General features: G+C 44.4%; 2 protein-coding genes across 4 annotated transcripts; both read left to right on the top strand.

The window, feature by feature from the left end:
• The first annotated feature begins 19,580 nt into the window (after positions 1-19,580).
• On the top strand, positions 19,581-41,223 carry LG04H1orf115 (linkage group 04 C1orf115 homolog). Its single transcript, XM_073628354.1, has 2 exons — positions 19,581-20,026; positions 37,073-41,223. Exons 1-2 carry the CDS (start codon positions 19,703-19,705, stop codon positions 37,193-37,195), a joined length of 447 nt encoding a protein of 148 aa, XP_073484455.1. The 5' UTR covers positions 19,581-19,702; the 3' UTR covers positions 37,196-41,223.
• A 17,283-nt stretch (positions 41,224-58,506) lies between these two features.
• LOC141140841 (mitochondrial amidoxime reducing component 2-like) lies at positions 58,507-82,844 on the top strand. Of its 3 annotated transcripts, XR_012244006.1 has the most exons (8): positions 58,507-58,844; positions 60,181-60,354; positions 63,995-64,160; positions 65,100-65,240; positions 67,323-67,387; positions 75,151-75,222; positions 76,384-76,596; positions 82,738-82,844. XR_012244006.1 is itself a non-coding variant. In XM_073628352.1 (7 exons), the coding sequence occupies exons 1-7, from the start codon at positions 58,618-58,620 to the stop codon at positions 76,508-76,510; spliced, it is 972 nt and encodes a 323-aa protein (XP_073484453.1). In that variant the 5' UTR covers positions 58,507-58,617; the 3' UTR covers positions 76,511-77,403. The 3 variants fall into 3 exon arrangements, 2 of the variants coding, with proteins under 2 accessions (XP_073484453.1, XP_073484454.1); XM_073628352.1 differs by lacking the exon at positions 82,738-82,844 and having other exon boundaries at positions 76,384-77,403; XM_073628353.1 differs by lacking the exons at positions 76,384-76,596; positions 82,738-82,844 and adding an exon at positions 67,576-67,764 and having other exon boundaries at positions 75,151-75,200.
• The last annotated feature ends 57,004 nt before the right edge of the window (positions 82,845-139,848 follow it).

Below are 139,848 nucleotides of genomic sequence, written 5' to 3'. Positions count from 1 at the left end.
AAAGTTCTGAGGAGTCTCCTGACTACCCTGTGTCATATTTATCAGTTGATGAAACAGTTCAGCAGCATCTTCCTCTTTATAATAACTCTTCAGAATTCTCCTGAGTTGAGTTAAAGTCAATCCATTCTTCATCTCTAGCATGCCCTTAATGCTTAGGCCTGGACTAATGGTGTTAATCACAGCCTCTACAATCTCAGACTCCACGTATCCCCTCTGTAAGCCCAGTTCAATTTGGTGCAAGAGTTTTTGGTAAGAAAGCTTATCCTTCTGTCCCCTCTCTCCTATCTGACCATCAATCTTGAAGTCTTTCCTGATAGTCACCTCTGGCAGGCAGTTATAAGGACACCTTTTCATTACTAACACCGGTCTAGGTATCACTTGACTGTCACCCAGGACTCTGCATGCGACAGTTAGTCCCTTAATGTATTCTGCAATCATGTTGGAAGTCTCCTGAAACCTCTCCTGTGTTTCGTTGTATTGCTGTTTCAACTCGGGTAACTGTTGCTCTGACTCTGAATTCCTCTCAGGAACTCCAACTGCTTTAATAGCTGCCCTTTTCTTCATGGGAGGGGACCCTCTGCCACTTTCCCTTGGGGTAGACTGAATTCTTGCTGAGTGAGCTCTGTCTCCCCCTTCTTGGCAGGATGTGTCAAGCAGAGTTCAGTTCTATCAGACAGTCTCACACTGTTGCCTTGAAAATGATCAGGGACCCCCTTCCTCCATTCCAGTAAGGTATAAGTGCTGGAGGTCCCATGGTCTGGCCTCACAGCTATCACCCAGGCCTTCCTCTCTGGGGATAGTACCTGCACCACTTCTTTCACCTGTTTCTCCTCCCATCCTTCCCCAGGGAGTTCAATTGCCACGCTCGTTTCTGAACGTGCGCCTTTAGCTTCACACTGGACCACAGTAACTGGGTCCATTCTGACGTCAAAAGGGTGGGTTTGTCTGCAAAGTAACAGGATCCCAGACAAGCCCCCACGTGTAGCACTGACCCCCCTGCTGTATTTTAATTAGGCTTGTACTCTGCTTCACTACCCCTTTTTTGTTTCTCTCAGTCCCCCCCCGACACAGCTGTGATGTAATATAGTGTGCAGTAAAAACCCTGAAGACAATTTCACAATATACAATGTAATATACCTCTTTGTCTTTACCTTTGGTCTCCAGTCTCCACTTGGCCAATAATAAAAGGAAAACAACACTAACACAAAATTACTTAAACAAGAACTTTGTTTACTGTATTTGCTTTAAAGTAGAACACTATAATAGTTGTGCTGTCAGACCAACATAGTGTGACAGCACAACAGATTTCAACGTACAAAGTTATTGTACAGATGTAAAGTGTTTGAATTAACTTGCTAGTAATGTACTAAGGAAAATGGGATAAATGGCAGAGTGAACTGATGTCACTATGAGCACTGTCCCATCCTTTGCACGATTTGTAACTATAAGGTTATCAAATGCTAATTTAATAAAGTATAGTACAATCTTTAGGGAGCTCCCACTACTTGATATCACAGTAACTTTGATATGGCAATGAAACACAAAGCCTTGTGTTTTATTAGACAGTCCTTCTTTTCTTCTTTCTTCTGCTAGCTATGAATAAAGTGAATTTGTAATCCAATGGTTAATGACTCCCGATCAAAACAAGCTGGATATTGAATCAAAATTATGGTACAGCGGTACTGCAACTATCTCTGATGCCAATGACACAGTACCAGATCCTCAATGAGATACAGGCCCGGGGCCTATTTTTAGCTCAGTCTAATCCTTAGACTTTGCTTGTGGGACTATGCCAGCAACACTGTATTGTACAGATGAATGTGTAAAAGTGCATCAAGGAAACTTTTGGGCAACAGCCCCCTCACCCAACCAGGTCAGTGTTGTCAGAAAGTTCCGCTCCGGTGTACAGGGTCCTGTTTCCGGCTGGCCGGCACCTCTGCACTGCTCCGCTCCACACAATGAGATGCTCCTGAACTCTCAGATGGCTCCGACAGGCTTCTCTGGCTCCTTCCCAGTCTTGCCCCGCCATCAACCCAGCTCACTGGTGTGTCACCGTATTGCTGCTCGGATCGCTGTTCCGTGGAGGTAGGCCGCGCTGCGCTGGAAACCTCACACAGATCCTCCCAGGCTAGCCATGCGTGTCCAAGAGATCTAAGATGGCCGCGCCGAGCCCTTTTATAGTCTTCCCACAATGCAGTTCTGTTCTCCTGATGTTCATGGGAGTTAATGGGCATTATGGGTAGGTCAAGTTAATGTTCAATGTAAACAAACAAAACACTTCCATGTCAACTTCTTGAACAATGAAAAATAAAAATGCAGTCCTTTCATATTTTGGCCGCTAGATGGCGCCGGATGCTAAGCTATAACATAACATTAATTATATATCAAAAATGTGACCGCTACACAAGCAAAAATTTTTCTTATAAATTTTCACTCGGGGGTGGAGGGAGCGATGTCTTGATATACGAGTAGCGTCACGTCACAACTGGGTATAAAGGAGGAGAGAGGTGCCTCTAAGTGTAGTAATATGGTTACATTTAATGAAGGTACAACATTTAGCAACTCAAACGGTTGGCGATTAACCACTTCAGCCCCGGAAGGATTTACCTCCTTCCTGATCAGATTTTGCGATTCGGCACTGCGTCGCTTTAACTGACAATTACGCGGTCATGAGACGTTGCACCCAAACAAAATTGACGTCCTTTTTTTCCCACAAATAGAGCTTTCTTTTGGTAGTATTTGATCACCTCTGAGATTTTTATTTTTTGCACTATAAACAACAAAAGAGCGACAATTTTGAAAAAAAAAGCATTATTTTTTACTTTTTGCTATAATAAATATCCCCCAAAAATATATTAAAAAAACACATTTTTTCCTCTGTTTAGGCCAATATGTATTCTTCTACATATTTTTGATAAAAACAATCGCAATAAGCGTATATTGATTGGTTTTGCACAAAAGTTATAGAGTCTACAAAATAGGGGATAGTTTTATGGCATTTTTATTATTAAATTTTTTTTTAATTCGTAATGGCGGCGATCTGCGATTTTTATCGTGACTGCGATATTATGGCAGACACATTGGACACTTTTGACACTAGTTTGGACCATTGTCATTTATACAGCGATCACTGCTATAAAAATGCACTGATTACTGTGTAAATGACACTGGCAGGGAAGGAGTTAAACACTAGGGGGCGATCAAGGGATTAAGTGTGTCCTGGGGAGTGATTCTAACTGTGGGGGGGGATGGGCTTCCATTCATATGACAGCGATCACTGCTCCCGATGGCAGGAAGCAGTGATCTCTGTGTCATGTCACAGGGCAGAAGGGGGAAATGCCTTGTTTACATAGGCATCTCCCCGTTCTGCGGCTCCGTGACACGTTCGCCGGGATACCGGCGGACATCAAGTCCGCAGGTCCCGCGGGCATGGTCACGCTGTACGCGGCAGGCGCGCGCCTGCTAGCCCCGCCAATTAAAGGGAACGTACAGGTACGCCCATTTGCCCACCGCTGCCATTGTGCCAACGTATATCGGTGTGCAGCAGTCTGCAAGTGGTTGATGAAGGTACAACATTTAGCAACTCACATGGTTGGTGATTAAAAGAGGCACATCTAAGTTTGCAGGCATCCGGTGTAAAGCTGTCCACATAGACCGTCCTCTGCACTATCAACGTCATCCCTTCAGATCACTCTACTGCAGGGTAGTCTTCCGGTCACGATTGCAGACTGAGAGCGGTGAGAGCCAGCGGTGTGGAGGATGGTCTATGTGGACAGCTTTACCCCGGATGCCTGCATACTTGGAAGTGTCTCTTTTAACCACTTGCTTACTGGGCACTTAAACCCCCCTCCTATCCAGACCAATTTTCAGCTTTCAGCACTGACGCACTTTGAATGACAATTGCGCGGTCATACAACACTGTACTCATATGAAATTTTTATCATTTTTTCACCACAAATAGAGCTTTTTATTTTTTGTTAAAAAAAATGTAAAACACTGAATTTTTGAAAAAAAATTTTTTAAATGTTTTTATATTTTGCTATAAAAAATTTAAAATAGGTAATTTTTCTCCTTCATTGATGTACGGTGATGAGGCGGCAGTGATGGGCACTGACAGGTGGCAGTGATGGGCACTGATGGGTGGCAGTGATGGGCACTGATCAGTTACACTGATAGGCAGCACTGCTAGGTGGCACTGATTGGCACTACTGGTGGGCATTAATAGGTGGCACTTGTGGGCGTTGATAGGTGGCACTTGTGGGCATTGATAGGTGGCACTTGTGGACACTGTTAGGTGGCACTGTGGGCACTGTTAGGTGGCACTGTGGGCACTGTTAGGTGGCACTGTGGGCACTGTTAGGTGGCACTATTAGGTGGCACTGATGAGGCAGATGTGCCTCTTCCACTTCAGGACCGATGTCCCTTACATCTGAGCCGGTGATCGGCTTCTTTTTTCTACTCACGCTGTCAGCGTGAGTAGAAAAAAAAAAACGATTACCGATCTTTTGTTTACATCATGTGATCAGCTGTCATTGGCTGACAGCTGATCACATGGTAAGGGGCCGGGACCGAAAGTATTTGATCCCCTGCTGATTTTGTACGTTTCCCCACTGACAAAGAAATGATCAGTCTGTAATGTTAATGGTAGGTTTATTTTAACAGTGAGAAATGGAATAACATGAAAAAAAATCCAGAAAAATGCATTTCAAAAAAGTTATAAATTGATTTGCATTTTAATGAGTGAAATAAGTATTTGACCCCTTCACAAAACATGACTTAGTACTTGGTGGAAAAACCCTTGTTGGCAATCAGAAGTCAGACGTTTCCTGTAGTTGGCCACCAGGTTTGTACACATCTCAGGAGGGATTTTGTCCCACTCCTCTTTGCAGATCCTCTCCAAGTCATTAAGGTTTTGAGGCTGACGTTTGGTAACTCGAACCTTCAGCTTCCTCCAGATATTTTGTATGGGATTAAGGTCTGGAGACTGGCTTGGCCACTCCAGGACCTTAATGTGCTTCTTCATGAGCCACTCCTTTGTGGCCTTGGCCATGTGTTTTGGGTCATTGTCATGCTGGAATACCCATCCATTACCCATTTTCAATGCCCTGGCTGAGGGAAGGAGGTTCTCACCCAAAATTTGACGGTACATAGCCCTGTCTATCGTCCCTTTGATGCTGCAAAGTTGTCCTGTCCCCTTGGCAGCAAAAACACCCCCAAAGCATAATGTTTCCACCTCGAATTTGGTCTCATCTGACCACAACACTTTCACCCAGTTCTCCTATGAATTCAGATATTCATTAGCAGACTTCAGACTGGCCTGTACATGTGCTTTCTTGAGCAGGGGGGCCTTGCGGACACTGCAGGACTTCAGTCCTTCATGGCATAGTGTGTTACCAATGACCAGATTCTCCCGTGTAGTTCTGGGCTGATTCCTCACCGTTCTCATGTGGATTGAAACTCCACGAGTTGAGATCTTGCATGGCGCCCCAGACCGAGGGAGATTGACAGTTATTTTGTATTTCTTCCATTTGCAAAAAATCGCACCAACTGTTGTCACCCTCTCACCAAGCTGCTTGGTGATGGTCTTGTAGCCCATTCCAGCCTTTGTGTAGGTCTACAATCTTGTCCCTGACATCCTTGGACAGCTCTTTGGTCTTGGCCATGGTGGAGAGATTGGAATCTGATTGATTGCTTCTGTGGACAGGTATCTTTTATACAGGTAACAAGCTGAGATTAGGAGCACTCCCTTTAACAGAGTGTTTCTATTCTCAGCTTGTTACCTGTATAGAAGACACCTGAGAGTCAGAAGTCTTGTGGATGGACATTCTATGGTTACACGACCTATCACATTGCTAGAATCTTTTTATATGGACTATAGACTGAAGGATTTATGAATAAATGGTTGTGGAATGAATCATCTAAGTTTCCATTATTTCTTATGGGTAAATTTGCTTTGATATACGAGTGCTTTGGATTACAAGCACAGAATGAATTACGCTCGCAATCCAAGGTTTTACTGTATTTGCAAAATGTTATAACAGGGGTTTGTTTTCTAAATTTTCGGTCTTTTTTCATTTATTTAGCAAAAACCCAGTGTTATTAAATACCACCAAAAGAAAGCTCTATTTGTGTAAAAAAATTATGTCATTTTTTATAATTCCATGTGGTTACAGTGTTGCATGCCTGAGTAATTGTAACTCAAAGTGTGACTGCCCTGAAATCTGAAAATTGTCCTGGGCAGGAAGGGGGCGATTGTGTCTGCTGCTGAAGTGGTTAAAGGGGTATTAAATCAAAAATCAAAAATGTAATATATTGCAACTTACCAATCATTAGATGTGGTGGCTGCATTAGTTTTCTTTCCGAGGCTTTTCCTCACTGTTTTCACCTGATGATCTGGCCTGTAATCCACTTGCTCGGCAGAAGATCTGTCCACTGATCCCCATTCAGCAGGCTGATGACAGGTCCATGTCTGCTTTGCTTATGCAGAGTGGACACAGACACAGCCCGCTCTCCTCTATGGACAACCTGTCCATTTATACCTGACCACCATCCAACTGTGCAGAAAGGGTCCTCATCTGTCTGTTTTTAGCAGATGGGATCAGATTGGATATAGGTGGGTGGAAACTGTCACATGTCCATTTACACCCATCGCGCCATAGAGCAGAATGGAAATTCTGATTGGGACAGACCCGATCGGAACGCTCAGGTGAAAGAGGCCCTAGAGTGCCTCCACTCTGGATGATAAAGCACAGGGGGCACCTTTTGGACAGCAACATTGACAGTCTGGGGAAGGGGGGAGTGTTAGGTGCACTAGTAGATTTAAAGTGATAATAAAGCTTTGTTGATATGTTTGTTATTTTATAATAATAATAAAAAAAAGTCATACTTACCTGCTCTTTGTAATGGTTTTGCACAGAGCAGCCCCTCTTCTCAGGTCCTCAGACGGGTGCTCCTTCTCCTTGGCGAGTGCCCACATAGAAAGCAGCTTTACCTTACATCAGGTGTCCCTAGGCAGTGGAGTCTCTTCTTACATCAGGTGTCCCCAGGCAGTGGAGTCCCCCCTTTCATCAGATGTCCCCAGGGGAGTGCCTTGGCTCTGCCTCTCGTCGGCAGCAGGTCATGGGGCGGGGGGTTGGCGGAAGCTCCATTTGCATGTCTCTTTCCCTGTGTGTTTAGTGGAAAGGGGAGGTGCCTCCAATCCGTGCAGCTAACCGGCTTCAGTGCACAAGCGAATTGTCTACTTGTACACTGAAGAGAGAAGCTGATGAAAGGGATCGGAGGCCCCTTCCCTCTCCACTGAACACACAGGGAAAGAGATCTCGCGGCAGCCATATTTTCGGAGCCAGAAGCTGCTTTCGGTACCAAAAAACAGTCCCAATTCCTGGGACAAAAGCAAAATCCTGGGATTTTGATCGGGACAGCCTCAGATTGGGACGAGGGTCCAAAAATCGGGATTGTCCCGGGAAAATCGGGACTGTTGACAAGTATGAGACGGCATTAACCCTTCCTCCTCCAGTAGTTTATTTTGAGTGCCTCTTGTGGGAACCTGTCAGGATGCACATTCCAGCAGAGAAATCCGCCCTCCTACAAGAGCTTTGAGGCACAGAAATGCACGCATTCCTGTTGCCCATAGGAATTGGGCCGTGGCGCATAGAAGTGCGCATGCGCGAACTGGCGCGCAAACAGAAGCCGTCGCGCACCCACGTGTGCGTCAGCGCTCGCGCGCACACATGAGTGACGCTGGCGCCAGTGAGTCTATTTAACACAGCCAGTATCTAGCCCCAGTGCTGCTTCGTCTTCAGTTCTGTGCATCCTGTTTCCTGAAACCTGTATCCTGATCCCAGTTATCTACCCGGCTTGTCTTGACCATTCCTTGATCTCCGCCTGCACCGACCCCGGCTTGTTCTGTGACCGTCCTCCTGTCTTTCCCTTGGCTCCTGTTTGCTGATCCGGCTTTTGACCTTGGCTTGCCTCCAGACCACGATCCTGCCTGCACCCTTCATCCGTTTGTCCTAGCCGTGTATGACCCAGCCTGCCTGACCTTGCTTCTTCATTGCTGCCATCCGCACCAGTTGCCTGCCTGTCGGTCCTTCCTGCTCAAGCCTGCCGCTGTCTTCTCAGCCTTTCCAGGATTGCCGTCCAGCTTCCAGTTAAAGACTCTTGGCACTCGTGCGACTCTGTACCTTGGCGCCTTCTGTTCCTCAAGTCAGAGCTCTAAGGGAGGCCTTGCTCGTCCATTCAGGCTCTTCTACCAGGTACGTGATAGAACCCCTCACTTGTAATAGTATAGCAGATCATAACTGCATGGGGAAGAAGCCCTGGCCTGGGGGTCCTGACACCGACAGCTCAGACTGCTGTCCCCTGTCTGAGTTGCTACCCTCCGCAGAGGCCTCTTTATCCCTTCGGGGTGGCTCCCTCCTCTTACTTATGCAGCAAGGAGTTTCTGCTACTATGAGTTTATGGGAAAGACTTCAACCATTTTGCCTGACTCAGAGTGCAGGGGCCACAAATGGGTGCAACCACTCCCTCTCCTAGAGATTCCATCTCTTCGCTTATGCAGCTCCTTTATCTTTTATCCCTTGCCCACCTTCCAGTTGTAGTTAGTGCAATGACCACTGCCCCCAGGTGTTCTTTTTCAGAGTGGCTCCATTCTCTTGCAGCGTTTTAAAAGTTACCCTTGCATGCAGGCACTAGAATGATGTCTCCATGCACTGTGTGCATCAGTAGAAACACACAGCCCTTTAGCCTAGGATGACAAGACATTCCTGTGATCCTTCCACCTTCTCAAAGCTAACAGACTGGCTGGGGCCTGCACTGTCTATTGTTAAGTCTTTCCTGTAGCGACTGGAAGTTCAGGGAAGCAGCACTGAGAGTTGGAACCAGCAGTATTGAAAGTTGAAAACGGCGAGTGCTGGGGTATGAATTTTACCAAAATGTTTCATGGGGGGGTGTTTATGTTATTGTGAGCAATGTGTTAAACTAAAAATACTGAGAGTGTAATACTGCTAGGATCACCAGGTATTATTTGATTGATTGTAGATTTTTAAATATTGAAATGACTTTGGAAATAATAACTTGTTTTTTAAAAAATTGGGTTTTCACATTTTAGCCGGGAAAGAGCTCTGAACTGCTTTTAAGTTTTTTATGGCCCTCTAATGAACTTCGCTCCCAGCAGTGGTTCGGGAACTAATGAGTATTTGTCTTGCATCAGGAGCCTGTCATAAGGCTTCAGGTTCCTGAACAAGGAATTCCTTTAGGCCTTTGATGGTATTATGGGATCACATGGCACACTGTGTATATAGTTATTAGCTCTCCAGGCATTGGGCACATTTACTTAGCAATAATTTTATATACACAAATGGATTTAACCTGTTTTCTTGATGCTGTAAAATGCATGAGGGGGGATTTACTAAAACTAAAGTTTTCAAAATCTGGAGTAGCTGTGCATAGTAACCAATCAGCTTCTATCTTCAGCTTGTTCAGTTAAAAAATAAAAGATGGATTCTGATTGGAGCAGCTGTGCATAGCAACCAATCTTACTTAATTCCCCACCATGTATTTTCTGTAAATGTAAATTTTCGGTTAAAGTGGATGTAAACCACTAACAGAATGAATTTAGTATGCTTAACCAACTTGCTACTGCTCTATTGTAAAAAAACAAAAAAAACCCATCAGATAGGTGGACTTTAACCCTGGGTTACACCAGTGCGGTTTTGAAGTCACACTTTTTCAGCGCAACTTCAAAGGCCTGTAATTTCATGTGCAGCTTTCTGATACCTAAGACTTCATTTAACAGATGTCAGTGCAGTGAAATCGCACTGAAATAGCGCAGGAACCTTTTTCAAAGTCGCTGCAACTTGAGTCGCACATTGAACAGTTCCATTGCCGCAAATGGGGTGTGACTTGCCATGCGACTTTGAGCTGTCAAGTTGCAAGAGTGCGAATCAGGGCTAATTCCACCAATAATTGTGGTATCATTTTTAAAGATGAGGTGGAGAAAGCATTGAAGTGCCACTGACCACCATTGATGGGGGGGGGGGGGGGGGGGGTTAAAATGTCCTTGACCACCAATGATTGGAGAGGGAGGGATTTTAATAGCTACTGCTCAGCTTCAGTGAGCCACTTTTAGGCACCCAGGGTGCGTTCGGGACCATGCACATGGATGTCACATTTGGAACATTTGTGTCTGTGCAGCCAATGCATTCCATTGGACAGCAATGGGACTGCCTGCATGGGGATGTACAGAACACCTGTGCATCCCCATGCGGGTAAACATGGCCCTCACATGGGCCACAGATTCATATGCCTCATTTGAACAAGGCCTTACCCACCACAATAGCAGAATGTTTCTTCAGTTCTAAAGATTTAGGACAAAAAATGAAATCACCTAGGGTAGGGTGACCAGACGTCCCTGGATTGCAGGGCACCCGCTGTCACACAAGTCCCACCTCCTGGTTTGGCTCCTTGGCTTTGATAGACAAGACACTTGTCCAATGTGCTGTCTATCATAGGTAGGAGCTGATCCAGGAGGCGGGACTTGTGTGATGGCATGCGCTCGGTGATTCAAATTAAAGATGTTACAGCGCGCTACGCCGGACTCTCTGATGATCCGGCCAGCTCTCCTCGCTGATCTCCTGCACTGGTAATTCTGCATTGCTAGGCACTGATCGGGCTGCATTGCTGGGCACTGGTCAGGCTGCATTGCTGGGCATGCGTCGGGCTGCATTACTGGGCACTGGCCTGGCTACATTACTGTGCACTCGTCGGACTGCATTGCTGAGCACTGGTGAGGCTGCATTGGAGGAGCAGTGGCCAGACTGCATAGATGGGCACTAGTGAGGCTGCATAGATGGGCACTGGTGAACCTGCATAGATGGGTACTGGTGAGGCTGCATAGATGGGCACTGGTGAGGCTACATAGATGGGTACTGGTGAGGCTGCATAGATGGGTACTGGTGAGGCTGCATAGATGGGCACTGGTGAAGCTGCATAGATGGGTACTGGTGAGGCTGCATAGATGGGCACTGGTGAGGTTACATAGATGGGTACTGGTGAGGCTGCATAGATGGGCACTGCATTCTTTATGTAGCGCACTGCTGAGCCCTGCATTCTTTATGTAGCATGCTCCTGAGCGCTCTTTAGCCATGCATTCTTTATGTAAAGCACTCCTGAACCCTGCATTCTGTTTTTTCTCTATCTTATCTTCATAACATTTGGTAGTCATATCATTTTTTTTTTTTTTTTTGTAATCTCATGGACGAAATGTGAGAAATAACGTGTATATCACACAATCATTCCATAAACACATACCACATACACTGCATATATCATTTGAGGGAAATATGCTTATAAAATAGTTTACCATTTGCCAATAAAAAAAATATGTCCCCGGATTTAATTTTAAAAATCTGGTCACTTTAACCTAGGGGTTTCTACTTTTCAAAAAAGGGGGATATTTTAGGGTTGTTTGTACCAGCATTTTAAAGTGTTACTAAACCCAGGACTCTGCATCCACTATATCTGGTCTCCCACAGTACACAGAACATGGAAATGAAATTATTTTAATAAATATAAACTGCCAAATACCTTTTTTACAACAGCAGTCTTGTGACTTCTATCAGTGTCTGGTTAAAGCTTGTAGGAGGAGTTTTCATTCTACTCTGACTCTCCTATGAGGCTGCAGGGCCCCTGATCCTCCTCTATCTGGACAGTGCTGATTGGTTCTGTGCTGATCACATGCACCCTCTGAAGAAAAAATAAATATCTCTAGCAATACACACCAAACTGAGCATGGACAGAGTGACTCCAAAGACTCTGTACTATTAGGAGATAGACTGGGGCTGTGGAAGAAGGGGAGGATCAGAGAAGACAGGATCAAACAGCCTTTTTACACAGAGCAGAGGATTAACCCTTTAGGTTCCACAGTGAGTATAACAAACACGCTTTACGGCACATACAGACTGATTTTATTGTTCTGGGTTTAGTAACACTAAGGTTTCAAGAAATGTGATAGAACATTAGTTTTCTTTTCTGTCTTTTCTTCCTTTCTTTCTTTATGTATTAAAGTGGTTGTAAACCTAGTTACACTACTTTTACCTACAGGTAAGCCTATAATAAGGCTTATCTGTAGGTACTGGAAATTCACGGTTTAGGAGATAATTACCATATACGCTTGTGCTGATGTCATGGTCGTTTTTAAAGGGCACGTGCCATGACCGGTGGCTCCTGCGCGCATGCAACTCCAGCCAGTCACAGAGCCAGAGTCCAAGGCCCCGGAAAGAAGAGGGGTGAAGATGGACGGGGACATCGCAGGGACAATGTAGGGACATTGTGGGCATCGTTTGCAGGTAAGTGGCACATAATAGGCTAGTATGGGATGCATACTAGCCCATTATGCTTTTACTTTGCAGGGGAAAAAATAGGTAGTAGAACCCATCAGGATTTACTTCCTCTTTAAAATAAAAACACTTCTATTTAATAACTATCAGCTCTGCTGTGGGCGATAGCCATTTTGCTCGCTGGTTGTTCTTTTAAAGTATAATATTTTGTGTCAACTGTATTTTCTTTTGTCCCTTTATACCAATAAAAACATTTTCAACTCTAAAATAAAAACACTAAAAGAAAGCTCTGTCTGTCTTAAGAAAAAAAAAATATAAAATCCATTTGGGTATATTGATACTTTAACTAAGTACAGTTTAACTAACTTAATTGTTAGGTAAACTTTAAAATGGCCTGGTACAGAACAATGGACCAAGGGGTGACGACCTTTCACACCTACATACAGGGATTTTGAAGGAACACAATGTATGTGTGAAACGTTGTCACCCCTTGGTCCATTGTTTAAGGCCTGATTCACACCTATGCAGGTTGCAGTTTGCATATTAAAGGTGCTTTTTACTTTTTTCAATACACGTTTTTGATCCATTGAAGTCTATGGAACCAAAAACCAGAAAAATAATCCCTGGCTCTTTTCGATAAAATGCACAGATGTGAACTACATCCATAGCAAACCATGTTAAATGGACTGTAGTGTGTTTCCGCAAAACTGAAAACGCACAAAAAAAATGCATAGGTGTGAACCAGGCCTTAGTCCTGGTGGCAGTCTTTCAATAAACCTGTTGGACGGATGTTGATGTGCAGCTAATTTTTCTCACTTGGTCTACATGTTCCCGGTTGTGAGCCGGAGCTAGCACCAAGCACTTAATTTTTGGTGGATTATTATACTCACCTGGAGCAGCGATCTGTCTCAAAGAAAGGATATATACTGGCTAGTACTCAAATGATTTATCTAGTCCTAAACCCTTGCCTTTTATATTGGCAATAAAGAGTTATACATTATTGCAGCAAAGAACAACACTCAATTCAGCAAAAGTTCATAAATACTTATATTTTTTTTCTTTCCGCTGCTGCATTCTCCTTCTGTGTACTGCTTCCCTGAACTTCAAGAAGGGGAGTGTGCACTCACAACCTCATTTTCAGTCCCTAGAACCTATCTGTCAGGATTACAATGCCCCAGCTCCCATTATGGTCTGTCTGGGTCCAAGGGCCACACAACAGGAACCTTTTGGACTGCTGGTTGGGCCCCAGGACTCTTTGGATGATGATAAGTAGGCTTGTGCAATTAGTTTAGTAACAAATCGAAATTCGGCCGAATTTTGCATCTTTCGGACATTCAGATGCACTTGAATGTCCGAATAAAAAAATAACGAATTTCGACTAATACAAAAAAATATAGCGGATATAACTAATGAATTCGACATGATTCGGTAATTCATTAAAGATCTAATGAAACAAAAGGTCAACTCAAAGTAAATCTTACAGTCCAATCAGCTGATTAATTTTGTGCTGGAGGTTGGATTACTGGCAAAGTACATTCCTGAGAAGTGAGTGAGAAGGGTGTTGTATTGTATTTGAGCAGAGGAGAAGAGATATTGTCATTGTGTGTGTTAATGGATTCAATAAACAAACGACTTTCCAAACTATGAATCATTATCACGACTATATATACATACATAAGTATATCGAATTTCAACTAATACGAATGAAATTATAGCGCATATAACGAATGAATTCGACATGATTCAAGGTTCAGTATAACGATTACCGACACTCTACAGAAATAACGAATTATCCGAAAACGTATGGACGTAACATGACAAATATAACAGAACGAAATGATGTATTTTACGAATGACAACAAACCGAAACTAAACAAAATTTTCCGTTGTGCACAAGTCTAATGATAAGAAAGCAAAGCTTTTTTTTTCTTTGTAAATGTAATTTTTACTGCATAACATTCTACAGCAAGAATTATGCACACCGCCCCCCCCCCCCCCCCCCCCCCGCAAAAAAAATAAATAAATACCAGGCACTTTGTGTCTGGTATGGATTTCAAAGTGATTGTAAACCCTCACCACCAGGGGTTTCACACAAACAAAGGAGTACAAAGAGAACAGGATTCTTTTTCATACAAGTATATGGTACAGCAGCCACATATCAGGAATATGAAATGTTGGCTTTACTTATTCTTTAAATACCTCAGTCTAGACAAATAACGGTGGGTGGGATGCGCCGTTGTTCTGGGGCGGTGTCATATGATGGCGCCCCAGTCCAATGTGTCACCGGGACGCGGCGTGAGCCCGATCTTGGCTAAGAGCCGATGACCCGGTGTTCTGTCGAAAAGTGCCTGCGAATGCGCAGTGAGGAAGGGTACTCTAGCTGATTTCCCGATCAGCTGGCGTGACGTCACCATAGCGCATGCGCACATCATAGGAGGCATTTTTTCGACAGGAGATACCATTTGACGGGCACAATTGAAAGCTATGCAAACAGCAGAGGGAGACCTGTCAGTGCAGCCTATCAGTGCAGGCTCATCAGCGAACATCAGTGAATGAAAAAAATTACTTATCTACAAAATTTTCTGACAGAAACTGCCCCAAAAAAAAGTTTTTCAACATTTTCGGTCTTTTTTCGTTTTTTTTTTTTTTTTTTAGCAAAAAATAAAAAACCCAGCGATGATTGAATACCACCAAAAGAAAGCTCTATTTGTGTGAAAAAAAATGATAGAAATGTCATTTGGGTAAAGCGTTGCGTGACCGCGCAATTGTCAGTTAAGTACCTCACAAAAAAAAAAAAAAAAGGTGTGAGGTCCCTCCATATAAATCCATGCCAGCCCCACTGTGACCCCCCCTGTGTATTGATGTCTGACTAACTGAAAACAATGCACTCTTTAAGAAGCTGAGGTTTGATCTGGACAGCTGTTTATCCAGTGGGCCATGTGACTGTAATGAAAGAGACCGCCACTAGAGGGAGGATTTACAAATATGTACTGTATATGCTGTGCAATAATGGAAATATGGTACAGCAGCCTGTAAGAATAAAGTTATATGAATAAAAACATTATTTTAAGGTACATATAGTTTACATTTAATGAGGTTCTGGGAAAGACATGTAGATTTTCATTTTCTCATGCCTCGTAATAAGAGAAGTTTCATACTTTGGAATCCCATCCTGTAGCGTGATCATCTGCTGACAGCAGAACTAGTGTTCAGGCATCTGACTGTAAATTAATCTGGGAGAAAGAACAAAAGATAAACCATCAAGTGTACAAAAAAAAAGAATTAAGACCAATTTAACCCGGCCATAGTTTTGGTGTTCCGGCTAGTTCTTGAAAATGGGTCATTGGCAACCGCAGCCTGGGGAATTACATGTAAATTATAGGCTGCTCTATGTAAAAGGTTTTCGCAACATCGTGACTTAGTGTGTAAGTGTTTCAGAAGATTATTAACAAAGGAGCTATTTCATATAGGTCTGTATAATGTGCTTGTAGGGGTGGAGGGGATTTTCGACAAATACAATTTATGTTCTGTCCAGAAATACCATAGGAGAAATCGACTAATCTTAAAGCCCACTTATGCCTAAAATAGCAGCAAACGTACAGAAAAAGACTGCATGGCTGATATACGCTATATTGTCAAAAGTATTGGGACGCCCGCCTTTACACACACATGAATTTTAATGGCATCCCAGTCTTAGTCTGTAGGGTTCAATATTGAGTTGGCCGACCCTTTGCAGCTATAACAGGTTCAACTCTTCTGGGAAGGCTGTCCACAAGGTTTAGGAGTGTGTCTATGGGAATGTTTGACCATTCTTCCAGAAGTGCATTTGTGAGGTCAGGCTCTGATGTTGGACGAGAAGGCCTGGCCCGCAGTCTCCGCTCTAATCAGTGGCTGCTGGTGCTAAAAAAAAATGTGGGGGGTGCAAACAAACCTCTTCAGGTCCACACTCACCAGAGGACGCCTTGTGTTCCACGGGACTAGAAGCTGGAACCCGGAAGTGACGCAATGGTGAATATTGATTTGCTAAAATCAAAAGTGGGAGGGCTTGGGGAGCAGTACTCTGTGCCTGAGGACAACCTGAAACAATCCAATTAGAGCCTCAGCCTCAAATCACATGCTTTTCAAAAATTTATGGACCTAATAGACACCCATTAGTCCGGCGCCCTGCACAGTGCACACATATATGAATGATTTATTTTTTAATAAATGATAATATGAATAACAGTTTTTAACATGTTAACAATAGCTTTTTCTTTGGCAAACTAACTTTGGGATCTTTGGGGGGGGGGGGGGGGGGGCGGCACCCCTGCACCCCTTATGGACCGGCCTCCACTGGCTCTATTTCATCCCAAAGGTGTTCTATCGGGTTGAGGTCAGAACTCTGTGCAGGTCAGTCAAGTTCCTCCACCCCAAACTCGCTCATCCATGTCTTTAACCACTTCAATACCGGGCACTTTCGCCATCTTCCTTCCCAGGCAAATTTTCAGTTTTCAGCGCTCTTGCACTTTCAATAAGAATTGCGCGGTCATGCAACACTGTACCCAAATGAAATTTTTATCATTTTGTTCACACAAATAGAGCTTTATTTTGGTGGTATTTATTCACAAATGAGTTTTTTATTTTTTGAGATATAAGTGAAAAAAGAGCGGAAACTAGAAAAAAAAAAAATTCTACTTTCTGTTTCAAAAGAAATCCAATAAAATCAAATTTTGTCATAAATTTAAGCCAAATTGTATTCTGCTACATGTCTTTGGTAAAAAAAAATCCTGTTAAGTGTATAATAATTTGTTTGTGTGATCACGGACATATGTGTGCAGATGATCATTGGGACATATGATTTTACTGTTACATATGTGGGGGACAGGTGTTTTTACTGTGTGGGGACATGTGTGGGGACATTGTGATTCTACACTGTGTGGGGACACTGGGCCGGTGATCAGTGTGTAAAAAGCTGTAAAAACAGCGATCCTCTCTCCTTTCCTCACTGACAACTTCCGTGTGAGGAGAGCCGATCGCCTAGCAACCAGCTCTCTGTTTACATCACATGACGGCTGTGATTGGACACAGTCGTCATGTGATCAGGAGGGCCAATCACAGAGCCCTCCTGCCCATTGGAGATGCGCCTGTGTCTGGGTGACACGAGCGCATCGGGATCGCGCAGCTGCTAGGGCACACGCGTGATCCCCCTCCTTCTGAGGGACATTCCTGAACGTCCACTCAGAAGGAGGAAGCTCCCACCCGGCCCTATATGTGCAGTGGCCGGGTGGGAGGTTGTTATGGACCTTGCTTTGTGCACTGGTCCAAATCATTTGGTGGAGGGGGGATTATGGTGTGGGGTTGTTTTTCAGGGGTTGGGCTTCGCCCCTTAGTTCCAGGGAAGGGAACTCTTAAGGCGTCAGCATACCAAGACATTTTGAACAATTTCATGCTCCCAACTTTGTGGAAACAGTTTGGGGATGGCCTCTTCTTGTTCCAACATGACTGAGCTCAGGGAGGGCTGGCAGCCTTAGGCCTGGGGGGCAAGTCCAGTCAAGTGGACCATTGAACCTCCAACCCACTTGCCAGCAGCCAGCAGGACCCACAGGCTATGGCCAGCTCCCAGCAGGGCCTATAGGCCAGCAGGACCCACAGGCTGGCCTGCACAGAGTCCTGACCTCAACCCTATAGAACACCTTTGGGATGAACTAGAGTGGAGATTGCTAGCCAGGCCTTCTTGTTCAACATCTGTGCCTGACCTCACAAATGCGCTTCTGGAAGAATGGTCAAACATTCCCATAGACACACTCCTAAACCTTGTGGACAGCCTTCCCAGAAGAGTTGAAGCTGAGAAAGGTGGGCCAACTCAATATTGAACCCTACAGACTAAGACTGGGATGCCATTAAATTCATGCGTGTAAAGGCAGGCATCCCAATACTTTTGACAATATAGTGTACACCAAGGACCCTAAAGCAGCCCATAGATGATTCAGTTTTGTTTGTTCAACCAGTGGGCTGAAAAAAACGGAAAAAAAAAAAACGACCCAATTCCCCATCCACACATTGAAGGTAGATGGGGAATCACTCCCGCAGAGCTATTGTGTTCTGACAATGGGGGTACTTAGGCTGGCCATACATTATACATCTTTCTTATTCAATTTCCTTTAGATTTACCTTCAACTATGCAGTGCAAGCTCCTGATTGCATACAAATTGAAAGTGTTTAGGCTTGACTTCATATTATATGGTTTTGGTAAATCTAAAGGAAAATTGTTCAAATTGTATAATTCATTGTCCCCATACATAAATTGGAATTCGTCTGGTCCCTGCTGAACCGGCTGAATTTTGATCCACGTATGGCAGCCTTTTGATTCAAGGAAAAATACACATGACTCTTATATTGAGACAATATTTGCTCATCCCAGAGCTCAGCCTTAAAGCGGAGTTCCACACAAAAATGGAACTTCCGCTTTTCGGAACCCTCCCCCCCTCCGGTGTCACATTTGGCACCTTTCAGGGGGGAGGGGGGTGCAGATACCTGTCTAAGACAGGTATTTGCACCCACTTCCGGCATAGACTCCCATGGGAGTCTACGCCACTTCCCGTCCCCACCGCGCTGTCTGCTGGGAACACACAGCTCCCTGGAGATAGCGGGGACCACTTGGGACGCGCAGCACGACTCGCGCATGCGCAGTAGGGAACCGGGAAGTGAAGCCGCAACGCTTCACTTCGTGATTCCCTCACCCAGGATGGCGGCGGCAGCTGCCGAGAACCGAGTAGGTTCTCGGCGTCCCCTGTCGACATCGCTGGACCCTGGAACAGGTAAGTGGCCATGTATTAAAAGTCAGCAGCTGCAGTATTTGTAGCTGCTGGCTTTTAATATTTTTTTTTTTTGGCGGTGTGGGTGAACCCCCGCTTTAAGTGAATTGATGTGTTGGCATGTTGTAATGTGTCACATGAAAACAAAGTTGCTCTATAAAACAGTTAATCTTATTTTTAGATGGCATTGTGTCCCCTGTGATGGAATTACCCAAAAAAGAATGGTATAGCTGCAAACATACAGGATCTTTAGGAACAATCCTCTGGCAGGGAGGGAACATCCTGCAGCAAGTCAAACAAATAAACCTTTCTTAATGGAACAATGAACAAGAAGACCCCCAGCTAGGGGACACAACAAAACTTCTTCCCTGGGAGGGCAGCCAAGTCAGCCACTAGGGAACAGCCATAGGAAATAACAGGGGTTGTAATGATATAAAACGCCCACTAGATGGCGTAGGAGAGCACAGACATTCCTGTGCAGTAGGAAGCAAAGTCCAAGCTGCGATCTAATTGTCGGGTATTTAGTTCACCAGCTCAGTGCAGTCAGCTGGCAGTATACAGGCTGTAGACATGGCCGGGCGGCCCAAGCTCAGAGGCAAGAAAAAAAAGAAGTATAGAAAACTGCAGCAGGACAAGGAGCAGATCCTACTGCAGGAGGAGCAGGAGGTGACCCAGAAAGAGGTTGACAGCAGCCAGCAGGAGCCCCCAGGGCAGGCAGAGCAGAGCAAAGACAAGAAAAGCAAGAAAAAGAAGAAGAAGGAAAAGAGCAGCAAGAAAGTGCACCTGTCCCCCATCCCAGACAGGTATGACCCCCTGGAGGAGACAGCAGAGGAGACAGAGAGCAAGGAGGACAAGAAGTACAAGAGGAAGCAGAAAGTCAAAAAGTATGCCAAGGTGAGCAAAAAGTATGCCATGGTGAGCAAAAAGTATGCCAAGGTGAGCAGGGAGTGGGGAGGGCAGGGGTGGCAGGGTATTCCAGGAACAGTTACCCAGGGTCTCAAGGTTTGTACACAGAAATGTGCTTTCTTGTTTTCCAAAAATAGGTCCATAAATCACACAATAAGGTATTATTATTAGTATTATTATTATACAGGATTTATATAGCTGCAACAGTTTGCGCAGCACTTTACAACATCGGGGAAGACAGTACAATTAAAATACAGTTCAATACAGGAGGGATCAGAGGGCCCTGCTCGTTAGAGCTTACAATTACACATATAACTTTAAGTGAGCCATAACTGGTAACCTTTCTCAACCCTTCTTCTCCAGAGGAAACATTGAAATAATTTTCAGATGTTGGAGAACACCTACTAAAACCAATTAATTGGAGGTCAGTGGGAAAATGCCCCCATTTACAGTGATATTCAGACACCCCCCCCCAATCCCTCAGAGATAGCCAAAAAGATCATTGGTGCCATACCACTGGCTCTGCCAAGTGGCCTTGGCCCAGGAACAATGCAGGTACAATTAAATGAGAGGTCAATTAGCCACAGCTCAAAGAACTTCAAGCAATACCTAGGTTTCCATGGAACCCTGGTTGAGAATGGCTGGGTGATTAGTGATTTCTGATGTTCCAGATGGATTTTATGTTGCAAGCTTCAATCTTCTGGCACAGTAGCAGCAGAGTAAATCTTTTTTTTTCTACATACACTGTATTGTCAAAAGTATTGGGATGCCTGCCTTTACACGCACATGAACTTTAATGGCATCTCAGTCCGTAGGGTTCAATATTGCGTTGGTCCACCCTTTGCAGCTATAACAGCTTCAACTCTTCTGGGAAGGCTGTCCACAAGGTTTAGGAGTGTGGCTATGGGAATGTTTGACCATTCTTCCAGAAGCGCATTTGTGAGGTCAGGCACTGATGTTGGACGAGAAGTCCTGGCTCGCAGTCTCCGCTCTAATTTATCCCAAAGGTGTTCTATCGGGTTGAGGTTTGGACTCTGCAGGCCAAGTTCCTCCACCCCAAACTCGCTCATCCATGTTTCTAAAAGAAAAGGGGGTCTATGGGACTTTATCTGAGGAGATGACGTTGTCATCAACCTCCATCACTATTATTGTGTACACAAGAGAACAGGGAGGTGGGACTTTAAATGAAGTATGCGGAGGGTCAAGTGTTGTGTGGCATTATACTTGACATATTTATAATATATGTAAAAGAGTAGGACATTAGTCTCATAATTCATATTCGATAGAAAATTGATATACTACACATATAATTGACATATCTATATAGTATAGATATGTCAATTATATGTGTAGTATATCAATTTTCTATCGAATATGAATTATGAGACTAATGTCCTACTCCTTGACATATATTATAGATATGTCAAATATAATGCCACACAACACTTGACCCTCCTCATACTTCATTTAAAGTCCCGCCTCCCTGTTCTCTTTTCCCTCGCTCATCCATGTCTTTATGGACCTTGCTTTATGCACTGGTGCACAGTCATGTTGGAGCAGGAAGGAGCCATCCCCAAACTGTTCCCACAAAGATGGGAGCATAAAATTGTCCAAAATGTCTTGGTATGCTGACAACTTAAAGTGGTTGTAAACCCTTACAGACCACTTTGTGCTACAGGTAAGCCTATAATAAGGCTTACCTATACCTACCCAGGATATCTCCTAAACCTGCACGGTTTAGGAGATATCCCCTGTATTTGCATGTGCCGACGCCATAGGCACGTGCGCACTGACACAAACTGAAGCAATGGCACGTATGTGCCATTGCTTCAGTGAGTGTGCCGTTACCGTGCGCATGTGCAGGAGTGATGCTCGTACACAGCATCGGCCAGCGACATCACTCCTGGGGGTTACTTCTGGGTATTGTGACTCCGGTGTTGTGATTGGCCGGAGCCGCGATACCCGGAAGTAACCCCTGGGAGTGTTGTCGCCGGCCGGTGCTGTGTACGGGCGAGGGCTTCGATCTCCCAATCCCAACCCCTGAAAAACAACCCCACACCATAATCCCCCTTCCACCAAATGATTTGGACCAGTGCACAAAGCAAGGTCCATAAAGACATAGATGAGCGAGTTTGGGGTAGAGGAACTTGACTGGCCTGCACAGACTCCTGACCTCAACCTAATAGAACACCTTTGGGATGAATTAGAGCGGAGACTGCGAGGCAGGCCTTCTCGTCCAACATCAGTGCCTATCCTCACAAATGTGCTTCTGGAAAAATGGTCAAACATTCCCATAGACACACTCCTAAGCCTTGTGAAAAGCCTTCCCAGAAAAGTGGAAGCTGTTATAGCTGGAAAGGGTGGGCCAATGCAATTTTTAACCCTACAGACTAAGACTGGAATGCCATTAAATTTCATGTACATGTAAAGGCAGGTGTCACAATACTTTTGACAACATAGTCTATATGATATTTCACTTTTTACTCACTGCTGTTTTGGAATCAGATTGATTGATTTCAGTGTGCTGCAAATAAGATGACTGCTAAGAATTCCACCCCAGCAACCCTAGAAATGTGAAACTAACCTAATGCCCTGTACACACGATAGGATTTTCCGATGGAAAATGTGTGATAGGACCTTGTTGTCGGAAATTCGGACCGTGTGTGGGCTCCATCACACATTTTCCATCGGAATTTCTGACACACAAAGTTTGAGAGCAGGATATAAAATTTTCCGACAACAAAATCCGTTGTCGGAAATTCCGATCGTGTGTACACAAATCCGACAGACAAAGTGCCACGCATGCTCAGAATAAATTAAGAGACGAAAGCTATTGGCTACTGCCCCGTTTATAGCCCCGACGTACGTGTTTTACGTCACCGCGTTCAGAACGATCGGATTTTCTGACAACTTTGTGTGACCGTGTGTATGCAAGACAAGTTTGAGCCAACATCCGTCGGAAAAAATCCATGGATTTTTTTGTCGGAATGTCCGATCAATGTCCGACCGTGTGTACGGGGCATTAGGAAGCATCTCCAAAGAACAAAGTGACCATGCTCTGATCATGTCACTTCTAAGTAAAACATTTATTAATCCAATACAGCTGGCATTGACATCCCTGCCTACAGACCATCCCCTCTGATATGTTTCACCCACATTGCAACCTTGAAATGCGTTAGTAGGATAGCCTTTAGATGGGGCTGTCAATGTTTGCTGGATTGGCTCAATGGAAATCTTGGAAGTGATGTTATCAGAGCACGGTCACTTTATTCTTTGGAAGTACTTTCTATGGTTTGTATTGAATTTCTAAAGTTTGGAGAAACTTGGAGACAGTTACATGGAGCATGGATGGGCTCCCAGGGCAGCACCAGAACTCCAGAACTGGAAGGAGTCTGAGGGCTCAGAGCAGCGGTAGCTGTATTCTTTTCAACTAACCTTAGAAAGTATTATTTCTTGAGGTAAGGATTAATGTTGGAAAACGCTCGGAGCCGAGACAAGCTGACTTTATAAATCCACCATCTCCTCTCAAGCTGTTGTTAGATGGGCCGGGGCAGGAGGGGAAGGAGGGAGGGGGTCAGATCGAATCTCATAACTGTTGGATTATACCCCCAAATCTGCTATGTGAAGTCCTCAGCTAGTTTTAGATCTGCTATTAATAATGGGATAAGTTGGCACCTCCGAGCACCACATCACGTCATACCAGTTTATTACACTCATTAAGCCACATTAGTTCATAGTCTAAAGTCAACTAGTTGTGTCATTAGGATTACACAATATTTGCTGTGCTGAGATCACTGAGATCTGTTGTTATGCTATATTTATGTTATGCACTTTCTACATTGCACCAATCACAGATCTGTTATAGGCTAATTAGTTCATTTGATTTTTTTTCTCTATATGAGGTCTAATTAAAGTGTACAGTATCTAAACTCCCCAACAAGGATGTAATATATTGCAGCTTACCAGTCCTTGGATGTGGTGGCTGCATTTGTTTTCCTTTTTTTCAGGCTTTTTTCTTCTTTTATTGTCAGCTGGTGTTTCCGCTAGAAACACACTTCCTGTCCTAGGGGACAAGGCTCCCTCGCTGCACTCTGTGGGGAAGCAATGTTGTCACCCTAGGCTGCTCTCCTGATTTGGACTACAAACATCTTCTCCTCTCCTCACATTCTTTACTTAAAGAGAAGCTCTAGGCCCCTTCTGAAAAAAATAAATTTAGCAGCTACAAATACTGTAGCTGGTGACTTTAAATATTAGGACACTTACCTGTCCATGGATTCAGCGGTATCCTTACCCAAGCCGATTTTTCAGTAGGCTGCCGCCGCCATTTCCACTAAGGCAAACCAGCAGTGAAGCCTTGCGGCTTCACAGTCGGTCCCCTACTGTGCATGCGTGAAGCATGCTGCGTTTTGTGAATGGCCTGGCAACGGCGGAAGGAGGAAAGGGGGCAAAACTTCCGGCTGACTTTGCCACAGCAAAATCAGCCGGAACAGGGAGCGGGTACCTGTCAAAACCAATTACACGCCCCCCCACTGAATGGTGCCAAATGTGGCAGGGGGGAGGAGGCAAACAAGCGGAGCTGCCCCTTTAAACTGGCCATAGGTTGATCAAATCTTGACCGGTTCAGGGGGGACCAGCCAAGATTTTATTCATCTATGGGCGTGCTCACTGTACCTATCGATCCACCTGGGTACAACCAGCATGTTAGTTTTTTAGCATTGCATTTATTGTCAGTGGCTGTATCTGCTAGCAATAATCACTGTGTTCTCCCTACAGTATGTAAAAATGCTCTGGCCAATTCTGTGGGCATTATGACGCCAACTAATAAAAGCTAAGCTCCGTCCAATGTGCTTCGTCAGATGCCATTGTCAGGGGTAGTATATTACATTTTTCTTCTTGTGTTTAGATACACCAGACACCAGATTAGCATTTTTTTAAAATATGACTTGCCCTGCAGTTTCTCACTTCAATAAAGAAGTAGTTCTCACTACAATCAGGGCCGGATTAACATAGGGGCTGATGGAGCTGCAGCTCCAGGCCCCTGCCTTAAAATCGGCCCTCCCAGTCAGCAGTAAAAGGCCGATTTTCTCGTGTCCATAAACTTCTATGGGACAGGAGAAGCTGTGTGTAAATGGAGGGGTGTCTGGCTGCATCTGTGTTTGCTCACTGTGTTTATTACATTGTCACAGTGCACAGTTCTCCCCTACACAAATGGGAGAGGCTGAGTCGGCTCTGCCCCTCCCCTCCCCTCTCTCACTCTGTGAAGTCTGTGGCTGTGTAGTGAAGGAGCCGTGTGGGTGGGAAATTATGAACAGAACAGCGGCAGATATCTGAGTGATGAGCCTCCAGGGACCATCCAAATGTGAGCTCAGTGACTCTTATCTCCCTTCCCCTCCTTTTTATCTTATTCCTCCAGCAGTAGCTCTTATAACTGCAGCCAAAGTGTTAAGAATTGTGTCCTCAGCTTGTGGTAGTACTCGGTCCCTTGTGCTTTTAGGAAGGGTTCACACTGGTTTGCTATGTTTTGGCCCATTGCTGGTGTATCCACAGTTTTCCTGCGTTTTACTCACAGTCCTATTGATTTCTATTAGGTTGCGTGTTTTTTTCTGAAAGTGCACCAAAATTCCTGCATGCTGCATCTTATCTTTGGCGCACTGTCAGAAAATGCAGCAAAACCTGCAACCTGATATATATCAATAGGACTGCAGCTAAAACTGCAGATACACAAGCAGTGCGGCCGACTGCAGCACACCAGTGTGAGCCCAAAGGCTGTACACACAACCCCCTGTAGAACTTGGTCTGATCAATACTCCTGGCATACACACACACGGCCATACCATCCCAGCTCAGGAGGGGTGGGGGCTCCAGGGATTTGATTGACTATACAGGCCCTGTCCCTCCTATCTGTCTGGGCAGAGTTCTGGAGGCAGTGGCAGGCTGCTGGTGGCAAGTGGCACACTCTATCTGGTTGCATGCTGCTGGTGGCAAGTGGCACACTGTGTCTGGTGGCAGGCTGCTGACTGTATCTGGTGGCAGGTGGCACACTGTATCTGGTGGCAGGCTTCTGTTGGCAAGTGGCACACCATATCTGATGGCAGGCTGCTGGTGGCAAGTGGCACACTGTATCTGGTGGCAAGTGGCACACTGTATCTGGTGGCATGCTGCTGGTGGCAAGTGGCACACTGTATCTGGTGGCAGGCTGCTGGTGGCAAGTGGCACACTATCTGGTGGCAAGTGGCACACCATATCTGGTGGAATGCTGCTGGTGGCAAGTGGCACACTGTATCTGGTGGCATGCTGCTGGTGGCAAGTGGCACACTGTATCTGGTGACAGGCTGCTTGTGGCAAGTGGCACACTGTATCTGGTGGCACACTGTATCTGGTGGCAGGCTGCTGGTGGCAAGTGGCACACTGTGTCTGGTAGCAGGCTGTGGGTGGCAAGTAGCACACCATATCTGGGGCAGGCTGCTGGTGGCAAGTGGCACACTGTATCCGGTGGCATGCTGCTTGTGGCAAGTGGCACACTGTATTTGGTCGCAGGCTGCTGTTGGCAAGTGGAACACCATATCTGGTGGCAGATTGCTGGTGGCAAGTGGCACAGTGTATCTGGTGACAGAATGTTGGTGGCAAGTGGCACACTGTATCTGGTGACAGGCTGCTTGTGGCAAGTGGCACACTGTATCTGGTGGCAAGTGGCACACTGTATCTGGTGGCAGGCTGCTGGTGGCAAGTGGCACACTATCTGGTGGCAAGTGGCACACCATATCTGATGGCATGCTGCTGGTGGCAAGTGGCACACTGTATCTGGTGGCAGGCTGCTGGTGGCAAGTGGCACACTGTGTCTGGTAGCAGGCTGTGGGTGGCAAGTAGCACACCATATCTGGTGGCAGACTGCTTGTGGCAAGTGGCACACTGTATCTGGTCGCAGGCTGCTGTTGGCAAGTGGAACACCATATCAAGTGGCAGGCTGCTGGTGGCAAGTGGCACAGTGTATCTGGTGGCAAGTGGCACACTGTATCTGGTGGCATGCTGCTGGTGGCAAGTGGCACACTGTATCTGGTGGCAGGCTGCTGGTGGCAAGTGGCACACTGTATCTGGTGGTAAGTGGCACACTGTATCTGGTGGCATGCTGCTTGTGGCAAGTGGCACACTGTGTCTGGTAGCAGGCTGTGGGTGGCAAGTAGCACACCATATCTGGGGCAGGCTGCTGGTGGCAAGTGGCACACTGTATCCGGTGGCATGCTGCTTGTGGCAAGTGGCACACTGTATTTGGTCGCAGGCTGCTGTTGGCAAGTGGAACACCATATCTGGTGGCAGATTGCTGGTGGCAAGTGGCACAGTGTATCTGGTGACAGAATGTTGGTGGCAAGTGGCACACTGTATCTGGTGACAGGCTGCTTGTGGCAAGTGGCACACTGTATCTGGTGGCAAGTGGCACACTGTATCTGGTGGCAGGCTGCTGGTGGCAAGTGGCACACTATCTGGTGGCAAATGGCACACCATATCTGATGGCATGCTGCTGGTGGCAAGTGGCACACTGTATCTGGTGGCAGGCTGCTGGTGGCAAGTGGCACACTGTGTCTGGTAGCAGGCTGTGGGTGGCAAGTAGCACACCATATCTGGTGGCAGACTGCTTGTGGCAAGTGGCACACTGTATCTGGTCGCAGGCTGCTGTTGGCAAGTGGAACACCATATCAAGTGGCAGGCTGCTGGTGGCAAGTGGCACAGTGTATCTGGTGGCAAGTGGCACACCGTATCTGGTGGCATGCTGCTGGTGGAAAGTGACACACTGTATCTGGTGGCAGGCTGCTGGTGGCAAGTGGCACACTGTATCTGGTGGTAAGTGGCACACTGTATCTGGTGGCATGCTGCTTGTGGCAAGTGGCACACTGTATCTGGTGGCAGGCTGCTGTTGGCAAGTGGCACACCATATCTGGTGGCAGGCTGCTGGTGGCAAGTGGCACACCGTATCTGGTGGCATGCTGCTGGTGGAAAGTGACACACTGTATCTGGTGGCAGGCTGCTGGTGGCAAGTGGCACACTGTATCTGGTGGCAGGCTGCTGGTGGCAAGTGGCACACTGTATCTGGTGGTAAGTGGCACACTGTATCTGGTGGCAGGCTGCTGGTGGCAAGTGGCACACCGTCACTGGTGGCAGGCTGCTGGTGGCAAGTGGCACACTGTATCTGGTGGCAGGTTGCCGGTGGCAAGTGGCACACTGTATCTGGTGGCAGGTTGCCGGTGGCAAGTGGCACACTGCATCTGATAGCAGGCTATGGGTGGCATCTGGCGGCAGGCGATGGTGGCAAGTGACAAGCTCAGGTTCCCACTGATTCTGCATCATGATGAGTTGAACTATTTCACTATATATTACAATGTAGTAATAGAAATAATGGAATTTGATCATCCTGACGCCATATCAAGCATAGTGTCAGGATGATTTTAAGTGCTAACACCAGCCATTTGCCCGAAAAATCACCCCCGCCACCTATTTCCCCATCAAACCCAAGACTACATCCCCCCTCATCTTTTTTTTGGGAAGGGGGGGATGTCCCTGAATGGCAGTTTGGAAATGTGGTCGCCCTATGTTGCTGTTAGTGAGAGACTGCATAGCAGGTGGTATTGGTGGTGTTGCTGCTGCTCAGAGGCTGCACGGCTGATATTACTGGTGAGAGTAGATTTAATTTGTTTTAGCAAAAAATGTTTGCACTTTCATATTGTTTCCATAAAAAGGCCACCAAAATCCTCAGCACCAGGCCCATGATGCTCTTAATCTGGCCCTGACTACAATACTCACCTCCTCTCCAGCGCTCACAGATTCACTGCTCTAAAATCTAGTGGTGGTCCCCAGGTTGAATGATCATATTTTACAGACTTCCTGTGAAGCCCAGGGTGTCAAGGATCTGCCCCCCAAGGTTGTATCTTAAAACCTGCCTGGACTACAGAGAACATCACTACTTAAGCCCATGCTCTGCAGTATTCTGGACTCACCACTCGAGGAAAAAGAATAGGACCCATAATGTCACACCAAAGATTACTGGAGTTTAATTTTAGCAATAAATTTACAATCCACAAACTTTACACTAAAAACAAAACAAAAAAAATATATATATACACACACACACACACAAACACACACTACTTGTTTACTTGTTCCAGGTCAGTTAAAAAAAACTATTAAAGCCAGAGGATGATCATTACAGCCAAGCTAGTAGTAGTACACTCAGACATTTAGATTGAGAGATTAGCAACGGCAGCCCCATATATCTCTGCAGTTTTTTTTTTCACACTGTGCAATGCAGAATGTCACAGAACAAGCCTAACCACACTTTGTGCTGGGTTGACCTGAGTAGGTAATCATGATCTACAGCCATGCTGAGGGTTAAATCAACACTAACAAGCCTGTATAGGAGAGTAGGAGCTCCTAATTCACATGAGAAATGCAGCATAGGCATGCCATCGTCCTGAAATGACAGTGTATGCTTCAGCAGTCCTGAAGTATAGGTACATGTACAGGCAGGGTGGATTTGATTTAAATCAAGTCAATTTAAATCACTAGTAAAAAGGATTGATTTAAATCAACTCAATTTAAATCATAATTTTTAAAGAGCAACTGTCACCTCTGTCCCGCAGCAGCTCCTCCTCTGACCCGCTGTTGACTCTCAGACAGTCCCATTCACTTTAATGGGACGGTGGGTGATGCGGCATTGACACAACAAGGTGAGGGACGTGGTGGCAGCAGGTGAGTGGATGCCCGCCAACAGGCGCTGCCATGATGGATCTGAAATGACAGGTGCTCTTTAAATGTAAAGACTTATTCTTGCTGGTGTTAGAATCTTTAATATTTGCAAACAAAATTAAGGTTTCCTATTTAGAGTAATAAGCTCTCAGCTTAGTAAAACAGCGATATCAGAACCGATTCAATCATACAGTTTGTAGTGTACATAGATTTGCAAAACAATGGGATAAAGGAATATTCTTGAACTTTGTTTTATCTCATAGTTACTGTGAAATTGTGTGAATGCATCAATGCAGTGCATGTTATATCAGCTTGTGGATTCATTTAATGAGTTTACCATAAATGTAAATATTGCAGAATATACGGTCTCATGCTACAGAACTAAGCTCTATTTCATGCTGAATAAATTAAATTATTATTGTATCTTAAATATAAAACTATCTTTATATTTTTAGCATTTTATTAAAATAATTTTGATTAAAAAAAATGATTTAAATAAAAAGAATCAGATTTTTTTAAAAAAAATCATCGATTTATATCCACCCTGTGTACAGGTAACACTGCTGACAGTCATGTGATACACACTTCCTGTGTCTGAGACATCAGCATATTCAGATGACAATCATTCTGCCTATGGGACTGCACAGAAATTAGCTAATTTTCAAAAACTGGTTTAGGTGAAGGTTTTTAAAATGTACTTTTCAGGAGAGTACAAGCAGAAGATATTTAAATTATATATATATATATATATATATATATATATATATATATATATATATATATATATATATATATATATATTTATTTTTTCTTTTACTGTTTTATATTTTTTGTCATAGATACAATTTCTGTTATACAGATAAATAAGTCAAGTATATGTTAAGCCCATTTTTTTTTTTAGTGTAGCACCCTCTACCTCAGGTAGGATGTGTTAGAGGTAGTGTTTTCTTTTTTACAGTCAGTGCAGGTAAATTTAGGCAGGCCTAGCTGTGAGCTAGGCGGCCTGTTTGTTTTTGATCTGGGGGCTGGGAGTGGTTTTGAGAGTAGCAGTAGGTGACTGACATGCACTTTATCTCTCTGGCGCCTCCTCTGTTTCTAGAGGGTTCTGGAAAAAAGGCAGGGCAGAGGATTGGAGTGGCATGGATTGTATCTGGGAGCCCTTACCAATCCCCAACTAGGATTGGCAGGGGGCAGGCCTCCTATATATACTCACGGTCAGCCTGTTAGGGAGGAGTTGTCGGGTGGAAGAACTGAGCGATGGAGTGTTAGGCTGTCATGGCCTTTGAGGGAGCCCCCTTTCTGGGGGGGGGGGGGGGGGGGGGTGACCTTGGACCTGGAGCTTGGGAGCTGGGAGGGAACCCCTTCATACCATCCTATCTCAGGGTGTCTTGAACAGGAGCAGGAGGAGGACAGCAGGGAGCACTGCCAGGAAAGTCATTCAGGAGGGATCCATTCCGGGGTCGGTGAGTGACAGGCACAGTGTGAAGATCTAGGAGAGACATGTCAGGAGTGGATGTGAAGCCAAACACATCAAAAAAGCATGTTGAAGCGGTAGGCGCTTAAATGTGTGTTAAATTCAAATCAAGTGTAATTGAGCCCTAACAGTTTAGGTTTTATTTTTAAATACTGTATAAATATTTAAAGTGTAAGTTCACCTTTAGTCCCTGTTCACACTAAGGTGACCTGTCAGGCGAATTAGGCGCCTGACAAGTTGTGCTCCATGAAGTGCAATTGAACCGTTCTAATCAGAGTGACTCAAGTCGCTCCAACTTAGAAAAAGATTCCTGTACTATGTGGATGTGACTTCAGAGCGGCTTGCATTGACTTCTGACCAGAAGAAGTTTGCAAGTCGTGCTGTATGGGGCGGCTTTAGAGTTGCGCGACTTTGAAGCCGCCCCAATGGGAACCGGCACTTACAGCGATCCCCTGCTGTCAGAAACCAAAAAGCCGATTCACCGGTCCAGGGATTTGAAAACCCTGCAGCTTAATCTCATGTCTATATTACTTGGCCAGTACGGACTACATGGATCTTAATTGGTCAGCAGCATCACATGCACGGTGCTGGCCAATCAGATGCTGTCTAGCCTGTACTGTCAGTACTGCGAGGAAAGGAGAGTCTGGTAGAGCCGGGACCAGCGGGGAATGAGGAGGGGGTCCAGTGTAAGGCTTGATTCACACCTATGCAATTTGATTTTGGTCGTTTCTGCAGTGCTTTTTGCTGTGCGTTTTGCGTTTTTGCACACGTGATTTTACCATGATTTTGCCACGATTTGCTTTTTTATGCTTATTTTTTTAGCCAGTTTGTTGTTGACAGATTTTAAAAATGCGAATCGCTGTAAAATCACGGCAAAAACGCGCTACATGCTTTCCTGTAGCTTCTTCATTAAAGTCTATTGAACCACAAAAAGCAAAAAAAAAAAGCGAAGTTTTGCGTTTAAAAAAAGTCCCTGATGCTTTCCAAAAACGCAGTGACTGAAAAAAGCATAGATGTGAATATGTCCCATAGGAAATCATGTTAAATGCACTGTAAAGCATTTGTGCCAAAAATGCATAGGTATGAACCGAGCCTAAGGTCACAGTACAGATTTTCTCTAAAGATGAACTTACGCTTTAAAGTGTATGTCAAGCCAAAAACTCAAAACATTTTTTTATTTTGTTTTGGCCTTGTTCACACGAGCATACAACAGTGTACGCCCGTGCAAAGGCCATAGTAATAGCTTTATCTGACAACTCATTTACGTCTCTGGAAATCTACATGCGTTGTATAATGTCAGCTGGCAATTATTTAAAGTGGTTGTAAAGTCAGAAGTTTTTTTTTATCTAAATGCTTTCTATGCATTAAGATAAAAAGCCTTCTGTGTGCAGCAGCCCTCCTTAGCCCCCAATACTTACCTGAGTCCGTCTAGATCCAGCGATGTTCCACAAGAGACTCAGTTGCCTGGGACTCTTCCCCCTCATTGGCTGAGACAGCAGCAAAGTGCCATTAGCTCCCGCTGCTGTCAATCAGACTCAATGAGCCAATGAGGAGAGAGAGGAAGCGGGGCCAGGCCACAGCTCTATGTCTGAATGGACACAGGGAGCTGTGACTCAGCTCGGGTGCCCCCATAGCAAGTTGCTTGCTGTGGGGGTACTCAACAGAGGGAGGGGCCAGGAGCACCGAAGAGGGACCCGAGAAGAGGCGGATCAGGGCTGCTCTGTGCAAATCCACTGAAACAGAGCAGGTAAGTATAACGTGTTTGTTATTTTTAACAGAAACGGTATCACTTAAAATGATCAAATTTCATATTTCTAGTTGAAAATTTTCGGTTATGTAGATATGTACTGTGTAAATAAGTTGAGATAGCTAAGAATCATCTCCTTATTTCACTTCCGGATCTAGAGGGGTGCTGGGGTAGGCTGTGCCCCCCCAGATTTTGGTCTTGCCCCCCCCCCCCCCCCAGCACCAGTGGCATAAGGCACTGAAGCCCAGCCCCACTACCATGGTGCCCATAGCCACAGGGATAAATTGAAAGTGTGTTGATACTTTGCATCCCCATATCAGACCGGCTGTTAAATTAAATCATTGTCACAATATAAAAAAATCACTGCGGGTGCCCATTATGTTAAAAAAAAAATGAAAAAGTTTTAGGCTTTAAGTAGGGAAGCATTGGAATATTGGTCTGGTTTTTATTGCTGTCTGTGTCCCCACAGAAGAGATTTCCCCTAACTTCCCGTTTATCTGATCCCTGTCAACAGAACAGGAAGTGAGGGGAAATCACAGGCAGCAGTGAAAAATACCTTACAGAGACCGTAACTCTTTCCTACTGTATCCAAACAAAAAACTACATTTTAACCAAAATTGGCTTTTAGATTAACTTTTTTTTTCATGGTAGGTGAGGAAATGTACGTCAGTGTCACAGGGTGGTAAGTGGGAACAATGCCTCCCAGATGCCCCTCAGTGCACCAGTACCAGTAGTGTTGTGTTTTTGGAATTGCAAAATAAATTATGCTTTACAGAACAGCTTTAATGTCTGATTGAGAACAGAGGTGTGTATTAACACTGAGCAGTCCCTGATAGTATTGTTACTTGTATTGTTGTATTGTATAGTATTGTTTATTGTATTGTTACTGGTAATAACCAGTAACAATACTGTAACAGGTTCTGGCAGTATTTTGTAATATACTGTATCAGCTGTCTCTGACACTCCCTCGTAACACAACCAATAAGGCTTCATTCACACTTATGTGACTCCAAAGTCGCACGATTTCCAGTGCAACTTTGGAGCGCAACTTTTATGCGCTTTTTGAGTGTAACTTTGAACCGATTTTACACTCTATGTACCCAGATAGCAAGCAATTGTGCTGCAAGTTTGAAAATAACTTGCTAAGCTATTGCTAGACTTGCCAACCTTCACAAGTTTGTTGCACAATTGCAGTCCGCAAGTCCACATTGCAAGACTCCAGATCAACTTTCTTTGCCAACATTCTGTAAGTCTGCTGCAAGTTCTGGTTCAGTTATGTTGTGCAATAGTCATCCCACCACAGGGGGCACTGTGACTGAATTTTCATGCTGTAGACTTACAGAGCTCTTGCTGTAGACTCACCACTGCAACTGTGCTCTTGCTAAAGACTTGCCACACACATTTGTTATAATTTGGAAAAGTGTCAACTAGAACTTCTGCTTCAAGTGCTCTGCAAGTGTACAACTTACCAGTAAAAATGTGCAGCATGTTAACAGACTTATAGTTCAACACTGCCACAAATTTGTGGCAAGTTATCCTTGCTATCTGGGTACTTAAACATATTATACTTACCTACTCTGTGCAGTGGTTTTTCACAGAGCAGCCTGGATCCTCTTCTCTTGTTCCTCTTCGGCCCTTCTGGCCCCTCCCTCCTGCCGAGTGCCCCCAAAGCAAGCAGCTTGCTATGGGGGCACCTGAGCCGAGCTGCAGCTCCCTGTGTCCATTCAGACACGGAGCCGTGGCCTGGACACACCCCCTCTCTCTCCTCATTGGCTCAGTGACTTTGATTGACAGCAGCCAAAGCCAATGGCTCTCTGCTGCTGTCTCAGCCAATAAGGAGGGAGAGTCCTGACCAGCCGAGTCTCTAGTGCAGGGATATGCAATTAGCGGACCGTCAGCTGTTGCAAAACTACAAGTCCCATCATGCCTCTGGGTGTCATGCTTGTGGCTGTCAGAGTCTTGCTATGCCTCATGGGACTTGTAGTTCTGCAACAGCTGGAGGTCTGCTAATTGCATATCCCTGCTCTAGTGTAACATCGCTGGATTGAGATGGGGCTCAGGTAAATATTAGGGCGGTTGCTGCATACAGAAGGTTTTTTATCTTTATACATAGAATGCATTAAGATAAGAAAACTTCTGCCTTTAGAACCACTTTAAGTTGCACCAAAAGATGCATTAAAGTAGTGCAGACACCTTTTCAAAGTACCTGTGACTTTAAGTCACATCGATCTGAATAGGTGCCATTGAAAACAATGGGTTGTGAGTTTGTGTACAAAGTAGCATGACAAGTCGCACTAGTGTGAATGGAGCCTAACAGAGGAAATGTAAAATGTTTGTAATCAGAAAAAAAAAATTCCTAAAATTGTTTGTTTTTTCATTTTTGTGCTAAGAATTACTTGTTGCAAACAAACCACATATATTTAACCATGCCCACTAAACACATTAACATATCATATACACATAGCAGTTAAAATATGAGCTCTGGTAAGGAGATGTGATACCATTCCAAAATACAAGAAATGCAAACACAAAATTATACACAGCATCACATATCAGAATGTCTGTTGTATAAAGTTACCGACGCGTTTTGACCCATACGGTCAAGGTTTTCTTCAAGAGGTTGGTTTGCTGTTGGAGAATTATATTTAGCATTTCAAATGTCAATCAATAATTAATGGACAGTTTAAAAAAAAAAAAACATAAGGTATAGTTACCAATGGAAGCTATAAATAGGGGGATCTCCTGACCAGAATTCCTTTAAAATCAATTAGATGATCCCATGTATCCTTTGGCCGCTCAACACTCCAAGGAGGGATATCATTCCACTCTGTATGGCTTACAAGGAGTCACACTGTAAGACACCCTCTGGGGGCATGTGAGGATGGGTGGTCCGCACCTGCAGCAAATCCCCAAAGATATCATTATATCATGTGTTAAGAGATACTAGTTTAATACTGAGGTGTCTGTTGATGGTCAAAGTAATTTCCAATGCTCACTGTATATATATTTCTGTCTTATAGTAGTGTTATCATAGTGTTAATTGTTAATACCAAAATAAATAAATTCTAATGCCACGTACACACGATCGGGAATTTCCATCAGAAAAAACTTGGATGGTTTTTCCGACGGAATTCCGCTCAAGCTTGGCTTGCATACACACGGTTACACAAAAGTTCTCTGAAGTTCAATGCTTCCGAGCATGCGTCAAATTGTTTCTGAGCATGCGTGATTTTTTGTGCGTCCGAATTGCATACAGACGAACGTATTTTCGGATAGGAACTTTTCCCGACCAAAAAATAGAGAACATGCCCTCAATCTTTTGCTGGCTGGAATTCCGCCAGCAAAAGACTGATGGAACATACACACGGTTGCATTTTCCGACAAAAAGCTCTCATCGGAGTTTTGCTTTTCCGATCGCGTGTATGCGGCATTAGTGTGTATGTCTTGTTTAAAGTGTGGTTGTGTTGAGAGGGTTGTGAATGATGGTGTTAGATGAAACACTAAGGAGTGAAAGATGGTTGTGTGGTGACATGGATGTGCGATATGTGTGAACCAAAGTGAAAGGATGGGGGAATTCTCCCATATTGTACTTTACTTGGGGTGTGCACCAATATCATCTCTCTTACCATGTTTTTTCCCCATGCTATATAAAAGTTTCTATTTTTTATATATAATACTCATTAAAGTTGCAACATTCCATCCCTTTGGTCATTGATTGTAGTCATCTCAGCTTATGTCTACACCTCACTAGCCAGTGAAAAGTCAACAGTGACAGAGTTCCTAAAACTCCACTCACTTCTTGTATGACAGTGGTCCCCGACTGCCTCAACAAATAAAGTGTCACTCCTTAGCTGCTCCCCTGCAATGATGGGCCTCAAAGGAAGGAAAACAGAAGGTTCCTTTGATGATTGTGCCCCTACCAAGATCCAAAAATGAAGTTCTCTCAGTGTTGGTAAAAATGATTTTTCTCTGGATGGCGTTCATAATTCTGTTGCAGTTTTTCACGTCCAGATTATTGCCTTGAATTTAAATGTATTTTCACTTGTATGTGTTTCTTTTTCTCATTGTTTTCCTCTAGAATGTTGGCAAGGCTGTACGGACTGGCTGCCGTTACATGTTGATTGGTCTTCAGGGACTGGCAAATGCCTACATGGCCCCATTTGCTTTTTCTTCAGTGGTGATCTCCTCCACGAACCGCTAACTTGATCCAAATATCCGAGTCCAAACATTTCAAACACCAAACCTGCCTCCAAATAAAGACATTTCCCTCGAAAGATGAAGACCGCAGAATGGGAACCTCAGTGAAGAGGTTTGATTGTTCAGATTTACGACCATCCAACCAATCCAATAAGCGCATGTAATGTTATGTGTGAGAAGATCCATCATCTCCTGGTTTACCTTGTGGAGCTTCAACTGGAATTTGAAACTCTAGTTTTCTTGCGCCAGAATTAGAACTTGTGCTTCTAGTTGTGTTTCAAAGAATAGTGCTAACATACTTGACTGCATTCCAACCAAAGCTGTCTGACATTCATCTTTACTCAACTGGCAGGCTGCAACAGCTGGAAGATGTAGTGATGTAAGCCATGCCAGGCAACTAACATTTCCAGAATGAGGTCATCTATTTCGAGAATGATTCACCAAGCTACGATTGCACTTAAGGCGTGCTAAAATGACAAACAGCAATATTAAATAGGAGGTCACTTTAGCATGCCTTAAGCACACTTTCAAGTGCCTTACCTGCCCCCATGCCGTGATGAATCAGGGCTTGTGTGAAAAAAAATAAAATAAAAGTCAGCACCTGCAGTATTTGTAATATTAGGACACTTACCTGTCCTGGGAGCCCACTATGTCCTCACCCAAAGCCGACCCGTCCCTCGGCTCCCGGGTGGAGCTGAGGGATGGGTCGGCTTGCAGCTTCACAGCCTGGTTCTCTACTGCGCATGCACACCCTCACTGGTCCCCGCTGTCTTCTGGGGGACCTGTGTGTCTCCCAGAAGACAGCGAGGAGGACGGATGAGGGACCGGACATGGCGTAGATCGGCGCGGATCCTGCGGCGAACTATCGCCGGAAGTGGGAGCAAAAACCTGTATTAGACAGGTATCTGCTCCCCCTCCCCCCTTTTGGGTGGAACTCCGCTTTAACAAGTTTGTGTGTTTTTTAATTCCCGAAGTGTCAATAGACTTAATAAAGAAAGGTGGGTGATCCCCTCACAATCCGGATAGTAATAGGATGGCTTTTGCATGTTGAAGAAGGTTAGATGTACGTGTGTATGAAAGAGGCCAGCAGTGGCTTTTTACTGTCCTTCTGCCAAGTTGCTTTCAGTTCCATTAATGACAATATAAGTTGGGACGTCCTGGTGCTATAAATTCATTTAAAGGGACGTGCTGAGCTTGTGTCCTCCTGTGTTCACAATGCATCAGGGCAGCCACTCACCACGGACCACGGAAGCAAGTGGAGATCACTGGAGTAGCAATATCTGTTTCAGTGGTTTCCAGTTTGAGGATATGAGCCAGGTATGGTATATACATAATTACACCGGTCAAAGCTTGTAACCATGTAACCCCTCAGAATTCATTTTTTGGGCCATCTGAATAACATTTAATACTGGTTGTTCTGGCCTATAGAATTTTGTACTTCAGCTTTGCTCATTGCACTGTCTCTCTGAGCAAGTCTGGTGACATTCTGCGCATGATAATGACACATGATGATTTCCAAATGTTTTTATTCATGGAAGAGTATTCCAACAGCCATATTTTGGAGCACCAGGTCACCCTGATCAATTGTGGGGGGAATTTATCAAACCAATCAGCTTCTATCTACAGCTTATTCAGTTAAAGTGGTTCTAAAGGCTCAAGGTTTTTTAACCTTCATACATTCTATGCATGAAGGTAAAAAACCTGTGTGCAGTAGCCCCCCCAGACCCCAATACTTACCAGAGCCCCATCGCAATCCAGCAATGTGCAAGAGAGACTCGGGTTTCTGGGGACTCTCCCTCCTCATTGGCTGAGACAGCAGCAGGAGCCATTGGTTCCCAGTGCTGTCAAGCACAGCCAGGGAGCCAATGAGGAGAGAGGGGTCGGGGCCGACATGTTTGCTATTGGAAAAAAAATTGCCTTTAGTATCACTTTAAGCTTTGAAAATGATAGCTGATTGTTGCACAGATTCTCCGGTTTGATAAATTCCCCTCTATGTGTTATATGGAGCTGATAGCAAAGTGACATGAGCACAATAAATATTGGCCATACCTAGCCTTAGAAGAGAAGTTTGGCTGGTAGAGGTGAATGGGTTTCTCGGTTGCTTGTTAAAGGAAATGTTTACTAAGAGGATTATGAAGGCTTCCATTGCTGCTATGTCCCTGTCTGTCTCTGGCTTTGTTGCTTTCATTGACCCAGAACAAACATGTCTATTGAAGCCATTGGACTAACATCACAGCCTGGGAAGTAGTATTTTAAGACAAAGAGGTCAGCAATGGCAGCATTAGGTTAGGGACAGGGAGTTAGTTTTAGTTTCTGAAAGCTGTGACAGTGGAGCTGGTACTAATAGGTGCAAGCCAGGCTCTTCCAATCTTGTTTATAAGTCAAAGACACTCCCAAGTCATCTGGGCTACAGTTGGGTGATATGAGTACTTTATTTTTCCTACCATTAGTGTGTGTGAGTGAATCCAAGGACGTCAGTACGGTACACCGCCCCTTGGCTCATACAAATTTCCACTGTCCCCCCACCATCTAGATGCAATGCCCCTTGGGACATGTAGTCACAAAGAGGTGGCACACATTACTGCCGTGTGACGCTTGGGCATAATTTCATCCCTCCCACCGGATGATGCTATGTAGGTGGAAGCTGAAGATACCTGAGTCATGTCATTACCACAATAGATCAATTTTAAAAGTATTTATATCCAAAGCAAATTGAAACTATGGGAGGTGTAGAACAATTGGTGAGTTGTCCTGGAAATCTGCTTTAACAAATCTATATTTGTATCATAAAAAGGACTCATGAAGCTGGATATCTAAGAAACCTGAAAAGTAGAACTAAAGGCAAACCTTTTCTTTTTATTTTGGATAGAGTAGAGGAGGGTTATAACCCCTGTCAGTTTTTTCTTATATTTGCGTCCCATTGGGAAGATTTCTCTTAATTTCCTGTCCCATAGTCAATATAGGAAGTGAGAGGAAATCCCCCAAAGGAAGGGAATCCTTGGATGTCACTAGGATCATTAGATCTAGTGTCCCCATTGGAAGATTTCCCCTCTATTCCTGTTCTAGTGACAACCCAAAATTTGGGATTTTCTCTTACTTTCACTCTCTGCGATAACGGTAAACAGGACACATAAAATCTCCCTTACAGGAGGCTCCTTACAGGGTCATAGACAGCAAAAAAAAACTGACAGATGTTCTAATCCCTCTCTGTTCTATCCAACACTAAAACAAGTTTTGCTTTTTGTTATACTTTAAATAGAACCTGCTTCTGTCTGACTTTTCATCTATATATTAGTTCCAGGGAGGGAAATACTTGTTTCTGATGACTGCGAGGTCTCCGCCCTGGAACCAGTATTCAGTCAATGAGCTAGACGAATGGCAGCTTTCATCAATGGCTTCCCAGATAGATAAAAGTGGACTGTTAGAAATGCACTGAGATTTCATACATCCATGGCTTCAGTGCAAAAAAAAAAAAATGATGTAAAAAATGTTTACAATGATTTATTAAATTTTTGGAAAGTTCTAAAATAGAATGCGCAGGAAATGCACAATGTAATTTACTGTCTGTGACTGAGAATAATGAAGAAAATACAGATTCAGTGTTAACATTCCAATTTTTAAGTCAATTTTTCTTAATTTGTGTCAGTGATAAAATTGGTAAAGAGTTCATTGCAAGGCAAATCCCAATACTTTACAGCAGGCTGGACCAAAGTAAATTTTTTATTGTCTGTACCCCCCTGGTGGGATTCACACCCTTATTAGTGATGACTGTCACCGAAACAGAAAGTGATGGCATTTCCAAAATTTTACAATTGTCACCAGAACAAAAGGTGAAGAGAAATATTGAATGGGGACAACTGTTCTGGTAACAAAAGTCCAAGAAGTAATACTGTAAAAATCTGTGTTTTCATATTTGTGTTGTACTGCAACTTTTGTCAAGAGGACTGAAAAATGGCAACAGCTTTTATTGTACATTGTGTGATATAGAGGTGTACAGTATATTGCTTGTAAATAAAGTTCTATTCTTTCTCAGATTTGGCTAAAAAATATTTGTGTCATGGAGCTGCCAATGATGAAGTAAAGGTAAGGTGACCACGTGTCCGGGATTACCTGGGACAGTCCCGCATTTTTCAGGTCTGTCCCGGGTCCCGGGCACCTTCATTCTAGGACAATACAGTGTCCCGGAATGAAACTGATACAGCCACCCCCCCGGGCCGATCTGATGCCCCCCAAAAAAAGGCCGCCACATAACCGCTTAACTCACTGACAATACTTGTCCTGAAAATGTCTGCAGAGGCACAATCCCCGATGCGGCGGCCTTTTTGGGGGGCATGATCAGTGCTTCTGTGTAGAGCGTGCACCCGCTGCCCAGGCTGTGTTGTGATTCATATCAGCACAAGCTGATTTTTGGGAAGGAAGGGGGGTGTCCCTGAATGGCAGTTTGGAAATGTGGTCACCCTACCTAAAGATCTATTGTCACCTTGCACATTCTGGGCACAATGACTGTCTGTGAACAGGCCACCCTCTGACCCACTGATACCTATCCAATGCTCCCCCACCGCTCCTTCCTCTGCTGCAGCTGCCAAAAAAATACCCAGTGCCTGAGTGGAAATTATGTGCTGACGTCTCCCCATCTGTCCGGCAATATTAGGTCTGAGCACTGCATTATGGAAAAAGGTTACATGCTCCCCCATGGGTGGGAAGCACATGGTATTTTGCAGTGGAAGCAGGGCTGGTGCAAGGATTTTTGAAACCCTAGGCAAAACCTCATTTTGCCGCCCCAGCCGCGCCCCCTCCCCCATTGACTCCACCCTTACTGAGATTTTTGCGGCACCTCTTCACCTATTTCTTCAGCCGTGGTCCACAGGCCCGCACCTACACCTCTGGACCCGGCCTGATGACAAATAGTGGCGGCACCGGCTCGCTTCCTCGCGCCAGCCGTGGTCCACAGGTAAGAGCGGTATACAGACAGGCTAGGGCAGTATACAGACAGGCGATGTTCTATCGGTTTGAGGTCAGGACTCTGGGCCAGTCAAGTTCCTCCACCCCAAACTCGCTCATTCGTGTCTTTATGGACCTTGCTTTGTGCACTGGTGCGCAGTCATGTTGAAATAGGAAGGGGCCATCCCCAAAGTGTACCCACAAAGTTGGGAGCATGAAATTGTCCAAAATGTCTTGGTATGCTGACACCTTAAGATTTCCCTTCACTGGAACTAAGGGGCCAAGCCCAACCCCTGAAAAGCCACCCCACGCCATAATCCCCCCTCGGTAGCGGCGGAGGCGATCGGGTCCTCTCCCTGGCTTGGCATGGAGACGAGTGAGGGAAAGATGGCCCCCACCTGTCTTTATACCATTGCAGGGCAGAAGCAACATCAAAACGTCACTTCCTCCCATAGCTCTTAAAGCAACATTTTTTTTTTTTTTTTTAATAACATTTAATTTATTTTTATTTTTATTGCATTTTAGTGTATATATGAGATCTGAGGTCTTTTTGACCCCAGATCTCATATTTAAGAGATCCGGTCATGCTTTTTTTCTATTACAAGGGATGTTTACATTTCTTGTAATAGGAATAAAAGTGACACTGGGTGGGGTGGGGGGGAGGGGGGGACCAGGGTGGACTGGGGGGCATCTGTGACATGAGCCCAAGAGGGAATATGGGCGCAGGGGGGCATCAGATAGATGGAGACCACCCGACCCATATAATGAACAGTGGGGTCTGCCCAGCCATCACAGGCGATTTGTTCCAGACCTGGGGGGTTGGTGGGATGGGGGGCAGGGAGGGGGGGGTTCGAGGGTTGAGATTGGGGGGGGGGGTGTTCTTTTTTTTTCCTTTCTTCCTTTTTTTTTTTTTCTTTCCTTCCTCTCTCTCTCCTGGTATGCCTTACGGGATCGGCCAGACGCTCCTACTTTAGGTGAAATATAGGAGTAGTAAACTTTGTTACGTATAATGTAAGGGGATTAAATACGGAAAAAAATAGGAATAAAATCAACCAGGAGCTGCAGTTCCTGGGAGCAAATGTGGTGTTCTTGCAGGAAACTTATATTACACACTCAGGAAGGGGACTGGCATCACATTTGTTCCCAAAGTGGTTCTATGGGGACGCAGGATCAATACATTCAAGGGGAGTGGCTATTGGGTTTGACAGAACAACGATGTTTGCAGAAGAGGAGCAACTGGCCGACCCAGGGGGCAGGTTTCTCTTCGTGAAGGGGAAACTGTTCGATACTTGGGTCACAGTTGCCAATATATACTCTCCTAATAGGAACCCGGGGAATTTTTTAAGGAAAGTTTTGATGAAGCTTGAGACCTTTAAAAAAGGCAAACTAATAGTAGCAGGGGACTTAAACTGGAGCATGGACCCCGAGATGGATACATTAAGGGGCGGGATAAAACCTGGTACACAGGGCGAGATACTAAAAAAAATGCTAAAGCGCCTTCAGTTAATGGATGTGTTGAGGATAAGACATCCAAAGGAACGCGACTAAACTTTTTATTCCTATGCGCATAGATCATTCTCGAGGATAGATTATATTTTAATAGAACATCAGTTGGTTCCTTATTTGAAGGCAGCAGAAATCAAAGCAATCACCCTGTCCGATCACGCACCGGTGAAAATCCAGGTAGAGATTGCTGGCGTGGTCTGGCCTAGGATGAATTGGAAACTCAATGACTCTCTTATTCAAGACCCAGACTCATCCGAGACAATAGAGCAGGAATTGAAGAGCTATTTTGAGACAAATGATACAGAGGACATATCCAGGGCCACCCTTTGGGAAGCACACAAAACATATATAAGAGGGATTTTGATTGCCATTGGAGCAGGGAAAAAAAAAGAAAGGGGGGAAAAGTTGACATGCTTATATAGGGAGATCCAGGAATTAGAACAGAGCTTAAGACCCAGGGGGATCCCAGAAAAGCAAGAGCTAATAGGGAAAAGAAGAGAGCTGGATGAACTATTGGATAAGGAAAGGAAGTGTGCTTTCTATACGATTAATAAAGATATGTACCAAGAGGGTAATAAATCAGGAAAGTGGATGGCAAGAAGGATCAAAGAAAAAAAGAATAGGACCTTTATACCCAAAATGAGAGATAAAGAGGGGAATTTAGAATTCTCTTCCCCTAAGATTGCCAAAATATTTCACTCCTACTATAGTGCCCTATATAAGGTAGGTCGGAAAGAGGAGACGAGTGAAAGGATAAGGGAGTACCTGCGGGGACTAGACCTTCCCAGGGCAGAAAGGGAAGAGGTTGAACGCCTCGAGACCCCTATATCTCAGGAGGAAGTAGAAAAAGCGATAAGGAACACTGCCCTGGGAAAGAGCCCAGGCCCCGACGTATACTCCATAGCATACAATAAAAAAATTTCTAAAATCTTAGTACCCAAACTGTGCAATTATTTGAATGCCCTGGGCGAGACTGAAGAGTCCCGAGAAGAGTCCCTGCTAGCTTATATTACCCTTATTTTGAAAGAAGGAAATGACCCAGCATCCCCCGAAAGCTACAGACCAATCTCGTTACTAAACGTAGACACAAAATTTTTTGCTAAAATACTTGCAGATAGGTTGAAAGTTGGTTTGAAACAGTGGATACATAATGACCAGGTGGGATTCGTCCCTGGAAGGGAGGGATAATTCTCTGAAAACAATTTTCTTAATGCAGGAAGCGGTTAGGAGCGATATCTCAGCGGCCTTATTGTCAATCGATGCAGAAAAGGCTTTCGATAGAGTGGATTGTGGATTTATGGTTGAAACTTTAAAGTATCTAGGAATCGGAGAGAGGATGATGAAATGGATCCTGTCGCTGTACAGGCATCCCAAGGCCAGAATCAGAGTAAATGGAACCCTGTCTTCTCCCCTTGAGTTATTTAATGGGACAAGACAGGGTTGCCCCCTCTCCCCGATCTTGTTCGTTATAACTTTAGAGCCACTTTTAGCGGCGTCCCGTAAGAATGTAGACATTAAGGGAATAAGGGTGGGAGCAAGGGAGTATAAAGTAACAGCATTCGCCGATGACTTACTGTGTTACATTACTTGCCCTAGAACAACAATCCCCATGGCGCTCAAGGAATTTAAGCGCTATGGAAGATTGACAAACTTTAAAATAAATATGAGTAAGTCAGAGTTCCTAAATATATCAATCCCTAAGTGGGAGCAGAGAGCAATTCAATCTGGACTCCTGTTCGCATGGTGTTAGAGGGAATTGGAGTATTTGGGTATAAAATTAGTACCAACACCAGGGGAATTGTTTGCTGCTAACTATATTCCCTTGCTCAACAAAATCAAAGATCTACTAGGTAGGATGAGATATAGAGCTCTGTCGTGGATTGGCAGGATAAACGCGATAAAAATGTTTGTGCTGCCCATGTTAATATACACCTTCCAAATGATTCCAATAGTTCTCCCTGCTACTTTTTTTGATAAATTACAGTCTATAATTTTAAGGTTTATTTGGGCACGTAGGCGCCCTAGGATAGCATATGACACTTTGGTGAAAGACAAAAAACAAGGGGGGCTGGGAGCACCAGACTTAAAAAAATATTATCAAGCCATTATTATCTCGAGGATCACTGATTGGTTATATAGTAAACAAGAGAAAAGCTGGGTGAATATAGAAATAGCACTGAGTGGGGTGGACATAGAAAAATTGATATGGATTCCTTCACAATTTAGGGGGTTGGGAAACAGAACTAATTTCTTGACTAGGAACACATTTAAAATTTGGGATGGGGTAAGTAAGAGATTTCACTGAGAATATAACTCGCCAATGATATCACTATTGAACACTGATTATTTTCTCCCGGGGAAGGAGGAGCACTTATATTTCACAAGATGGGCAAAAAAACATGTAATACAATTACAGAATGTGATGAGGGGAAACAGATTATACACTTACACTGAAATTACACGGGAATCATTGGATAAATGGAGGTACGCTCAGATACAGCACTTTGCACGGTCGCTACCACAACCACTGAGAGGAAGAGACCAACTAAGAGCCATAGAAAAGTTATTAAGTACCCCCACTAGTGTGAAGGGTAGCATATCTAAATTGTACAGAGTACTAAGGGGGGAAGCGAGCAAAGGGCACCCTGTTTTTCTGGAGAAGTGGGAAAGAGAAATAGGATACCTAAAAGATGAGGCACATAGATGTAAGATATTAAAGATGGTATATCTAACGGCAAGAGATTCTCGGACATATCAAATGGCTTACAAGGCGATAGCGAGGTGGCATAGGACGCCCCAGAGGGTGCACGAGTACGACGCTGAGACCCCCCAACTTGCCGGAGGGGGTGTGGAATAGTTGGTACTCTTGCGCATCTTTGGTGGGAGTGCCCCAAAATACAGGTATATTGGGAAGAAATTCTGGGTGAAATACAGCAAATAACAGGTGAGCAGGTTAACAAGGACCCATGGACGTGTCTGTTTCATGATACGGAGAAAGAGATACCCCAATATAGCAAGTCAGCAGTCCCATACCTCTTAAACGCAGCTAAAGCACTGATCCCGCGTTGCTGGAAGGAGTCGGAAGCTCCAAGGCTAAGGGAGTGGTTAATGAGGGTGGAATGGGCAAGAGGAATGGAAGAATCAATTCACTTGATGGAGGTCTTACGAGAAAAATACCAGAGGACTTGGGCGAAATGGCTACAGTATAGGAACACGGAGAGATACATGATAATTATAGAGTCTTGAGGATTGGGGGGAGAGAGAGGGAGAGGGTGGGAGGGGATTTAATATATATTTTTTTTTGGGGGGGGGGGAAGGGGGAGAAAAATAAATTTATATTTGTATCTTTGGCAGATAAATTCTTGAAAGTTTCATTAATAAGAAAAATGGAAAATTTGAAAAAGAAATTTCTTATGCCACAACGATGCGAAAATGAGAGGGGGCACATATCAATGACTCAGCTGAGTTAAAATCTCTCTTAAGTCCTGCTGATGTGGTAAAAAAAAAAAAAAGAAGAAAGAAAGGAAGGAAAAAAGAAGGGAAAGAAAAGAAAAAAAAAGGGGGAAAAAAAAAGGGGAAAAAAAAAAAAAAAAAGGAATAAACGTGGCACATTTTTTTTAAAAAAAAAGAACAGTGTAAAAATGAAAGGTAAATAAATAAGAAAAAAAAATTTTTTAAACGCGCCCCGTCCCGCCGAGCTCGCGTGCAGAAGCGAACGCATACGTGAGCAGCGCCCACATATGAAAACGGTGTTCAAACCACACATGTGAGGTATCGCCGCGATCAGTAGAGCGATAGCAATAATTCTAGCCCTAGACCTCCTCTGTAACTCAAAACATGTGACCTGTAGAATTTTTTTTTTTGCGAATATAATTTTTATTGATGTTTTATAAAAGAAAGAAGGGGCAAAGCCCCGAACATACCAGAGCGGTATATAACAGTTCAAGGGGGTCGCAGCCTCCCGACAGTATAGCATTACATAAGATAACATATATATAGAAAGACTTAGGAGATCCAATTCGTTAACATGCGATTGCTACTAAAAGGTATATTTTCCTGTGAAGACATGTAGGAGTCTTCTAAGTAGGTTTTCTAGCTGAATTCCAAGTCTTTCTTAGATATTCATTTATTTTAATCAGAAGGTAGCTACCCAAAAGGAAGGCAGAAAAGTAGAGAAGTTAGTAGTAGATAAGAAAGAGGAAAAAAATAGATAGGAGTGAGAGGGTAGGGAAGGGGAGGTGTGGAAGGAAATAGGGGAAAGTATTGAGGGATATTGAGGGATGGGATGGAGGGGGGGGGAGTATCGGCGGAAACCTATATTTAAATAGATCTTTTATGTCGGAGATGTTATGTGATTCTTTAATGGTCTGGATTACCGAAAAGTGCTTTCCCTTCCTCAGAATATTTAAACATATTCCACAATGTCCAAGTTTTTGTATAACTTGCTTGTCTGTTTTGAGCTGTCAATATGAGGTCTTCCATCTTGTTAATTTCTTCTACTTTCTGTAGCCACATTGAGGTGGTCGGTGGGGTTTGCTGTTTCCAGAGCATGGGGATGCAGGCTTTGGCTGCATTTATTAAGTGACGTAGAATGGACTCTTTATATGTTTTAAGTGGTATGGAGGATATATGGAGTAGGAAAAATGCTGGGTCATTTGGAATCTGAAAGTCCGTGAACTTTTGGGAGATAGAGCGGACCTTGGACCAGAAATCTGTCAATTTAGAACAGGACCAGAACATGTGAAGTATCGTTCCCACCTCTTTGCGACACCTCCAGCAAATATTTGACGTATTGGGAAACATCAAGTGCAGGCGACTGGGTGTTAAATACCACCTAGTCAGGATCTTATAGTTTGATTCCTGCAGTTTAGTACATATTGAGGATTTAAGGGAGAGAGCAATCATGTTCTGCTTCTGTACTGTCGTAAAAGAGCGTTGAAGGTCAGTTTCCCATTTAGTAATGCATGGCAAGTTAGGCATTTGTGGGGGTGTGTTTAACAAGGTATACATCTTAGATAGGACCTGTGGTAATGGTTCTGTGTCTACGCAAATTTCTTCAAACGTAGTCAAAGGTCTAGAATAAGATCTAGGGTTTGGAATGGTCTGAAGAAAATGGTGTATTTGTACCGCACTCCAAAAAGGCAGATTAAACGGACCCGTCGAGTCTACTAATTCTGAAATGGAGGGCCATTTGTCTTGGATCACAAAATGTGAAGCACTAGTACAGTTAGAGCTCTTTAATGATTGGAATTGTCCAGGTGTGAGTCCTGAGGGAAATTTGGGGTTCCCCAGAATCGGGGTCAGGGGAGACTCTTTAGTCGTTAAAGAAGCCTGTAACGTGGCATGTAGTCCTTGCTTAATAGTGTTGCCTATGAGGGGGTGAGATCTCAACTCCAACGGAAGGAGGTCCCAACACCATATTGCTGTCCGTAAAGGTATTTTGGTTTGATGTTGCTCTATTTGTGCCCATAATTTAGTTTCCTTATGTCTATTCCAATCGACTACTCTGCCCAAGTGAGCTGCCAGATAATATTTCTTTATATCCGGAAGTGCAACACCTCCATAATGTTTTGGTAGGAATAACTGTGGTCTCAGGATGCGCGGTTTTTTATGTGCCCAGATAAATTGCATAAAGAGATTTTGCACTCGTTTAAAGTATGTGGTGGGTATCTTAATGGGTAAGGTTTGGAATAAATATAAAAATTTGGGTAATATACTCATCTTGATTAAGTTACACCTCCCAAACCACGAATGTAACCCAGTATCCCAGCCATCCATTAATTTTTTGATCTTATCTAGTAAGGGGGGGAAATTATTGGTATATAGTAGGGACAGATCTGACGGTATTTTCGTACCTAGGTAGGTCAAGGCTGAGTTAGTCCATCTAAAGCTCGACTGCAAGTTTGAGAGGGCATTGGTCGGTATTGAGATTCCCATCGCTTCGGATTTGGTAAAGTTAATTTTTAAGTTTGACATTTTCCCATAAGTTTCAAATTCCTTTAAGAGGTTGGGTAGGGACACCCCCGGGTTGGTCAGGGAGAAGAGTAAGTCATCTGCATAGGCAGAAATCTTATATTGCATGGGTTCCGCCAAAACTCCTTGTATGTCGGGATTTAATCTTATCCTGGAGAGGAAGGGTTCCAGGGAGAGGACAAAAAGAAGAGGAGAGAGGGGGAACCCCTGTCTTGTCCCATTCGTTATTGGAAAGGGATCCGACAGGACTCCATTCGCCTTCACCTGCGCTGTGGGATTGGAATATATACCGGCTATTCGGCTGAGCATCACCCCCCCCCCAAACCTATATGTCTGAGCACTGCCAACATGTATTGCCAACTCACCCTATCAAACGCTTTTTCCGCGTCGGTATTAAGGAAGACACAAGGTATTCCTCTGGATCTGGTGATATGGATTAGATTTAGCACCTTTATAGTGCCCTGTAGAATTTTTTAAACATCGCCTATGGAGATTTTAAAGGGTAAAAGTTTGTCACCATTCCACGAGCGGACGCAATTTTGAAGCGTGACATGTTGGGTATCAGTTTACTTGGCGTAACATTATCTTTCACAATATAAAAAAATTGGGCTAACTTTACTGTTGTCTTATTTTTTAATTTAAAAAAGTGTATATTTTCCAAAAAAAGTGTGCTTGTAAGACCACTGCGCAAATACGGCGTGACAGAAAGTATGACTCCCGTGATTTTATTCTCTAGGGTGTTAGAAAAAAAAAGTTATAATGTTTGGGGGTTAAGTAATTTTCTAGCAAAAAAAACAGTTTTTAACTTGTAAACACCAAATCTCAGAAAGAGGCTCGGTCCTTAAGTGGTTAAGGGATTATTCTAAATAGATTTCACTGTGCCTGTGAGGAGTTCATGGTTTTTGGAGCAGGAGAACAGGTCACTATAAACGTCGGGTTTTGCAAACCTGTAATTAAATTACAAATCTGTGGAGTTTTTATTACTGGTGCATGTATTAAAAAAAGTTTCACTGTTGATATTTAATCTTAAGAAGGCTGTAGAAGTAGAGATGATACATTGTCAACAGGAATGATAAAAAAAAAGGGAGAGACGGTTTCAATTCCCCCTTTTCCTCATGGGAGAGCGGCAGGATGGGCTGTTTCAAGCCCCCCCTTGGGGAGCCTGCAAAGGCTCTCAGGTGGACACCTGGTATTTATGTGGCCTGGGGAGAGGAATACAGGTGACTTTCTTGGGCTTTGGGGGTACTGGTCATAGAGACCGGTTAAATCTGGTCAGATCCAGCACAGGATAGGGTCCAGTCAGGCTCAGTCGCCTCAGAAGACGGATCTGTGGTGTTGTAGGAGGTATCTCCATTGAACAAAGAGTGTCTTCTGAGGCCAGAAGATGAGTCTGATGCGTGGCTGATAGAGCGGGCGGGCGAAGATGGCGGAGAAGCGTGGATCCGGCAATGCCTAGACCTACCTCGGGCTCTATGTCAAGAGGCTCCGGTGGGAGCCACAACAGCCGCAGTCGGATTCTGGATTTCGGCGGCTGAAGGCGGATTGTCGGTGGGGGAATTACCCATCTGTGAGCCTGTGTCGCGTCTGGAAGAGGAAGATGCCGAGCCACGAGAAGAGGTTCTCCGAGTCATAGGAAAAGTAGCACCGTCACCTCTGCAGCGGAGTGTGTCAGCGAAGAGGCGGCGCGTCCCACGCCGAAGACACTCCTCTTCCCCACCACGATCAGCGGCAGTCAGGAGAGCTGGGCGATCCTCTCGGGGATGCAGCAACACGTCAGGAGACGTGGCTAGACACGCGGCTAGAGCTTCGGCCAGTAACAGGGTAAGAGGCATCTGGGCCGAGTGATCGGCCGGAGTGTCCGGAGGTGTGTCTAGAGGCAGGGCTAAAGGCGGAGCCTCAGCGCGGAATCCATCCATTCACCAGCAGGATAAGTCATCACCATGGCAACACATTATGCAGCCTGAGGTCAGTACGAGGTCTGCTTTTGAATTGACAAGCAGCCCAGCTCCCATGGTTCAAACAAGCAGAGGAATTGAGGAGGCTGGTTTGGTGGTATCTCAAGCTGGTCAGAATACACAGCTCCAAGGGAATGGTGAGTCAGCTACTATTCCTAATTTAGCTAATATAGCTGAGCTACTGGCTACAGGGCCATCTTTAATATTAATTGGACCCTGGGCAAACATTTTCTTGGCCCCCCCCCTCCATGCAATTTCACTCTTCACCTCCTCTGAGACAATCAAAAAATAGCAGCTAGACTCAAAATCAGTTTACTGTATCAGATCAGGCAGCGATTGTGATTGGTTGCCAGAGGTTACAGTGTATCATTACCGCTTCCTGACTGGTTGCTAGAGGTTACAGCACACATTACGGCTCACTGGTTAGTTGCTAGAGGTTACAGCACATGATTTCTGCTTGTTGATTGGTTGCTAGAAATTACTATACATCAATACTGCTCACTGGTTGCTAGAGGTTACTGCACATCATTACTAGTCACTGATTGGTTGCTTGAGGTTACAGCACATCATCTCTTCACTGCCTGCACACCATAGACTGGGGTAGTGAGGGGACCCATCAATAGACAGAAAACTCCTAGGGATCCTAGAACTCTTGGGATCAGTGGCAGTGTTGGGGGGAGGGGAGTGTGTGATGAATGGCAATGCTGATTTTTTTTTTCCGACTAACAATATAAAGAGGAGTTTCAACACTGGCCACCAATGTATTAGGGGTTTACACTGACCACTAATGTAATAGAAGCATTCACAGAAACCACCAATATAAGGAGGGATTTACACTGACCACCAATGTAAGGGGCACCTTCACACTGGCCACTAGTGTGAATGAAAGGATTGTACACCAAGCCCCAATGTAATAAGAAGATTTACACTGACCACCAATGTGACTGAGACATTTAACCTGCATTCTCACTTGTGTGTGTCGGTAACGCATTCAAAATCGCTTTCCTGACACCACAGAAACATGCTGCCCTTTAGCAGATACACCGCTTTGCCATTAATTGTTAATGACACCCTCATTCATCTGCTGACATGTGCTGTGGAACCGTGTGATTTTGAAAAAGTGTTAGGGACTTTCTTACGTATTTCTAGTGCATAGAGTAGCCCATTGAAATGAATGGGCTTCCCTACATGTGACCTACGTCTTTATCCACCCTGTCAGTACACTTTTGCATCCTAAAATGTCTGCTAACCTCTGCACCCCAAACCTCCCCCATCCTCTCGACTCCAACCCTCCACCCCTTTAACTCTAGCTGCCTCCTCTGCTCATCTTTGCACCCACGTTCCTTACCTCTTCCCATCCCCTCCTTGCTCACCTGTGCACCCCAAACTTAAAGTGGAGTTTCGCTAAAAATTTTTTTTTAGATGTCAGCAGCTGCAAATACTGCAGCTGCTGACTTTTAAAATAAGGACACTCACCTGTCCCAGGGTCCAGCGATGTCGGCACCCGAGGCGAACCGTCCCTCGATCCTCAGGTGCTGCCGCCGCCATTCTCACTGAGGGAATCAGGAAGTGAAGCGTTGCGGCTTCACTGCCCGGTTCCCTACTGCGCATGCGCGAGTCGCGCTGCACGTCTACACTGGTCCCCGTTGTGTTGTGGGAACTGTGTATTTCCCACAACACAACGGGGGTGGGCGGGGACTCTGCGGCTAGCTATACCTGGAAGTGGGTGCAGATACCTGTATTATACAGGTATCTGCACCCCCCTCCCTCCTGAAAGGTGCCAATTGTGACACCGGAGGGGGGGAGGAATCCGATGAGCGGAAGTTCCACTTTAGGGTGGAACTCCGCTTTAATTCTGTCTTTGCCTACCTCTGCACACCCCGCACTACCTTCCTCCCTCCCCCTCCCACCAATTTGCTTACCTTTGCAGAACATATCTGTTGTTAGGCTGAATGACCACAGTTGCAGGCAGGACTCTCAAGCAAGCCCCTTTACCTCCCCAGTGGGCAGCATTCAGTATAGGTGATGGTGGATATGTCCTGTCCTCAGGGGGGCATGTTATACATGGATGGTCTGCGTATATTTACATATGACTGCCGCCGCTATTTACATATCAGTGCCGGTTATTTACATGTAAACACAGGGTCTGCAGGTGAGTCATCTGTACACAACAATAGGATAGAGCTAGGCAGCATTAGTAGCAGCACTTCACTCAGAAATATCGGGACACAGCACAGGACTAAAACTTAAACTGGGATAGTTGGCAAGTATGTGGCAGCTGTTTTGGGCCCCACAACAATGACAAGGCCCAGGGCAGCTGCCCCTTTTGACCTGCCTTAAAGATGGCCCTGACTGGCTTAATTAGCCTAGGTCCTAGGATATTCAGTCAGCTACTAGCCAAGCTCAGGCTTTGCCAGCTCAGGATACAGTTATGGGGATCTGGGCGCCATCTAGTGGAATGTTAGCTAATGACGGGCAGTCTTTTTAACATAATTCTGACTCCAATATTTCTTCTGCATATCAATCAGCTAGATCGCAGAATTTACCTGAGACCTGTTTAAGAGAATCCATTGCTTGTGAAATCTCTCCATTGGGTTATCATTTATCTCTGTTCATGAAAGAAAAAATCTGGAGAGGAGAGTTTTTAGATATTTTATCTTTACTTCCGTCTGCTAAAGAATTTATTGGTAAGGAAAAGAAAGAAGATGAAGATAGATGGAGACCGGTAACTAGGTCATTTAACAACTGGTTACAAGCTTTCTGCATTTTTTCGTGAATTTTGTGTGAGAAATTTCTGGAAAAAAACGCTGGCCTCTTTCAGCATTTGGATAATGTTCTTTTAAGAATTTTGGTGGCACTGCATGGTTTAATTATGATGAGGCTTTTCATCAAAAATTGTCTGTACACCCTTCATTGAATTGGGGAGTGAAGGACGTGGGCCTTTGGCTCAATCTTTTTCTCCCTCAAAGAACAAGTTATGCTAAGCAGAGCCAAAATTCTCAGCCTGCAGCCAATTCCATATATAAAAAAGGAATCTGTTTCAACTTTAATGATGGCCAGTGCAAATGGCCAAACTCATGCAAATATCGCTATGAGTGTGCCTTTCCACATTAACACACCCGGTGTCAAAGTGCTTTAAGAAGATGTCAGCATCTAATCAGCAGTCAGGGAATGTTGCAAAAGGCAATTACACCGGTGAAATGGCAAGATATGCTCCCATGGCTAAGAATATTTCCAGACAAGCTGAGGGCCCAGCTACTAACTGAGGGCTTTCGAGACGGGTTTTTATTACCCTCTTCTTCTGGTAAAGGATGTAATTTGGTAAAAAATTTAAAATCTGTAGAACAATTTTAAGATGTAGTTTGTGAAAAAATTTCCAAGGAAATTAAGAAAGGTTGGATAGCAGGTCCTTTCAGTTCTCCTCCTTTTAGTAATTTCAGAATTTCCCCTTTGGGAATTGTCCCAAAAAAAGAAAAGAATTCTTTTAGATTAATTCATCATTTGTCATTTCCCAAAGGTCAATCACTTAACGATCAAATTGATGATAGCCTTTCGTCAGTTACTTATGCCTCTTTTGAAGACGCATTAAAAAAGCTTAGATATTTGGGAAAAGGGGGCCTCATGGCGAAGGCCGATATTAAATCTGCTTTCTGCCTACTTCCTCTTAATTCGGTATGTTTCAATTCCTTAGGTTTTTTCTTTGATGGTAATTTTTATTTCGATAAATGTTTAGCAATGGGTTGTTCATTATCCTGTTTTTATTTTGACTCTTTTTCCTCTTTTTTAGAATGGGTGGTTAGTATAGAATCTGGTTCCCAATTTTTAATTCATTATTTAGACGATTTTTTATTTTTAGGTTCAGCCAATTCTTTTGAATGCTCATTATTATTACATACATTTTTTTAAAATTTGTAACCATTTTGGTATTACTCTGGCTTTTGAGAAGACGGCCTGGTCCTCATCTTGTCTGGAGTTCTTGGCTATTACTATTGATTCAGAATTATGGAATTTAGGTTACCTGAAGATAAGGTAAACAAGCTTAGATCCCTATTATTGGTTTTAATTCTGAAAAAGAAGGTATGTTCAAAAGATATGCAGTCTCTGCTAGGTCTTTTGTCTTTTGCTTCTAGGATTATGCCAGTTGGGAAAGTTTTTTCTAGAAGATTATATCTTGCCATTTCAGGCTTAAAATCTCCATTTGCTCATATTAGAATCCCTCATGACACAAGGGAAGATCTTTTAGTGTGGCTGCAATTTCTTACATATTTTAATGGGAGAACTGTGTGGAATTTATTTTGGACAAATACTTTTTTTCTGTTTACTGACGCTGCTGGGTCTTGTGGTTTTGCTGCAATTTGGCAATCACAGTGGTGTGCAGACAGTTGGAATCCCAGATGGCAACAGAAAGGTCTTTTGAAGAACATAGTTCTTTTAGAGTTATTTCCAATAATTGTGGCTCTAGAAATTTGGGGTCCTTAGTTTAAAAATAGTCAGATATTAGTCAGGACTGATAATAAGGGAGTTATGTATGTGATTAACTGCTTAACATCTAAATCTCTGCCGGTCATTGTCCTGTTGCGCTATATGATTTTCAGATGTTTAAGTTTGAACATTTGGTTAAAAGCAATTCATGTGGCGGGTAAGGACAATGACTTGGCGGACTCCTTGTCTTGCCTACAGATGGATCTCTTCTTTCAGCTGTTTCCGGATGCGGACCAAGTATGAACACAGTCTCCACCCAATTTATGGGATCTGGTTTGAGGCCCATCTGTGAATATATTAGGAATTCAGTTGCACCTTCGACCTGGGCTGGATATCAATCGGCCTGGTTGCTATGGCTTTCTTTTTTGAATTCTATCCGAGAACCTGCAGGTTCTTTTTCTGAAAGTTTGGTGTTGCTCTTTTAAAAATTTTTATTTACTAAAGGATATTCGTGGTCATATGTGCAAAAAAACCTTATCCGGAGTTTCATTGTTTCTTAAACTTAATAACTTACCTTCTTGCTTACATTTTTCCGCTCGACAAGCTTTAAAGGATTATAAGAAAAATCATTTTAAATCAGACCAACGTAAACCTATTACTCCAGATATTTTGGAAAAACTTTGTTCAGTCACTGAACAGGTTTGTTTTTCTTCATTTGAGTCAATACTTTTTCGTAAGTTTTTTTACTTATTACATTTTTTGCTGCACTTAGAATGTCGGAGCTGATTTTTATTCAGGCATCTGATATTATTATTTCTGACACAATGATAACAATTTGTATTAGTCGGTCAAAGGCAGATCAACTAGGTAAAGGTATTTGGGTTCATTTGTATGCTTGTAGTAGCTCTCCTATTTGCCCTGTAAAATTGTTAAGAAATTATTCTTATATTAGACCTTTAACATATAATACATGAGTCTGGTTCTCCTTTAACCAAATATCAATTCAATTGTGTATTTAAAAGATGCTTAGAAATTTTGAACTTAAAGAATTCTCATCTTACATCACATTCTAGGTTAGGGCTAGACAATAATATAATAAAGAAAGTTGGTAGGTAGAAGTATGATAGTTATTTATTATATATTCATAATAATCAATCTTTTTGATTCATTTCAGGTAAATGCCGAATAATATGGATTGTTGGACATTCCTACGTTTTTTGAGCACATCTGAGAGCTAAGAAAAGAGTGTATACTAACAATTTAGGTTTGGATCCTCTGAGGTTTAGAATTTTTTGGTATGGTAAAAGGGGTATGGTATGGGCAAATTTAATGTTAGAAATAGGTAGGCTTCTTCAGCGTTTTCCGCCGGGCAGTTGCCAAATTTCTGCAAGTCTTAGGTATACTCTCATTTAGACATGTGGAATTAGAAGGAGATATAAAGGGTTTATATAGAGAAGATGGGATTCATTTATCTGACATCGGATTGGACATTTTTAACGCAGATTTGAGTACTTGTGTTGAAATGGCCGCGGTGCAGGGTGTTGGTGACAGGTGGATTTGAGACCACCTCAAAAAGACCACCTGTCTTTTGGATAGTTTTGGAGTCTGAAAATATTATATGCAGCCTGAGTCGTAGTGGCTAGGTTGTTTAAAGTTTATTGATTTGGTTTTATTACGATGAATAAAAATATTGTCTTCAAACCAATAATAAAGCAGCTGCGGCCTTATTTATTCCAACACTGATTTTCTTATTTATAGTTAAATTAGTTAATAAGGGTTCCTGCCTGCTATCCCATGATAGGAAAAGGGGGAGATGGTTTCAAATCCCCCCTTTTCCTAATGGAAGAGCGGCAGGATGGGCAGTTTCAAGCCCCCCTTGGGAAGCCTGCAAAGGCTCTCAGGTGGACGCCTGGTACTCACGTGGCCTGGGGAGAGGAATACGGGTGACTTTCCCGGGCTTTGGGGGTACTGGTCATAGAGACCGGTTAAATCTGGTCAGATCCAGCACAGGATAGGGCTATATAAGAAGGGTTCCGTCCAGTCAGGCTAAGTCGCCCCAGAAGACAGATCTGTGGTATTCCCCTCCCTCCTCCCCCTTTTTTTCTTTTTTGTCGCGGCTGTAATTATGTGGTGGTGTCACCTTTGTAAAAAAAAAAGAAAAAAAAGAAAATATATAGAATTTATACAATGGGGGACTAATCTGTTTTTGAAGTTTGATATTATTTTGTTTAAATATTGTGTGGATAGTTTTGGAGTCTGAACCTATTATATGCAGCCTGAGTCGTAGTGGCTAGGTTGTTTAAAGTTTATTGATTTGGTTTTATTATGATGAATAAAAATATTGTCTTAAAACCAATAATAAAGCAACCGCAGCCTTATTTATTCCAACACTTGTCTGAGTTTCTTATTTATAGTTAAATTAGTTATTAAGGGTTCCTGTCTGCTGTCCCATAACTTCTTTCTTTGTAAAATAAGAGTATGGGAAATAGTTAACATAATAGTAGGTGGATCCAATGGCTGGGAAAGGATCCAACTCAGTTGTTTTTGTCATGTAGCTTTACAGGGAGTGGTGTTATGCAAGATCGGGCTGTGATAATCTGGAAGGAAGTCCCCTCTTGCACACACAGCTATGGAGACCCTCTCGAAGCACCGCACCCTCCTGATTGGCCTGGCTGGGCTGGGGGCCGCAGTGGCCGTCACCTGGCTCTTTATGTCCAAGAGGAAGAAGATGCATGTGCGGAAGGTTGGGAAGATCTCACAGCTGTTCCTCTACCCTGTAAAGTCATGCAAAGGGATTCCCCTTCAAGAAGCAGAGTGCAGGGATTATGGACTGAAGTATGGAGAGCTCAGTGACAGGTATAAAGACTTATTTTGCTACAAGAGTGTTGTATGACTCACCGAGTTCAATAAGACATTACAAAGTTCAGCGATAGTGTGCAAACTGCAGTAACCCATAGAAAACAATTACTTTCACATATATGCCCATTTATATTTGTTATTGAAAAGGTTACAAGTTAGGCCTTATTTACCTGTCAGGGGATGCACAGAACATCTTTGCATGAGCACTTCATTCCCTACCCATGCATGCACAACCTGCTCTCTCTTGCAGCTCAGCATTCTGCAAAAGTGACAGAGAGTGAGCTGTGCATGCATGGGTAAGGAACGAATGCAGAGAGCTCATTCGTGAGTTTCTGGGGCCACGCATCCAACGCTCCATACGTCCTGTGCATACCCATGCAGGCAGTCCTATTCATGTCAATTGAAATGTAGTGACTACATAGGCATGCCCATGCATGCAGCCACTGCTCCCACTTTGACATCCATACGGGTGCACGCTGTCTGCGTTCCAATCTGTGCACCACCTGCACAGATGTAAAATTAGGAGCAGTGGCTGTGTCCATGCAGCTGCTGCATCCTCCCCTCTCCTCTCCTCTCCTCTCCCCGCTCTCTCTCCTCTCCCTGCTCTCTCCCCTCTCCCCTGTCTCACTCCTCTCCGTGCTCTCTCCTCTCCCCCTCTCTCTCCTCTCCCCGCTCTCTCTCTCCTTTCCCTGCTCTCTCTCTCCTCTCCCGCTCTCTCTCCTCTCCCCGCTCTCTCCCCACTCTCTCTCTCTATCTCCTCTCCCCTCCTTTCTCTCTCCTCTCCCCGCTTTTTCTCTCATCTCCCCCCTCTCTCTTCCTTCCCCACGCCCTCTCTCTCTATTCTCTCCGCTCTCTTTCTCTCTCTCCTCTCCCCGCTCTCTCTCTCTCCTCTCTTCGCTCTCTCTCTCCTCCCCCTCTCTCTCCTCTCCCCCCTCTCTCTCTCCTCTCCCCACACTCTCTCCTCTCCCCACTCTAACTCTGTCTCCTCTCCCTACTCTCTGTAATCTTCTTCCCACTCTCTTTTTTTCTTTCTTTCTTCCCCCCTCACTCTCTCCATCTCTCTCTGTCCCACCTCTCTTCTCTCACTTGCTATTTCCCGCCTCTCCCTTTCCTCTCTCCCACTTATCCCATGCCCTTTCTCATCCACTTTCCCCTCTCCCTTCCCCCTCACTCCGCTCACCCCCATCCCCTTATTCCATTCTACCCCCTCTTGCTCTCCCCTTTTCTATATCCTCTTCTAACCCCTCTTGCTCTTCTCACACCCCCTCCCCCTCCTTGTGCCCCCCTTCAATTTGTATTTTTACCCTCTTCTGTCCCTCTCATATCATTGCAGACATTGGCTTGTTGTAAAGGAGGACAAAGTTCATGTTACAGCCAGACAGGAGCCTAGCATGGTGCTGATAACGGTGACCTGTGATAAAGGATATTTAACTCTCAGTGCACCAGGAATGGATAAACTGGACATTCCCTTGAAGCTGCCAACTAGAAATTCTATTTTTACCTGCAAGTATGTATTCCAGAAAATAGCAATAACATAGCACCCATCTATTCCATAGCACTACACAGAGGGAGAATATATGTTCTGTTTCAAATGAAGATTTATGAATTGACATACCTTCTTATACCTAGTCTTTCTGCACAGTATGGTCACCTGCTTACTTAACATCAGCCACAGGCTGCTTAAAGTGGTTGTAAACCCTCTGGGACAACTTTCACCTACAGGTAAGCCTAGATTAAGGCTTATCTGCAGGTGCTTGCAACATCTCCTTAACCTACACGGTTTAGGAGATATTTGCGAAAAAGACTGTACCGATGTCTACAGCGCATGCACGTTAGTGAAGGCGAGCATGCCGTCACCAATGGCTCCCACGCGCATGCGCCGGAGTGACGTCATCGCTGCTCCGGCCACTCACAGCGCCAGAGCAGCAATACCCGGAAGTCACTCCGGGTATCATGGCGCCGACAAAGGACGTGAACGAGGGTTGCTTCGGGGGCTTCGATCTCAGGTAAGTAATTCATAATGAGCTAGTATGCTATGCATACTAGCTCATTATGCCTTTGTCTTGCAAGGTGCATGTTTTTTTTTTTTTCTTCAAAGGCTTTACCTCCTCTTTAACTCTTTAATAAGATACAGTAGTTGAATCCATAGCATGTTTACTTCAGATAATTGCAGTACAGAGGATATGTTTCAAGTCTTTTGAAGTGTAGGAAGAAAATAGCTTTCTTAAGCCCTGTCTCTGTGAAGCACTATTACTGAATGAGAGAATATGGAAGATAAAGAGAGAGTCTAGCTACGGCTGAACTAATTAGTACTAAACTGGAGGGGAGGAGAGGGGAAGATATCAAAATCACATAGTAAGCAAATTATAGTGGCCCAAAACCACCACTAGATGTCACAAAACGACAAAAAAGAAAACCTTATGCAGTTCAATACAAGACAGAAAAATTACAAAAAAGGATGTCAGGACAATATACATATGCCGTAGTACTATGCACATACAATAAAACATTAGAGAACAGAAATAGAGATGAACAATCTAATAGAGATGAACAAATAGATTTGTGCCTCACTTTGGATGGGCAACCCATTATACTCAGTTTAAGCTACTGAATCCTGTAAACACCATACAGTTTTAAGCAAAACATACATTTCTAAACTTGCTGGCATTGAATTTTTGGATAAAAAGTTTTTAGCCATGCGCACTTGTGCAGTAATCGTGATGCATCGCAGAATCTAATCAAATCGTGGACAGGATAATCGTAATCGACTCGTAAGACCAGTGAGGATGCGCACTCCTAATAGTTATATAATGGATATGGGCTAAAAGTGCACACTCTCAGATTTAATTTGAGGATATGTTTATCCAGAGGAAGGGTTTAGGAATTACAGCTCTTAAGAATAGCCAACCTCCTTTTTCCTGGGACCAAAAGTAATTGGACAATTGAATCAAAAGTTTCCTGGCCAGGTGTGGGGCTACTCCTTCATTATTTCTTCATTAATTAAGCTGGTAAAAGGTCTGGAGTTGACCCTAATGCTATGTACACACGATAGGATTTTCCGACAACAAAACCGTGGATTTATTTCTGACCGATGTTGGCTGAAACTTGTCTTGCATATACACAGTCGCACAAATGTTGTCGGAAATTCCGAACGCCAAGAATGCGGTAACTTACAACACGTACGACGAGCCAAGAAAGATGAAGTTCAATAGCCAGTGCGGCTTTTCTGCTTGATTCCGAGCATGCGTGTAATTTTGTGCGTCGGAATTGTGTACACACGATCGGAATTTCCGACAACAGATTTTTTTGACGGAAAATTTGAGAACCAGCTCTCAAATTTTTGTTGTCGGAAATTCCGACAACAAATGTCCAATGGAGCCTACACACGGTCGGAATTTCCGACAACAAGCTCACATTGAACATTTGTTGTCGGAAAATCCTATCGTGTGTACGGGGCATAAGAGTGGTATTTGCAATTGGAATCTTTTGCTGTGAACATGCATCATTTGTTTAAAGTAGCTGCCCATGCTGCAAGTGAAACAGGCCATTTTAAGGCTTCAAAAAGGAAATAAATCCATCAGAGTGATAGTAGCAACATTAAGAAGGGCAAATTAACAGTTTGGTACATTCTGAGGAAAGAAGAATGCACTGGTAAGATCAGCAACATAAAAAGGCCTGGACGTCCACAGAAGACAACAGTGGTGGATTCACAACATCCAGACAAGTGAAGGACACTCTCCAGGAGGTGGGCGTATCATTATCAAAGTCTACACTCAAAAGAAGACTTCACGGGAGCAAATACAGAGGGTTCACCACAAGGTGCAAACCATTCATAAGCCTGAAGAATAGAAAACCCAGATTAGACTGTGCCAAAAACATCTAAAAAAGCCAGACCAGTTCTGGAAAAGCATTCTTTGGATGGATGAAACTAAGATGAATCTGTACCAGAATGACGGGAAAAATAAAGTGTGGAGAAGGCTTTGAACAGCTCATGATCCGAAGCACACAACGTCATCTGTAAAACATGGTGGAGGCAATGTGATGGCATGGGCATGCATGGCTTCCAGTGGCACTGGGTCATTGGTGCTTATTGATGATGTGACAGAAGACAGAAGCAGCCGGATGAATTCTGCAGTGTTTAGAGATATACTGACAGCCCACATTTAGCCAAATGCAGCAACGTTGATTGGATGGCACTTCACAGTACAGATGGACAATGATCGAAAACACATTGCAAAAGTAGCCCAGGAGCTTTTGAAGGAAAAGAAGTGGAATATTCTGCAATGGCCATTTCAGCATGCATTTCACTTGTTGAAGGCAAAACTAAAGGCAGAAAGACCCACAAACAAAGAAATGAAGGATTCTCAACAAAATATTAATTAACATTTTATTTATGATTATTATAATTTGTCCAAATACATTCGAGCCCCTGAAAATGGGGGGGGGGGGGGGGCTGTGTATAAAAATGGTTGCAGTTCCCAAAATTTGTACTTGATATTTATGTTCAACCCCTTGAATTAAAGCTGAAAGTCTGCACTTCAAATTAATTTGGATTGTTTCATTTTAATATATATATATATATATATATATATATATATATATATATATATATATATATATATATATATATATATATATAAATATATTGTATATTAACATTGGCCCCTGCCCTCAAGGAGCTTGCAATCTAAGGTCCCTACTCCCATTTATACATACTTGGGTCAATTTAGAGTAGACAGGATCCAATTAACCTACCAGCATGCCACTGACATGTTGGAGGAAACTCGGATATTCACCTGACTGAACAAATAATTTTTTTTTTTTTAAGTCCTAAACATTAAAAAAAAAGGAAAATTTGTGCAAAACCACTTTACATTGCCTATAAAGTAACCTGTAAACTGGCCAAAATTCCCAGAGACCTGCTTTAACATATTCGACTAACAGATTTTATGCTGAAGACACGTGATTTTAGAAAAATGCATTTTTCTGCATCACCTAACCCCCCCCCCCCCCCCTTTTCAAATACGATGTTTATGCACTCAGAGACATTGAGGATATGTAAATGAGCTGCAATCCCAGTAGAATAATGCTGATAAAAAGTGAAAAGAACAGAAATCTGTTTATTGTGTTTTACTTTTACTGTTGAGGGTCCATGGGAATGAGGTCATGGGCAGAGACTGCGGAGACGAAGCATCTCGCTGGATCACAAAATTCTTGAAGAATGTTCAAATGTACCGCTTAGTACAGTTCGAGGACAGGATGAAGCGCCGGAATCCAAAGAAGGAATATCCCACATACACTGAGAATGACCAGGTGAGCCGGTATAGTCTGCAGGGTTCAATATTGAGTTGGCCCACCCTTTGCAGCTATAACAGCTTCAGCTCTACTGGGAAGGCTGTACACAAGGTTTAGGAGTGTATCTATGGAAATGTTTGACCATTCTTCCAGAAGCGCATTTGTGAGGTCAGGCACTGATGTTGGACGAGAAGGCCTGGCTCATAGTCTCCACTCTAATTCATCCCAAAGGTGTGCTGTCAGGTTGAGGTTAGGATTCTTTGCAGGCCAGTCAAGTTCCTCCACCCCAAACTTGCTCATCCATGTCTTTATGGACCTTGCTTTGTGCACTGGTGCTCAGTCATGTTGAAACAGGAAGGGGCCATCCCCAAACTGTTCCCACAAAGTTGGGAGCATGAAATTGTCCAAAATGTCTTGGTATGCTGACGCCTTAAGAGTTCCCTTCACTGGAAACTAAGGGGCCAAGCCCAACCCCTAAAAAACAACCCCACACCATAATCCCCCCTCCACCAAATGATTTGGAGCAGTGCACAAAGCAAGGTCCATAAAGACATGGATGAGCGAGTTTGGGGTGGAGGAACTTGACTGGCCTGCACAGAGTCCTGACCTCAACCTGATAGAACATCTTTGGGATGAACTAGTGTAGAAACTGCAAGCCAGCTCGTCCACAACTGTGCCTGACCTCACAATACGCTTCTGGAAGAATGGTCAAACATTCCCATAGACACACTCCTATACCTTGTGGACAGCCTTCCCAGAAGAGTTGAAGCTGTTACAGCTGCAAAGGGTGGAACTAAGACTGGGATGCCATTAAATTTTATGTGCGTGTAAAGGCAGGCATCCCAATACTTTTGGTAATATAGTGTATAAGCAGTCAAACTTTGCTGCAATAACCCAACTAAATGGTCAACAATATTGTCAGTATTTTCAATTTGGCAATGTTCTACTATCCACCAGGTGGCGTACCCTGACCTCAGTCCCCTCCTGCTACTCTCTGATGCCTCATTAGAAGACCTAAACTCAAAACTGGAAAATAAAGTCTCCATCCGAAACTTTCGCCCAAACATTGTGGTCTCTGGATGTGAACCCTTTGCCGAGGTAAAGTACATAATTAAGTCAAATCTGGATGAAGGAAGAATTGCCACTCTTGGTGACTGATGGAGGAAGCACAATCCCTCCTAAATGACTGATGGTTATCATTTCTCATCCTTAGTAACTGATGAGAGAAGCACTACCCATTTTTTTTAGGACCAATGGAGAAACATCATCCTTCGTGACTGATGAGCTAGGTGCTACCCATCTATAGTGACAGATGAAGGGAGTACAACCCACCCTTAGTAGTTGATAAGCTGAACACTATCCATTCTTAGCATACCTCCCAACATTTTTGAGATGGGAACGAGGGACACCTACTTGCAAACGTATGTAGGCATAGGACACGCCTCCTGCCACACCCCCCTGAAGGAGACTTAACCAAAAAAAAGGTTAATTAAATCCACAAGGGCTTTTTTTACCACTATTCCTTTATATTGGCTTTAAAAATTTACAAATGCAGCAATTTAGAAATTGGATGAAAGGTTTAGCCCTGGAAAACACTTTTTGAAAGATAAAAAGTGCATTTTATATACAACTATATAGTTTAGACCAAAAATGAGGGAGAAACGAGGAGGCCCTTCTCCTCTCGATTGGCTCACTGGCTGTGATTGACAGCAGAGGGAGCCAATGGCTCCCACTGCTGCTAAATACCAATCAGAAGTGCGAGTCCCTGGAGAAGCAAAGCTCTCATGTACATCGCCGGATCGAGAGGGGGCTCAAGTAAGTATGGGGGGGGGGGGTCTGTGGGGGAACTGTACACAGGTTTTTTTTTTTTATACCTTCATGCATAGAATGCATTATGGTGAAAAACCTTGATCCTTTACAACCACTTTAATTCATTTTTAACATTCAAAGCAAATTCACCCATCCATGTCTCCATGTTTTATTTTGCTGAGAAATCACTTTGAAAAACACCCCCTAGCATTTCTGGCCATGGCTATTTTGAGTAAGGGCAGTTGATTCATGTATTTACTTGCTTTACTTCTGAACTGCCCTTCGCTCAAGCATGCAGACAGGAGGGTGTGCTTTTCTGAGAGAACCCCTCCTCTTCCCTTCTTGAAGACTCCTGGGATATATGACATCATTTGGCTAGGCCTGGAAACCAGGAAGTAACTGAAGAAATGTAAGAAAAAAGTTTAAAGAGGAACTGTAATACAGTAAAAAAAATATTTGCCATTCTGAAGCTTCCCTCCAACCACTTTGCATATTATTTTATATATACTGTGTATCTGTACCTGCCAAATATGCTGCAGAAATCTCCCTCTACTGAGTCTGGCTGCAACCATTTTAACTGTGGGCAGCTGAAGCTGCTGCCTATTCACTTCCTGAATTTACACAAACACACAGAGGCACACCTCCAGCTCTCATTGGCCCTCTTATGACTCATCTATTCCTAGCAAACTCTCAGGAGAGTGAGAGAGAGAGAGCTGTGCATGATGTCATAAACCTAGGTTAATGACCAGACAAGAAACAGGAAGTGGGCTGTATAAGGTATTTACTGGCAGAAAAAAAAAGTTTTACTATCCAAAGTTAAAACAGCAAGGGCAGAAGATTTAACAGATGGAAAGTTTAGAAAATGACTGAATTTCCGCTTTAAAACAAGTAAATATGATATATTCATATCTATTTACTAATGCTAGTAGCATAAGGATTAAAAATAGTCAATGTTGATTGAGAGTGTGACGTTCCACCTTAAGAGGATCGCCAATCCATCATAAACATCTGTGTTAAATGTACATAATATAAAGTTGAGAAATGCTGCACTTTGCTGTCTTGATGTGGATTTCTTGTATTCTATTGCCACCTAATGGTAAAATGAAAGAATTGTGTTCACAAAAAGATGAAATTCCTACAGAAGAGAAATAAATAGTAAAGAGTCAATGAGTTTACAATTTTTTTAACCAAGGTAGGTATTGAACATTTTAGTTTTTATTTGTCCATTAAATCTTATTTATTTTCAATTAAACTGTTTGGATAATAACGACTCTCCTATTTATGTCTATATAATATTATTATTGCTACTATACAGGATTTATGTAGCGCCAACAGTTTGCTTTATAACACATTTTTATTTTCTGACTGTAGGACTCCTGGAAGGAGATTCAGATTGGCGAACACGTGAGATTGAAACAAGTCATGCCTTGTCCGCGGTCAGTACATGTACAGACTGTTTGTTTTCTCTTCTAATATAAAGATGAACTAAAGTCTAAACTAAAAATGTTCTATACTTTCTAATGGCTGTTTGAATCTTGAACTATACACTATTAATTATTGCCTCCGTTTGAAAACACAGAAAAGTGAAAGGAAATCCCCACTTAAACATTTCTCACCAAAACAGGTGTCCCCAATGGAAGATCCCCCCACCTCTGGTTCTGGAGACAACTGAAAAATTATTCTGCCTGGTGACAATGGCCACTGAGACAAATAACCTCAGAGAAAAAAATACTGTTCTATTTGCTCCAACTGAAAAAAAGTATTTCCTGATTCCCTAGGCTAATTGAATATTCCGTGGATCAAAAGTCTTAAGGTTATTTATTATAAAAGTTAATATCAAGTTATATTCTGTGCATTTAGAAACTTGTAGGCAGGTACGTTTGGTATGTTTGGTACTGTGGGTAGGTTTCTTTAAAGAGGAACTGCATTCTGCTAACATAATTTGTAAAAAAAAAAACAAACATCTTTGCCATTCTGAAGCTTCCCTCCAACCACTTTGCTTTATTTTATATATACTGTGATTCTGTACTTGCCAAATATGCTGCAGAAATCTCCCTCCACCAAGTCTGGCTGCTGCCATTTTAACTGTGGGCAGCTGAAGCTGCTGCCTGTTAACTTTGTGGATTTACACAGACACACAGAGGCACACCTCCAGCTCTGCAGCTCTCATTGGCCCTCTTATGACTCACCCCCTCATCCCCCCTCCCTACTTTCCTGGAAAACTCTCAGGAGCTGTGGATGATGTCATAAGCCTAGGCTTTTACCAGACAAGAAATAGGAAGTGGGCTGTATAAGGTATTTACTGGCAGAAAAAAAATATGTTACGATACGATCCAAAGTTTAAACAACAAGATTTAAGCAGAAGATTTAATAGATGGAAAGTTGAAAAAAATGACTGAAGGTCCGCTTTAATTTCTGGTTGGTGCATGCAGGGGTTAAATTTTTTTGTGACATATCTTTACTTGTATTTGTGGTCACTTCCCTTTTTGAAGGCTATATATATTCAAGGGAAGCCGACCTCGTGGTGCAGTCCCATGTGGGGGCAGTACGGGGGACTTGTGTGTTATGGAAACCATTTTGTGGCAGTGTCACCCTTTAATGTGACCCAATTGCGGGCAACTATGTGGATGGACTTTCCTACCTAAACGGCATGGGCAGCACCACTAGAGGGAACAGCACAGCCAATTGTAATGTATTGTACAGCCATTTGTGAGCAACAGTTTTGTGATAGTGAATGTTACCTACTACTTCAATTAATGTAATGTGGAAATGTATTCAGTAATAAGTTCTTGTTTAAAGAAGAAGTTGTCTGGCCTCCATTATTGAAGGGGAGGGAACAAGTGTGTTAGAGGTAGAGGGGGTATTTACGAAAGGCAAATCCACTTTGCACTACAAGTGCAAACTACAAGTACAAAGTGCACTTGAAATTGCACTAAAAGTGCACTTGGAAGTGCAGTCACTGTAGATCCGAGGGGAAGATCTGAAATGAGGGGAAGCTCTGCTGATTTTATCATCCAATCATGTACAAGGTAAAATGCTGTTTTTTATTTTCCTTGCATGCCCCCCTCGGATCTACAGCGACTGGTTGCAATTTATCCCTTGTACTAATGGGTGATGTGATCTAATGTGTATTTGCTTGTTTTTTTCTAAGCAATGTAAATGTAAGTTATGTTATATGTATATGATAACCTGAGAGCATTGTGTCTTTCCTTACTTTGAACTTTTTCTGTGGAATACCACAAATGTTGTTTTTGTTTTGGATAGAATGGAGAGGAATTAGAGTGCTTGTCAGTTTTTACTGCTGTCTGTGCCATGTCATGTGATTTGACTGGTGAAATCGCATGACAAGTCGGTAATGGGAATGTTCAAAACGATGCGATGCCACATTCATTCAAAAAAGTAGTTCCTGCACTACTTTTGGTGATTTTAGGTGTGACATGTATAGACATCTGTGCATGAAGCCGCACAGATGTCTTCAAAGTCACACCTGAAGTCACACTGACATGTGGCTTTGAATCCGTGAGATTTCAGCTGAAGTTCCACGATTTTAAAGCTGCATTCAATGTGAATGAGGGCTTAAGGAGATTCACCCTCTCTATTTGTCCTGTTTACCGTTGTCATTGAAAGCAAAAGTAAAAGAAAATCCCAATTTGGGTTGTCCCCAAAAAAGTAATAGAGGGGAAATGGGGACACTAGTTCTGATGACCTGGGGATCCCCAGAGAAATCCTATAATTTGCAGGGATTTCCTCTCACTTCTTGTTTGGCTATGGGACAGCAAGGGAAGGAAAATCTCCACAATGGGACACAGATGACAGAATAAAATCTGACAAGGGTTATAACCTTCCCTTACTCTATCCAATGAATAAAAAGTTCCTATAGTTATACTTTAGGCCCCTTTCAAGCGATCGGCCCACAAAAATCCGCCTGTCCATTTTTCAGGCTGATCTGAGCGGGCCACCCATTGACTTGTATGGGCAGGCGGATGTCAGCGGAGATGTGTCCACTGACACCCGCCTGACATCCGATCCTACAAGATCCGCTCGAAACAGATGGATGGCGATACGTTCGCCATCCGTCCAGCGGATCGGATGAAAACAGATATGGTGTCTGTTTTCATCCCATCTTCCCATAGAGAACAGCAGGGCTCTGACAGGCATGTCTCTGCACAGTGAGCGGAGACAGACCTGTCATCCGCCTGCTCATCAGGGATCAACAGATCCCCTGAGCAGATCTACCCCATGTGAAAGGGGCCTTAACGTTAAATCTCCTTTTCCTCCAGACAAACCAGTGCCTCCTTTTTATTTGTAATGGCCTTAAAGTGAACAACATGGTACCAAGTTTATTATGTTGACGCACTCTCTATCACAGTGATGGCGAACACATGGCACGCGTGCCGCTGCTGGCACGTCGAGCCGTCTCTGTGGGCATGCCGTGACAATTCAGAAATTACACTGTCAAATCATCTACACCGCGCCCGCGAACTACATCTCCCATAGTTCTCTGGGGCTAGCAGTGATGTGTCTGAGTGGGCGTGACGCACGCGCCAAACAAGAGCGCTGAAGCCACGCCCCCGTTCTTTTATCTGACGTCTCTTCATCTGACGTTCCCTGCCGACGCACCTGTGGGAAATCTCTTCATCGGACACACCGGAGCGTCCAGGAACTGACCCCACACTGCAGCCCAGTGAGTTATCCACTTGCCGACCCACCATAGCTGAAAGACGGCTACAGCGTGGTCGGCTTATTCTGGGAGGGCGTCCATGGACGTCCTCCCGGAATCTTGCTCCAGCGCGCCCTACAGTGTGAGGGGAGAGGGGGAGGGGAGAGATCGTTTGCAGAGTATGGTTACTGAGCAGCGATGTGGGCACCACAGATCCAGCCCACAGCGCTGCTCAGTACCCATACTCTGCAGTACTCTGACCATACTCTGACCATACTCTGACCATACTCTGACCATACTCTGCAATACTTTGCAATACTTTGCAATACTCTAACCATACTCTGCAGTACTCTGCCCATACTCTGCAGTACTCTGCCCATACTCTGCAGTACTTTGCCCATACTCTGCCCATACTCTGCCCATACTCTGCTCATACTCTGCTCATACTCTGCTCATACTCTGCAACACTCTGACCATACTCTGACCATACTCTGACCATACTCTGACCATACTCTGCTCATACTCTGCTCATACTCTGCAGTACTCTGTCCATACTCTGCAGTACTTTGAACCTGTGTCCTGGCCTATGGACAACAATGACAAATATTTTTTTTTTATTCCAGCCCTTTGTATCTACAGTGGACCCAGCAGAGCGGTGTCAGCAGTTTCACAGGACTAGGGATGAGCGGAACACCCCCCTGTTCGGTTCGCACCAGAACATGCAAACAGGAAAAAAGTTCGCTCGAACACGCGAACACCGTTAAAGTCTATGGGACACGAACATGAATATTTAAAAGTGCTAATTTTAAAGGCTTATATGCAAGTTATTGTCATAAAAAGTGTTTGGGGACCCGGGTCCTGCCCCAGGGGACATAGATCAATGCAAAAAAAAAAGTTTTAAAAACGGCCGTTTTTTCAGGAGCAGTGATTTTAATAATGCTTAAAGTCAAACAATAAAAGTGTAATATCCCTTTAAATTTCGTACCTGGGGGGTGTCTATAGTATGCCTGTAAAGGGGCGCATGTTTCCCGTGTTTAGAACAGTCTGACAGCAAAATGACATTTCGAAGGAAAAAACCCATTTAAAACTACCAGCGGCTATTGCATGGCCGACAATACACATAGAAGTTCATTGATAAAAACGGCATGGGAATTCCCCACAGGGAAACCCCGAACCAAAATTAAAAAAAAAAAAAATGACGTGGGAGTCCCCCTAAATTCCATACCAGGCCCTTCAGGTCTGATACGGATATTAAGGGGAACCCCGGCCAAAATTAAAAAAAAAAAGACGTGGGGTTTCCCCTAAATTCCATACCAGGCCCTTCAGGTCTGGTATGGATTTTAAGGGGAACCCCGCGGCAAAAAAAAACCAAAAAAACGGCGTGGGGTCCCCCCAAAAATCCGTACCAGACCCTTATCCGAGCACGCAACCTGGCAGGCCGCAGGAAAAGAGGGGGGGACGAGAGTGCGGCCCCCCCTCCTGAACCGTACCAGGCCACATGCCCTCAACATTGGGAGGGTGCTTTGGGGTAGCCCCCCAAAACACCTTGTCCCCATGTTGATGAGGACAAGGGCCTCATCCCCACAACCCTGGCCAGTGGTTGTGGGGGTCTACGGGCGGGGGGCTTATCGGAATCTGGAAGCCCCCTTTAACAAGGGGACCCCCAGATCCCGGCCCCCCCTGTGTGAAATGGTAAGGGGGTACTTACCCCTACCATTTCACTAAAAAACTGTCAAAAATGTTAAAAATGACAAGAGACAGTTTTTGACAATTCCTTTATTTAAATGCTTCTTCTTTCTTCTATCTTCCTTCATCTTCTTCTTCTTCTGGTTCTTCTGGCTCTTCTGGTTCTTCCTCCGGCGTTCTCGTCCAGCATCTCCTCCGCGGCATCTTCTATCTTCTTCTCCTCGGGCCGCTCCGCACCCATGGCATGGGGGGAGGCTCCCGCTCTTCTCTTCATCTTCTTCTTCATCCTCTTCTCTTCTTCCTTCTTCTCTTCTTTATTTTCTTCTCCGGGCCGCTCCGCACCCATGCTGGCATGGAGGGAGGCTCCCGCTGTGTGACGGCGTCTCCTCGTCTGACGGTTCTTAAATAACGGGGGGCGGGGCCACCCGGTGACCCCGCCCCCTCTGACACACGGTGACTTGACGGGACTTCCCTGTGACGTCACGGGGAATGCCACAGGGAAGTCCCGTCATGTCCCATGCGTCAGAGGGGGCGGGGTTACCGGGTGGCCCCGCCCTCCGTTATTTAAGAACCGTCAGACGAGGAGACGCCGTCACACAGCGGGAGCCTCCCTCCATGCCAGCATGGGTGCGAAGCAGCCCGGAGAAGAAAATGAAGAAGAGAAGAAGAGAAGAAGGAAGAAGAGAAGAGGATGAAGAAGAAGATGAAGAGAAGAGAGGGAGCCTCCCCCCATGCCATGGGTGCGGAGCGGCCTGAGGAGAAGAAGATAGAAGACGCCGCGGAGGAGATGCTGGACGAGAACGCCGGAGGAAGAACCAGAAGAAGATGAAGGAAGACAGAAGAAAGAAGAAGCATTTAAATAAAGGAATTGTCAAAAACTGTCTCTTGTCATTTTTAACATTTTTGACAGTTTTTTAGTGAAATGGTAGGGGTAAGTACCCCCTTACCATTTCACACAGGGGGGGGCGGGATCTGGGGGTCCCCTTGTTAAAGGGGGCTTCCAGATTCCGATAAGCCCCCCGCCCGCAGACCCCCACAACCACTGGCCAGGGTTGTGGGGATGAGGCCCTTGTCCTCATCAACAGGGGGACAAGGTGTTTTGGGGGGCTACCCCAAAGCACCCTCCCAATGTTGAGGGCATGTGGCCTGGTACGGTTCAGGTGGGGGGGGCCGCACTCTCGCCCCCCCCTCTTTTCCTGCAGCCTGCCAGGTTGCGTGCTCGGATAAGGGTCTGGTATGGGTTTTTGGGGGGACCCCACGCCGTTTTTTGTTTTTTTTTGGCGCGGGGTTCCCCTTAAAATCCATACCAGACCTGAAGGGTCTGCTATGGAATTTAGGGGGAACCCCACGTCATTTTTTTTAAAATTTTGGCTGGGGTTCCCCTTAATATCCATACCAGACCTGAAGGGCCTGGTATGGAATTTAGGGGGACTCCAACGTCATTTTTTTTTTTAATTTTGGTTCGGGGTTTCCCTGTGGGGAATTCCCATGCCGTTTTTATCAATGAACTTCTATGTGTATTGTCGGCAATGCAATAGCCGCGGGTAGTTTTAAATGGGTTTTTTCCTTCGAAATGTCATTTTGCTGTCAGACTGTTCTAAACATGGGAAACATGCGCCCCTTTACAGGCATACTATAGACACCCCCCAGGTACAAAATTTAAAGGGATATTACACTTTTATTGTTTAACTTTAAGCATTATTAAAATCACTGCTCCCGAAAAAAACGGCCGTTTTTAAAACTTTTTTTTGCATTGATCCATGTCCCCTGGGGCAGGACCCGGGTCCCCAAACACATTTTATGACAATAACTTGCATATAAGCCTTTAAAATTAGCACTTTTGATTTCTCCCATAGACTTTTAAAGGGTGTTCTGCGGCATTCGAATTTGCCGTGAACACCCCAAATTGTTCGCTGTTCGGCGAACTTGCGAACAGCCAATGTTCGAGTCGAACATGAGTTGGACTCGAACTCGAAGCTTATCCCTACACAGGACATTGCTCTTCTACAATTCTGTGTTTATTATGTACCTTTTTTGTGAAATGTCCATACTCTGCAGTACTCTGCCCGTACTCTGCAATACTCTGCAGTACTCTGCCCATACTTTGCCTTTGCTGGGCATTTTTAAAGATGCCTTTGCTGGGCATTTTTAAAGATGCCTTTGCTGGGCATTTTTAAAGATGCCTTTGCTGGGCATTGGTAAAGATTCCTTTGCTGGGCATTGGTTAAGTTGCCTTTGCTGGGCATTGGTAAAGATGCCTTTGCTGGGCATTGGTTAAGTTGCCTTGGCTGGGCATTTTCAAATACGTGCACGTGTACAGTTGTTTTTTTTTTTTTTTTCAATAAAAAAAAATGTTTAATGGAAAGCTCTGTTATTGTGTTTTTCTTTTTAAACAAAAGCTGTTAATTAGTTTGGACAACTGTACGAGTTGTTTTTTTTCTAAACTAAAACCTCGGTATTCAGGTTTAATTGCAGTGTTGGCACTTTGAAAAAAATAAGTTGTTTTGTGTTGCAGTTTGGGCACTCGGGCTCAAAAAGGTTCGCCATCACTGCTCTATCATATTCCCCCTTAATTGTCTCCTTTGATGGAAGAATACATTCAATTAAGTTACATGTTTCCTCATAGCAGAGTTCCTCAATGCCTTGTATTTGCCCTTCTCTTGACAGTTTTCTATGTAAATACACCCTCAAAGTAATTTTTGCCACAGAATGTTTTTTGGCTTTCCTGAAGTTTCACCGAGGTTATACTATGTAGCCGGGTTAGATGTAAATCATGCTTAGCAGATTTTATGCTTTAACTATTCAACTTAATTTTTTTTCCTGACGTCTATGTATTATGCCTGTTTTTTATAGATGTATTCTGACCACGGTGGATCCTGACACCGGAATTATTAATATGAAGGAGCCCCTGGAGACGATGCGCAGGTCTGTCAAGGAAGAATATGGAACTTTTCAACATGCACTTAAAGAAAAAAGGCTGAGTTTGCTCTGCCGCAGTGTGTTAGCGCGCTCGTGTTAATGTGTGTTATTCCAAATTGCACCAAAATGCATCAAAAAAGAGAGAATGCACTATTTTTGGAACACAGTGCACCAAAAGGCATGCTAATGCATTAAAGCGATTGTAAAGGTAAAAATATTTTTTCATAAAAATAACAAACAGAGTATACTTACCTGTTCTGTGCAGTGGTTTTGCACAAAACAGCCCAGATCCTGCCTCTTGGGTACCCCACTGGTGCTCCTGGCTCCCACCCTTCACTGAGTGCCCCCATAGCAAGCCGCTTGGTGTCCATTGACACACACAGTGCCCCCTGTTCCCTCACCACTGGCTGTGATTGACAGCAGCAGGAGTCAATGACTATCGCTGCTTCCTCTGAGCCATTGAAGGAAAAGACAGAGAGAGAGAGAGAGAGCTGTGATGATGCTCCTGGGCATGGTGCTGGATAGACATTGGGCTCAGGTAAGTATAAAAGGGGGGGGGGGTTGTTTGCACACAGAAGGTTGTTTACCTTAATGCATAGTTACCCTTTAATGTACATTGTGTTGCTCTGTAAAACAGGTATGTTATGCTATCTTTGAGAATGAATGGCACCAGCTGTATAGGAGAGATATTTGATATAGAGCTGTGCTGTAGAACTGTCAATCTTTAAAAAAAACATTACATAGTGAAGTGTGATATTTTCAATATTGCCTTGAATCTATCACTGATCATGACCTTATTTGTACATAAGCAACATTAATAAGTATTATACAATTTACACATTGTTTAGTACTCCTTTTAATTGTTCTATTTTGGGCACCCGCATCCTGTCCTGCATTATTGCCTACTGTTAATAAAGGGTACATGGGCAACAGTAGCACTCCCTAAATTTGCAGTAGTGCATCCATCTACCTGACTTTCTTTTGTTAGTAATCTGGTGATCCAGAAACCTCTCCTTGTGATTCAATACAGCAATTCTGAAATACCCTCATTGCAGATTCCTTGCTGCCAACTAGGACGTTCCTTACAGTCACCAAGCAGGTTCAAGCCCAGTTTTTAATCTGACTGGTGAACCTGCAGATTACATTACAACTTGTGTTTCTCTACAGTTACCGGCTGTGTGATACCGCGGATAAGGAGGTCTACAAGTCTTCTCCACTCTTTGGACAGTTTGTGAGAATTCAGAAGAAGGGGATGATTAAAGTTGGAGATCCTGTATATGAGATATCCTACTGAATGCTTCTGCTGGTGAAAACGAACCACCAAATCATAAACTGGACCTGCACAAGACTGGCTGTACTTGGAGAGATCTATCACAGAGAGTGAGTGGCAATCAGAGATCTGTACCACGCACTTTACCATGTCTACATTTTCAGGATTTGTAATAGATTTTATCCCCAGCTTTGTGAACACTCAGTTGTGTTTGATTATCAAAAGTTTGATTATCCAAACACTGAAGCTTCTCTGCGCTAAAGCATTTCACCCATATGGGCTTAATCATATATACTCTGATTAAGTCCATATGGGTGAAACATGTCATCGGTGTGTGGCCCTGTCTATCTTTTTGATACTTGGGGAATTGAGCAAGGATGGATTATTGGCAAGCACCTAGACCTTTTTTGAGACTGCACAGAAGAATGTGGACATTGTGGGTGTTATCTTCTACAATTTACTCAGTTGTGTTTGGCTGGCTAACAACGCTGCTGCTCATTGTGAGGCAGTGGATTAGCATTGTCAGCCTGCAACAAGAAGTGTAGTTTCCGGCAGGATCTCCAGGAAACAAACTTTGCTACAGAATTACAAAAAAAGCTGCATATAATGTAGTGTGATAACAAACATACTGAAAAATAGTTTCTGGGTTTACATTTCCCCTGGATAAAACACAACTACCAGTGTCCTCTGTGTCCCTTCCCTGCTCCTCTGACCTTACTTCTCCAAGGATATAGACATGCTTAGTAGCTATCAGTTTACGGGGTGCTCTGTATTACTCTATATTACCAGAGTTCTGCCATGCGATTTAATGATCCTCCATGTACCAAAGATATTTCTGTGCTGCTATAATTAATTGCCATAGTAAATGTTAAGATTTACGTAATATTTCTTAATAAATGTATAATTCAAATACTTTACTTTTGTTAATTTTTTTTTTTTTTGGGGAATGTATAATTTATTTTTATTCAACATACATACATTTTTCCAAGCTTGCTTTTGTTTTTTTTATACTGTATTAAATATATAGATTTTTAGAATAGCCACTAGACAGCAGAATTTAAGCTTTGCTGTGCCATTCACTCAGAGTATAAAAAATTGGGACTTCAGTTTCACTTAAATCATACAGGTGAAATGCTGATCTGATGCAATCGGAGATTGATTCTAATAATATAATGATCAGATGAGGTGGATAATTTTGTGGCATGCGTCTACGGTCTTTCAAAACTTGAAATCGTAATAAGCATGTGTTCAATTAGCTTTCTTAGATGAAGTGTTATAATTAATTTAAAAATTGAAATACAAAAGACCAGAAATACGTGTGATTAACATTTATTGTTAAAGGAGGCTTCCATATACAGATAAGTCCCCCACCCGCAAAAGCCCACAACCACTGGGTCAGGGTTGTGGGAGAATGGCCCTTGTTCTCATCAAAATAGGGACATGGTGCTTTACCAAAGTACCCACCCCCCATTTTGAGGACATGAGGCCTTGTATGTGTAGCAAAGTCTTTAACCTCTTCCAGTCTAAAGAGAATCTTCAGGGCCAAAGTTAGCTGACATCCTTCTGTATGTGGTGAGTTGTGAGGCATAGTGGGTGCAAGATGGATAAAGTTATTGGGCGCCAGACACTTCTTGGATGTAAAAGAGGTTTTATTTCTCTTAACAGTCCTTTTTATAGTTTTGAAGGGAAAGAGGGTTAGGGCCATGACACCCTTAGGCAGTTGCAATTTCAATTGGCAGACTCTGAGACTTCAATAAGAGGACAGCCGTACAGGGAGAGGCCTCCAACAAGGCGCCACATCTGTACGTGCAGGATTGCTGTCTCCTATGGCAACAGTCTTTCACAGTTCCTAACTCAAATTGTAACAGTTCTCTCAGCTTCACTACGACTTCTACTTGTAGTTCTTCGGCCCCTTGAGCTCCTGGTCTCTCACTGGACCCTCTGATTCACTGACTCTGAATCCCTGGAGCTCCTCAAAGCTTTGCGGTGGTATCTCCCTCAAGCGTCACCCACGCTTCCTTGCTGGGTCCCTAGCTTGGCACTCCAGATACTTCTCAAGCTTCACCCCTGCTGACCGACTCAGCTTGACTCACAAGGCTGCTCTGCAAGCATCACCTCCGTTGGTTGGGTCCCTGACTTAAACACTGTCTGAAGTTTTCCGATTCTCCAGCATGCCTGTTCGGTGAGAATGCTGTTCCGGTACTTGCTTTAGTTATTCACTGTGGTCCCTGGTAAAGGTGGATGGACCCTTAGAGGTGACAGCTTCTCTTTTACCTCCCGTCCACTGACAGGTTCTCCGGCTGGGATTGGACTGTAAGCCGCAATCCCAACCCTGATCTGCCCTCCTAATTCTGGATAGGCCCTCACACAGCCTGGCAGCCAGATGCCCCTGGGATAGGCCAAATCTCCGGCCTAGCAGCCCGGGGCATACGACACACATCCACCCAGATAGCCGTCCAAGTGGCACAGAACACAGATCACCTGACCTCACCCGTATATATATATTCTCCCAGCAGGCCAAGGGATTCAAGAAAACCCTTGCCCATGGGCTGAGATATCCCATATACCCATAACCTGACCTTGGGTTGTCCTTCTCATATCTAGTACCACCAAGTACCCGGCCACCTCGTGGTAGAAGAGAAAAGTGCAACCAGGCCAAACTTAGGGAGAAATTAATGGATCTCTAGCAATTGACCAGGGTAACAACTCCTGGTAAGTAGATTTGTGAGGAGCTCCCTGACTAAATCCCAGGGTGCTTCATCTGGATCAGCAGTAAAGGGGGATGGGGGGCCATACGCTTGTCACTCCCCTTTTCTGGCCTGCCAGGCTGCATACTCGGATGAGAGTCTGGTGTAGAATTTGGGGGAACCAACAATGTCTTTTTTTGCATGCAACCCACATTGACATCCATAGGGTCTGGTATGTATTTTTAGGAGAAACCCATGCTGTTTTTTTTTTTTTTTTTTTTTTTTTTGTGCTGAGCTCCTCATTAAAGCGGAGGTCCGGAAACCTGTGGAAAAAATAGAAACCAGCAGCTACAAAAACTGTACCTGCTTACTTTTAAATAACAGCCACTCACCTGTCCCACGATCCAGCGGTGTGCTCAGCCCAGTCCGCCTCACCTGCTGTCCTCGGTCCCTGGTGCTGGTATCTTCACTATGGGCACCTGGCTTTACAGCCTGGTGCACACTGCGCATAAGCGAGAGTCGCACTGAGCATTGTGAATGGCGGATGCAGTCTTCTGGGACCTCTCAATGTCCCAGAAGACTGCAGGGGGGAGGGGGGAGAACTTCAGTTTCCGACCACCTAGGCAGTCGGAACAGGGATAGGCAAGCCCCGGCACGCGAAGCCTCTTTTGCCAGAACTCGACTCCCTCCCCATCAACAGAGCAGCGCAGGGAATTGTCAGTGAGCCACTAATGCATTCCAATTTCAGAATTCCCCACGCCGCACCTGCACTGAGGTGGAGGCACTGTGCCCCCCACACATTGTAAAAGATGGGAAACATTGTTTGGTTCTCTAACTTTGCTGTAGCTGTGATCTTCAGCTTTTGTGATGGGGAAGAGATTGGGTGCAGTTCTGGTAGGGGGGGCGGTCCCTGTTTCCAGGATGAGGAGGACTGTCATTGGCCACTGCCAAAGCCAATCACAGTCTTGCTAGCCCGTCCACCATCTGGAGGAAGATGACTTGCTTGGTTGCCACTACCAATCTCAGAAAGAAGGGATTTCACTGTGATTGATAAAACCACAATCGGGTAATCGGAATTACTGTTGGGTACTTTGTTGAAATTATTCCTGAACCTTTGCGTTACTTACTACTGAACCCCTGCACTCTGTGTCCCTTTAAGCCACAGCCAGTATTCAGTGCAATGAAAATTACATCCAACTTTTGCTGCGGCGCAGAAACTTTTTCTCAGCTGCGGGGGGCCCAACTTATGATCCTGCACAGGCCCACTGCTTACAGAAAATGCTCCTGACCTGAGCTCATCATTGCGCATCCATTCCAGATGCTTGTATGTGACATCACATACATCCCATACATTACATACATCACATACAAGCAGGTGGGCTGGATGTGAGAGGTGGATCAGCAGGATGAGTGTGCCAGGACAGGTAGATATGTCTCATCTCTGCTTCCTTTCACCACTCTGCATATCATAGATGAGAAGAGGGTACAGCGGTGGGGCAGATGTGCAGGAGGGTACAGAGGTGGAAGGGATGAGTAGGGGGTTCAGCAGTGGAACAAAAGAGCAGGGGGGTACAGTGATGGTGCAGATGAGATGGGGATTCAGTGGTGGGACAGAAAAGCAGGGGGGGTAGAGCAGTGGGGCAGATGTGAAAGGAGGTGTATTGGTGGTGCAGGAGAGCAGGGAGAACAGAGGTGGGGTAGAAGAGTGGGGGTACATTGGTAAGGCAGATGAGAAAGTGGGTTACAGTGGTGGGGCAGATGAGCAGATGGGTTCAGTGTTAGGACAGATGAGAAGGTGATTCAGTAGTGAGACAGAAGAGCATGGGAATATGGTGGTGGAGCAAATGTGCAGAGAGGTACAGTGGTGGGAGGGATGAGAAGGGGGTTCAGCAGTGGGACAGGAAAGCAGGGAGGTACAGTGGTGGGGCAGATGAGAAAACGGGTACATTGATGGTACAGAAGAGCAAGGGGGTACAGTGGTGGTGCAGATCTGCAGGAGGTACAGTGGTGGGAGGGATGAGAAGGGGGTTCAGCAGTGGGACAGGAAAGCAGGGGGGTTACAGTGGTGGGAGAGATGAGCAGGAGGGGTTCAGTGTTGGGGCAGATGAGCAGGTAGTTCAGCTGTGGGATAAAAGAGCAGGGGGGTACAGCGGTGGGGCAGATGTAAAAGGAGGTGCATTGGTGGGTCAGATGAGCAGGGGGTTAAAGTGGTTGGGCAGAAGATCAGGGGGTACAGAGGTGGGGCAGATGTACAGGGGGGGTACAGTAGCGGGCAGAGGAGAAAGGAGGTACATTGGTGGAACAGATGAGCAGGGGTTTACAGCGGTGGGGCAGAGGAGCGGGGGGGGAGTACAAAGGTGGGGCAGATGTGCAGAGGGGTGCAGAGGAGAAAGGTGGTACATCGGTGGCACACATGAGCAGGGGAAACAGAGGTGGTACAGATGTGCAGGAGGTACAGTGGTGGGGCAGATGAGCAGATAAGTTCAGTGTTAGGACAGATGAGAAGATGGTTCAGCAGTGAGACAGATGAGCAGGGGATACAGCGGTGGAGCAGATGCGCAGGGAGGTACAGTGGTGGGGCAGATGAGAAAAGGGGGAACATTGGGGGGGCAGATGAGCAGTGGGTTACAATGGTGGGACAGAAGAGCAGCGTGGTACAGTGGTGGGGCAGATGTGCAGGGGGTTACAGTGGCGGGGCAGATGAGAAAGGGGGTACATTGGTGGGACAGATGAGCAGGGGGTTACAGTGGTGAGGCAGATGAGCAGGGGGTTACAGTGGTGGGGAAGATATGCAGGGGGGTACAGTGGTGGGGCAGATGTGCAGGGTAGTATAGTGGTGGGGCAGATGTGCAGGGGGTACAGTGGTGGGGCAGATGTGCAGGGGGTACAGTGGTGGGGCAGATGTGCAGGGGGTACAGTGGTGGGGCAGATTTGCAGGGGGGTACAGTGATCTGAGGTGTGAAGGTGCATATATTGGGGCTGATCTGAGGTGTGAGAGTGCAGGATGTTAATTTCTCATTACCACTCAAGTAGTTTACAGCATGTACACACTGTGCTCAAAAGGTTGCCTACCCCTGTTGTAAAGTGTTGCACAAACTGTTGGTACTATATAAATCCTGTATAATAATAACAGCCATTCGTTTACAAACAGAAGTAAAGCGGCCAATATTTGCGCCAATTTAAACAGCATTTTTTAGTTAAAATTTTTAGTAAATGTCAGTTTTGCTGTAGTAGGATGTATAAAATTGCTGCTCTCTGCCAAATACAATTTCTTTTTTTTGCATTGCAACATTTCTCTTATGGCAGTGCCCGCCCCCCACACCATTTGCTTGACAACCCCTTGCCTATTTGTCTAGAAAATGGCTATTACCTTTTTTCTTTTTTTTTTTTTCAACATTCGGCTCTTCTTGACTTCAATGGGGTTCAAATTCAACTCCTGCACTTGAGTCAAGTTCTGCAAACCTACCACTATCCCAAGTATGTTCAGCTAATCCCTGATAACGTTATTCCACTTCCTCACAATTAGCATCTTTTTAACCTGTTGTGCAACCTCCTATCTGATAGATCTGATGGGCAGCCCAACGCAAACTGAAGAAATACACATGGCTGGCTGACAATGCTGCTGTGGATTAGCCTGCAACAGGAAGTGCTGTTTCTGGCAGGATGTCCAGGTAACAAACTTTGCTACAGAATTACAAAAAGTTTACATTACAATTGTTCTCCTGGAAAAAAAGCCTTCTACTATCAGTGTCCTCTGTCTCCCTTCCCTGTGCCTCTGCCCTTACCTCTCCGAAGATGTAGACTTGCATTCTTGGTAGCTAACAGTTTACGGGGTGCTCTGTATTACTCTATATTACCTGAGATTAACTGATACACTCTCTGCCATAAGCGAGAACTTCAGAATAGTATTTCAGAATGGTTTCGACCATGTGATTCAGTGAACTTCTATGCACTAAAGATATTTCTGTGTTGCTATAATTAATTGCCATAGTAAATATTACAATTTACATAATATTTATTAATAAATATATAATTCAAATACTTTACTTTTGTAAATACTTTTTAAGGGAAAAGTAAACATTTTTTTCAGCATACATACATTTTTCTAAGCTTGCTTTTATTTTTGATACTGTATTAAATATAGAGATTTGTAGACTAGCCACTAGAGGACGCTCTCAGTAGCTTAGTGCAAATACACAGTCTCTGTTCTTTACAACGGTTTCGAAAAACGGGGTTATTTACTAAAGGAGTTGAGAATCTTCATTTGATGAATTGTAAGTACAATCACTTTAATTATCCGCGAAAAGAGAGAAGCTGCGCTAAATAAATTGGCCCGTGAGGCAATGACCAATCAGAGGCTAGTAAATGCACTCACAGCTGAAAAAATTGATAAATGAAAAACCAAAAAATGGTGTAACTAATATGGTAAACCAAAAGGAATTAAGATTAAAGTGAACCAAATACACCAATATGACAAAGGATAAATCTAGAATTACACTGAGAGAATCAATTCAGAAAATAGTAAAAAACTAAACAATGGAAAATTAGTAAAGAAATATCAAATTACATAGTACCAATTAGCAACCTAATAAAGTGACAATGATGGGTATAATTCATCAACCAAAGATAGTGTTAAATACTGACATGAGTGAATTCATGTGAAAAAAATATATAGAAAAAAAATTATTTATAGTGACTATTGAATCTTTGATTAAAAACTTTCAAAAAAGAGGGATAATAGTCCATGCAAAATGTGTCAATAAATAATCCATGGTGACATATAATCCAGACACCTCGGAAAAAGTGAAGATAAGGAAAATGCCTCCACTTGAGCACACACTGCCGCTTACCAGATCGGTATGATCCCTTATTATAGGGGACCAAGGAACACCTATGGCTAATAACTCTCTGTCTCTGTGCCGTATGACAAACTCCTCGGCCTCAGCAGAAATTATCCTCATACAAATGGACACGAAAATGGATCCCCATATAAGAACAAAAAGACTTGCATAGTGTAAAACCTTTACCAATTTATTAGACTTTAAAAGACAAGTGAACACTTACAATTGTGTAGAATAAAAACAGCACTAAGATGATCGAGCCGGCCGCTTCTCGATAAACAGCCCGTTGCTTCCGGGACTTTACGCAATACGCGGTGACATCAGCACTCAGCTCCTTCCTACGCGTTTCATCACTCAAAGAACGTCATCTCGGGGCACGGGCGGCATCCTGACGCACCGCTTAAATACAAAAACAGGTAACCAAACCTCGGTCTGAGTCCCGGAATGCCACCAAATGGCGCTATCTTGGTTAATGGAGAACGAGTTCACTGCATGTACAGAAATATCCATGCAGTAAGAGCAAAGTCTAAACATCCACGTATTACTGACAAACATAAATAATTTAAAGTCTGCCAATCAAATGAACAAAAACAGATATAGAAAAGGGGATAACAGAAGTCGCATACAATATAAATGTGATTGACTTTTAGTTTACAACGGGCCCAGAATAGTTTAGATACATTATACATTAAAAAATAGGCGGGGACAGTCACCAGTGGACCAGAAAACATTGAATAAGGCAGATTAATAAATAAATAGGACTGATTACTCAATCAAATTAGTCAAAAACAGTCAAAAACAAAAATGCCAGGATCTTATAAGGCTGCCCAATAGTGCACCCCCGGTCACTAAAGTTGATCCTTATCTGCTATATAGGTCAACATATATGTAAAATACAAATAAGATAAACTCAAAATGGGGAAATACCCGCGAATGGTACTGGGGACTCAAATCAAGTTCACACAATAGAGTATGCATACCCAAGTGTAAATAGGGGTACAATCCATAATGAATATTAATTAAAAAAATTAAAATAAAAAAATGAAAATAGAAATAAAAAATAAAAATAAATCTTATCTTATTAAAAATTGTCACTAATGCCCCGTACACACGGTCGGATTTTCCGACGGAAAATGTGTGATAGAACCATGTTGTCGGAAATTCCGACCGTGTGTGGGCTCCATCACACATTTTCCATCGGATTTTCCGACACACAAAGTTTGAGAGCAGGCTATAAAATTTTCCGGCAACAAAATCTGTTGTCGGAATTTCCGATCGTGTGTACACAAATCCGACGCACAAAGTGCCACGCATGCTCACAATAAATAAAGAGATGAAAGCTATTGACTACTGCCACGTTTATAGTCCTGACGTACATGTTTTACGTCACCGCGTTCAGAATGATCGGATTTTCCGACAACTTTGTGTGACCGTGTGTATGCAAGACAAGTTTGAGCCAACATCCGTCGGAAAAAATCCATGGATTTTGTTGTCGGAATGTCCGATCAATGTCCGATCGTGTGTACGGGGCATTAGAGTTATCAATAAAAGAATTGATATCAACATCTCTGTTCAAACTGAATGGGGTGTAACATTTGATCTTATGCACCCATAACATCTCTAATTTAGAGATGCTCCTGACTAAACAACTGCCCCTTCAATGGGGCCTATATTTGTCAATACCTAAAAAGATGGTGTTAGATGGATCCCTATTATGTACAATAAGATAGTGTTTTGACACCGAGTGTTTGGTGAACCCCTTAGTTATATTGTTTATATGCTCATTTAAGCGTACCTGCAACGGTCTCTTAGTCCTGCCCACATACTGTAGGCCACAGGGACACTGAAGCATATAAACCACTCCCACCGTGGAGCAAGTAATGAATGGCTCAATGGCAAAACTCCTAGAGGTACAGCTGGAGCTAAAACTAGTAGTTCTCTTAGTGCTACATCTGTTCAAAGAGCAGACCTGACACTTTCTACATTGGTAATAACCAGTGAATACCGAAAAGAACTTCAGTATTCTCTTTCCATAGAGTCTCAACACTCTTGACCTGATCGAGGGTGCTAATAAGGGACTCTAGAGGATAGCCCTTATCCACAAATCTTTGGGTAAGAACCTGTGCCTGTGCCAGAAACACACTCTGTTCAGTACAGTTGCGTTTCAGTCTAAGATATTTTGGCACAGACCTGAGCCAAGAGGCATGATGACAACTTATATTATATTGTATGCGACTTATGTTATCACCTTTTCTATATCTGTTTTTGTTCATTTGATTGGCAGACTTTGAATTACTTATGTTTGTCAGTAATACGTGGATGTTTAGAGTTTGCCCTTATTGCATGGATATCTCTGTACATGCAGTGGACTCGTTCTCCATTAACCAAGATGGCGCCATTTGGCGGCATTCCGGGACTCAGAACGAGGCTTGGTTACCTGTTTTTTGTATTTAAGCGGTGCATCAGGATGCTGCCCCTGCCCCAAGATGACATCTTTTGAGTGACAAAACGCGTAGGTAGGAGCGGCGTGCTGACGTCACTGCGTAAAGTCCCAGAAGCAACGGGCTGTTTATCGAGAGCCAACCAGCTCGATCATCTTAGTGCTGTTTTTATTCTACACAATTGTAAATGTTCACTTGTCTTTTAAAGTCTAATAAATTGGTAAAGGTTTTACACTATGCAAGCCTTTTTTGTTCTTATATGGCATACGGCACAGAGACCCCAGGCTGAGTTATTAGCCATAGGTGTTCCTTGGTCCCCTATAATAAGGGATCATACCGATCTGGTAAGAGGCAGTGTGTGCTCAGGTGGAGGCATTTTCCTTATCTTCACTTTTTCTAAGGTGTCTGGATGATATGTCACCATGGATTATTTATTTTTAATCAAAGATTCAATAGTCACTATCGTCACATTCATTTATGATCACTGAAAGTTTCTTGGCACAGTGGTGTGTGGTAGCACTTTCACCTAGCAGTAAGAAGGGTCGCTGGTTCGAATCCCAACCACGGCACTACCTGCCTGGAGTTTGCATGTTCTCCCTGTGCCTGCGTGAGTTTCCTCCGGGTACTCCGGTTTCCTCCCACACTCTAAAGACATGCTGGTAGGTTAATTGGATCCTGTCTAAATTGTCCCTAGTATGTATGAATGTGAGTTAGGGACCTTAGATTGTAAGCTCCTTGAGGGTAGGGACTGATGTGAATGTACAATGTATATGTAAAGCGCTGCGTAAATTGACGGCGCTATATAAGTACCTGAAATAAATAAAAAATAAAAATATTTAATAATTTTTTTCTATATATTTTTTTCACATGAATTCACTCATGTCAGTATTTAACACTATCTTTAGTTGATGAATTATACCCATCATTGTCACTTTATTAGGTTGCTAATTGGTATTATGTAATTTTATATTTCTTTACTAATTTTCCATTGTTTAGTTTTTTACTATTTTCTGAATCGATTCTCTCAGTGTAATTCTAGATTTATCCTTTGTCATATTGGTGTATTTGGTTCACTTTAATCTTAATTCCATGTTTTGGTTTTTCATTTATCAATTTTTTCAGCTGTGAGTACATTTACTAGCCTCTGATTGGTCATTGCTTCACGGGTCAATTTATTTAGCGTAGCTTCTCTCTTTTTGCATTCTTGTTTGGTGTTGTGTAACATCTTGAGTTGCAGCTTGGTATATTTAGTTAATAGCACAGTCTTTTTTATTTACAACTTTAATTATCCTGTCATGTTAAATTCATGCAATGTCATGCAAATTCCTGTTTATTTATTTTATCTGTACACTTCTGGGAATTACAAGTAAACAGGAATTTGCTTTTCATATGATTGAATAACCGGAGTAAATATTTACACAATTTTTTAATGCAGTTTCCAAACTCCTTTAGGTAAATCAGTCTCTGCATATTGATTGCAGAGGGAGAGCATTATTTTTAACGAGTTAGCCTATTTTTTACCCAAGCTGGACTTTCACTTTAAGTTGATCTCCTTTACATCTATATGTAAAAAAGATTTGAACCCTTCTGCTTTAGAGGCTGTGGTCAGATTGGCTCTGCTCTTCATATATGGTATACAGTAAGTGAAGAGTCTTAAGGTCCATCGTTTCTAAAAATGGGTTCACTCCTTAATTCATTCGGGCACTATGGTCAACATTACTAAGTACCCTCGTATAGCTTTGCTTAACGAACCTGTGGAGAATATACCATGGTCCACACAGACTCTAATTTACTATATGTTTTTGGCGGCCAAAATAATGAAGGCTTTAATGAAGTGAAAACTGACCTGGTTATGCTCCAGGAAAAACTGGTCAGCATCCTACGGGACAAACTACCCCTGTTTGAAAAGGTTTGGACCCCTTGCTCTCTTAACTACAGGTGCCAAACACTCAGGATTGACATTGGATCAGTGCAGGGTTGGACTCCTGGACAGGTGTGGTCTCGCTTCTTTGCTCTTTTTTGATTCCTTTCCTTTTCCTGACTCGCTCATTTCTATCTCTTTACTCAAGTGTAAGATAGGCCCTCTAGTCAGACCCTTTGTCTCGACTTTAGGGTTTCTGTCTAGGTTTTGTATGTGACAATATATCTCATAAGGACATGTTGCTGATACATTTGATTTTTCTAAGTATATAATATTTTCAGGGTAGGTTAAATAAGTCTAGTATTAGATGACATAGTGGTCAATACATTTGCTATAATTTCATTAAATCTATAGCATGCATTGGTGGTTGGGAGGGCGGGTGTTGTCCTGCTTGACCCCTCTGCCGAATGTACAATATGGGACTGATGTTAGGCCCACTGGGTGCTTGGCCTTTTATTGGACTATAACCGAACATGTTTTGTAATACGCGTCTTCAACATAGTTGATCACTTTGGCACAGTTCCTGATACCCAAAGGTAGTCTTCTGTGGATTTCTGTCCTAAACTCCATACCCTTAAAACATGCCATCATTGTTAACTTCTTGTTTACTGTTTATGTTGACAGAACCATTTGCACTCTTTTATGTTACGTTGTAACATTTTACTGTAATTCTGAAAACTGAATAAAAACGATTGAAACAGAAAAAAGATTTGAACCATTTTCAGTGACAACGTAACATACCCAGCTGGAGCCATTATAGACCAAAGGTGACTTATCAATGGCAGTAAAGAAAGAACTCCCTTAAGACGCACATCCGTGTTGTCCCTATACTGGGTGTATGAATGGCAACCTCAGCCTGGATCCAATCAGGCCCTGCCCCCCAGCGCGTTTCCCTCTGCCCCTCGGAGCTTAGACATGGGGATCCCCATGACTAAGCTCAGAGAGGTGGAGCGAAACGCATTGGGATGTGGCCTGGTCGGAGTCCAGGCTGAGGTTGCCATTCATACTCCCAGTATAGGAGCAGGACACACAAGGATCACCGAAAGTGTCAGAATGTGCCCCTCAAATCTCCTGTGGATGCATCTGTGTCCACACCTCCACCATAGACAATGCAGGCCGCTCACTTCACTATGTGGACTCCTGTGCAGCCGGACGAGGATGTTTTTGGAGATATCTACAGGCACCATCATTTCTTTGATTACCCTGTATGTGAAGGCATTTTTTGACCTGTCTGTTAAATCAGTGGTCCACATAGTGAGGTAAGCGGCCTGCATTGTCTATGGTGAAGGTATGCACACGGATGCATCCACAGGAGATTTTAGGAGCACATTCTAACACTTTCGGTGATCCTTGTGTGACCTGCTCTTTATGAACTTTTTACTTTCTAATCTACTTTTATGTATGCATATTTATTTTTTTCTTACTAGCGCTGCACTATTACTTATCAATGGTTACCTAAATTGCCAGTCACTGAATTACAGAACATGACCTCCAGAAATTCACTTCAATTGTCTTCACCTCTAGTAAACTTCTAAAACGTTTGCATATAAAAATCTGTATAGGTTATTAATTACTCTTTCATATAAATTGTATTTAAGGTTTACAGGTCCTTAAAAGCAGCTCCAGTGTTTACAAAATTATGTGTTTTAAGCCTCCAAGTGTGTAAGCAGCCTAGGAATAATTTTATTACCCAGCTTAGCTCTGGAATGTGTTATGTTAGGCTAATCCGCTAATATTTTTCCTACTAGAATGTTCCACAATAATTTAAATGACAATAAAACATATGCAGGGTGAAAAAAAGTTGTGAAAATAACAAGCTGACAGCAATTAGTGCATGTTCCGGGCTCGGGTAAACAGCGACAGACATAATTCCTCAATTGGTTTAACTTTTATTGTCCTGACGAGTAATCAGAGAGGGTTTTCTGTTGGGTCTAGCGTTATGTTTTATACAACTGTGTACAATAGGGTGAAGGGAAACATCTATCACCAGCCAGCTAACGCTTTTTACTTCTGGAGCAATAGCTGCAATTTAATAACAAAGCAGCCTATGTTTAATGTAATGGGCAGTTTTCTATCTCGCATACAGTAAATAATTAAACAGAAAAAAACACACATACAGTATCTCACAAAAGTGAGTTCACCCCCCACTTTTTTGTAAATATTTTATTACATCTTTTCATGTGACAACACTGAAGAAATTACACTTTGGTACAATGTAAAGTAGTGAGTGTACAGCTTGTATAACAGTGGAAATTTGCTTTCCCCTCAAAACAATTCACCACACAGCCATTAATGAGTAAACCGCTGGTAACAAAAGTGAGTACACCCCTAAGTGAAAATGTCCAAATTGGGCCCAAAGTCTCAATATTTTGTGTGGCCACCATTATTTTCCAACACTGCCTTAACCCTCTTGGGCATGGAGTTCACCAGAGCTTCACAGGTTACCACTGGAGTCCTCTTCCACTCCTCCAAGACGGCATCACGGAGCTAGTGGATGTTAGAGACCTTGCGCTCCTCCACCTTCCATTTGAGAATGCCCCACAGACGCTCAATAGGGTTTAGGTCTGGAGACATGCTTGGCCAGTCCATCACGTTTACCCTCAGCTTCTTTAGCAAGGCAGTAGTCATTAGACATGTTCACACTGAAATATTTTGTTTCGGAATTTTGTTTTCGTCCAAAAAATATATTTATTTAGTTACTCCCGAAATTAGTTTTTATTTATTTTGTTTTTCGTTAAAAATTGCATTAGTCCGAAAATCCAAATTAAGGTCGAATCTGTCATTGAAGGCTTATGGTTAGGGATGAGCCGAACACCCCCCGGTTCGGTTCGCACCAGAACCTGCGAACGGACCGAAAGTTCGCACGAACGTTAGAACCCCATTGACGTCTATGGGACTCGAACGCTCGGAATCAAAAGTGCTCATTTTAAAGGCTAATTTGCATGGTATTGTCCTAAAAAGGGTTTGGGGACCCGGGTCCTACCCCAGGGGACATGTATCAATGCAAAAAAAACTTTTAAAAACGGACGTTTTTTCGGGAGCAGTGATTTTAATGATGCTTAAAGTAAAAAAAAAAAAAAGTGAAATATTCCTTTAAATATCGTACCTGAGGGGTGCCTATAGTATGCCTGTAAAGTGACGCGTTTTTCCCGTGTTTAGAACAGTCCCTGCACCAAATGTCATTTTTAAAGGAAAAAATAAAATCTCATTTAAAACTGCTTGCGGGTTTAATGTAATGTCGGGTCCTGGCAATATGGATGAAAATCAGTGAGACAAACGGCATGGGTACCCCCCAGTCCATTACCAGGCCCTTTGGGTCTTGTATGGATATTAAGGGGAACCCCGCACCCAAATTAAAATAAGGAAAGGTGTGGGGCCACCAGGCCCTATATACTCTGAACAGCAGTATACAGGCTGTAGGTTTGTTGTTAAGTAGAATCTCTTTGTAATTTTGAACGGGTACATTTTTAACGTGTTTAGCTCCAGCCAAAAAATCTTTTTTAAGCTTTTTGGAAAACATAGGGAAGGGTTATCACCCCTGTGACATTTGTTTTGCTGTCTTTCCTCCTCTTCAGAAGATTTCACCTCACTTTTTATCCCAATGGATTGGAAAGCATCAGTGGAAAGGAGAAATGTTTTTCCCATATTAACTCTTACAGGAGAGAATTTCCCTTCCTAGGGGTAGATTTCACTTCCTGTTGTCTCCTTCCGTTTGCAAGTAGGAGTCGTTTGTAAGTTAGTTGTTTGAAAGTAGGGTCCTGCCCTATATACTCAGCAGAAATTTGGGCCTTAGGTGTTGCTGTGGCCACAACACTGTAAGCCCTCACAGGGCTCTGCTGTGAAATATTAGATCAAGAATTGTAATTACATGCCCCTGTTGAACAGGAGCTGAAAAATTAGGCCTTAGGCACTGGTGTTGGTGCCACAACACTGCAACCCCTCACAGACACTCTAGTTGGAATGCAGGAACGAGCCCTGCTGCAAAGTATTGCATCGAAAATTGTAATTACACGCCCCTGTTAAACAAGGGCTGAAAAATTGGGCCTTAGGCACTGGTGCTGGTGCCACAACACTGCAACCCCTCACAGACACTCTAGTTGGAATGCAGGAACGAGCCCTGCTGCAAAGTATTACATCAAAAATCGTAATTACATGCCCCTGTTAAACAGGGGCTGAAAAATTGTGCCTTAGGCACTGGTGGTGGCACCCAGAACCAAAAATGTTCTTACAAGCTATCAGCGTGATGATTGAGGAGGAAGAGGATAATTACTCAGGGATAGTCACTCAGCATCAGCATAGGCAGTCTTTGAAGGGATCTGAGATTTCAAAAAAAATTATTCGGTTACATCAGCATCAGGTGCTTGGTAGCTGGTGGTGATCCAAGACTCATTCATTTTTATGAAGGTCAGTCGATCGACCGAGTCAGTGGACAGACGCACCCTGTGATCGGTTACCACGCCTCCAGCAGCACTGAATGTGCGTTCCGAAAGAACGCTGGATGCAGGACAGGCCAGTAGCTCAATTGCATACTGTGCAAGCTCTGGCCAGTGATCCATCCTCAAGACCCAGTAACCCAGAGGATTTTCGGTGGGAAAGGTGTCCAAGTCTGATCTTGCCCCTAGGTATTCCTGCACCATGTAAAACAGATGCTGGCGATGGTTGCTGGAACCGATCATACCTTGGGGCTGCGGACCAAAAAATTGTCTGAACGCATCGGTCAGACGGCCACCTTCTCCACCGCTCCTTCTTTGACTGACCGAAGCCTCAGCAACACGTTGTCCAGAAACAGGAGTTTGTAACCTCCCAGTCTCTGGGAACGCGTTGCACAGACCTTTCTGCAAGGCCTCCCGAAGATGTTTCATCCTCTGCTCCCTCTGCGATGGCAAGATAAGGTCCGCAACCTTACCCTTGTAACGTGGATCAAGGAGGGTTGCCAGCCAGTATTGGTCCTTCTCCTTGATACCACGAATACGAGGATCCTTACGCAGGCTTTGCAGGATCAGGGAGGCCATGCAGCGTAGGTTTGCTGAGGCATTCGGTCCGGAGTCCTCTGGGTCACTAAGGACGACATGGTCCGCAGCCACCTCCTCCCAGCCACATACAAGTCCATGTGTTTCTTGGGACTGATCCCTTAAAGACTGCTGCTGATGCTGAGTGCCAGGCTCCACCTCCATACTGACACAATCTTCCTCCTCCTCCTCCTCCTCTTCCTCCTCGTCCTCTTCCTGTGTGATCGGCGGGCACGCAGGAACACTGTCTGGATAAAGGGGGCCTTGAGAGCTAAGGAAGTCCTCCTCTTCCTGCCTCTGTTCTGCCTCAAGTGCCCTGTCCATTATTCCACGCAGCGTGTGCTCCAACAGGTGGACAAGGGGGACAGTGTCACTGATGCATGCACTGTCACTGCTCACCATCCTTGTGGCCTCCTCAAATGGTGACAGGACAGTGCATGCATCCCTGATCATGGCCCACTGGCGTGGGGAAAAAAAAACAAGCTCCCCTGACCCTGTCCTGGTGCCATAGTCGCACAGGTACTCATTGATGGCCCTCTGCTGCGTGTGCAGCCGCTGCAGCATGGCCAACGTTGAGTTCCACCTGGTGGGCATGTCACAGATTAGGCGGTTCTTGGGCAGGTTAAACTCCTTTTGGAGGTCCGTCAGCCGAGCACTGGCATTATATGACCGGCGGAAATGCACACAGACTTTCCTGGTCTGCCTCAGGACATCCTGTAAGCCCGGGTACCTGCCCAAGAACCGCTGCACCACCAAGTTAAGGACGTGAGCCAAACAGGGCACATGGGTCATTTGTCCCTGTCAGAGAGGAGGTTGGTGCCATTGTCGCAAACCACCATTCCTGCCTTAAGTTGGCGTGGCGTCAACCACCTCTGAACCTGCCCCTGCAGAGCTGACAGAACCTCTGCCCCAGTGTGGCTCCTGTCCCCCAAGCACACCAGCTCAAGCACCGCATGGCATCTTTTGGCCTGCGTACTTGCGTAGCCCCTTGAACGACTACGGAGCACCGCTGGTTCCGAGGAAGAGGCCATGGAGGAAGAAGAAGAGGAGGGGGTGGAGGAGAGAGGTGTGTCACAATCATTAGCATTTTGGAGGCGTGGTGGCGGAACAACCTCCAACACTACTGCACCTTGTCCTGCATCCTTCCCAGCTGCCAGCAGAGTCACCCAATGCGCCGTGAAACTTAGGTAACGTCCCTGTCCATGCCTGCTGGACCATGAGTCAGCGGTAATATGCACCTTACCGCTGACCGCCCTGTCCAGCGAGGCATGGACATTGCCTTCCACATGCTGGTAGAGAGCCGGAATTGCCTTCCGTGAGAAAAAGTGGCGTTTGGGTACCTGCCACTGAGGAACCACACATTCCACAAACTCACGGAAGGGGGCAGAGTCTACCAACTGAAAAGGCAGCAGTTGAAGTGCTAGCAATTTTGCCAAGCTAGCATTCAACCGTTGGGCATGTGGATGGCTGGGAGCAAACTTCTTTCAGCGGTGCAGCAGCTGGGGCAGGGAAATTTGCCTGGTACAATCTGATGTTGGTGTACCAAAATCAGATTGCCCACAAGTACGTGGCTGTGACACACCTAATTCTACACCTTCATTCCTCTCAGTGCAGGTCTCAGAGAGGACTGAAGGTCTAGTGGGGTTGGAAATCTCAGCTGATGAGGAGCAAGCAGAGGTCCTCTTTGTTCTTTGGTGTGGATCTTTTAGATACGCTTGCCAACGAACTGCATGGCAGGTCAACATATGTCTGGTCAAGCATGTGGTACCCAAGCGGGAGATGTTTTGGCCACGCGAGATACGCTTGAGACATATGTTGCAAATAGCAGCGGTGCGATCTGATGCACTCGTCTCAAAAAAGGCCCACACCAAAGAACTTTTTGAATAACGCGCAGAGACTGCAGCGCCCTGCACATGTGGAGCTTTGGGGTGTGATGCAGTCAATGTGCTGCCCTTAGGCCGGCCCCTGGAGGGCATCCTGCCTCGTTGGTGATGTGCCGCCTCCTCCTCCTCCTCCTCCTCCTCCTCCTCTCTCCTATCAGGCACCCACGTTGAGTCAGTGACCTCATCATCCCCTCCCTCCTCATCACTGGAGCAAACCTGGCAGTATGCTGCAGCAGGGGGAGCATGACTGCCAGATTGCTGTCCTTCTTGGGCACCCCCTCTGTCCGTGCTCGTGTTACTGCCTTCATCGAGCTCAGTATCATCATCAGAGCCTTCCAAACGCTGGGCATCCTCCTGGAGCATGTACCCAACACTGTGGTCAAACAGTTCGAGGGACTCCTCAGGAGGACATGGTGGGGCTAGGGAAGGAGTCACTGATGACATTGAGCCAAGGGAAGAGGCCGCTGCTTTGCCAGACAAAGTACCCTGGGCATGGGTGAGAGAGGATGAGGAGGATGAGGACGGCTTGGTCATCCACTCGACCAAGTCTTCCGCATGTTGCGGCTCAACATGGCCAGCTGCCGAAAAAAAGGCCAAGCGTGTCCCATGGCCACGTGCTGATGAGGATGCACCGTCTCCACGACCAGCACTAGACACAGAGCCTGCTTGCCCTCTCTTATTGGCTTGTGACTGTCTGCCTCTCCTTCTTGGCCTTCCAGACATACTAATGGCCTGTAGCTGCACTAAGCTGGGATATATATATATATATATATATATGTACTGATACTGCAGCTAGCAAAATCAACTGCCTGCCTGTAGTATGAGAACACCACCAACCTTCTACAGGTAGCTTTAGCTGAACACTGTGAGGTGGACGCACCCCACTAACTTGTAGGTTTAGCTGAACACTGTGAGCAGGGCGCACCCCACTAACTTGTAGGTTTAGCAGAACACTGTGAGCAGAACGCACTGCACTAACTGTAAATAGTCTAGCTGCCTGACTGTGGTACTAATAGGATCAAAAGAACACCAGCAATTTTCTTTAAAATACTGTAACAAGACAAGCCTGCCTGTCAGTAAGAAGATAACAGGAACGGATCTAGCTGAACACTGTGAGCAGGACGCACCCCACTAGCTTGTAGGTTTAGCTGAACACTGTGAGGTGGACGCACCCCACTAACTTGTAGGTTTAGCAGAACACTGTGAGCAGGACGCACTGCACTAACTGTAAATAGTCTAGCTGCCTGACTGTGGTACTAATAGGATCAAAAGAACACCAGCAATTTTCTTCAGGTAGCTGTATTTACTGTAACAAGACAAGCCTGCCTGTCAGTAAGAAGATAACAGGAACGGATCTAGCTGAACACTGTGAGCAGGACGCACCCCACTAGCTTGTAGGTTTAGCTGAACACTGTGAGGTGGATGCACCCCACTAACTTGTAGGTTTAGCTGAACACTGTGAGCAGGACGCACCCCACTAACTTGTAGGTTTAGCAGAACACTGTGAGCAGGACGCACTGCACTAACTGTAAATAGTCTAGCTGCCTGACTGTGGTACTAATAGGATCAAAAGAACACCAGCAATTTTCTTCAGGTAGCTGTATTTACTGTAACAAGACAAGCCTGCCTGTCAGTAAGAAGATAACAGGAACGGATCTAGCTGAACACTGTGAGCAGGACGCACCCCACTAGCTTGTAGGTTTAGCTGAACACTGTGAGGTGGACGCACCCCACTAACTTGTAGGTTTAGCTGAACACTGTGAGCAGGACGCACCCCACTAACTTGTAGGTTTAGCAGAACACTGTGAGCAGGACGCACTGCACTAACTGTAAATAGTCTAGCTGCCTGACTGTGGTACTAATAGGATCAAAAGAACACCAGCAATTTTCTTCAGGTAGCTGTATTTACTGTAACAAGACAAGCCTGCCTGTCAGTAAGAAGATAACAGAAACGGATCTAGCTGAACACTGTGAGCAGGACGCACCCCACTAGCTTGTAGGTTTAGCTGAACACTGTGAGGTGGACGCACCCCACTAACTTGTAGGTTTAGCTGAACACTGTGAGCAGGACGCACCCCACTAACTTGTAGGTTTAGTAGAACACTGTGAGCAGGACGCACTGCACTAACTGTAAATAGTCTAGCTGCCTGACTGTGGTACTAATAGGATCAAAAGAACACCAGCAATTTTCTTCAGGTAGCTGTATTTACTGTAACAAGACAAGCCTGCCTGTTAGTAAGAAGATAACAGAAACGGATCTAGCTGAACACTGTGAGCAGGACGCACCTCACTAGCTTGTAGGTTTAGCTGAACACTGTGAGGTGGACTCACCCCACTAACTTGTAGGTTTAGCTGAACACTGTGAGCAGGACGCACCCCACTTACTTGTAGGTTTAGCAGAACACTGTGGGCAGGACGCACTGCACTAACTGTAAATAGTCTAGCTGCCTGACTGTGGTACTAATAGGATCAAAAGAACACCAGTAATTTTATTTAAAATACTGTAACAAGACAAGCCTGCCTGTCAGTAAGAAGATAACAGGAACGGATCTAGCTGAACACTGTGAGCAGGACGCACTGCACTAAATGTAAATAGTCTAGCTGCCTGACTGTGGTACTAATAGGATCAAAAGAACACCAGTAATTTTCTTCAAAATACTGTAACAAGACAAGCCTGCCTGTCAGTAGGAATATAACAGGAACGGATCTAGCTGAACACTGTGAGCAGGACGCACTGCACTAAATGTAAATAGTCTAGAAGATAACAGGAACGGATCTAGCTAAACTGAATACAGTGTATATATATATATATATATATGCAACACCTGGGATGCATATATATACACAATACACTTTAAGTGCAGCTAACTGACTGACTGTCCTGCCTAATCTAGCTAACTCAAATGAAATGACACTGTCTCTCTCTCTCTCTAAGCACACCGGAACACACTGCACAGGGCCGCCGTGCAGGCGGCCTTATATAGTGTGGGGCGTGTACTAAATCCCCTGAGCCATAATTGGCCAAAGCCTCCTTGGCTTTGGCCAATTATGGCTCTCTGTTAAGGCGGCGCTGTGATTGGCCAAGCATGCGGGTCATAGTGCATGCTTGGCCAATCATCAGCAAGCAATGCACTGCAATGCCGCAGTGAATTATGGGCCGTGACGCGCCACACGAATTTGGCGCGAACGGCCCATATCGTTCGCAATTCGGCGAACGATCGAACAGCCGATGTTCGAGTCGAACATGGGTTCGACTCGAACACGAAGCTCATCCCTACTTATGGTGTCTGTCGAATGTTCAAAGAAGATTCGACGGAGCAGCTAAACTGTACGACACCGTATAGTTTATCTGCTCCGTCGAATCTTCTTAGAACGTTCAACAGACACCATAAGCCAAAGTACGTGTGTACTTAGTTCTAGCTATTTTACTGCTCCTCCTCTTTGGTTACAATCAGCCAATAACATTCATCATCATCATTATTTTTATTTATCTTTTCTCCCCTACGTCGAATCTTTTCTCCCCTATGTCAAATCTTTTCTCCCCTATGTCGAATCTTTTCTCTCTATGTAGAATAATCTTGGACTAATAGAGTTAAGGTTAGGCACATTCGATTACAGGTTTGATGGACACAGATTGTTATTGTCATCATCATGTCGAATCTCCTATCTATATCGAACTGTTGTAGCAACGAAAATGAAAATAAAGCATTTGTTTATGTCGGATCTTTCTTTTTCGGATTCTGCACTTTCGTTATCGTTTGTTAAAACGATAATGAAAATACCTGAAATTCGGACGAAAATGCATTCGGACGAAAACGAATGCACATGTCTAGTGGTCATCCTGGAGGTGTGTTTGGGGTCGTTATCATGTTGGAATACTGCCATGCGGCCCAGTCTCTGAAGGGAGGGGATCCTGCTCTGCTTCAGTATGTCACAGTACATGTTGGCACTCGTGGTTCCCCCAATGAACTGTAGCTCCCCAGTACCGGCAGCACTCATGCAGCCCCAGACAATGACACTCCCACCATCATGCTTGATTGTAGGCAAGACACACTTGTCTTTGTACTCCTCACCTCTTTGCCGCCACACACGCTTGACAACATCTGAACCAAATAAGTTTATCTTGGTCTCATCATACCACAGGACATGGTTCCAGTAATCCATGTCCTTAGTCTACTTGTCTTCAGCAAACTGTTTGCGGGCTTTCTTGTGCATTATCTTTAGAAGAGGCTTCCTTTTGGGATGACAGCCATGCAGACCAATTTGATGCAAAATGCAGCGTATGGTCTGAGCACTGACAGGCTGACCCCCCACCCCACCCCTTCAACCTCTGCAGCAATACTGATAGCACTCATACGTCTATTTCCCAAAGACAACCTCTGGATATGATGCTGAGCACGTGCACTCAACTTCTTTGGTCAACCATGGCGAGGCCTGTTCTGAGTGGAATCTGTCCTGTTAAACCGCTGTATGGTCTTGGCCACCATGCTGCAGCTCAGTTTCAGGGTCTTGGTAATCTTCTTATAGCCTAGGCCATCTTTATGTAGAGCAACAATTATTTTTTTCAGATCCTCAGAGAGTTCTTTGCCATGAGATGCCATGTTGAACTTTCAGTGACCAGTATGAGAGAGTGAGAGCGATAACACCAAATTTAACACACCTGCTCCCCATTCACACCTGAGACCATGTAACACTAACGAATCACATGATACGGGGGGGGGGGGAGGGGGATGGCTAATTGGGCCCAATTTCTACAATTTCACTTAGGGGTGTACTCACTTTTGTTGCCAGTTGGCCCTTATATGGGTGGAATAGGTACTCAGTAAATAATGGCCTAACAGGGCCTTTAATGAGTTTGAATCTCTCCATGCCACCTAGCAAGTCCAAGATTGGCAGGTTTGTGCGGGTTCCTTTCATTTCAGTTGGTGAAAACAAGGGTCTCCATGGTCATATTGTCATTTAAGATATGTGCCCATTTCACTATATGAGGGGTATATATACACTATATTACCAAAAGTATTAGGACTCCTGCCTTTACATGAACTTTATTGGCATCCTAATTCTTAGTCTTTAGGGTTCAAAATTGAGTTGGCCCAACATTTGCAACTATAACAGCTTCAACTCTTCTGGGAAGGCTGTCCACAAGGTTTAGGAGTGTGTCTATAGGAATGTTTGACCATTCTTCAAGAAGCACAATGTTAGGTCAGACACTGATGTTGGACGAGAAGGCATGGCTCGCAGTCTCCACTCTAATTCATCCCAAAGGTGTTATATCGGGTTGAGGTCAGGACTCTGTGCAAGGGGGACGAGGGCTCTCCTCATTCTAGACATGTGCAGAACAAAAAAATTTGTTCTGTTTTGTTTTGATTCAAATTTTTTGAATTCCATTCAAATGGTAGTCGAATTGAATTCCATAAAAACAAATAAAAATTATTCTATTCGAAATTCCAATTTTGGAAGATGTTATGTTCTTTCTATTCCATTCTATTCTATTGTTTTTTCTATTCAATTTTTTTATTTTCTATTCTGTTCTTTTCTATTACATTCTATTTTTTTCTATTCTATTCTAATTCAAATTTATTCTATTTGAATTTCGGAAAATGGTTATATTGTTATATTCTTTCTATTTTATTCTATTAATTTCTATTGTTTATTCTATTATATTTTTTTATTTTATTATCTATTACATTATTTTCTATTCTAGTCTTTTCTATTATATTCAAAATTCAATAATTCAAAATTATTCTATTCAAAAATGTTATTCTATTCTATTACTTTATTTTCTATTCTATTTTATCTTAGTCTGTTCTTTTATTTTCTATTCTAATGTTCTGTTTTACTCTGTTCTTTTATTTTCTATTCTCTCCCTTCAATTTTTTTCTAAGCTTTTATTTTGTCTTCTGTTCTGTTTCACTCCATTATATTCTCTTCTATTCTATTCCTTCATTTTTTATTTTATTTTATTCTCTTCAGAAATTTGAATTGAATTTGAAAACTATTTGAATTCGAATTTCGTTCAAAATTTTGATCCTTTATATTGGATTTGTTTGAATTCGTTACTATTGTAATTCGGAAATTCGTATACATCCAAATTTACGAACAACAAAAAATTTGTCCAAATTTAAATTAGGAACAAAACGAACCACACATGTCTACCTCCTTCTAAAAACTCTTCTGAACCTTTCAAGGGATGAGTACTCCTGCCACCCAAGCAGCCTTTTCCAGCTTTAATGGGTCTCTCCGAGGCATGGGTGTCTGTTGCCACATGGACAGAGTGGTCACCATTTTGGTCTTGGGAGACTCTGATTGCTTTGATCTGAATCTCACATGTCTGTCCCCTCTAAGAAGCCTTGATGTCCCGTACACATGAGCGGAAATTCCGTCAGCAAAAGTCTAATGAGAGCTTTTGGTCGGAAAATGTGACCGTGTGTATGCTCCATCGGACTTTTGCTGGCGGAATTCCAGCCAGCAAAAGATTGAGAGAAGGTTCTCTATTTTTCGGTCGGAAAAAGTTCCTATCCGAAAATGTGTTAGTCTCTACGCAATTCAGACGCGCAAAAAATCAAGCATGCTAGCGTTTGTAATGGAGATAGCACATTCGTCATACTGTAAATTTTTTGATCTTTTAATGCAGCGCATTCTTTTGTTCTTTATAATGCTAGAAGAATGAATTTGTTTTGCTGCTGATATTCACACAGAGTTCTGACAAACATATTTCTTTATTATTTATCGTGATCTCCTGAATAATCTTTTTTATCTTTAAAGCCAGATCTCCATAATAAAGTTTAGAATTTTTTTTTTTTTTCCAATAACATTTTTATTTTATTCCGTTTCCAAAGTTTACATTGCATAGAATACAACAGGAGAAGTAGTAGAAAAGTGCGATACATGGTGTTAAACAAACAAGTATATGTAGTATTTTCCTTAGTGTGTTGCGAGAGAGTTATGGCTTCTAAGCCAGCATAGTTACAACAGCTTCTCAGCATCGCAAATTAAGGGTAAACCTCTCATATCTGGTAACAAAAATAACTTATATAATAAGAGCAAGAGAAAAGAAAAAAAGAGAAAAGAATAGGCAAAGAAGAGAAGTAAAGTCACCTGAGTGAGTCAATGATCCGTTTATAAAGAGTCCTCCCGGAGGTGCCACAGCTCCCAGACCTTATCGTGGGCTTCTAATCTGTCCTGCATCCTGGCCGTCATCTTCTCCATCAGTTCCACATCTTTAATCCTCGCATACAATGCCTCAGGGGTAGGGGGGGGTTTCTTTTTCCAATTCAATGCTATGAGGCATCGCGCGGCCGTTAAAATATGGCGTACTCGTTTTTTATTGGTTTTTGAAATCTTTAGTGGGGATAGGCCTAATAAGAAAAATTTAGGGGTCATAGGAAGTGATTTTCCCAAGAGATTGGTCAGTAACTGCTGAACTTTTCCCCAGAAGGTGACAATTTGGGGGCACTCCCAGTAAATATGAAGAAGGGTACCCCTGGCTCCCGAGCATCTCCAGCATCGATCTGAGCTAGTGGGATAAATGGCATGAAGTACATCTGGGGTCATGTACCAGAAGAAAATTATTTTGTATGCGTTTTCTTTATACAATGTGCAAATTGAACTTTTCGCTGCCTGAGACCATATCGCCCGCCATTTTTCCATGGAGAGTTCCTCCTTAAGGGCTTTCTCCCACTTAATCATGTAGAGGTGTTTACCTTGCGCCTCTACTGAGTAAGAATTTAGGATTTTATAGATATCAGAGATCAGTCCCCTCTGAGTAAAACCTGCCATAACCAAGTTTTCAAAGGGGGTTAAGGGGGAAAATCGCAGGTCAGGCGCTATGGTCAGGGCATAGTGGCGGATCTGTAAGTAGCTATAAAAAGCTTGGCGTGGTATATCATATTTAGTTTGGAGTTCGGAGAAGGATAATAGCCTACGTGTTCTAGGGTCTATGATGTTGCCGAAGTGGAACAGGTTCCGCGAGGACCATGGGTAGGACATCTGGTGTGTGAGGCTATCCGGCACTTTAGGGTTGCAGATAAAGGAGGTTAAGAGCGATTTTTCAGAGGAGAGGCCATGTGGGGAGCGTAGTGCTTTCCACATCTTACGGAGTTGGGACATAGCTCCTAATAGACGTTCAGGGGGCACCTCCGCGTCCGCACACCAGAGCAAGCTATTTGGGTGGGTTGGGGCCAGCCAGATCTTCTCAATTTCTGTCCACTTATTGTAGGACCACTGGGTGGACCATGAAATTATAGCTCTGAGTTGAATGGCTTGGTAATATTTAATTAGATTCGATAATGCGAGGCCACCATCAGACCGGGCTGCCATAAGGACTGACTGGGGAATTCTATGCTTTTTATGATTCCAGACAAATTTAAGTATATCTATCTGAAGTTTTCTGAGATGTTTGTATGGGACTGAAATGGGTAATGTTTGAAATAAATAGAGTAATTTCGGGAGGATCGTCATTTTAATGGACGCTATCCGCCCCAAGAGGGAGAGGTGGTGTTTTTTCCATCTGAGGAGCATGGCTCTGATAGAATGAATTTTCCTGATAAAGAGTTGCGAATGTTGGAGTAATGCGGATTCCCAGATATTTTAGAGATATAGTTTTCCAGTGATATGGGAAGTTGGCCTGTAATGCCGCGTACACACGGTCGGACTTTTCGTCTACAAAAGTCCAACGGACGCTGACGGACTAAAGCTGGCTGGTAATCCGATCGTGTGTGGGCTTCTCCGGACTTTCAACGGACTTTTTTAGCCTCAAATCCGACGGACTTTAGATTTGAAACATGCTTCAAATCTTTACGTCGTAAGTACGACGGACCCCGAAATCCGCTCGTCTGTGTGCTAGTCCGACGGACAAAAACCCATGCTAGGGCAGCTATTGGCTACTGGCTATGAACTTCCTTATTTTAGTCCGGTGTACGTCATCACGTACGAATCCGTCGGACTTTTGTGTGGTCGTGTGTAGGCAAGTCCGTTCGTAAGAAAGTCTGCCGCAAGTCCGCCGAAGGTACGTCGGAAGTCTGTCGGACAGGCTGTCGGACTTTTGTAGACGAAAAGTCCGACCGTGTGTACGCGGCATAAGTGTATGATTTCTGAATCAGGGATATTTATTGGGAGGGCTTCTGATTTTGACGCATTAATTTTATAGCCTGATAGGGCCCCATATTTATCCAGCTCGGCGTGGAGATTCGGGAGGGATATTCTAGGTTGTGTCAGGGTCATAATGATATCATCAGCAAACAATGAAATTTTAAACTCCCTACCTCGGACTGATGTCCCGTGGATATCCGGGTTACCTCGGATGTGGGCTGCTAAAGGTTCCACGCATAGCGCAAACAGTAGGGGAGAAAGGGGGCACCCCTGCCGTGTACAGTTGTGTATTGGGAACGGGGCCGAAAAGGCAAAAGGAGTTCTGACCTGTGCAGTGGGGTTAGAGTATAGGTGCTGCACCGCTCGCAAGAAGGGGCCCCTCAATCCTATATGTTGTAGGGTGGCGAACAGGAAGGGCCAACCCAGATGGTCAAAGGCTTTTTCGGCGTCCAGGCTTAGAAGCAGAGACGCCGAGTCCTCCCTGTTCGCCACATCCACCAGGTCAATCACTTTCCTCGTGTTATCCCCCGCCTGTCTAATCGGCACGAAACCTACCTGGTCTTTATGTATGAGAGAGGGGAGAACTACATTCAGGCGGATTGAGAGTAGTTTCGTGAAAATTTTTAAGTCGGAATTTAAAAGGGCAATGGGTCGATAATTAGCACATAATACGGGGTCTTTGTCTGGTTTGGGAATCAAGGTAATAAATGATCTCTGCATGTCAGCTGGGACCGGAGTGTCCCGGAGAAAGGTGTTAAAAAGTCTGCTCATATATGGGAGTAGGAGCGGGAGGAAAGTTTTATAGTATTCATATGGTAGGCCGTCAGGACCTGGTGATTTACGAGATGGTAGTGATTTGATCGTAAGCTCTATTTCTTCCTCTGTAATAGGTGCGTTTAGGGCCTCTAAGTCTGTAGTTTGTAGGCGGGGGACACCACTTTGTTCTAGATAACGATGTAATCTAAGTGAGATCTCTGGGGCGGGGGGATTTTTTGGGATGTCTGGATTATTATAGAGGTCAGTGTAAAAGTCTGCAAAAGCATGTGCAATATCTTTGGGATGAGATAGCAAACAACCTTTTTTATTCTTAATTTGGTGGGGCGTTGAGTTAAGGGAGTCCTCCCGCAGCTTTTTTGGCAGCAAGGAATGTGCTTTGTTTCCCCTATCGTAGTACACCTGCTTCAACCGAAGCAGGGCTTTTTCCACTTGTCCCAGTGCAAAGTCCCTCAGGATCGTCCTAAGCTTAATAACCTTCCTGAGAAGGGGTACAGTAGGGGATGTTTGAAGCTGTGTCTCTAGAACCTGTAGTTCCCTCTCAGTTCGGTGTTTTGTGGCTAGTGCGTCTTTTTTCATGGCCGACGAAAGGGCTATGCATTTACCCCTGATGACCGCCTTATGAGCTTCACATAGCGTAGCAGGAGAAATGTCAGGGGTGTTGTTTTCCTTAAAGTAAAATTTTAGGGAAGAGGTTAATTCCGTGGTTGACTGAGGATGTTGAAGGAGAAAAGTGTTTAGTCTCCAGTTGTAAGGTCTAGGGTTGGGGGATTCCACGTCCAATGTGAGTGTAATCGGGGCGTGGTCAGACCAGGAGATCGGAAGCACTCTGGCTTCACAAACTATTCTAAGAGTAGAGTTATTAACAAAAAAGTAGTCGATCCTGGTGTGGGTTTTATGGGGAGCTGAGTAGAAGGTGTACCGCCGGTCCCCTGGGTGGAGGGCCCTCCAGGCATCAAAGAGAGCATGTTTTCTAAGTAGTTGGCAAAAGAGCTTCGAGTCTCTAATGGCTCGAGCTGATGGTGCCCGGGGGTCCACCACAAGGCGGTCGGCATTTGTGGAGTGAATTAAGTTGAAGTCTCCCCCCACTACCAAGATCCCATGTTCCGAGCGCAAAAGACGTGCAAACATTTTAGATAGAAATCTATGTTGTTTGACATTAGGTGTGTACAGAGCGCACAGGGTGATCTCCCGGGACTGCCACCGACCCCTAACAATAATATAGTGACCGTGTGGATCACCATAGTGACTCTCACACACAAAGGGGGAACCTTGCATAATGAGTATGGCCACCCCCGCTCGTTTATGTGGTCCTGAGGAAAGGTAGCTGTTTGGGAATTGCTTGGATGCGAAAGCAAAGGTGCCCCCCCTGTCAAAGTGTGTCTCTTGGACAAAAATAATGTCAGCGCCAGATTGTTTAAATTCCCTCAGTGCCAGATGCCTCTTTTTATTGGAATTTAATCCATGGACATTTAATGAAAATATCTTAGCCATGGTCTCTAGTTGGGAAGGGGAGGGAGCTGGTGTTACCTGGGTTGAAGACGACGGCCGTGGATCCTGGGATTGGGAGCGGGCAACCTCCGGTGAGGGATCTGGACCTAACCCGCGGTCCATGTAGAGAGTCACTCAGGAGCAGGGAGAAGACAATGAGAGAAGAGGGGACTAGAAAGAAGAAACAAAGGTTAGTGTTAAACAAAACAAGACATAACCAAAAAAGTGTTTTCAGCTGACCTTGAAAGGTCGATGGACCTAGGTCAGTAAGGTTTCCCAAGGATCCGCCCAACTCCGCTCTAGGAGAGTAGGTCAGGTGGATGCAAGGGAGCCCTAGGTTGGTCATATAACAAGATATTATCAAAACTATTGTGACAATCATCACTTAATTAGGGGGGGGGTTGGTGAGCAAAAAATCACCTACGCTCTCAAGCCTCGACGGAGACATGCCCATAAGGTAAAACAAAAGCAAACTTCATTTTAAGCAAACTTAAATGAAAGAACTGAGGCAAAAAATTGGGAACTGAGTGAACAAAATGTCCAGGACAGATCTATCAGCCTAGTAAAATGGCTGAGCATCTATGAATTTAAGGATCCAAGGAAAAATTATGAGTTCATTTCAGCCATTTCTGGATTTGGAACTCTTGTGAGGGGTACCATCCTTCCGGGTGCGATTAGAGGAGGGAAGCTTCTGCCACATTGTAGGCGGTGGGGGTGGGATAGTTACTAAGTCCCAATCCGGGAGTTGAGGGTGGCTAATCCCCAAAACGTCACAGAAGTTGGTTAGATCCTCTGGATACCGTAGAGCAGCAGATCTGCCTTGGTTCTTGGCTGTAAGGGTAAAGGGAAATCCCCACCGATAGGGGATATTTTCTTCTTGAAGGATACATAGAAGAGGTTGCAAGAGTCTGCGCTTCTGTAGGGTTATCCAGGAGAGATCTGGAAATAGTTGCAGGTATGCATCCTGGAAGGTTACCTTACGTGCCAAACGGGATTGACGCATAATGTCCTCCTTTAAGGGGTATGAGCTTATTCTGCAAATAATGTCCCTTGGTTTATAGGTGAGATTCTTGGGGCGGAGAGCCCGGTGGGCTCTATCCATGTCGATACGATTGGTTAGGGGGTCCCCAAGTAGATTGTTAAATATGTGTTGTAATTTGTTGTGGATGTCCTCCGGACTGTCCGTCTCCGGAACTCCCCGCACTCGAATATTATTTCTGCGCCCCCTATTATCCAAGTCCTCAAGGTGGCGCTGCATTTCCCTTAGTTCGATGCGGTGATCTGCTCCTTGAAGTTGAGTCCTATGGACTGCTAGTTTAGTCTCTTGAATTTCCTCCTCAGCCATTTCCACCCTGTCAGCTAGGTGTTTAAGGCCTGTTTGTAGTATCTGTATTTCTGAGCGACAGGTGGATTTCACATCTGCGATCAGTGGTTTAAAACCATCTTTAGTGGGCATCGCCTGTAAATAGGAGTACCACTCATTAGGACGTGGGTGATGGGGGACTGGTGGCGGGTTTTGCTGTGGTGGTCTTTGATGAGATGCTTGCTGGCATTGTAATTGCAGTGCAGCTTCATCTCGCATGGCAGGTATGGATTGTGGGGATGCAGACCATATGTTTCCCCAAGGCTGCCCCTGGGTATGTGTGGGGGCCTCGACCTCTTCCAGGGCGTAACATTAGGGGACAGATGCTGGATCTTTTCGGCCTGAGTTGGCAGGGTGTGCGGCCTGCTCTTTAGGGGTGCTCAGTGCTTGAGAAAATGAAAGTCTCTGCGCTTTAGGTGGGGGTGAGCCAGGTATGAGGGATCTGAAGGCCGCTGCGGGATCATCAGGTCCAGGTGAGGTGTTGGAGGCCGGGAATCTTGGGTCTGGCAGGGCCGGAAAGTCCGCTGAGATATCAGAGGATGACAGGGATCCCGGGGCATCCCCCTGCAAGCAGGGATCTGAGGCTGTCCGCAGCAGGCGCGGGAAGGCCTCCGAGCATTGAGTGTAGAGGGAGGGAGGGGGGCCAAATATGGCGGCTGGGGGATCACGTGGCGAGGTCCCGGGATGGCCAGGGCAAATCGAGCTCACCGTTCCCGAAGGAGAGGAGATGCCTGTGATGCGTTGCAGAGCTGGCGGTGTGCTTTCCGGGACTCGGTGTGAGTCCAGGTCCGGCTGGGGGAGCTGTGTGGAGAGCCTGGAGCGAGCCGCCGAGGCCTCCGGCGCCACATTGGCTGTGCTGCCAGACGGACCGTCGGTCTGCGGGAAGAAGGACCGGAGGTCCGATGACGAGCCGGGTGGTGGCTGCGATGATCCCCGGGCTTTAGCGGATCGGGGGTCCTTGGATCTGCCCATGTAGCTGTAGCGTAGCGTCCCCAAATGAATCTTTAGCTGCGGGCTTAGAGAGAGCAGACGACTCAAGCGTCCATCTAGGCCGGTCACGCCCCTCTAGAATTATTTTTTATAGTCATCTTTTTTTTTTTTTTTTTAATCAAGAGCTCCTGTTTTTTTATTATTTTAAATATTTTTTTTCTAGTGAACCCCATATTTTTTTTTTTGTGTGTGTCAAGTTTCCACAACAACATTATTATTTTGTATTTTTAAAGCTCAAGGAGGTTGGTTGTTGTCCCTTGTTAATTTGACATTGTATTTTTGAAATGTACCTGCCTACTAACAAACAAACTGTCCTTTTTGAATAAAAACACATAGGCAAGTATTTTCATATAAAAAAATCTCCATTTATTCTGGCTCCTAACAAAATAAAGAGGAAGGCAACGCTGGAGAAACTGCTTGAATTTGCGAAGCCTTTATACCCCAGGGCACACATCAACTCTTTGTAAATAAAAATTGGTAGACTGAGAAGTCCATATAATAGGGAGCACAATCTGGTCCAGCACTCCTGGAGATCAGGAACAGCAGCAGATGACATATATATCCCCAGGCTGTGGTACTACCACAGCCTGCGTCTTCTGTCAGACCAGACTGAACCCAGGCCATCACTTTCATGTCTTCCTTGCAGCCTTCCCTCCACGCTTCCCTGCAGCCTTCCCTCCACACTTCCCTGCACCCTTTCTTGGAGGCTGTGGCTCTGGAGGTGGACTTGTGGCAGGAGGAGGAGGATGGGCGAGCGCACATAAGTGCATGTTCTCACTAATTTAGCCCCTCAATCCCTTCTGAAGGGCCTGAAAAATAATATTTTCACACATGAGGTGTTGGTCCTCCTTCATTTGCTGCAATTTTGCAGCTACATAGCAGCCATAGGCCTCTTCAGTGTCGGGGGGTGTTTTCAGGGCCACGTTAGCATCCTTAATGAGGCCCAGTGCTGCCTCCTCCATGTTACTCCCCTTCCTGGCCCTTTTTGTTGTAAGGTGGAGGGGAGGCACCTGGGATTGGGTGAGGCTACTGGGCCTGGCCACTTCCTGGCTGACACTTACCCCTGCCTCCTCCTGGCTGACATATACCCCAGCCTCCTCCTGTCTGCCACATTCCAGAGCCTCGTCCTGGCTGAGGTCTTCCTGTGTATGAAAAAGGGACATAGTTTTAGTTTTTGGTTCATCAATCACACACAATTTTCAGCTCATGACTGTTGCAAATTCAATGTTAATAAATAGAAAAGACTATCATTCTGAGCCCAGCATTTTTCATTCTTGTCCCAATCATTTTTGGCCCCTACTGTCTATTGATATGTCAAACACTTTTTGTTCAATCATTTGTTATCAATAATAACATCTAGTTAACAACACTAATTTTCGGGCAATAAATATGTTCAAAAATACTATATTTGGCTCCAGCTGGGCTCCTCAACTTCTTCCAGGGTGGAAGGCCCAGGTTGGTCCTCGGAAACCTCAGCTGGGGTTGCTGGAAGGGTTGAGGGAAGGGTGGATGGAAGTGTAGAAAGTGATTCCCTGGCTTCAAACTGGTCTTCCAGAAACCGCATCCTGTTGTAGTACTACAGACTGGGTACATACACATCCTTTGCTGCTGCTCCTGATTTCATGGATACATGGACCTTATTAAGCTCCTTCCTATACGTGCTTCTCAAGCTACCAATTTTCTTCTCCACAAACTCGATGTCTGCGTCGGGGACCTGCGTCTTCACAAATTGCAGCAGTTTCTCCAGCGATGTCTTCCTAGATGGTTTATTTCGATATAAGGGGTTTTAAACCTCCCACAAATTTCTCATAAATCTGTCTATAAACTGGCCCATGAATTCCGGGTCTTTGAATTGTTTCATATTTGCTGCAAGACAAAACACAAGACAAAAACACTAATATCAGGCTAAACTCTCCTAATCTTATCCCAATATAGGCCTCAATCTCGAATCAGTATAGGTCACTGATGTCCCAAGGTAAAATGTTACCTTCGTTCTCACGATCCGGCACTTCCTCCACTCACAGATCGTACGTACAACACACACGTGTTATCTTTATATACACTGCGCATGCGTAAAACTCCGCCCGCGTCGCCGGCCCCTGACGTTCTTTCTAGAATATTCCCCGCCCCTTCTCTTTTGTCACAGTGGGAGAGGAACATGGCAGAGACACAGCAGGTGCGTAATAGCAGTAACGAGGAGGAAAGCCAGAAACGTCACAATCCCGCAGGAGATTTAAGGCATCAGATATGGCCTTTGTAGAGATGGTGGAGATGGTGGACATCTTGAAGAGGGCCGACTATGATGGGAAGTATGGACCTTACCTAACCAAAAATGTGAGAAAGGCCAAGATCACTACTAAATTTGTGAAGAGTTTGCACAGGAATTTTGGGGTACGACGATCCAAGGAGCAATTGAGGAAACGCTGGTCAGACCAGAAATTGAGGGAGCAGGATCAGTACAGAAGGATCAAGAAAGTGCTTCTAAAAAGTAAGTAGTTGTTGTGTGTTCCTATTATTATTATTTTTTGCATGCTGCTCCATGTGCTTTTCTTTACTGTTGTACAGTTTAAAATGGCTACTTTCATGTTCGTGGGCACAGTAATCGGTCGCAGTAAACATCATTCGTTTTCCAACTAAATACATTGTTTTTGGCAGATACAGGGTTAACTACATTTGGTCATGCTAATTTGTATTAAAAGAAGTTTAGGACATTGTTGTCTAGATGTGTTTGAAACTAGAAAGAATTGCAAACTTGATTCAGTGTAATGTAAGGACAGGACACTCAGCAGCTGTTTACACATCTGGACTCAGGAGCACTAGTGTGGGACACAAAAACAAACTTTTTAGGGTGTCTAACATAAGTACTCCAGTGGATACTTGGGGTGTCTCCATGTGTGAAACTTGTCCAAAAAAAAAGGTAAGTATTGCAGCTTTGGTAAGGGAAAAAAATCATGTCTTCAGCTTGGAACTCTGCCAAAACAGACAATTGTACCCCACTTCCAAGCAATGTTTCATATTCCTATTTCTGGCCTCAAATATCGGTGTGCTAAGTATACCTTTTTTTGCTTCATTCTCATAGGGGAGAAAAGATTCCGGATGTCTGAGGACACCAGGAACCCCCCACCTCCTGAAGAAGGGGAACAGAGGACACCACAACCAGAGCATGTTGAGGAAGGAGAGGTGGTTGAAATTATCACCATGTCAGGGCTGGGCTCAGCCCTTCCTTCTCTGAGCTGGCCGCTCAGCCGTCGGCTAATTGCCAGCTCCCATCTCTCTTCACAGTCACCCAGCTGTTGTTGATTCTGCTCGTCAGTCCTGCCTACTTAAAGTCATCCGGCTCACTTGATCTCTGCCTTCGCCTTTGTCAACATCACAGAGATTTTTTCCTGTGTTCCTGTTGAAGACTTGCTCGGCTGACATCCCTTCTGGCTCCTGATCCTGCTTGCTGTACTACTACGTTTACTTCTGGCTCTCTGACATTGGCTTGGCTGACTACCCGATCTGGTTACTAAACTCTGGCTTGTTTAGACCACGCTTACTCTGTTTACCTTTTTATTATTATTATTAAACAAGTGTGATTTAACTTTACTTCTGTCTCGGTCTGATTCATGGTTCCTGACACACCACAACAGGTGAGTGTCTGAGACCACAGATTCAGGTAATAGATGTATGTTTGCATATTTATAATACATGGTGTGTATTTTTTCTTTTAGGTGATGTGCATGTTGTGGAAGAACAATCTCTTCATTTCACCAGTGACAGTGCACAAAGGCTAATCCAGGACATAATGTTTTATAGTCGGGATTTAGACATCATCAAGCAAAAAACAAATGAGGTTGAACAAAAACTGAAGAACATGATTGATGTACTAGGAATAATCTAAATAACAACAAAATTACATCATTTTATATTTTTTGTGACCAATTTTTAAAAATTTTTGACGCATTTTAAAAGCCAAATTTTGAAGATGCACACAGTGTGTCAACATGTGCTATCTGCCAACAGGGGATATCAATGAACACGTTTTGTGGGTGCAACCCCTTCCTCGTAACTCAAGTAGGTGAGAGGAAGTGGTTGCACCCCCAAACCACGTCCATTGAATCCCCCATGATGGGAGATAGCACATGTTGACATTAGGCAAGGGATTAAGAGGGAAATCCCCAGTTTGACTCCCAATTTGTGTGCATCTTCAAAATTTGGCTTTTACAGGAGTGACATCACCCATCTGATGAAGGCAATATCAACACATTTTTGACACTATAATCTGATATTGCCTTCAGTTTTTCAATGTTGAACTGTAAGTTCCTGAGTTGTGTATGTTATGTTTTGAAACATGCCTGTTTATGTACTAAAAAAATATTTTCAAGGTAAAACTTTATAAAAACAAGATGTTTTATTTAAAAAAAAATAAGTTTTACAACGCACATGTGAATGTGCACGGAGTAAAAGGTTTTATACTCAACAATGTGTGGCGTCTTCTTTCAATGCTCAATACCAGTTTTTGTATTAAGTTGGTGTTTACAGTGACAATGGGTGTTATTTAATAATGGAAAAAACACTTGGCACTACAAGTGCACTAGGAGAACCTAGGAGACAGCTAAAAGAAACACAAGCAGTAAATCAAAATTAAGATTTCATCAGATACATTTTTTCTTTATTATCGAAAATATTTACAAATTTGCTGGCATAGCAATGGCACCCCTATCCGTAAAATAATCTACATATTTTTGACGCACTTCACAGGCGCTTTGGGGGGGCAAGTCAGGACGGCCAGCTTCCGGGGCCGTCATTGTATTTTCTGGAAGTCCGGCCTCAGGCCCAACTGAGGCAACATAATTCGGAGCATTTCTCTTAAAAAAGTTGTGAAGTATGCAGCATGCTAGAACGATATGGTTCATTTTGTACTCCGCCATATTTATTGCCGTAAGAAATAGGCGGAACCGGCTGGCCATTATCCCAAAGGCATTCTCCATGACTCTTCTGGCTCTGGCCAGTTGGTAATTAAAAACCCTCTTCTCGGGGGTGAGGGTCCTCTGGGGGAATGGTCTCATCAGGTGATCACCCAGACCAAATGCTTCATCTGCGATTAAAACAAATGGGAGTCCTTCAACGTTCTCTTCCACAGGTGGCAATCCCAAGCCACCACTCTGGAGACGTCGGTAGAACTCGGTCTGGGCAAAGACTCCACCATCCAACATCCGGCCATTCTTCCCCACATCCACATAGAGAAACTCGTATGTGGCCGACACCAACGCCATCAACACAATACTATTGAAACCCTTATAATTAAAATAGTATGACCCCGAGTGGGGTGGTGGGACGATGTGGACGTGTTTCCCATCGATTGCCCCTCCGTTAGGAAAGTCCCAAAGCAGAGCAAATTGGGAAGCCACAGTCTGCCATTTCTGTGGCATTGAAGGAAACTGTGGAGTCAAAAAAGAAAAAAAATATTAGTACTTTTGCACATAACATTGCAAGCAGATTAGACACAAACATTCTTGGCCAACATCAGTATAACATTTATTTTAAGGAGTATTTAACCACTTCAATACCAGGCACTTAGACACCTTCCCGCCCAGCCCAATTTTCACCTTTCAGCGCTGTTGCAATTTGAATGACAATTGCGCGGTCATGCTACACTGTACCCAAACAAATTTTTTATCATTTTGTTCCCACAAATAGAGCTTTCTTTTGGTGGTATTTGATCACCTCTGCGGTTTTTATTTTTTGCGCAACAAATAAATTCTGTTAAATTTTTTTGTAAATAAGTACGCTTTCTCCTTCAATAATGGGCACTGATACGGCGGCACAGATGGGCACTGATACGGCGGCACTGATGGGCACCGATGAGGTGGCACCAATGAGGTGGCACTGATGAGGTGGCACTAACGGGCACTGATGATGGGCACTGATAGGTGGCACTGATGGGCACTGATAGGTGGCACTGATGGGCACTGATAGGTGGCACTGGTATGTGGCACTGATGGGCACTCATAGGTGGCACCGATGGGCACACATAGGCGGCACTGATGGGCACTCGTAGGTTGCATTGATTGGTATATATGGGTGGTACTGATGGGTACGTATGTGTGGTACTGATGTGTGGCACTGATGGGCACTGATAGGTGGGCACAGATGGGCACAGATGGGCACTGATGGGCACTGACAGGTGGCACTGATGGGCAATGACAGGTGGCACAGATGGGCAATGACAGGTGGCACTGATAGAGCATTGCTGGGCAGATCTGGGCATATCATGGACATAATAGTGCCAATCAGTGCCCATTTGTGGGCACTGATTGGCACAGATTGGGCACATGTGGATGGCCATGGGGTACATACCTGGCCATCCACGTTGCCCCTTCCCTGGTGGTCCTAGTGGCATCCCTGGTAGTCCAGTGGGGTGATCTGAGGGGGGGCTGCGCTGATAAACAATCAGCGCAGACCCCCCCTGCCAGGAGAGCCGCCGATCGGCTCTCCTCTACTTGCGTCTGTCAGACGCGAGTGAGGAAGAGCCGATCAACGGCTCTTCCTATTGACAGCGTGATCAGCCGTGATTGGACACGGCTGATCACGTGGTAAAGAGCCTCCGCCGGAGGCTTTTTACCAAGATCAGTGTAGCGGTGTGTCAGACTGACACACCGCTCCACCGATCGGGCGCGCTGCGGCATGTTATCCTGCTGGACTTCATATGACGTCCAGTCAGGATAACACAACCACTTCCCGGACGTCAATCCGCTATAGGGCAGGCGGGAAGTGGTTAAAGACAAAAATATAAGGTCCATTTATCAGATTCCTCCCCCCTGATGGCCCATTTGAAACATTTTAGGGGGGGAGGGTTATAAATGAGTTTTGGACCCCAAAAAAGCCTCTGGCACTCTGCCTGAATTTAAGGACAACAATAACATTTGGACACATTTTAGGGGGTGTTAGGGTAAAGCACTACAATGGAGCTGACAAAATACATTGTTAAGTGACTAGGCTAGGTGTGTATGGGCCCAGGATAGCATGCTGGGGAGGTTAGTGAAGGCAAATATACATGAAGGACAAAAAAGGAGCATTAAAAGCTTACAGCATGAATGAAGGCAAAGAGGACATTCACAGCATATTACAATCATGGTAATTAGGGAATCATGAAAGAAATACAAAACATTAGCATACATTAAATACATAGAATGTGATGTTAAAGGAGAAAACTTACCCTAATATAGTCCTTCTGCAGGACCTGTATGATGGCAGAACAGGTCTCTGGAATAATGATCCCCAGAGCCTAGGGGGAGATGCCTGTAGAGAACTTGAGGTCCTGAGGACTTCCCCCCATCTCCAAGTACTGCAAGGTGGCGACTAGCCTCTGCTCCGGAGTGATGGCTTGCCGCATGCAGGTGTCCTGCTTCGTAATATAAGGGGACAGCAAAGCCAACAGATGGTGAAAAACGGGGCCTGTCATCCGGAGAATATTCCTGAAATCATCAGGATTATTCTCCTGGATCTCACGCAGCAAAGGCATGAGAAAATTGGTCACGCTGGAGTAACCAATTCTTGGTCCATGAACTCCTCCCCACCCTGTTCATGGACTGGGCTTGGGTCAAAGCAAGAACCCCAACACCAAGCCCCCGCACAGCACGAACTCTATGATGAGTACGTACCTGCAACATGGCTTCAAAATGGTCGGCTGGTCAGAACGAACTAACAGAACGCACTGAAGAACAGAAAGGCCTGTGAAGAGAGAACTGAAAATTAGAAACGAGAGGACAAGAACGCACTGAAAAACAGATATGAACTGACTACACTCACTGAAAACCAGATACAAACCCACAAGCACAAACTGAAGAGCAGTAACGGAATGAAAAGCACGAGGCTGAAAAGCACGAATCGTCTCTCACCAAACTTCTACTAACACGAGATAAACACGAGATTAGCAGAAGGAGCCCAAAGGGTGGCGCACTGGGTATTGAACTTCCGTTTTATAGTCCCGTCGTACGTGTTATACGTCACTGCGTTCTTGATGATCGGAATTTGGTGTGACCGTGTGTATGCAAGACAAGCTTGAGCGGAATTCCATCGGAAAAACCATCCAAGGCTTTTCCGATGAAAATCTTGCTCATGTGTACGTGGCATAACAGTCATTGCGATGTAGTTAGATCTTTGGGGAGTATGGGAGAACGATTACAAGTAAGTTGGAGGTGAAGAGGTATGTTGCAACTGGTGGTGCTGAGAGGTTGCGAAACTCTTTGTAACGCACCCACCATGAAGAACTCATTATTGTACTTCCCTCATAGGTTATTTTTAAATGCCAATACAAAGGATGTGAAAAACATTCACAATGGGTTTAAAAGCGTATTTCCACTTTTGCAGCCAAATTGGAATAACGCCTTTGGCTATGATGGGGTTGGACAACTTTGTCTGTTATGATTAACCCTGTCTGTACTGTGCAGGCAGATCTTCATTATCAATTATAGTCAGATTTGAATTCTGTCAAGTGTGTAGAGGCTGAGTTCCTTGCATTGTATCGATGCAAGGAACTCGATCCGGCACTTACCCCATCTAGGTGGTGGGCGGCGGGCATCTGCGTTTGGCGCCCTGTATAGGGGCCAGATGCATGTATGGGGGGGCGGCGCCCATGCGCCTTTAATGGATGGGCCACCCCTGGACTAGGCAAAGGCACGAAACTGGAGCTTAAGGATTGCTTTTAATGATAAAAGCTAGGACTTTTTTTGAAAAATTATACTGTTGTATCTTTTGACGCATCATGAAGGTATTCACACAAAAATGTAAAGTTACTGAGGGACCCTAATGCCGCGTACACATGAGCGGACTTTACGGCAGACTTTGCCTGGCGGACGGGATTTCGTCGGACAATTCGATGTGTGTGGGCTCCAGCGGACTTTGTTTGCTCAAAAGTTGGACGGACTTAGATTTGAAACATGTTTTAAATCAATCCGTCGAAATCGAGTCCGGTCGAAAAGTCCGCTCGTCTGTATGCTAGTTCGACGGACAAAAAGCCATGCTAGGGCAGCTATTGGCTACTGGCTATGAACTTCCTTGTTTTAGTCCGGTCGTAGGTCATCACGTAGGAATTCGACGGACTTTGGTGGATTGTGTGTAGGCAAGTCCGTTCATTCAGAAAGTCCGTTGTAAAGTACGTCGAAAAGTCCGCCGGGCAAAGTCTGCCGTAAAGTCCGCTCGTGTGTATGCGGCATAAGAACATGATCAGTTTGTGATCTTTATAAAAGGGAAAATCTTACATTCACTGCATATTTCTCTTTTACATTTACTGGACACATTTTAAAATAAGATCCTCTAGCTGAGGAAGTGATAGATTGTGTTTTATAATTAAAAATGTGATAACTGCGTATGAACATTGATAAACCTGATTTGAAAAACGATAAGAAAATAAACAGTCCCCTGCTGGAGACTGAACCAGCAAGCATGCCAGGCTATCCCTATGGCAAGTGTGCAGCCTAGAGACCTCAAATGCCCTTCAGCATTGGGGTCCAGTGATGAATTCACAGATATATACAGGTGATTATCCCCAAACTCTTCTTTTTTTAAAAAAAAATATGTGTTATGTGTAATACAGAATGGGATTTTGGAGCAATATCATTTTCTACCACTAGATGGCGCTGTTCATTTGCAAGGTCAATGCCCCAGGACAAGTTTTAGTTAATGTTCAAATGTGTTAAACCTGTTTTCGGAAAAGTTTTATTTTTCCAGTGGTACATTGCTGCTCTCTTGCCAAAAACTGTTTATTTTACTTTCAGGCATTAACAGATTAGTGTTCACAAGTAAGATAACGCACACAATTTATAGCAGTATGTTTTCAAATACACAGTACATTAGTGACTTTCTCAGTCCCTTGAAAAATATTTAGATTATGGCCTGATGTGGGATTTTATATTTATTGCCCACAGGAATTAATTTAGGTGTTAAAGACAAATAAAGACTGGAACCATGCAAAAATCACTCTTACTTTTTTTAGTTTGCACTACCATTGCCAAACAAGAGAATATTAGCCTACAGTTTATTTTTACTCTTCCACTCCATAGAAGAAAGCTGCATGGAGAACCCTGAAACGGCCTGAAATCTGCATAGAATCAATGCCTGCATGTTTTTAAGACTGAACACCAGATACAAAAACTTTCATGTAAGTATACTGTATGCTTCAATAGCAGCAAAATATATAAATTCATTTTATATGCACAGAAAGCCTTTGCAAACCCAAATGTTACCTTAAAAAAGTTGCAGTGGCATCATCATCGGTGTATATATATATATATATATATATATATATATATATATATATATATATATATATATATATATATATATATATATATATATATACACACATGTATATATATACACTGACCTGCCACTTTATTAGGTACACCTGTTCAATTGCTTGGTAACACAAATTGCTAATCAGCCAATCACATGGCAGAGACTAAATGCATTTAGGCATCTAGACAAGGTGAAGACGTCAAACTAAGCATCAGAATGGGAAAGAAAGGGGATTTAAGTGACTTTGAACGTGGCATGGTTGTTGGTGCCAGGCAGGCTGGTCTGTGTATTTCAAAAACTGCTGATTTACTGGGATTTTCATGCACAGCCATCTCTGGGGTTTACAGAGAATAGTCCAAAAAAGAGAAAATATCCAGTGAGCGGCAGTTGTGTGGACGAAAATGCCTTGTTGAGGTCAGAGGAGAATGGGCAGACTGGTTCGAGATGAGAGAAAGGCAACATTAACTCAAATAACCACTTGCTACAACCAAGGTATGTAGAAAACCATCTCTGAACGCACAACACATTGAAGCAGATAGGCTAGAGCAGCAGAAGACCACATCGGGTGCCACTCCTATCAGCAGAAGAACAGGAAACTGAGGCTTCAATTTGCATAGGCTCACCAAAATTGGACAATAGAAGATTGGAAAAACGTTGTCTGGTCTGATGAGTCTCGATTTCAGCTGCAACTTTCAGATGGTGGGGTCAGAATTTGGCGTAAACATGAAAGCATGGATCCATTCTGCCTTGTACCAATGGTTCAGACTGATGGTGGTGGTGTAATGGTGTGGGGGATATTTTCTTGGCACACTTTGGCCCCTTAGTACCAATTGAGCATCATTTAAATGCCACGGCCTACCTGAGTATTGTTGCTGACCATGTCCATCCCTTTATGACTATAGTGTACCCATCTTCCAAAGGCTACTTCCAGCAGGATAATTCACCATGTCACAAAGATCAAATCATCTCACCACTGGTTTCTTGAACATGACAATGAGGTCACTGTACTCCAATGGCCTTCACAGTCACCACATCTCAATCCAATAGAGCAGCTTTGGGATGTGGTGGAATGGGAGATTTGCATCATGGATGTGCAACCGACAAATCTGCAGCAACTGTGTGATGCCATCATGTCAATATGGACCAAAATCTCTGAGGAATGTTTCTAAAACCTTGTTAGATCTATGCCACATAGAATTAAGGCAGTTCTAAAGCTAAAAAAGGGGTCCAACTCGGTACTAGCAAGGTGTACCTAATAAAGTGGCTGGTGAGTGTATATATATATATATATATATATATATACATATACATATCTGGACTCAATACTGCTGATCCCACTCAGGCTGCCCTTTTGCAGTAGTGATGGTGCACACTGGATCATGAAGTGCATTCTCCGGGCTCTCTCAGGGCAAGAGGAATCTGTGTCATGTACAACCTGAAAAAATGCATCTCTTTCCCCTCCTCCTGCAAATCTCCTTCTGGGAAATGCAGTTCCAAAGCTCTTGATTACAGTGGAGTCTCTCTGTTCTGGACTACAGTTCCCACAATACACTGCTGCCTTAATCAGTCTATTAAACTGTTCCTGCTCAGCCGCTCCCTCCTCTTGCTAATATAGCTGGTAACCAGTTCAGCACCGCAGGGCAACAGCTACAGAGAGCAGCTGTAGCCGGTGTTTCTCTCTCCCTCCATTCTTAGCCAAGCACACATGGATAATTCCAGTTACTAATTGGTGAATTAACTTTTTCTTGGGGGAATATGCTTTAACCGCTTGCCGACCAGCCGCCGTCATTATACTGCGGCAGCTTGGCACGGCTGTACAAATCGGCGTAGCTGTATGTTGGCCGCTTTAAGAGCAATAGCAGGTGCCGGAGCCGACGTATGTGGCCGGCGGCTGCGTTGTCCGCCGCCCACCCACGATCACTCCACAGAGAGCCAGAACGGGGATCTTTCAATGTAAACAGATCCCCGTTATGACAGCTGAGGAGAGAGAGATCTGCTGTTCCTAGTGATCAGGAACAGCGATCTCTCTCTACTCCCTGTCAGTACACTCCCCCTACAGTTAGAAGCACCTCCCTAGGGAACACTTAACCCCTTGATCACCTACTAGTGTTAACCCCTTCCCTGCCAGTGCCATTTATACATATTTTTAGCATTGTATAAATGTTAATGGTCCCAAAAAAAGTGTCAAAAGTGTCCAATCTGTCTGCCGCAATGTCTCAGTCCCACTAAAAATCACTGATCGCCGCCATTACTAGTAAATAAAAAAGTATAATAAAAATGCCATAAATCTATCCCCTATTTTGTACACGCTATAACTTTTGCACAAACCAATCAATATACGCTTATTGCCATTTTTTTTTTTTTTAACCAAAAATATGTAGAAGAATACATATTGGCCTAAACTGATAAATACATTTGTTTTATTTATTTATTTATTTTTTATTGGGGATATTTATTATAGCAAAAAGTAAAAAATATTGGGTTTTTTCCAAATTGTCGCTCTTTTTTTGTTTATAGCGCAAAAAAATAAAACTGCGAGGTGATCAAATCCCACCAAAAGAAAGCTCTATTTGTGGGAAAAAAAGGACATCAATTTTGCTTGGGTACAGTGTCGCAGGACCACGCAATTGTCCATTAAAATAACACAGTGCCGCATTGCAAAAAATGGCCTGGTCATTAAGGGGGTAAATCCTTCCGGGGCTGCAGTGGTCAAACATGTTCACTTATAGACATCTTACTACCATTGACAGGAAGAAGAATGATCTTTTGCTCATAAAGGCTGTAAGGAATTTGTGTGGAATATACTGCAATATAACATGTACAGTTCATGGGGTTCTGGCCGGAATTAGATCCATACATCAGTAACTGTGTAATGAGCTAGAGAGAATTTCCTAAGGAGCAATCTGTTCCTATCACATTATCAGCACGGGCCTCATAAACAGATACCACAAAAAAGACATGTCAGCACTCCAAAGCTATGAATGAATGTAATAAAGCCTGATGAAACCTCCGTCTGTATTGTCATTACAGGGAACATGATTAGTCACATTCATGACTCAGGGTCAGAAACGCATGCTGAGCATTTCTGAAACTAAAGCGGAATTTTCAGCAAAACAACAAAGTACGTCACTGAAATATTACATACAACTGTACATGTGAACCACTTTAACTGCCAAAGTATCTATAAATTTCCTAAAGCTGAACTCCAGGCACACACACTTTTATTTAACCGCTTGCCGACTGTACACAGTACATATACGGCGACAAGGCCAAGGTGGCTCTCCTGTGTAAAATCATGTACCTTGGACACAGCAGGAGCCAATCAGGGGGTCTGGCGGACTCGATGTCTGCCGGGGCCTGCCGATCATTCCTGAGAGAAGCAGAACGGCGGTCTGCCGATGTAAACAAGGCAGATTGCCGTTCTGTGAGAAGGGAAGGTAGTGATCCTGTGTTCCTGCCAAGCAGGAACACAGATCTTTGCCTTCCCACAGTTCAAGCACATCCCACTTAGAAAGCACTCCCTAGGAACACATTTAACCCTTTGATCGCCCCTGATGTTAACCAATGGCGCCCCTAGGGGGGGCCAGAGGGGGCCCTAACCCCCCAACATTATGCTGTGCCCCACCATGTGCCCCCCCCAATAAAAAATGTTTTTTTTTTTTTACAAAAAATCAATGTCTAAGAGGGAGAGAGTCCCCAGTCAGCTCCTGTGTGTGATCCCTCCCCCCTCCCTCTGCTTGCTGACCCTGCATAATGCGAGCACTCACACAACCACGGCCGCCCGATCTGCTCCTTCCCCTGCATCCTCATTGGCAGGGAGAAGAGCGAGTTGTAGGAAGGACTCCACCAGGAGACTCCCAGTTACTGAAAAAACAGACTGATTTCTCCCGTCCTTAGGACAGGAGAACCAGCCTGTAAATTCCAAGAGATGCCAGACCAGTCAATAGCAGGGGTAGGACAGCAAGAGGAGGCTGGGGAACCCCACAGTGGCAGAACACCAGGGCCCGGAGGCAAGACAACCTTTGCAACCCTGATAGTTCTCCCACTGCTTTGGATCCTTATATTTTCTTGATATGCTGGTGACATATATCTCTTGTTTTCTGCCACCCTGGGGGCCCCAATACAGTAGGAAGGGAGCTCACTGCAGAACATGTGAAAGGGCCGTTGTGGGGTCGTAGTAAAGGGCCCCAGTATATATTTATATATATATCTATCTATATATCTCTCTATATATCTCTCTATCTATCTCTCTATCTATCTCTATATATCTATATATGTCTCTATCTATCTATATATCTCTCTATCTATCTATCTATCTATCTATCTATCTATCTATCTATCTATCTATCTATCTATCTACATACATTTTATAGTTGCCCCCCTACTTTTGTCCCTGTCCCCCCATGTGCCCCCCCTAAATATAAAAAATCTGGAGACGCCACTGATGTTAACCCCTTCCTTGCCAGTGTCATTAGTACAGTGACAGTGCATATTTTTAGCACTGATCACTGTTTTAGTGTTACTGGTCCCAAAAAAAGTGTCACTAATGCCGCGTACACACGAGCGGACTTTACGGCAGACTTTGCTCAGCGGACTTTACGCCGGACTTTATGATGGACTTTCCGAATGAACGGACTTGCCTACACACAATCCACCAAAGTCTGTCGAATTCGTACGTGATGACGTACGACCGGACTAAAACAAGGAAGTTCATAGCCAGTAGCTAATAGCTGCCCTAGCGTGGCTTTTTGTCCATCGAACTAGCATACAGACGAGCGGACTTTTCGACCGGACTCGAGTTCGACGGATAGATTTAAAACATGTTTCAAATCTAAGTCCGTCCAACTTTTGAGCAAACAAAGTCCGCTGGAGCCCACACACGATCGAATTGTCCGACGAAATCCTGTCCGCCGGGCAAAGTCTGCCGTAAAGTCCACTCGTGTGTACGCGGCATTAGAGTCCAATTTGTCCACCGCAATGTTGCAGTTCTGCTAAAGGTCGCAGATCGCCGCCATTACTAGTAAAAAAAAAAAAATTCATAAAAACATCCCATAGTTTGTAGACACTACAAACTTTTGCGCAAACCAATCAATATACGCTTATTGGGATTTTTTTTTTACCAAAAAACATGTAGCTGAATACATATTGGCTGAAATTTATGAAGAAATTTGATTTTTTACAATTTTTAAATGGGTATGTTTTATAGCAGAAATTAAAAAATATTGTTTTCTTTTTTTTCAAAATTGTCTTTTTTTGTTTATAGCGCAAAAAAAATAAAAACTGCAGAGGTGATCAAATATCACCAAAAGAAAGCTCTATTTGTGAGAAAATAAAGAACATCAATTTTATTTGGGTGCAACGTCGCACGCCCGCGCAATTATCAGTTAAAAAATGCAGTGCCATATCACAAAAAAATGGCCTGGCCAAGGGTAACTCCACTTTCATGAAAAAAAAATTGCAAATAAAAAAAATAATAGATAGTATATACAATTGCGACTCAAGTCATATTATAACTGAATGTTATTAAAAATGACCTTTCCTTTTCAATCTGCAGCTCTGTAATTTTCTGTAAAATGCTATATGGCTACCTGGAGGTGTTCTGTACACAGAATGTGTACAGAACGACCCCCAGAAACATAATTTCCTGCTTCTGGGATTGGCTCACTGATTTTCCCAGAAGTCTGCACTAAGATACAAGTCAGATATCAGGCATCCCCTGCAACAAAAATGTCACTTTGCTCTCAATAGGAAATCACGTCTAAAGGGATGCAGACCATGCAATTTTTCTCATTAGAACCCTGCAAGTGCAGCAGCTGGTTGATAATTATGAAACCACTCCCATTATATTCACTGTGGACAGGGGCACAGACAAACCCACAGTGAATTCTTCAGAATAACAAAAGGTAGGACTCTGCAACAAAGTTTGTTAAAATCCTTTTAATGTACTCACAGCTAGGAATGGACGCTTTAAGGCTCAAATGGGAGTCTTGCAGTACAAGTCACATACAGCCTAAGAAACAGTAGTGACCACTTCACTGCAGTCTCACCACTGTAGCAGGACTCTGACCAGAATCCTTATGTGACTTGTACTGCAAGATCCCCATTTGAGCCCTAAAGCGTCCGTTCCTAGCTGTGTGTCCTTTTACATGAGGGACCAGGGACATTATCCTTTCCTGCTGGCTACAATACTCCTCATCTGGAGGTTGAACCATAACCTCTACATACGCCATCCACTGAGAACGCCAATTCTACTCTTGCTTCAATACTTTATGTGTTTTTATTACAGTGCCATTCACCATATCTCAAATATAAATCCTCCTATATAATTACCCCTGATGAAAGGATTTTGAACCTGAAACTCGTTGGGTACCGAAAAGCTTATCCCGGATACTGATACTGGAAAGTATTTTCAGAGGCTGGAGAGAAACTACTTTGTATACATACCTTCACATTCTATTTGCAAGATATTGTGTTATGTGTATTTATGTCATATGTCAGTGTATGTTTTAGCAATCATCATGTGATGATTTTTTAGTTTAGTGTTTCTTTTTTGTATGAATAAAATAATTTTTTTACATATTTCATTAGTGTTTTGCGAATTTAAATTCCCACCTGGGGGCATCCAAACTCTCATATTTACAAGCCCGCTAATCACCCGTTTCTTAACATAATAACTTTTGCAGCTCCCGCCCCTCAGTCCTGATCTGAAGCTCCCCCCGCCCCGTCCGCTGTGAGGATGACATTGGCTGGAGGCCCAGGAGAGGACACCCCAGGATGATTAGTGCCTCTGTCTTGCCAGGGGTTCCATAGGATTGTGCAGGGGAGTCTTGCATTAAAAGGGGCACTGTGTTGTGTTAAGGGGCACTGTGTTATGTTAAGGGGTGCTGTGTTATGTTAAGGGGGCACTGTGATGTGTTAAGGGGAGCTGTGTTATAGTAAGGGACACTGTGTTGTGTTCAGGGGCACTGTGTTATGTTAAGGGGCACTGTGATGTGTTATAAGGGGAGCTGTGTTATAGTAAGGGACACTGTGTTGTGTTCAGGGGCACTGTGTTATGTTAAGGGGCACTGTGATGTGTTATAAGGGGAGCTGTGTTATAGTAAGGGACACTGTGTTGTGTTAAGGGTCACTGTGTTATGTTAAGGGGAACTGTGATGTGTTAAGGGCCACTGTGTTGTGTTAAGGGCCACTGTGTTATGTTAAGGGGCACTGTGATGTGTTAAGGGGCACTGTGTTGTGTTAAGGGGCACTGTGTTGTGTTAAGGGGTGCTGTGTTGTGTTAAGGGGGCACTGTGATGTGTTAAGGGGAGCTGTTGTATAGTAAGAGGCACTGTGTTGTGTTCAGGGGCACTGTGTTGTGTTAAGGGCCACTGTGTTATGTTAAGGGGAACTGTGATGTGTTAAGGGGCACTGTGTTGTGTTAAGGGGCACTGTGATGTGTTAAGGGCCACTGTGTTATGTTAAGGGATGCTGTGTTATGTTAAGGGATGCTGTATTGTGTTAAGGGATGCTGTGTTATGTTAAGGGATGCTCTGTTGTGTTCAGGGGCACTGTGATGTGTTAAGGGGCACTGTGTTGTGTTAAGGGGCATTGTGTAAAGGGGCACTGTGTTGTGTTAAGGGGCACTGTAATGTAAAGGGGACTGCAATATAAAAAGCACTGCAATGTAAAGGGGGTCAGTTATGTGAAGAGGAACTGAGGACACTGTGGGATTGCTTTAAAGAGAGGACTGTGATGTAAAGGGGACTACGATGTGAAAGGTACGCTGAAGATGTACGGGGGACCATGATTTGTTATAGTGCTAACAAGATTCAGAACCTATGCCGGAAGGAAATTTTGCTGACTGGACCTCCAAAAATTTTAATTTAAGACCCAGATCTAGTCCTTTCCAGCCTGGCTGGTCTAGTCCACCAGTTTCATTAATTACAGTATCTCACAAAAGTGAGTACACCCCTCACATTTTTGTAAATATTTTATTATATCTTTTCATGTGACAACACTGAAGAAATTACACTTTGCTACAATGTAAAGTAGTGAGTGTGGAGCTTGTATAACAGTGTACATTTTTTAAATGTAAAAATGTGTAAACCGCTGGCAACAAAAGTGAGTACACCCCTAAGTGAAAATGTCCAAATTGGGCCCAATTAGCCATTTTCCCTCCCCGGTGTCATGTGACTCGTTAGTGTTACAAGGTCTCAGGTGTGAATGGGGAGCAGGTGTGTTAAATTTGGTGTTATTGCTCTCACTCTCTTATACTGGTCACTGGAAGTTCAACATGCAACCTCATAGCAAAGAACTCTCTGAGGATCTGAAAAAAAAGAATGGTTGCTCTACATAAAGATGGCCTAGGCCGGGGGTCCTCAAACTTATTAAACAGGGGGCCGGTTCACAGTCCCTCAGACTGTTGGGGGGCCGCACTATAGTTTAAAAAAATATGAACTAATTCCTATGCACACATCTTATTTGTAGTGCAAAAAAAAAACAGTACAATATTTAAAATAAAGAACAATTGTAATCAATATGAACTTATCAGTATTTCACAGACTCCCCTCATTACAGAACCACTCCCAATCACAGACCCCCCCTCCCCATCACAGACTCACCCCATAACAAAGCCCCCCCATGACAGATCCCCCCATCACAAAGCCCCCCAACACAAACTCCTCTCCATCACAAAGCCCCACATAACAGATTCCCCCCATAACAGACTCCTCCATATCACATACTTCCCTCATCACAGATACCCCCATAACAGACGCCCCATCACAGACTTTCGCCATCACAGATCCCCCCATATCACAGATCCCCCATCACAGACTCCCCCCATATCACAGACTCCCCCATATCACAGATCCCCCATCACAGACTCCCCCCATATCACAGACTCCCCCATATCACAGATCCCCCATCACAGACTCCCCCCATATCACAGACTCCCCCATATCACAGATCCCCCCATATCAGACTCCCCCATCACAGATCCCCCCATATCACAGATCTCCCCATATCACAGATCCCCCCATATCACAGATCCCCCCATATCAGACTCCCCCATCACAGATCCCCATCACAGATCCCCCCATATCACAGATTCCCCATAACAGAGCCACCCATCAAAGATCCCCCATATCACAGATCCCCCCATATCACAGATCCCCCCATAACAGAGCCCCCCATATCACAGATCCCCCCCATATCAGACTCCCCCATCACAGATCCCCCCATATCACAGATCCCCCCATATCACAGATCCCCCCATAACAGAGCCCCCCATATCACAGATCACCCCATATCACAGATCCCCCATCACAGATCCCCCATATCACAGATCCCCCCATATCACAGATCCCCCATCACAGATCCCCCCATATCACAGATCCCCCCATATCACAGATCCCCCATCACAGATCCCCCATATCACAGATCCCCCCATATCACAGATCCCCCATCACAGATCCCCCCATATCACAGATCCCCCCCATATCAGACTCCCCCATCACAGATCTCCCCCATCACAGATCCCCCCCATATCAGATACCCCCATATCACAGATCCCCTCCATCACAGACTCAGCCATCACAGAGCCCCCCATATCACAGTCCCCCCCCATATCAGACTGCCTCCTATCACAGATGCCCCCCATCACAGACTCCCCTCATCGATATTACACTGCCGCCCCTTCTATAATATCACAGCACTCCCACTCCCCTCTGTTACCTGTATCACACAAGACACGAAGCATGGTAGGTCCGGACAAAGGGCGGGACTTTGCAAGTGAAAGGCAGGTGATTGATTCCTGGGACCGCCCCAATGCCTAGTAACCAATCACCTGCTTCTTAACACAAAAGGTCCTTTGTCCAGACCTGTCATGTTTCCCGTCCTGTGTGATAAAAGTAGCAGAGGGCAGGGGGAGTGCTGCGATGTTAAAGGGGCAGTCCGCGGGCCGGATAAAAAACTCTGGAGGGCCGGATTTGGCCCGCGGGCCGTAGTTTGAGGACCCCTGGCCTAGGCTATAAGAAGATTGCCAAGACCTGAAACTGAGCTAAACCAATGGCAACAAAAGTGAGTACACCCCTAAGTGAAAATGTCCAAATTGGGTCCAAAGTGTCAATATTTTGTGTGGCCACCATTATTTTCCAGCACTGCCTTAACCCTCTTGAGCATGGAGTTCACCAGAGCTTCACAGGTTGCCACTGGAGTCCTCTTCCACTCCTCCATGATGACATCACAGAGCTGGTGGATGTTAGAGACCTTGCGCTCCTCCACCTTCCGTTTGAGGATGCCCCACAGATGCTCAATAGGGTTTAGGTCTGGAGACATGCTAGGCCAGTCCATCACCTTTACCCTCAGCTTCTTTGGCAAGGCAGTGGTCATCTTGGAGGTGTGTTTGGGGTCATTATGGTGTTGGATTACTGCCCTGTGGTCCAGTCTCTGAAGGGAGGGGATCATAATCTGCTTCAGTATGTCACAGTACATGTTGGCATTCATGGTTCCCTCAATGAACTGTAGCTTCCAGTGCCGGCAGCACTCATGCAGCCCCAGACCATGACACTCCCACCACCATGCTTGACTCTAGGCAAGACACACTTGTCTTTGTACTCCTTACCTGGTTGCCGCCACACACGCTTGACACCATCTGAACCAAATAAGTTTATCTTGGTCTCATCAGACCACAGGACATGGTTACAGTAACCCATGTCCTTAGTCTGCCTGTCTTCAGCAAACTGTTTGCGGGCTTTCTTGTGTATCATCTTTAGAAGAGGCTTCCTTCTGGGACGACAGCCATACAGACCAATTGGATGCAGTGTGCGGTGTATGTTCTGAGCACTGACAGGCTGACCCCCCCACCCCTTCAACCTTTGCAGCAATGCTGGCAGCACTTCTATGTCTATTTCCCAAAGACAACCTCTGGATATGACGCTGAGCACGTGCACTCAACTTCTTTGGTCGACCATGGCGAGGCCTGTTCTGAGTGGAACCTGTCCTGTTAAACCGCTGTATGGTCTTGGCCAGTTTCAGGGTTTTGGCAATCTTCTTATAGCCTAGACCATCTTTATGTGGAGGTACACACCATATGCTTCATTTAAAGTCCCAAACTCCTCCCTATTATTCTATATGCAACAGGGATGGAGGCTTTTTTGATCATTGGATTGGCAGTGTTCCCCTGCCATCCATATACGGGGTCACCTATGTCTTGGGTGTTAATGTGCCAAAATACGGGGTCCATACACCCAGGCCATGACGGCACCATTGACATGAATTTCTATGGCACACTTTGCATTGTATCAATTGTGTGGGTCTGTTTTTTTTGTGGGACTGGGATTTGATGTGCTGTTCCTGTTTTTGTCCAGGAGCTGCAATTTGGGGTGCTGGCGCCTTCCCCATCCCCTCATTTGTGCATCGGGTGATGCAGGGGATTGGGTGGGCCTGCCTCTACCGGAAATCAGCATCACACTTCCACGCCATGCGCACGATGTCCCCATAGGGCTTCCTGGCGCTGGCGTGTCTGAATTTTTCCATCTGGTGTCACCATATGGAGGAGGGCTCTAGCTACTTCCCACAATATAGAGTATTTATAGTACACCCAATATTTGTATATATTTTTAGAAATGAAGCCCACTCATACCACTACCTGGATTTCTGCCTTTCGTTTTCCTTGGGGATGATGTTTTGTGAACCTGGTCCCTCTCCTGCAGGCTCCTTCCACAGCTCCCGGTACAGACAATTGGGACAGCCTCTGATTCCTCATGCCCTATTTTCCAGACTTATCATGACAGTTGCATGCATTTGCCCCTGAAGAGTGGTATTATCCACGAAATGCATCGGGCCTTTAGGATGCATTCTCATGCCTACTGATAGGAACCTACTTAGACTCAATATCTACAACCAAATGATTATACGGTGTTTCTTACCATTGGTTACACTGCATAGTGCCATTTAGATGACATGTACATATATGAATTTGTAATAATTAATTGTATCCATATTAAATCTCTTGTCAATTTTATATGCCGTCCCTTTGATATGTAAATGTAATGTATTCGTGATGTCAACAACATGTATGTGTGTGTGTATACATATTAAACCTTTTCTACTATGTGCATCGTTGTTATGTATTGTCAGACTCAATATGCCAATTAAATATATTTTCTAATTATCTCACCCCCACAAATCAGTAACCTCATTCAAAGTCCCACCTTCCTTTTTCTTATTATGTAGAGCAACAATTCTTTTTTTAAGATCCTCAAAAAGTTCTTTGCCATGAGGTGCCATGTTGAACTTCCAGTGAGAGTGAGAGCGATAACACCAATTTAACACACCTGCTCCCCATTCACACCTGAGACCATGTAACACTAACGAGTCACTTGGCACCTGGGAGGGAAAATGGCTAATTGGTTCCAATTTGGACATGTTCACTTAGGGGTGTGCTCACTTTTGTTGCCAGCGGTTTAGACATTAATGGCTGTGTGTTGAGTTATTTTGAAGGGACAGCAAATTTACCCTGTTATATAAGCTGTACACTCACTACTTTACATTGTAGCAAAGTGTCATTTCTTCAGTGTTGTCACATGAAAAGATATAATAAAATATTTACAAAAATGTGAGGGGTGTACTCACTTTTGTGAGATACTGTATATATATCAGTTCTTTCAATCACAGAGGCTCAGCCCACACGTATTTGCTACTTAGGGTGATGATCCATACCTCCCAACAGTCCCAGGTTGAGCGGGACTTTCCCGCATTTACAAATGTGTCCCGCTGTGCAGGGAGTTTGTCCCGCATTATTCTGTTGATTAATGTTGCCTTCTAGCTCAATAGGACCTGCAGCAGTGTACACATTCAGAACAGCCAGGGATTGTGAGCAAGATGGCTGGGTGTGCACTGTGCAGCCCCCATGAGAGACTGCAGCTGTCAGATCCGAGCTGTGATGTCAGGTGTGGGCGGGACTGCTACCCAGACCTGCCCCTCCGTCAAGCAACCACTGCATAGGGAGAGAGGCATTTTTACTTCAAGGTCCCTCGAAAATTCTTTAAGCACCCCCAAAATTTATGTTAGTATTTGCAGATGTTACTGTGTTTTTTTTATGTCATTGCCTGCATATCCTCTATTGCTGCCTGGAAACTGGGGACTATTTTTTTTTTCTTGTAGAGGGAAACAGTAGCCTGGCCGCATAATCCGATGATCTTTACTTAGACCCAGCAAGAAGATTTCAGAGGCGGATTGATATACAATTTCTCTTTTACCTCCTCAGCCAATGGGAAACACTGTACCCGGCCCGCCTTCTTTGACTTCTAAGAAGAGCCTGCTAAAGGGACACGCTGTAATGCCCCGTACACACGGTCGGATTTTCCGATGGACAATGTCCGATCGGAGCGTGTTGTCTGAAATTCCGACCGTGTGTGGGCTCCATCGGACATTTTCCATCGGATTTTCCGAAACACAAAGTTGGACAGCAGGAGATAAAATTTTCTGACAACAAAATCCGATCGCGTCAATTCCGACCGTGTGTGGCCTGTTCCGACGCACAAAGTGCCACGCATGCTCAGAAGAAATTCCGACACGGGACAGCTCGTTCTGGTAAACTTAGCGTTCGCAATGGATACAGCACTTTCGTCACGCTGCAATGTTCAAAATGGTTTAATACAGCGCACTCTCTTCTTCTTTATAATGTGACAAGAATTAAGTAGTTTTGATGCTCATATTCACACACACTTCTCACAAACTTCTTTCGTTACTATTTATCGGGATTCCCTCAATATATTTTGATTTCTCACATCTGACAACATATTTTTTTTTTTTGACTTTAATGTAGATTCTTTTTTTGTGTTTCTCTTTTTTAATTTTGTTTTTTGGTGATTTTGATTTGTACTCCCGAAAATGTTTGTGTGTTTTTTGTGACAAGTTCCCACAACACCATTGATATGTTGTTCTATTTAATCTGTAGGAGATTGTTTGGTGTTGTTGTCCCTTGTTAATTTCACATTGTACTTTAGAAATGTACCTGAATCCTCACCAACAAACTGTCCTTTTTGGATGAAAACACACACAGGAGAGTAGAACTTACCTAAAAAATTTTTATTAAGGGGTCACAACTATAAACAAAGAGGGAGGCAACGCTGGAGAAACTGCAGAAGTGGGCGAAGCCTTGGACCCCCAGGGCAGACATCAATTATATAAAAGCAAAATTGGTGGCCTGAGGAGTCCTTATCTAAGGGAGGGCAGTCTGGTCCAGAAGTCCCAGAGATCCGGAAAGCAGCAGATGACATCTGTGTCCCCAGGCTGTGGTCATACGAGAGACTGCATCTTCTGTCAGACCAGACTGAACCCAGGGTCATCACTCTTTGGTCTTCCTTCCACGTTTCCTTCCAGCCTTTGGCTGTGGTGGTGGAGTTGTGGCAGCAGGAGGAGGAGGAGGATGAGGATCGTCGATCTCAATGACATCCGTCTTGTGTGTCAGTTCCCAACTCTCCCCCTTACGTAGGACTTTATAAATCAGGTCCTCAGAGATCTTGCGTTGGCCCTCCTGCATGCCCTGCAATTTGGTGGCAGCCATGCAGGCAAAGGCCTCTTCAGGACTGGGAAAGGCTCTGAGGGACGCCGAAGCCTCCTGGATCAGCCTGTATGCTGAATCCTGCACAGGACTGGGAGTCATCTTCCTGGCTCGTTTATGTGGCAGGCGGAGGGGAGGAACCTGAGACTCAGTCAGGCTGCGACTTGTCCCAGGCTTCTCTTGGCTGCCACTTAGCCCCGCCTCCTCCTGACTGCCACTAATCCCCGCCTCCTCCTGGCTGACACTAATCCCCGCCTCCTCCTGACTGCCACATTCCACAGCCTCCTCCTGGCTGAGGTCTTCCTGTGTATGAAAAAGGGACATAATTTTAGTATTGTTTTCATCAATCACACACAATTTTCACCTCCTGACTGCTGCAAATTGAATGTTAACAAATATAACTGACTATCATTCTGAGCTCAGCATTTTGCATTCTTGTCCCAATTTTGGGTGCCCACTACTGTCTATTGATATGTAAAACACTTTTTTTAATCAGCAATTAGTGATCAATACTAACATCTAGTAAAGATCATTTCTTTATTGCCCAGAAATCTGTAGAAGAATGCTATACCTGACTCCAGCTGGGCTCCTCCACTTCTTCCTGGCTGGAAGGCCCAGGTTGGACATCGGAAGCCTCAGCTGGGATGGAAGGAAGAATGGAAGGAAGAGTGGAGAGGGATTCCCTGACTTCAGTGAGGTCTGACAGAAATCGCAGTCTCTCATAGTACCACAGCCTGGGGACATAAATGTCATCTGCTGCAGCTCCGGATCTCTGGGAATCTGTGACCTTCTTGCGCTCCCTAAGATAAGTGCTCCTCAGGCCACCAATTTTTGCTTTTAAATAGGGGATGGTTGCTGTGGGAACCACCGGCTTCACCAACTCCAGCAGTTTCTCCAGCGCTGCCTGCCTCTTCTGTTTATGGTTATAGTGGGGGTGTCTGACCTGCCACAGACAGGGCAGCTCCCTGTACTTGTCAATGAACAGGGGCAGGAAATTGTGGTCGTTGAACCCATCCATTTTCTCTGCAAGACACAACACAAGACAAACCATAATGTCAGGCCAAACTCCCCTAATCTTGTTACAATATAGGCTTCCATTTCAAAGCAGTATAGGCCCAAGTTTAGATCCTACCTTCGTTAGCACGATCGGCGTCTCCGATGCTCCTTCCTCCGCTCACAAATCGTACGTAAGACGCGCGCGTTACGATTTATACACACTGCGCATTCGTATAACTCCGCCCGCCCCTGACGTTCTTTCTATTCTATTCCCCGCCCCTTTTCGTTCGGCGCAGTGGAGGAAGAGCACATGGCGGATAGACAGCAGGATCGTGCTAATTACAGCAATGAGGAGGAGGAGGAAAGGCCGGAGCCTGAAACGTCCCGATCCAGAAGGAGATTAAAGGACTCAAATATGTCCTTTGGGGAGATGTTGGAGATGGTGGACATCCTGAAGAAGGCCGACTATGATGGAAAGTATGGGCCTTACCCCAACCCCAATGTCCGAAAGGCCAAGATCATGGCGAAAGTGGTCAGGAGTCTGCCCCGGAAATTCGGGGTACGGCGATCGAAAGATCAGCTCAGGAAGCGGTGGTCGGACCTGAAATTACGAGAACATGAGCAGTACAGAAAGATCCGGAGAGTGCTGCAAAAAAGCAAGTAGTTGTGCTGTGTTCCTATTCTTTATGTTTATTACGTTCGTGCTGCTCCATGTGCTTTTAGGAACTGTTGTACAGTTTAAAATGTCAACTTTCATGTTCATGGGCACATTATTCGTTCGGATCACATTTTTATTTCGGACGATAAAATACCATTGTTTAGGCCATATGCATTTGGCCACCATTTTGACGCCCTATACTTGTCTTCAAAGAATTGGGTTGTGTAGATGGCTTTGTTACTAGAATGAAATGCAAACTAGATTGTGTGTAAGGAGAGGACACTGAGCAGCTGTTTTCACATCCGGACACTGGAGCACTAGTGTGGGACACAAGAACACCATTTTTATTAGGGGGCCACACAGGTGCTCCAGTGTATACTATAGGGGGGTCTCCATCTGTGAAGCTTGTACAAAACAGAAAAAGTATTGCAGGTTGACAAAGGACACTAAAAAAGCTACATGTTGGAACTCTGCTAAAATAGATCATTGTACCCCACTTCCAAGCAATGTTTCATCTTTATAGTTCTGACATTAAATATCTGTGTGCTAATTATACCATTTTTGTTTTACATAGGGGAGAAAAGACTCGGAGGACACCCCTCATTCGAGGAGACCAGAGCCCCCCCCCTCTGGAAGAAGGGGAAATCCCCCCAACACAAGATGAGCAGGAGGAAGAAGACGTGGTGGAACTAGTCACCACAACAGGTGAGTGTCTGCAACCACAGGCTCAGATAAGAGATGGATGGCGGCATTTTTTTTAGACCTAATTTATTTTGGGTTTCCTCTCTTTGTAGGTGATCGTGAGGTTGTGGATGAAGATACTTTCACATCCGAAAGTGCCCAGATCCTGAGATCATGGGGTGTAATTTACAATTGGAAAACATCAAGCAAAACATCAATGATGTTATTCCAAAATATAAAAACATCATTGATGTTTTGGGGCGAGTTTAAAAGCCCTCCAAATCACTTTCTTCTTTTGTGTGCTACATTGTGCTAAATGTTTTTGTGATTTTTCCCAAAGCCAAATTTGGAGGATGCACACAGTGTGTCAACATGTGCTATCTGCCATCACGGGAGATCAATGGACGCGTTTTGGGGGTGCAACCCCTTCCTCAATAATAAAGTTGCGGTGAGGAAGGGCTTTCTCCCCCAAAACACATCCCTTGATCCCCCCTGATGGCAGATAGCACATGTTGACATTGGGAAATTGGTGTGCATCTTCCAAATTTGGCTTTTCCTGGGGTGATTTCACCCCATCTGAACGCAATATCAAACACAGTTCCTAAATACTCATGTCTGATATTGCCTTCAAGTTCTACCAAATGTGAACTTTGTAAGATCAAGATTTGTGTCTTTCTTGTTGGTTTTACACAGGCCTGTTTTCTATAAAATGCACATTTTGATTTTGGATAATGACACCACAAAAATTGTTATACAACAAACATGTTGGTTTGTCAGAAAAACCTTTGGTAAATGCACATGTGATTGTGCAGGTATTAAAAAGATTGTTCATCAAGAATGTGTGGATTATTGTCTCAACGCTACAACACTTTTGGGGTGATGTAATTGTTGTTTTATGAGAAAATGGGGGTAATTTCCTAAGGGCAAATCCACTTTGCACTACAAGTGCAGTTTCAGTGCAGTTGCAAGTGCACTTGTAGTGAAAAGTGTCTTTGCATTTCGTAAATAACAGCCAACAGTGCTTTGTATAAGGTTACACAATCACGACATTTTCTGCACTCCACACATTTCTGTCAGGGTCAGCTCAAACAAACACAAGCAGTAAATGTCCACAAAGAAGAGCCTGGGGGGAGATGCCTGTCGAGAACTTGAGGTCCTGCAGGCTTCTCCCTGTGGCCATATACCGCAAGGTAGCGACCAACCTCTGCTCCGGAGTGATGGCTTGCCTCATGCAGGTATCCTGCCTGCTGATATAGGGGGTCAGCGAAGCCAACAAACTGTGAAACACGGGGTCCGTCATCCTGAGAAAGTTCCTGAAATCATCAGGATTATTCTCACGGATCTCACAGAGCAAAGGCATATGACAGAACTGGTCACGCTGAAGCAACCAATTCTTGGTCCATTAACTCCTCCCCACCCTGTTCATGGACTGGACTTGTGTCAAGGTCAGGACCCCAACACCAAGCCCCCGCACAGCACGAACTCTATGAGGAGTACGCATACGAAACATGGCTAGAAAACGGTCGGCTGCTCAGAACGAAGTAACAGAACGCACTGAAGAACAGCAAGGCCTGTGAAGAGCGACCTGAAAAACAGCAACGAGCAGGCAAGATCACACAGAAAACTCCGATACGAACTGACTGCACGCACTGAAGAGCAGATACAAACCCACAAGCACAAACTGAACGGCAGAAAACGATCTGAAAGCCACGAGTCTGAAAAAGCGCGAATCGTCTCTCACCAAACTTTTACTAACACTAGATTAGCAAAAGGAGCCCAAAGGGTGCCGCGCTTGGTTCTGAACCGGCCTTTTCTAGTCTCGTCGTACGTGGTGTACGTGACCGCGTGGTTGTCGATCGGAAATTCCGACAACTTTGTGCGACCGTGTGTAGGCAAAACAAGTTTGAGCCAACATCCGTCGGAAAAAATCCTAGGATTTTGTTGTCGGAATGTCCGAACAAAGTCCGACCGTGTGTACGCCCTATAAGAAGCAGGCAGATTCCTCAGCCCCAGCACTGACAAACAGTGAGTTGTATTACCCTGAACTGCTGCCAGCATGGAGCTCCAGAGAACAAAATCGTTCATCCAATCCCTCCAGGCTTGTATACTGACACTAGCAAGACTTGTGATAAAGATTGTCTGTGGGGCATATAGAACACAGACAGCCTGTATTCCTTTCTGCCAGCACAAGTCATATGGTACTTACAGAGACTCTTACAAGGAGAAAATAATCTGGGATGTCCGAGTGTTCTGTCCATCCACATCATCATCATCTGTACATAGTGCCCTCTTGATCCCTCCCTGTGTACGCTGTGCCCTCTTGATCCCTCCCCTGTGTACGTAGTGCCCTCCTGATCCCTCCCCTGTGTACGTAGTGCACGCCTGATCCCTCCCCTATGTACGCAGTGCACACCTGATCCCTCCACTGTGTACATAGTGCCCTCCTGATCCCTTCCCTGTGTACATAGTGCCCTCCTGATCCCACCCCTGTGTACATAGTGCCCTCCTGATCCCTCCCCTGTGTACGTAGCGCACGCCTGATCCCTCCACTGTGTATGTAGTGCACGCCTAATCCCTCCACTGTGTGCATAGTGTACGCCTGATCCCTCCCCCTGTGTACGTAGTGCATGCCTGATCCCTCCCCTGTGTACATAGTGCCCTCCTGATCCCTCTCCTGTGTACTTAGTGCCCTCCTGATCCCTCCCCTGTGTACATATTGCCCTCCTGATCCCTCCCTGTGTACGCAGTGCCCTCCTGATCCCTCCCCTGTGTACGTAGTGCCCTCCCGATCCCTTCCCTGTGTACGTAGTGCCCTCCTGATTCCTCCACTGTGTACATAGTGTACGCCTGATCCCTCCCCTGTGTACATAGTGCCCTCTTGATCCCTCCCTGTGTACGCAGTGCCCTCCTGATCCCTCCCTGTGTACGCAGTGCCCTCCTGATCCCTCCCCTGTGTACGTAGTGCATGCCTGATCCCTCCACTGTGTACGTAGTGCACGCCTGATCCCTCCACCGTGTATATAGTGTATGCCTGATGCCTCCCCTGTATACATAGTGCATGCCTGATCTTCCCACTGTGTACGCAGTGCATGCCTGATCCCTCCACTATGTACGCCTGATCCCTCCACTGTGTACATAGTGTACGCCTGATCTCTCCACTGTGTAAGTAGTGCCCTCCTGATCCCTCCACTGTGTACGTAGTGCCCTTGTGATCCCTCTACTGTGTACATAGTGTACGCCTGATCCCCCCACTGTGTACGTAGTGCCCTCCTGATCCCTCCACTGTGTACATAGTGCACTCCTAATCTCTGCATTGTGTACCTAGCGCACAACTCATGATCTCTGCATTGTGTGCAAAGTTTACTCCTGAACCCTGCACTCTGTACATAGCGCATTCCTGAGCCCTTCACTCTGCATGTAACGCATTCCTGAACTCTGTGCGTAATGGACTCCTGAATCCTTCTGCACTTTGTGTAACGCACACTTCCATAGTTCATGCAAAACCATTTGTAATGGGAGCTCTTCATTCTTTTTGAGTGTCCCTCATTCTGAAGATCAAAAGTTGGGAGGTATGGTGATCTGCATGCAGATACAGCCTGCCTAAGAACATCCTCTCCTCCAGACTGACACCTACCCAAAAGCCAGCCTATTGCTTGCATCAGTGCTGAGGGTTCTTGAAGCTATGTACAGCACCCTGCTGGCCCC

The sequence above is a fragment of the Aquarana catesbeiana genome, linkage group LG04 (genome assembly GCF_042186555.1).
Source record: "Aquarana catesbeiana isolate 2022-GZ linkage group LG04, ASM4218655v1, whole genome shotgun sequence".
Taxonomy (NCBI): domain Eukaryota; kingdom Metazoa; phylum Chordata; class Amphibia; order Anura; family Ranidae; genus Aquarana; species Aquarana catesbeiana.
Note: the sequence above shows the minus strand (reverse complement) of the source record. Positions and strands in the feature narration are given on the sequence as shown.

What these genes read in the sequence shown, in the direction of transcription:
- LG04H1orf115 (XM_073628354.1), top strand. Translation starts at nt 19,703, where the DNA reads ATGGCCGGGCGGCCCAAGCTCAGAGGCAAGAAAAAAAAGAAGTATAGA. An exon ending in AAGTCAAAAAGTATGCCAAG is followed by an intron (nt 20,027 to 37,072) that starts GTGAGCAAAAAG and finishes GTTTTCCTCTAG; the next exon opens with AATGTTGGCAAGGCTGTACG.
- LOC141140841 (XM_073628352.1), top strand. Translation starts at nt 58,618, where the DNA reads ATGGAGACCCTCTCGAAGCACCGCACCCTCCTGATTGGCCTGGCTGGG. An exon ending in CATACACTGAGAATGACCAG is followed by an intron (nt 64,161 to 65,099) that starts GTGAGCCGGTAT and finishes ACTATCCACCAG; the next exon opens with GTGGCGTACCCTGACCTCAG. An exon ending in CCCCTGGAGACGATGCGCAG is followed by an intron (nt 75,223 to 76,383) that starts GTCTGTCAAGGA and finishes GTTTCTCTACAG; the next exon opens with TTACCGGCTGTGTGATACCG.